This window comes from Platalea leucorodia (assembly GCF_965183815.1).
Source record: "Platalea leucorodia genome assembly, chromosome: 1".
Lineage (NCBI taxonomy): Eukaryota > Metazoa > Chordata > Aves > Pelecaniformes > Threskiornithidae > Platalea > Platalea leucorodia.
The window spans coordinates 121,638,924-121,767,416 of record NC_138823.1 but is presented as its reverse complement, the minus strand read 5'-3'; the positions used below and the strand labels follow the sequence as shown (position 1 = coordinate 121,767,416).

The window sequence follows — 128,493 nt, the reverse complement described above, 5'->3', positions numbered from 1 at the left end:
CACAGCTTTTTTTTGTCTGATACCATGAGCCCCAAAGCTGGATTTATTGTGTCATCAAACTTTGGCTTCAGAGGAAAAAGAGATTAAACCACACAATTCTCCTAACGACTCTTTGAGGAGGGTTATTACATGACATCTCCCTTTTTTATGGAGAGTATCATCCTGGGAATTTATGCATTGCTGACCCCAGCTGCGGAACCCATTAGCACTTTCTGCCATACTAGTAATAAATATCTAGTAACATTTATAGTAAATGAAAAAATGTGTTAAAAAGGGTATAACAATGATAGCATTATTATAATCAGAGCAATCATAATTTTGTGTTATCCCTCAGCAAATGTTTGTCTTCAGCAGTTCTGCAATGACTGCATGTAGTCTGAGCTCTGATTTTTAGTGGGGTTTGAACCCTGTAACACCAAGTGCCTTACAAGACCGAATGTTTGGTCCTTTTGGAGCATACAGCACATAGATGAGACTGAAGGATTGCCTTGCGTAGCTCTTCATTACTTTGGCATATGATTGTCAGCATATGCAAAGGCAAGTGCACTGAAGTGAGCATCCCAAAAAGGAAATGAAATGTAGGCAAGTATTAAAACTATTAATCGGAAGGTTTGAGTCAACCCAACAGGCAGCCATTGACTTCCTTTTTACACTGAACCAACTATTGCCTGAACAATAATACGCTTTTTTTGTGGCTGTAGCTTCAGTGTTTCCGTGTGTTTCTGCTTGAGGAACTACTGTCACTTTTTGCGTAGCAAAACATTAAATGGAGAGTAGTAGTTCTAATTTTTTTGTTTCTCATTCAGTCTCATTTCCAGTCAGACCTGGAAAATAAAGTAGCATGCATTAGTGCCCCTGCCAGAAAGGCCTTCAGCTATAGTTGTCATAAAGCAGAGATTATTTTGAGATGAATGGTCAGAAAGCTTTATTTGGTTTCTATGCCTCTGCTTCTGTGAACTCTAAATCATTGCAAGTTTTGTAACTGTGGTGAAGTTTGAGGAAGTTGAGTCAGCTTTAAGAAATCCTTGCCTCATCATGTGAGACACAGTAAATGACGGGGTGCATGTGGCTGTTGTAGTGCTGAGTAAAGTGGATATACTCTCCCCCAACCCTTCAGCCTTTCCAAGCTCAAATAAGCTCACCAGGGGTAGCACATGCCAAGGATACCTGTACCTAGTACCCTTACTTGAAGAACTGTCCTTAGGGAGATGTGGTAATCGGGATAAATAGTGTCAAAAGGACTTGAAAAAAATATACATGCACTGAATTGTGCTTACTTTGCACAAACAAGCTAGCATGCCTTGATTGTAATAAATGTCTTGATTGGTCTTTGATTTGAGTTGTCTTCAATTAATGGAGGCTGCTGAGACTGACTCAATTGTCTGTAGAAGACCTTCCTTTTGTTTCCCTTAAGCTGAACTAGCTGCTCTGTCTGGCAAGCATAAGTATAAATAGTAAGTTACTTCATGCCATCACCTTGTTCTGAGCAGTATTTAGAATAGAAGCAAATTGTTACTGAAGTAGTAGGACTAAGAACACCCAATTTATTTATTTTTAAATTTTTTTTTATGGTTCGGTGCGCTGTGATTACATTCTTTGATGTTGAATAAAATACGAACTCTGGTTAAAGCTTTTCCTGCAGTTAGGGAATCCTAAATGTCACTTTGCAGTGTGGGATTCTCTGATGTCTCCTACTGGAATTAGACAGCGTATATTAGAGGATCATGTTAATGGGGCAGTGCGTCAGTGAGGACATTAGTAAGGTCTGGTTTTATTGGCTATTTTCATCAAGTTTACAGAAATACAGTGTCTTTGAGTCTTCTGACATTTCACGTCCTTTACTGTTCTGTCAAATTTGGTTGATACTGTCCAATGTTTTTTCACAACAGGCTAAGACTAGACAGAACTCCACACAGGTATTGTGCATGTACTGTATGCATGGGTAAACTGTCTTTCCTTAGGAATACGGGCTACTGAGAAATATCCATTTGAACTTCTAAGTAGTGGTATCACAGCAGGTTTTGTGTGGTTCGTTTGATAGCTAAAAGGCTATTTCCGTGCATCTTTTGGGTACCTAAAGGTTCCTTGGGTTCCAAAGGCATAATATATCAGCAGTTAATACAACACTATCCCCATGGCTGGTTGTGCATCGTTTCTATGAAACAAAGTGCTACAAAAGTGAGACCTGAAACTCTAGCATGTATAAGCATCAACAGCCAACTGTAAAACATACAGCCTTGGTCTCATAGGAGGAAACTGGTATATGAAATATGAAAGGTCATTTATAGGCCTAACTGATGATGTTTTTTTTTTTTTTGTTGATTTGTTGTACAGTTTATACATCTGAATATATTGAGAGAGACAAATTACCAGTTAGGAAGTAGTTTACTGCAAGAGTTATTTGAAAGAGAGAGGGTATCAGTGTTGAGCATCAGTATGCGAAGGAAAAAAGGTAAGATTATGTTTAAGCTTCTATGGAAAAAAAAGTTTCCTGAGTTTCACAGGCCAGGGATGACATGCAATTAAATGAGTTGTTCATCTAAAAGGTGAGATTTTGGGAATGAAAGCCTCTAGCTTCCAAGACTAGACTAATGTTACTAGGCAGGCAGAAGGGTGACATCTAATTGTGTGCAATATTAGTAATACATGCAAGATGATCTGGGAAGCAAAGTTTTATATTGAAAAGATAGGATGAAGATACAGTTAATGAAAATAGGTAAGTCTTCGTTTATGGATTTTTACCTCCCGTAGTGTAGCTATGATGAATTTTTCACTAGTTATGCTTGTTATTATTAGGAAAGATTGTGAGCCATTTCAAACATTTGGGAGCAAACATTTACTAGTTATACATTCTGCAAAAACATCTGGCCCTTGGGTGCAGTAGATTCAGGATATGAGCGTGCTTGCGCTCTATATTTGTAATGTGAGTTCATTTATTAGAACAAAGGCAGATGGTGAGCCTGTACTGTGGAGAGGCACACAGAGGCATTGCTTGCAAAGATAAAAGCTGTTAGCCAGGTAAGATGTTCCATTAGAGAACTTTTTTCACTCCTGCTTCCCAGGCTGCTGTGCACCATTTGTTATGTTTGCAGCAGGGAGAAAATACTGCTGCTGTGAAATCAGGGAAGACAACAGCACAAGGAAAAGAGTGTGTGATTTTTTTTCCAAACGACTAGCGATCTTGTGTACCTCTACTTAAATGATCATGGGTTAGGAACATTTATCCCCTTTTCCAGCAAGTCTTAGGTCTCATCCTTGGAAAACTGAGTCACTTTCGAAGGTCTTTGCCAAAGACATAGGTGTAACCAATGCATCCTTGTAGCATATGTGAAGTGAAAAGCAGCTGTGTGACTGAAAATATAAATCCAGATTTGTTTTTCTCCGTTGACTTGTAAAAAGCTTTGTACTTCACTGTCACTTCCGTGCTTTTCAGAGTTCCCATTCTGGGGCGTCTGTACTGTCTTACTCCTGTTTAAGTTAGATGTGCCCTATCAACTCCAGCTCAGGTTTCCAATGCCTGTAGTATCCAGAGAACTTAGAACGGGAATACCTGAGGGTAGTTGTAGGGAAAAGTCAGAGAGTAAACAAGTCACAGCCTGCCTACTGTCTAGGCTCCACTCAGTATTTTTCTACAGTCAACTTCTCTGTACCCTTGGATTTCTGTAGTAGATTTTAAATACTAGAGAAGCTGTTCTTCAATGGGGTAATATCTTCATGCATATGGGATTGTTGTGCATCTCAAATCTAAGGATTTTGATGTGCTTTTTTTCCCATTTTGGCTTCAAGCTTTTGTGTGACAGATGACATTTAATTGGAATTTTTATCATCTAATAGAAGCCTTTTTCTTTTAAATGTACCAGACCTGTTGCTGTGATGCTAAAACCAGAGTAGTCAAAAGCAGGATGGAAGGGGATGGGAGGAAGGAAAGGAGAGTTGTTTTCTGCAGAAATACAGTCAATGTTCTGTTCTGCTCATTTTATTAGTAAAGCAAATTTCATAGGAACACAAAAATACTTTGAAGAAGCCACAAAACCATTACCACCATTTTTTTTCTGAATTACTTCCAGAAAGTTCTGAAACCTGAAATCCTGTACAGCTTCTTAGACTTAGCAGTGACCGACTGGCTGAAGTACCTAAACACACATTTCACACTCAGCGTTCGAGGATGCTCTGTAATGTTCTTTAGGACCTGGCCCCAGGGAACAACATGTTTGCCACCCACCTCTTGTCTAGATGAATGTGAATGACTTACTGGAAGTTTAATATGCAGATGTTCTAGACTCTCCATACCCTCTGCCCCACAGTGTATGCCACCACTGTAAGTCTTTTGTTGGCTTTGGCTCAGCTTCCAGTAACAGTTTCAGGCTTTGATTTTGGTTTTGAAAGTGGCTAATAAATTAAGGATCAGCAACCACCTGTATATTCTTGATCTGTACTTGGCTGGGACATGATGGCCAAGAGAAAGCCTGTTAGAAATAAGAATAAAACTCAGAAGAGTGAAGAACCTACTTTGAAGTAAACTGAAACAATCAAGCTGATACAGAGCCAGAAAGTATTTTAGAAATACTGAAAAATCTTCCTCTTATAAGCATACTTTCCTCTATACAAAGTCTAAGCCTGCCCTTTTACTCAAGGGACCCTTTCCAAGCCACTAAATAAAGGATTGAAAAAAAAGAACATAACTGAACCTTAAAGGAAAAGAAAATACCACAAACAGACTCTACAACATGAGCTACATTTGTCTCTTAAAGTAGGGCAGTGTCATTCTCAAAAGCCCACTGAAGGCAGGGTAAGCTGGTCAACTGGTACTGGTACTGAGAGCTTTTACCTTGATTCCATAATGCACAGTTTTTACTTCATTCATACAAACAACTTCTTATGGGAGCTCTTTGTCTGATTTGGTCACCAATAGCAGATCAGTGAGATAGAGTGATTTTGTAGTTATAACAGGTCTTAAGAAGTATTAGTACTTCTGTAAAAGAAAGGCTTCTTGTGAATGACTGATGAATTGAAGGAGCAAGACTGCTTTGTCAGTGCTAGCAGCAGCATGGTTTGTTCATGTGCCAGGCTAGCCTGTTGTTTGGCAGGAAATGCAATGTCAGGCAGCATTTTGTAGTACGGCAATAAAAATCCAAAGATGAATATCCTTTAAAAAAAAAAAAAAGCAGCTTTCAGAAATTTAGAGAGAGGACCTAGAATGTGCCTGACATCCTCAAAAAGCCTGGCACATAAAACTGCAGCTGCAACAGTGGCATTATTTGTTTTTAAATACCAGACCAAAAAATTGGAAGATGTGCAATGCCAGACTTTGCTTCTGGGACACTCAAATGGTTTTGCAGCACAGGTAGCAATCGTATAACTGTCTGTTACTGTGATGATATGGTTTTGTTTCATGTACTCTTGTAGAGAGTTGGAAATATGTTACTGTTGACTACGGTCATAAATATGAGCAAAGTATGAGTCATAAATATGAGTAAAGTATGTGAAATTTGCTTTTGTGGCTTGATTTGACATTTCCTGGAGCCTTTAACATCATATATCCTTACTTCAGCTAAGTTTTTATTGCTGCTGTTTTTTATGGTGAATGTGCTGAATATTACAGGAGGTGGAAAGAAATATAAAGTGCTGACACAGTAGATGATTGTACAGGACTACAGGAGAGTCTCTGAAACCAGGGTGAATGGAGCCCAAATCTCAAGTTTAAGATATGACATCTTTCAAAGAGGATTCTTATGAACAAATCCCTTTAAAAATGTTCACTGCATGCTTGTTGTGGCAATATCTGGAGACCCATGAATGGGACAGCATTGTTCTGGGTGCTGTAGACGTAGAGAGTAAGAGACAATCCCTGTCCTAAAAATTGTAAGCATTCGATTATGCAAGATGGGTAAGAATAGGAAGAAAGCACATTATCCCGTTTGTGACAAGACATAGATATTAATATTCTCCCTAGTTCAAATTTAAATTACTGTGAAAACGGGACTGAAGAAGTTGTTTCCCATATCTTGGTTCAGTACCTAAGTAACAAGCCATCTTGCTGCAGTGCAGATCCTCTGTTAATGAGAGGATGAAGAAAAACATGGTTCCTGAATGTCTTGTCACTGCAATTTGAAAGACAGGTGTACCATTCCCAACCCTGATGTTGGTTTCCTGGGTGATTTCAGGCCTTGTCTCTCACTTTCTGCCCGGTAGGGAGGAGAGAATGAGCTTGGAGTGAAAAAACGTACATAGGAAACCAGTAGCTGCTTTCAGTATAAGTTCTAAGTCTTCCTATTTTTTTCTCCTGCTTACAACCATCAAGTTTTTCAAAGTCTAACAGATGAAGAGGTAACCACAATTCATCCTTCAAAAAGAAAGGACTGGGTAAAAGGCCGACACCAGAAAGTACTTTCCCAGATTGGAAATGGACATGGTAAAAGACTGTCCTCCTTCTATCAAAGTCGAAAGGAAAACTTCATCTGATTTCCTTGAGAGCTGTTGCAACTCCTAGATGGCAAAAGGAATCACACTTTAGGATGGGAGATCTAATGCATCCCTCTCCTTGCTGACCCTTGATGTTGGGAAAAGAGGATCCACTGATACGGGGAATCCTGATCATAAAAACTGATGAAGTAGGTACTCAAAATCCATGAGATTGGGGGGTGGGGAGAGAAAAAGATATAAAAGTGCCTTGATGAGAGATACAAAATAAATATTTTTGTTTTAAGCAGAAGTGTTCCAGTTACAATTGCATGGTAGCAGGAGCAGACACTATAATAAAAATGTTAGTATATTACGAGAAGTGGCGGTGCTGTTCTTCACCTGATCTCTCCTGTCTTTTGCTGCCCTTTACCTGATCTCTCCTGTCTTTCCAGTTTGTTCCTGGTCAGAACACAGCAAATCCAACCCTCGTGGAGTCTGTAGGGAGGTTGGAGGGTTAGTGATCCCTGTGTTTGGCAGCCTGCTGGATTTATAGCATAAGTCCCTTTCTATTCGATAATTGTAGTGCAACCTTTTCTTCCACTGCTGTTTGAAGCCCAGGTGCAGAAGAAACATAGTTTTTGAAAAAGAAACTGACCTAAAAAAGGAAGGAAAGTTTGTCTTGTCAGTGTAGGTTAGCAAAGTCTGTGGCTGACATGATGTATATTTCTTGACTAAGGGTAACGTTAGGTAGTGTTTGCAATGCAGTGAAAAAGGAATAGCTTCTGTTATCGTCAGCTGTAGTGTAAAATAACTTTCTTCTCTCTAGACTGCCTCTACTTTGTCAAGCTCTTATCTGCCTGCTTGGAGGCTTAGTCTCATATTTTATGCCTAAATGTGGAGCTCTTATCATGAAGTTACTTATTCGTGCAAAAACTGGATTTTTTTTCCTCTACCCTGCTGCATAGGTACAGTTTGACTAAAAAGGATGAAGGAAGGGTGTTTGGGATTTTGTTCACAAGATGGCACTAGCCGCTAACCAGTGCTACCTTTAACACAGTGGTAGGAAGAGCTGGTAATGATTAACTATAGACAAGACAGCTAGAGTCTTCTCTTATATGCAGTTAAGCCATCTTTTTGTCTACTTAAATAGCTCTTGGATCTTGAAGAAAGAAAACGATTTTTTTAAAGAAAATATAGTTGCATCTCAGAGATACTTATTATTTAGAGGGAATGTTCTTAGCACAGTGTGAGGGAGAGTAAGGTGAAATACTATTACTGTTAATGGCAGCAGGGATTCTAATTGCCTCTACCCACGAGGCAATAATTTGTTGCATTGACAACTTGCGGTTTGTTTCTGTTTAATTTGAGTCCCACTAAACTGTTACCTTAGAAACTACAGTGACTTAAGATACAGATTTCAAAAGGCAGTACCTTAATACAGTATTTTTTTTTAGCTCCTCAAAAATATTAGACAAATTTCTGTTTGTATGAACTGCTCCTGTTTTCTTTCAATTTCTTTTGTTTTATAGATAAGCTGCTCTCCAGTTGAGCAGCCGTTCAAGCAGAGCTGCATAAGATGCACACGACCAGAGAGGCTGTCTTGCTCATTAATTACTGTGTGAACTCAGCTGTAGTTTAGCTTGCCATTTTACAATTTCTCCTACTCTAGTAATCCCCCTTTTGTCTCCAGCAAGCCCTCATTTCAAGGGAAAGAGTAATAATAGAATAAAATTACATTTACATCTTGCTGGCTTTATGTCTCGCTTTAAACATTGTATGTTTAGTATAATCTGTTACCAGGCAGCACTAATAAGCTACATAGAAAACTGCCTCAACTGCATTTTATGCAACAGTAATTCTTTTGGATATTAAATATTTGAATTAGTGTAAGTGCTAATTATCTGCCAGTGCAGAAACCAACTTGTAAAAACGCAGGTCCTCTCCTTGCCTTTCTTACACTTTCCTTTCTCTTTATTTAGGACTAGCTTATCCTTGCTTTTTGTACAAGTGAGTGGGATCTGTCAACCCCAAAATAAGGATCTCCATGGAAAGGCTTCTTGGAGTGAAACCTGTCGTCAAGCAAAGCGCAGAGGCTGTATCCTAGATGCTTCCTTCCCAGCAACTGAATGACAGGCAAAAATGGAGCAGACTAAGAGCTGCTTTTTCCTAATTCCCAGGACAGTGGTGAGTGGGACTAACTGGTGTGTTCAGCCCAGGAGAAGTGTCTTTTCCCACAGGCAGCATCTTCAGGCACAGTTCTTTCCTGCCCCCTCTCCAAGCAGTATGCCTATTTCTTAAGTCTTCTTATGGGCTTTCTTGCTCAGAGCCTGCTTGTGTATTACCAAGGGCCTGATCCTACGAAATGCTGATACTTCCATGGAGGGACCACAGCATCCCATGGGTTCAGGCCTTGAGACATTTCAAGAAAACGTTACTTTCAGCAATGAGTGGGGACTGCAACAGGGATTTACAAGTGACTATTAATAGTGTGGTACTGGAGTCCTAGACGTATTATTCTTCCTTCGCAGTCCACCACACTTTTCTGATTTCCACTGTGTAGAAGTAGTATCTGGCCTACCACTTCCTCTCTATATAGCCAGTGATCAAAAAGAAAACGTGTCATTGTCATGTGAAGATCCATGTGTCTGTACAGGCTGAGAGAGCAGCAGACCCAGAGGCAAAACCAGCTGAGAGTGTACTGGCGAGTTGGGCAGGACAAGAGGTCTTCCCTTCCTGGTTAACACAGGCTGCTGAGGTGTCACAGAGCCATGGGACTGTGAAGTTTCCCCATTTAGGTCAGGACTGTGTTCAGCCTTGGCATCTCTTTTCAGTAGACACTGAAACAGCAGTGGAGCAGGGGTGTTGAGCGATACCCTGCACTGTGGTGTTTCTGTTGGCAGGATGGTCTGTGTCCCTGCTGCGGAGCCACGGCCACCTCGCAAGGGAGGAGGATGAGACTGGATGCTTGCATTCTACAGTGCTTGCGCCAAGCCAGGTGCTCAGAGCCAACAGCCGTACAGCCTGCAAGAGGGTACTAAAACTGGCATCTGCCCTTTGTTCAACAGGGTGGACCATCCTGGCGCACGCTTACTGAGGCTGCATCCAATTCACAGCTAGAGACAACACCATAACACCAGCCTTCCTGCTCCTCACCCCTCCAGCACTTTAGCACCAGGCAGGACAGCAGAATGACTCGGACAATTTGTATCCTGGATGTGCAGTGCTTTGCTAGGCTCCCAGCCTCACAGCCTCTTCCTTTCTGCCACATTCCCAGTGTGAAACTGGGAACAAAAGGCATCCGGAGGCCTACAGAGTGGTCGCTCTCTCCTTTCTTCACAGAAGTTGAATGGAAGCACGACTGTTCTGTGTTGGAACTAATCGGTGGTCACAGCTGCCTCTGAGACAGTGCTGGAGCGTTGTACCCCTGAGAAACGGTGGCACAAGCAGTTGGAATTGGATGCTGTGCTATGCGGTGGCTCACGTTGTGCCAGGCTAAGCAATTAGGGCTCGTCCACTGAATAAAGCAGACTGTGGCCAGGCTTCTTGGCAGTGTATGACTATTGTATGGCAGATGGTACACGGAGTATAATGGACTAAGAAAATATTCTGAGTGGGGAAAATGTCACAGCTAAAAATGCCACCACAGCTGACGTTCTCTGGAAAAGCAGAGGCCAACTGAAAAAGCCTTTTATGCAGACAGTGAGTACCAGCAAAAATGAAGACAGTCATGAGATTTTTTTTTTCTCACATTCTGAATCAGTCGGTGTCTCTCAGGCTTTTGAGGCATGCTTCACCCTCCATGACATCAACCAAATAAAGACAAGAAAGGAGGGTGGGTTTTTTTTTTTCAGTTTTAACACAGGAATACAGAATGCAAATGCAAACTGAGACACCAGCTTTCTCCATCAGGGGAGTTAACATAGTCCCTGATGAATTGCCATACGCTGACTGGGATCTGAGACAAAGCAATCAGAGAAATATTATTACTAGAGAACACAAAACTAACCAGTTACATTGATCAATTGTAATTTGCAAAGCAGAGGAAAACACCCAGACCAGTTTATGAAATTTATGCAGGCTGAACAACTGTCCGATACTGTGGAGGTACTAGAAAATGAAAGCTACGGACTACAAGTAAGGAGATCTAATGCAGAAAGGCTTGCCAGAGCTCAAAACTGGATTCTCAAGAAACAAAATGTGATGATGCAGAGACTCTGGCGAACATTGTGAGCCAAGACAATGCAGCATTTGAAAGAAGTATACAAGAACACCTGTGGGTTGTATTATTTGCTAGTGGCAACAGTGAGTATAGGTTGGACTGGAGGATAGTGAGCCTCAGGAAGGAAGGAGAAGTGGTTAATGCTGCAGCTGAAGCTATATAGACTAATCTCCCCTAAAGCAAATAGGACGTGTTAGCAATGAGTTAGCCAGTGGGGCACAAACTGAGATATAACATCAGAAATAGGAATATCAACATTGAAACAGTACCGATAAGGCTGAAGAGAAACAGATAAAGCCTAAGTGATGATGGTAAGAGATGTGAATTGACTGTCTTGATAAATTGTGAGTGGGCACTATTACAGCTTGCTGGGGGGCTGGAGCAGGGAGGACAGTAATTGTAATGGAAATCTGGGACTTTCCTCGTTGTTGACCTCCTCACATGGATAGACCCATCAGAGAGGCAGGAGGAAAAAAAAATTATAGAAGAATTTGAGAGTGTGTTCACAGATCAGCAATATTTGTAACACAGCACTGAACAGAGATAGTGCAACCATCCCATAATTCACATCCTTAGTAAAGTTCTCCTTGCCCTGAGGCTGAAGTCTGGGGAGAGACAGGCAGATTGATTACACTAGGAATCACAAAATCAATAGGGGAGCTAACAGAATGGATACCCATTTGCTCATTCTTGTGGGAGAGGGCAAAACCCCAGAATCATCCACTTCATATATGAACCCAAAGAAATTTAATAAGCATTTAGAAAAGGAGCATTTTTCCATGACCTAGAAGAAAAATGCTTGAAGATGTCAAATATATTTCTGAAGCTTAGTGCACCAGCAAAATTCTGAAAGATACTCTTGTCCTAAAAAAAGCACACACATGTATTCAAGCCTCCTGCGTTCCTGTGACACCACTTTATCGGGTTGTAGCTAAACTGTGGGACTCAGACCTGCACACTGGCCCCTGAATGACTGAATGTTGGGATAAGCTTATTTGTGTACCATTTCCCCTCCTCTCTCTTGAAGTTCTAGTTTTTATTAAAAAGGAGCATAGCTGTGCGGGCAGGGGGAGAGCCAGAAGGGTCTCCGTGGGTACTCCCATGTGGCTATATTATGGAGTATACTCATCCTGATAGCCTTAAGTTGCTGTTTGGGATTTCTTGTCACTTGAGGGATTTCACTGGAAAATGCAAAGGACAATAAATGGTAAGAGACACAAAGGTTTATACAGAGAGCTGCTTTGGCAGCCTGGGTCACTGCATGGGTCTCCTCTCAGACAATTGTGGGATAGATATTTCATTAACTGACAGAAGCTCTGAGTGATCAGGCCCATGCAGTGTGTGGATGCTTATGAGCACCGGCTGTGCATGGCTGGGAAGGGAAGCAGTGCTGCATCTTTTGGGAAGGTCCTCTGCAGAGTCCCATGTTGCATACGGGTGTGTGGTTGCAGACTGCACAAGGCAGACCTCTGTGTCTGCTTGGCTCAGGGTGATTTCTGAACCAGGAAATTAAGCCCATAAGCAAGTCACCTCCTATTGAGCCCTTTTCCCCTTTTTCTGTAACGGCCTTTCTAATTCTCCTTTCCTTCAGTAACTTGATTTGCCTGGCTTCTTTCTCCCTTCAATGATACAAGCTACCATGTAACTAGCATTCGTCATTTGTCTGTGATAAACATTTCCTTCCTCCTCTAGTTTTATTGCCTTTAGACTGCAAAAGTTTGGGGGCAGGTTTGACTTCCTGTATGTTTATGTGGTACCTAGAACAGTGGAACCTAGATTTGGGCTGAAACTACCAGGATTTAGTCACCCCTGTTCTTGTTTATAATTTATAGAAGAGAGGCTCTACTGGCAAGTGCTCTGGCAAAAGCACTGCTGCCTCCGTTGATCCCAGTTCCTACTGTGCCTCATTTGCAAAGGGGATGTGCTGGAGGAAATTGCTCTACACTCAACATGGGGTTAATTGCTCCTTATTATACCTTATTCAACATCTCTTTGTTTTTTTCTTTTAATTTCTCCTTTTTCTATTAAGCACTAACAAAAATGTTGACAGTTCAGATTATTTTTCTTCTATGAGCAGTAACAGCCTTCTTTGGCTCCTTGGTGCGCTGACTAGTGAGTTCAAACAGTTTCAAGTCACTCTTCACATACAGCTATGCAGAGCATATCATCCAACCTCTTCCCTTCAGCCGTTTGTTCCCATCTCAGCAAGCTCTTAGGCTACTAAAGATCCTAAATTACATTAATTGGTCTGTGAGCCTACATGTAATGCAGCCTGGTTTGTGAGCTGCACAGAAAGAGAGGACACCTCATTCACTGTAAGCTTACGTTCTAATTTCTTTCAGCCAAGTGGTGCTTGCAGACATTTGTGCAAAGAAAGCAGCTGTAGAGCCAGGACCTGTGCCTATTTCCCAATTTTGGGTCATGTTCCCTTCAGAAAGTAAGGGTGAGAGGAAGAGCAGCCCAGCTGAAGAGAAGTGAGAGATGTGAGGATGAGCTTCAGCTGTTTGGCAAAACGGAGGAGAAGCCTGTTTGAATTATTGGCTTCGGCATGTATGAGAAAAAGCAGACAAGCTGGTGGGTTTCTGCTTTGGTTCCAAAAAACAAAAGTTGTGGGATCTTGTAACCACCAGAGAAGCATGGGTAGAGCTAATTATTACCTAGAGAGTTGCGTCAGGTGAGGATCCTTACTGTAACATGAACACAGACAAAAGTCAACAGTGGTGCAAGACAACGTAAGGGCTACTGCTAGCTGTGCTCTAAGCAGTTTGCTTTGTTCCTAAGAGTTACCTGGCCAGTGGGATTTACACTGGCCAGGTAACTCTTGCCTAACTAACTTAAAGCTGGCTAGTAAATGGATGGTAGTGCCTTACACACACAAAATTTGTTTGGAGAAACTTAAATAGCAGCTCCCGTTTCTTGAGGCAGGGCAGGATTAAGCAGTAGAGAGTGATGGGCCAGGCTCACTAGTGGATGGGTATCGCTGAGCTTGTATACTGAGACTAGCTAGGGCTAAATGGCTGCCAACTATGCTGCCCTGCAAGGATGTGGACAAGGGAGAAAATGCTGGGTTAAGCAGCTCTGAAGGTATTTTGGCCACTCTTGCAGTCTGTTAAGGACATGAGAAAAGGACCAGAGGGAGGTAGGCTCCAGTTTTCCTTGAGGCTGGAGTTTCTTGGCTGTGTTTGCTTGTTTTCAGCTCTGTGTTTCTCTGTGCTCTCAGGCAGGAGTGTAGCCTGGGTGTCAGACTGGGCTGAGAGCTGCAGGCAGGGTGACTCCCCTCTTCTTGTTTTCCCAAGCATCTCTAGCTGGCTCAAGGCTCTTGGTATAACATACCATACAGTAGCATGAGGCTCAAACTCTTGGTATAAATAGGGAGGATTGCTCACTCAGCAAGACTTGGCCCTAGCTCTCAAGAAAGCTTTCATTGTCTTGCCCTGAGTTCCTCAGGTCCCTAAAAAAAAAATGTTGTTCAGCTGGCCTTGAAGGGAACAAACACAGTACAAGAAAGACAAGAACCCACTTTGGACACCATTAGAAGAGAAAATAAGCAAGGAGCATGGAAATAAGGTTTCATGTGCAACCTCATCTCTCTACTCTGTGCTGTCTTCCCAATATGCAGCCCACTTTCATAGTTTTAATTTTTCTTTTTTCTTGGGGTCCTCATTCAGGCTGTTGTATTACAAACTCAATTCTCATTAGCAGAAGTGCAGTCTCTGTTCCCAGTCCTCTGAGTTACAGCGCTTGAAACAATGGCATAAATAAGATAGTAAGATCCCCCAAATGAGGCTGTACTGTAGATCTGTTTTAAGTCATTTTGTGGAGAGGAGGAGGATATTTGGCTATACTATGCAGAAGCTGCAGAATTCCCTTCCCCCACCCGCAGTTCTTGTAGATGAAGAGGTGGGAAAGGTACCATGTTACCTGGAGTTGATGGGGGAGAAACCTATTTAGGATTTCTTGATTTAAAAACTGCTGGACTTTTTGTATTTTAACAGAAATATTTCACGAAACTCTGCTGTGTTTCATGTGCCTCCCTCTTCAGTGCTTGTAGTTTTTAAAGGCGTCCTAGGTATAATGCACATAAAATATGTTCTGGATACTGCAGACAAGAATGCATGCATGTAATGACTGTTCGTATTTGCAGGATAGGAATCTAAGTCAGTAGGTGTGTTAGAAACACCTAGAAGAGAGATCTGCTCATCTGAGAAACCACACAGAACTGCAGACTGGAAAGCAAACTGTGTGGCAGATAAAAGCAATCAGTGTCTTCTGAACTTCTCGCTGACTTTTTATTGCTTGTCAGTCTATATGTAAAACAGCTATGAGACCCTTTTAATACATCTTTTGGAAGGAAGAGTAGTTTTAATGCTCAAATTTTCTTTCTTTCTCTGCATTTATTTTTCCCCTTCAGGGCATACAGGTGTTTCTTTGCTGTCTCTGTGCATGCTCATGTTGCAATCTTCCATTTCAGTGCTTGAGGCAGGGGTGGCAGCAGCAGCCTGGCTCTCTCGGTCAAGCTGTGGCAAGCACAGGAGGAGATATCTGGCAGATCACACACTTGTTCTCTACCTCTGTTTTGAAACAGGTGGTGGGATGGCTCTAGCCAACAGCCTTCCAGTTAGACCGTATAGATTTGGGAAAGTATTTCAGTGTGCTTACTAAGTTATTCCAATGTAAAGAATTCTTGCAGTTCTAAGAATAAACTTTCTTTACACAGCTTTAAAAAAACTCTACTATTCCTTTTCTACTTTTTCAAGCAGTTTCTCATTGTAAACTATAGAATACAGCTTTCTTAGAGAAGGTGTTTCTATTTTTCTACTGAATAGAAAAATCCATATGTTCTTTGTTGTGGAATCAGACTGTAAATATGTAACTCCTGAAAGCTTAAAGTTTATCTCTTGCATGAGAAAGCAAATTGAGGTCAGGAGTCCAAATTTCAAAGTTTTCTTCGTGTACCTTTGTCTGAAGTTTTAAAGATCAGGATTGTGGAGAAGTAGGAGGATATGGACTAATAACATTTCAGGGGAGACTTCTGAGCTCTGAATTTGGCATATATCACCAATGTCCAAGTGCCTAAAGTTTTGCTTATTTTTAAGCTATTTATTGACTTTGTCAATAGTCAAATTGTCATAAAATTACGAAACACATTAGCCACACATCTGTTATCAGAGTGGTTCCATCAAAGCCTGATTACAGTAATTTTTAAAATCAGATCCTGTAAGTGAAGTCTGTAGTATCTGTTTTCATCAGGATAAAAAGCAGCACGCTTTTTTGAAGAGGAATTGATCTGACTCTGCACACTTGGATACCAATTAGGAACAAATTCTTGCTGTAAAAGCACAAGGAAGAGTGGGTGGAAGGTTGTACATCTCTTTAAAAAAGGAACTGAAATAATACCTTTTTTACAGTCACATTAATCTTACCCTATGAATCACAGAATATACAATATCTTGAACACAGGCTTTTGGGTGTGGGGAAGGTGCACCTGAAAACAAGCCATAATCGATGAAAGGGTGCTGTGCTGCTCTGCTCCAGCAATGAGATACTGTTAAGTATTAATGCAATGCATTTCTTATAGGTGAAGGTGTGATACGAAGAATTTTTGTACCCGTCTGTGTATTTTTGGTAGAGAGCCTGTTTCCTCCCAAAACAGCTGCAGTTACTGTAACCCTGTGTAAATGGTATCATTAGCCTAAAAGGAGCTTAGAATGATATTGCTGTTTCCCATATGGTTGTCAGGTCAGATCCATCTTGTACACCCTGCATGAAACCTAGGTATTTGAGTCTCAGGTGTGCTCTGCTGTGTTGCCTTCATCTCCAGCCTTGTGTGTGACTGGGATGGTAAAGAGGTTGCAGTGTTATGGTGCAGCTGGGGTAGGTTTTGGAGCCAAGGGTCCTCTTGCTAGAAGGTGATTTTGTATCGGTAGCTTCATACTACGGCCCTTCCTCCATCCTGCAGTTGGGAGCCAACCTTGTGCCCTACCATGTGATGCAACCAGTGAAGCCCTGCATGTTGGACTGAAAGAAGGTGGGAAAGGTCTTCACCTTTGTGCCCATGGGCTCAGACAGGCAAGCAAGCTATAGCGTGTGGGTGGCTCTGCAGCAATTGTCCGTGGGCATACTCCTGTCCTTGGGGAAACACAGGGGGATTTGAGCTAACTTTGCCCTTCTTCTGGGCGTCTTTGTCTGTACAAAGAGGGTTGTACTACATTATATCATGATTTTTGCATGTAGGCAAGTCATGACTAAACCCCTTGCTTCTGTATCATAACATTGTCCCTGCTGCTGACAAGGCTATGGGCAATCCTTCTTCTCCATAAGTGACCCGAAGGAGGTTACTCTGCACCCTCACCCTTTGGGGCTCTGTCCCCCCCAGCTCTGGCATGTCGAACTGGCTCTTCAGCTGGGGAAGGGGCACAGCTCACTTGAACTCAGCGGAGCTCTGCTAACGCACGTGAGTGGCGGATATGATCCATTATTGTTAGTGTTCCCGGGGGTGATATGCGTCCAGATGCTGTTACTGTAGGCAGGGGATAAGAAGCCACAGTTTTATCCTTAATCTGTATCTTTGTAACGCTATGGTGGGGGCAAAAGGTGAAGAAGCATCTTGCCTCCTCTCACTTCTGCTAGTGTTTACTGATGGATGTGACCAGCTGTCATTTTCTAGTTTGTGTGAAAAGTGATGCTTAATTTCCCTTCCCCCCATTGCAACCTTGCCAATGTATTTGCTGCATGCAGATATAGATTTGTGTTCATTTCCCTAGCAGATGTCACAGTGATTCAGTGCAAAATCTGCTTGGGGACATGATTATAATTGAACTGTTCTCCAGGAAGGGGAGATGAATGTATTGGTATTTTCTGCTTCTGTTACAAATACTGGAGCTTTGTATTTCAGATCCTTGATTCAGAGTTTTAACTTTCCATTTCGCACAAGAAGGAGGCAATGTGTGCAACTGTTTTAAACACTTCAGAAATTCTGTAGGACCAAATATAAATAATGAAAGGATCCGATTCTAAGAAATAACTTAGATCTATGCCGATTTCTACGATGAGACTATGAACGTTCAGGCAGTGGCATATAGTGCAAGCTGCTATTTCTGAGGTGTTTTAGGCAAGGCTGGATGAGATGTACTGACATACCAATGTGAATTCAAGATGATGTTTCCTGCGCATTACCTAAAGGTGTTTAGGAACTGGCTTTATATTCAGTGCCATTGTGAAGTGACAGTTGTTTGATATTTAGATGCAAGAAAGTGTCTATGAGTAGAATGTGAATACTACTGTTATTTAAAGTAAGGTTTAATTAAATGCAGGCTCCTATTACTCAGAATTTTACTGAGAATGCTTATCTCCTTTCTTTCACTTCTGCATCCAGTTTAAATGGAAAAATCATTCTCTGCTGAGGAAGTGGCTTGAGAAGGTTTGGCATTCTTGTAACGACAACCCAGGGGCACTGCTTCCTCCTTCAGAATACAAGTTAATTATATAGCTGCAGCAAAATAATACAGGAGCCAAATTTAAAAAGAATAAAAGGCAATTATTAGCTGCTCACATTGCTCACATTGCCGCTGCTATGCTATTGTTTGATAGCTGCATAATTGACGTGTGTGGCTGTGATATGCAATGTCTAGTTTGTGTGCATGCTTGATGCCTATATATTCTTTCAGGAGTTCCCAACTGCCTGCTATTTTCTGTTGTTACGAGTAGATGCTTACATAGCAATGCGTCTCCAGGTGGCTCTTGACCAAGCCTTGTCAGGGCTTGTGGAAATACTCCTCCTTTAATGAAGTTAATGTCAGTGGAGATTGCCACCTTCAACCATTTTGATATCCTTGGCACGAAGGAAATGCTGTTTCCTCCCTCTGGAGGATTAGGCAGCATTAAAGCTGCTCCGTCTGTGAAGATTAGCACACTGCTGGGTGGTTGTTTTTTCTCCTCTTCCCCCCTTGAAGGAATTATTGCTCCAAAGGGGTGCCCACAAGGGGAGAGCTGTACTGCAGACCGCCTGACATCTGCTTTGTTCCTTTCACTCTCTCTGCAAAATGCCTGCATCTGAAAATCAGTTTCATCTCCTGCTGTTTGGAGAGGGTGTTCCTGTGCTTGCATCCCACTGCACATCCCCAGCACTGTGCAACAGCAGTTGGAGGACCGATTGTGCCGCTGCAGCTATTGTTATACTAGGACTCCCTCCCAGTCCTCCTTGCTGGGACTGGGAAGCCGTGTGGATGCCAGACTGAGTTAGAGCAACTTTTGTCCCCATGTGTCAGGACTGCATTTGCACTGTTGACAGTTCTCCCAGTTTACTTGGGAAGTCTCAGAGAGAAGCCTTCTGGGTCCCCAGGGTGTTGAGCACACTGAACCCTTTCTTGTGATGCTGACCAAGGAGGCAGATCCATCTCCTTTTTGGTAGGCTTGCTCTTGAGAGAGCTGTGTGTTAAACATATTCTCAGAATATTCTGCAATATGTGGATCCTTCTCCAAACAAGGGCTGGATGATCCTCACACACCTGTCAAACACAAAGCCCTTCAACTACCTTCCTCCTTATCGGCATTTTGGCTGGTGACCACGCTGATTTCCTGAGCCATTCAGTCCGTTCACTGAAACAGTCCTGGCAACAAATCACCTAGGCATCATTTCCTTTCCTAGACATAGTGCCTGAACACCTCTTTTTTACAGAAGGCAATGTGGAAAGTTTAGAGAAATGAAGGTACCCTTTCAGATCAAATTTTGGACATGGAAAATCCCACTGTTTTACCCAGAACCTGCCCCAGGTATTCATCATGCCTACCATTTCCAGGGTATTCATACTTTCCTTGTGCCTTGGCAGCTTGTCAGAAGCGTGGGTGCAGGGGTGTATGTATGGCTTCTGGTGCTAACAGCTCACTTGCAAGGAGATACCCTGTGGGAGGGTAGGAAATGAAAAGATGGGAAGAAATTGGAGGAAAGGCCAAAGGAGCTAAAATGGAGGCTCAGGGGTCACATTTTTGATCAGAGGAACATAGTCCCCAGTGTGGAGTGATTTGTGTTCATCTGCATGTTAATGAAGGACAATCTGTCAGGCTCCCCGTGGTCCTCTCGGGCAGGATTTTCCGAAGGGCTGAAGCGTGCTCCCTTACCTCTTCCTGCTGTTGTGGAGCTTGCTGCTGGGATATGCACTGCCTGTTATAGCTGGGAAATGGCCTGCCTTCACATTTGAGCTGGAGAAGTGCTGTTCTGATGTAGTCACTGGCTGAGAATAAAGGAATTGTCACCTTACCTCCTTGTGTCAACGGAACAAGGAAAACAAAACAACAAGTGGCCTTTTGGGATGAAAGAGAGCAGTTTTTTAATCTGGTTGCCTGGCATGTAGCAATCCTATGTACCCCTCACTCTGGAGGTCTAGAGGGGATCTCAAATTAAAAAAAAAAAAAAAAAAAAGAGAAAAAAGTGGGTTACAGGGTCTCCCAAGGTGAAATGCTTCAATTCTGCCCCTATGAACTCTTATTCACTGGGATTGTAAAACTACCCTTACATTGGAGAGATTTCAGTGGAGAAGAATTTGCAGCACCATATTTTAGTCTTTCCTAGGGTAAAGCATATTTTCTGTGGCAAAAGAAACTCAGAGGATCAGCATACTCCAGACGGTACTGCAAAAATTCTCCAGTCTCTGCAACAGGAAAGCAAACAAACACGACCCCAAAGTGGGAGTTGAAATGATGTTGCTGCATCATTTGGACAGACACTGGTGTTGAACCCTAGCTAATGGCAAGTGCTATGGAACAGCTTATATGTGAACAAAAGAAATCTGTTTTTGAAAGAATTTGTTACCATAGCAAGAATTATTACTTTTTTAGTTATGTAACTTGTGCTATGGAAATCTTAGTGAGGTTTTTTTAAGGACTATGCAGTAGGGCATGGCTCCTAAATAGGTAATTCTAGTTCAAAACGAGAAAGGGCCTTTTGCAGGACTAGAGGAATAGAGCAAGGATGAAGTATGCCAAAAAGGAGAGTCCAGAAGAGAGGTTAAACTAAAATAAAAAAAAGTGACTCTTGGCGTCTGCTTTTGAATTTTGCTGTAAGATTCTTACGTGCCTTTTTGCAGTCATTTGGCCTCTTTATATCTTCACGGCTTTGCCTGAAAAGTAGATATAACAATAATACTAGTACAGGTCTTCTCTCAGTCTCTTACCAAAAGCTACTTCTGTTGGCATTCTCTGGTACAGCACTTGCTTTTACCGTCCAGGAGAGACCATAGCTAGCCTGGCCTTGGGAACAGATTTTTACTGGTATATTGAATTAATATTTTTAAGCCTAGGTCTGGAACTTGTCTGCACCTGCTGGTGAAAGAGAAAAATCTGAAGCCGTTCAGCTAATAGTGAGACCAGAAGGATGTGGTGCAGCTATCTGTAATCTGGTAGCTTTAAAGGTTTGGTCTTGTGCCTTCAGAGCTCTTTAGTTGACAGAGATCTGAACCACTCAGTGTCACGAAACTCTGAACACCCTTTCCCCCCACTGCTCCTGCATATCTATGCTGTACTTTCCAGACATAATGTCAATTTGTAGAAACTGTAAGGATATTCCCTAATCCTCAGAAATCCCCAAAGCAGCGGACAGTTTTGCTTTAATTTTTTTTGCAGAACCTACACTGTGTCTTCTCGCTGCTGCCTCCGTTCCTCCCTAGGTCCCTCAGGCAGCCCCAGCAGCCTCCCTCCGCTTTATGCCTGTCTTGTCTGGGTGGCTGAGGGACCTGTGGGGAAGAGCTGATGCAGGGTGGGATGGGTGAAGGTCAGCCTGAGGATTGGTGTCTGGTCTGGGCTGCAATGCTGAGAGAGCGCTACCGAGACTGCATTTTGGTGGTGGAAAGTTGGGGTGTGGGGAAGTGAGTGAGAGATGGGGACAACAGAGAAATGAGAGGAAAATTTTCTGCTGCCAAGGCTGAACAGCAAATTCCGCTTCTAGGAGAGCAATTTCTAGGACATAAAGTTGGGGAGACTGGAAGAAGGGAAAAAGAGAAATGAAGGACAAAGACAAATTAAGGAAGGAGGGAAGCAATGGGTTAAATGATACTTGAGATAGTAGAAATAAGGGGAAGGTATTAAGACTGTGGGAAAAAAGAGGCTGAGCTTGGATGATGAGGGAGAAGTAGAGATGACAGAGTTGAGGAGTGGGGAGCAGAGGTGAGAGAGCGAGCCTGTTATCTGCATTGCAATCCAAAAGTGTTTATTCAGCTCTTGGAGATGTGAGGCACTTGGTCAGATACTGCTGGCAGCACGGTTGTGGCAGCGAGGCTTCGAAACCTGCCCTGTGTGACTGACTTTGGATCGGGGCAGGTTTCACAGCCTTGGTGCTGCTCTGGGCTGCTGTTGGGCACCCAAACAGGTGGAAATGCAGGGATGTGGCTCTGCAGCAGCATGCCCCTGCGGGCCGTGGCATGGGAGAAGGCAGGAGAGGGAATACAGATGATCACTACTTCTTATCCTGATATATAAAGTTCGGTGCTAAAACAGATTCTACTTCACTCCTACACACAATGTGCTCAATCGCTCGATTTTTATGTAACAGGAAGCACTGAAGAGTATGATTCTGCCAGGCAGTGGGTGGTGGGCAGAAAATCTTGCTATTAATGGTAGGAGAGGGGGTAAAGGGGCTTTGTACACAGGAAGCATTTCACTTTTACAAAGCTGAGACAGATTTTTTTTATTTGAATATTTTAAAGGCTTTTGGATTTCCATACATATCTGGAAGGAGACACCTGAAGCGTGGACACTTAGGATCTTGCAGGCATCAAACTCAAATTCATTAAACTGACAATTTTTTCTGTATCTAGATACTTGATAAGCTCTTATTTTCTGGCACAAGGTAAATTAGGCTATAGTGGGCCTGGAAAGGAAACTAAAGAGGAGGGTAGAAAAAACATTTCCTATTTCTCCTGTCACCGCTTATGGGTCAGCCAGATGTAGTTAGGAAGCAAAGAGACCGTGCAAAGACCTTTCTTAATACCTTGCTAATGAGGCTTGGCTATGGAAGGGCCTGTCCCCATCTCTGGGCTTCCCAGCCGTTTCCCTCTTGGCTGCCGGTCTGCCTTCACAACTCAGAGGCAGGAGTTCCCCTTTGGTTGTCAGCCCCTGTCTTTTGTTTCTCTAGATATAGGCCAGTGTTCTGCCTTTTCTCTTTGCACTTGAGCTGGTCATGATGATAATGAGGTCCCAAATCTTTCTGTAGCTACCTGGTCTACTCAGCCCATTTTAAAGCTGATTTTGAATAGGTGGCTCTTTCCCTGATCCTCTGGGCCATCCTTGTACTTGAAATGTCTGTGCTGTTTCTCTCTATTTAATCAATTAGCACCTGTGAGAAATGGGATTCGTGCAGGAAGCCAAAGGGAAAGCTTCCCTGGATAGCTGATGCTGAAGAAATGCTCTGAGAATCTCTGATGAAAGGCGTTCTGGAGGCTCAAGGTGTTAATGATGTTGTGCGCTCAGCAGCTTAAAATAGGATATGGGTGAATTTCCTATCTGGTAGCAAGATTACTAAGAAGCGAAGTCTATGGTCAGAGAGCTTTCAGCGGTCACCAGGTTGCTTTTGCACACAGCTGTGCTGCAGCCCGCAGGCGCGGGGTAGCTTTGTTCAGTAGGAGATGCCTCACTGGCAGCGGGAAGGTGCCCGTGAACAGTGTCACAAAGCACCTCTCAGGAGCATTGCCCGTGACCGGGAGGCGTAAGGAGCCCCTTTCCTGGTGAGCTGGAAAATTACTCTGTGCTGAGTGCATGGAGTAGCCATGCTGTGTGAGGGAAGGGTTGTGGAAGCCACTGCCTTTGAGCAACCGTTCGTGGCTCTCACTGAAGTACACCGGATACTTGAATACCCTGAACCAGACCAGCAGGAGCTTCACTACCTGGAGTTTCGTGTTTGTCATTACATTTTCATAGTGCTGTGTTGCAGGGACTCCTGCCTTCCTCCATCGGTGTAGCGTTTGGTATCATGAGCAGTGTGGGCTGGTGGCAACAGACCAGTGAGGGGATTTTATCCTTTAAATCTGCCAGTGAGAAGCCTACTAATGTAGTTAAATAGCCACAAGTATGGAATCAGTCTGATCATTAAGCAAACAAAGGACTGGGAAAATGAGATGTATTCTTGCACATGGCTAATGTTATTTGGGAATTAGAGGTGGTTCTTTAAATAAATGTTTTAAATGTGGTTTGCATAGATGTCTAAGTATAAAGAATAAAAGATGAGGGTGGGTGGTTTTGTATTGAATAGCAATGATGTATCCGCACCACTGCAGAAGCATTACTGAATTGTCAGGCTGGGTAGAAGAGAATGGCACTTGCATCTCATTCTGGCTCTCACAAGGCAACACCTCTTGTCTAAGGCCTTATTTTGAGTGCAGACTAACACCTTTGCATTTGATCCTGCTCCTGTTGAAACTGATGGGAGACTACTTATCAAAGAAAGCAGACAGCAGGACTCGGAACCTGGGTGGATATATTCAGCTTAAAAGGGTGCAGTGTAGGGTTTTTCCCTGTTTAAGTATCAAGCACTGTAAAAGGGATCTTCCTTATCATTCAGCAGCAGATTTGAGGAAAGGTCTCATGTTACTCTGTTATTTTCTAAATCTGCAAAAGCAGCACATGCTGTATTTTGGCCAGATGAGTAGTGGGACTGCTCTGCTCGTCTGCAGATCTAGTGTCGTCGTACTGATGGTTTCCAGTGGGAAATTCCACCCGCCACCCACCTTGCCAAAAGACAGCTTGGAGGAGGAGAAAAGAAGTCCTGTGATGATGGCGGTTCTTTCCCAATGAAACAACAACAAGCAGGGAAATCCATCAAGCTGTTTGTTAGTCATGCATTTTTATATATATATATAGAGTATAGTATATGTGAGTGTATGTATATATATATAAAAACTATATTGCACTCACACTATCTCTATAAAGCATCATCAATATCAGGCTTCAGAATAATAAGAAAAGTAGCTCATGGGATATAAATATATATCCAGTAGAAATTGGCCCAGCAGGTAATTTTGCTAATAATTCTTGTATTTAGTTTTTATGGAAGATATTAAGATTAGTGTTGCTAGAAAATAGATTGTACCTCTTTAAATAAGCCTCCTTTCTTTGTAGCCCTCTGAAGCCTAGAGGGTATTTTTAATCATCCTTAAATGGTGCTTGTTAAAAAGAAGTGAAATTAAAGGGTATTTTGGGATGTAGCTTTTTCTTTAAATACATTCCTTGTAGGTGGGGGAATCCACAATTGTTTCTGCCATAGATGCTCAAGCTCCATTAATGTGTCTTTGTGTGCATCGTTTGTATGCAAGTTCATAAGGCGATAGCATCTTACAAACTGGTGTAAAAAAGATAATTGATTTTTAGCGCTTCCGCAAATGCAGGGCACAAGCATGCTGCAACCATTGTGAGTACGGAAGCGTGAAAATTTGCTTGAGAAATAAGCCAGAGGAAGTTTTCATTCTGACCACTTCTTAAGTGTTTAATACCCTGCATGTGCATCCAGGGAATTTAAAATCTTCCATAAACGCAGTGCATATCTTCAAAAAATGTGTGTGCTTAGCCTCTTATCAAAGATTAAGATATAGAGGACCAGATCTTCCAATGTACTGTGACTGTGGGCGAGATCCTACTTAATGTTTAAAAATGTTTCGAACACGTGCAATGTACTTCTGAAAACCAGGAAAGCATATGGCGTTTGAATGTTGACAGAGCAATGTCTTTGCTGCAGTTTGGAAGAGGGAGATGGTGGCTTTGTTTTTAAATGAGACGTTCCCTGAGCTAAACTAATTTCTGGTGTAACATTGCAAAAGTCAGTATGGTAAACTGGTCTTCAGGATTAATTCAGTTAAGAAATTACATGGAGGGTTTTATGCCCATAAATGTATTTTGGGGGCCATGTTTTATACACTTTTTTTTTTTTCTCCTTAGAATTGGACTGTTCATACTTCTTCTGTTTGTTTGATGGTAAGTTATTTAAAACCAAATTGCAACAGTGCTTCAATATGTGAGACCAACTGGAAGTCAGCCTCTAGCATCATAATCAATGAAAGCAGAAGAATTTTTCAGAGCAGAACTATTTCTCCAGTCCCCTTGAGGAGAGAGGCAGTATTCTGTAAGCAAGGCTCTGTCTCTCAGGCTGTTTTCTCCACAAAGGTTTCCATGAACTGCAAATGTGTCTTCAGTAATCAAATGTGCGTTAATTAGTCCTGAACTCTGCTCAATATGCTATCAGTGTTCATAAAGAGGAGCTACTTGTTTCTGAGGAAGGAAATGCAACTTTGATTTGTATTTTAGGCCCTTGCCTTTTGGGCAGAAGCAAGCTTTGAGGGCAAGTACGAGCAGAAATTTGAATGTAAGATGAGATTTGGAAAAAAACCCAACCCTTCCTTAAAATCCATTCAGAATCTACCATTATCAAATACATGTAAAATTACACTATCCATTCACTTTGATTTCCCCCTCCCCCAAATTCACTAGTCATTAGTATGTTTCCCCAAGCGGTTCTTCACTGATGCATACTTCTTCTCAGCTGATCTTATTTAAAATGCAACTTCTAGTTCCCCAATGTCTATTCGGAGATGTAATACCTAATCTAGAAACCATCCTTCAGAACGAGGGAGAGAATTCCTCTCTCTACTCCTCCCTCAAAGTACAGATGTTTCCCTCTTTCCCCTGCCAAATGCTGCCTGTACACTGAGGATTTCCGTGGGACCAAAAAAATGAGGTTATCTAGCAAGTTCCCCCAAAAGTAAGATGGTAGCAGTGCTCTTGGCCAGAGCATCAGCCTTGCCCGGGAGTTTCCGTGCTGCAGGTTCTGGTGTTAATGATAAGGCTTGTACCCCAAATGCCTGCTGTCGTGTCACAACACAGAGGTGTTGCCTGGTGCAATTAAACGGGTAGTTGAAGTAACGTGGATCATGGCTCTTCCTGCACCGGTACCACTCCTTGTACTTTTTAGGTGAGTTGTACCATCTCCGGTGTAGCTTGTGTCAAGCTGCAGCCCGGCCTGGCGCGTCTGGGCTAATTCTCCGCTGCAGCCACTCTGGAATCCCATTAGTGAAAGAGCAAGCTGTTTCTTCCTGCCTTAACTTCACAGTGCTTTGTTCAAATATTGAATGCTTGGGACCAGGGTTTTGAAATATTGATAGAGGAGAAAGCACAGACTGTCTCGGTCAAGCCTCGTGCAGGCTTTACTCAGCCGTCCTGGCGCATGTGGGACCTGTGGGGGAAGCGAAGAGGTCAGTATGACTGGCTTTCTGGGAGTGGGGTGGGGCTGGGGGGGTGTCTGGCTTTTAACAGATCACGTAGGAGAGAGATGCTGGGATGAGATCACTCATGACTTGGCAAAAGTAATACCCAAATGCCATTGTCCGCAGTTGATTTCTTGCACCGTATTGACTTCAGCATGAAGCCTGCCTACGTGCTGTTCAGGATTGTTCCTCGGATGCTCCCAGGGCTCTGCTGCCTTTCGCACGTGACAGCAGTTTCAAGCCAAAACTATTTTGTGGGGAAGAGAAAAAACTGAGCATGCAAATAATATTCTTGAATCTTTTATTGATCTTCATGTGTACTGAATAGTCTCCCTTTCCCTTTTCCATCCTGTCTTTCCCTTAAGGCCACTTTTCTCTTTAGGCCTTAGTGATGTCTGCAGTGATGACAGACGTATGACCTGTGCGTTCTTCAGCTGTTTTTTTTATATATAAATCTTTCCGATGCATTATCTCAATGGCGTTGGGGCTCTTTGTGGGATTTCAGAGCCGTGGGGAAAGGGGCCTGTGTATTTATACCATCTCTTGCACAGCGCTAAGCTCTGCAGGCAGCTCTCCCAACATGCTAATTCCACGGTACGACTGAGGAAAGAAACAGCTTGCTCTGCCTTGACGGTAGCAGATTGATGAATTTGGCTGGAGGTTTTTGGAGCTGTGACAGTCACGGGGACTGTTTTGGTGGCAATGGAAGAACAGGGACCTTGTGCACACGTTACAAATCCCTTGGGGAGAGCACGTCCACGCAGGAGCATTTCTGTACCCCAAGCAGCGGGCAGGGCGTTGCGTGACATTGCCGTGGGTCAGACTGCATAGGTTTTGGAGAAACGTGGCATAGCTGCAGTAGCCTTGTTTTCTAGAAATGTAAGCGGTAACAGCGGGATTGCCAGCATTAACTCTTCTGTATGCTGCTTTGTGTTTTCTGTGCTCTTTTAGGATGATGAGAACTTTGGATGTTTGACCACCACGGTCTTGGCTTGAGCCACAGCACACCAGGGGTGAGAGACGCCAGGGCCCTGGGAACCTCTGGCTGTGTGTACACATTGAATTCCCTTAATGGACAGCAGTAAAACACTTGGCTTTGGCTCATTTGGGTTTTTTTTTCCCTTTACATGATTTCTTCAACTGTGAGGAATGAAGATGTTGCAAACAACCCATCTGCGTATTTGCAACACCTCCTCTCTTCCTTGATTATTTTAGTTTGTTGGTGTTACTTTGCACGTTTATAGTATTTTCAAATGTTTGTGCTACTCTCCTCTTCCTCCCATCTTTTTTTTTTTTTTTTTTTGGTTGCTTTACAGTGTTTGGAAGAGCTTGACTGCTTTTCTTTTGCCTCCTTTTTTACCTTAGGAACATAAATTTTTATCTTCTTGTGCTTTGCTGAGATATTTTTTCATCTTCAGTCTCACAAAGGAAGCTTCTTCACCACATCTAAACTTTTCTTTTGTTTTGTTTTGTTTTAATCTTTGGAGCAGTTTTCTAAAAAAAAAAAATGGAGTTAAGTCAAAAGTGATACTTTTAAGGTGGAGATCTATTCCGCATGTTTGAAATGGGTTGTTATCCACCCAGAGGGAGGGAGGAAGCGGTTCAGTGTGGTTGGTGTGATTTGAGGAAGGGCCTTGGCTCAGCCGGTTGCCACTTCTTGCCTTGTTTTCCCTACGTGGCTAGCCGGGCCCATGTGCTTTGGTGGGACTGTCTTCTCTGTGTCTTGAGGAGGGAAAAGTCAAAGCATCATGTTTTTCCTTTTCAATGACGAGAGAACGCGCTGTTTGTCTCTCTCGGGGGTTGCTGTCAGAAAGGAAGAGAAAGTAATTGTTTGCAATTTTATTTCTTCGCTGCGGCCCACAGAAGGGGTTTCAGCCGTGCCCAAGGCCAGTGAGAGGACGAGGCGCGGGAGCCCATCCCCGCTGGTACCCTGCTAGTCAGAAGGGTCGCCCACTCCTTTCCCGTTAGCGTTTGGGTGCCCGTCGGGAAGGGGACCCTAATCTGAAGTGCTCTGCTAGCTGGGAGCCACACAGGTATATATAGTATCAGTGCTTCTTTCAAGAAGTTCCTTTTTACGGACAACAACAGGACACGTCTTTAGTATGTCTCGTTTTGCTGCATCCAGTAGGTACAATAGTTGCTTGCCTAGCTGCCACACAATAGAAATCTGGGTTTCATTTGAATTTTTGAGGTTGTTGAAAGTGCCTTTCTTATTTTTATCTCCTGCCTTTCCCTCCCCTTTTCTTCTCCATAGACACGTCAGCCCTCAGCAGAGCCTGAAAAAGCAGAAAGAAGAAAAGAAAGGGGAAAAAAAAATAAGAAAAAAGAGCCACGCACGGTATGGTTAGCATTTCCCTGCACCTGAAACGACTCATTTGGGTTTCATGCGCTGCAGTCGCCCGCACTCGTTGCGCCCGGCGGGGAGGACGGCGGGGCCAGCACCGAGCACGGCAAAACGCGAGCGTGGACACGCAAAAAAGGGGCGTTGCGGGAAGGAAGGGTTAAAAAAACAAAACAAAACAAAAACCTAACAAAAAAAAAAAGGAAACCCCGCAATTTTTTTGCGCTCATTTCCTCCTTGCGGTGCGAATGCACAAAGAGACGGGGGGGGCGCTGTGGGGAGGGGAGGAGGGGTTCCCCCCCGGAGGCGGGGCCGGGCGGGGGCCGGGCCGGGGCGGCCGCGGAGCCGGAGCCGGAGCCGGAGGCACCGGTAGCCGCCGCCAGCCGCCGCCGCCATGGAGCCGGGGGGCCGGCGCGGCCGCGCCGCCGAGGAGGCCCCGCGCCCCGAGGAGGAGGAGGTGGACCCCCGCATCCAGGTGAGGGCCGCCGCGCCTCCCCGCGGGGCGGGCGTGTGCTAATTTGTAAACGTCTTTTAAAATCGACAGAATTTATATAATAATTATTGTAACGATCGCCTTGTATTTTTTCTTAGTTTTGCTTTTAATGCGTAGGTACGTACATATATACGCATACATATATACACACAGACACACGCGTATATCTCTCTCTCTCTCTCTATGTATATTTGGCTGTGCCGGGCGGCGGTGCGGGGCAGCCCCGGGTGTCTCGGCGGCCGCCGGGCGCGGGGGAAGCGGCCCCGGGGCGCCCCGGCCCTTTGTTACCCCCCGGCCCCGGGCAGCGCTCAGCGCCGGGCTCCGCTGGGCGTCCTTCCTTCTTCTCCTGCTGAAATCCCCCTCCCCTCTTATTTTTGACCGTGACAGCGTGACCTTGCTCATGAAACAGGGCTGATGCTCAGAAATTCGTAAATGGGGGAAAATATAGATTTTTTTTTTTTTTAATTATTTGTTTAAAAAAGGAGCTGTAGTGGAAGATGGCATTTCCTCTCTATGAATGCCTTCTGAAATGCTTTTTATTCTTGCATGGTTTCTAAACAAAGCTTTTCTCCCCAAAATCATGTCTTGACCAATCGCCTGGTGCAAACTTCAGCACGCTGTGGTCCCTGAAATGAAATGTATTTTTAGGTCTCTGCAGATTTATGGCTTTTGCCTCTAGCGTTGCTGGGACCATTTGTCATAAGTGAATATAAGCATGTGTGTACATTGCTGAGAGGATGGATCCTTGGCACAGGGCCCTCCTTGCTGTAATTGTCGTTCTTTTCTCCATCGGGAGCGTTTCTTTTCCAGGGCCGAGCAGAGCAATTGCAAAATTCGCAAAACATGGTTACACAGAGCGAGGCCCTCCGCCAAAAGCTAGCCTGTTACCGCCCTGATTCTGAGAAGCGGAGCTCCATTAGTGTCTATTGATCTAATTTTGGCCTTAGGTTCTTCAGCTTGCAACATGTTTCCACATACCTGATTTGCACATTATTGGCGAAACAGTGTTTTTGTTGAGTTTTCTCTTTGGTTGAAAAAACAGGGTGCTGTGTCTGCCTCCCTGAGAGCCTTTCTCAGCCTTACAGTTAAAAGGCGATTAGGTAATTTCTGTGTGAGTGTCTGTTTCAGAAAACATGGATATGCGAATATGTATCTTCCAAAGCCTAGGAGCTGGAAATGAAATCTGACCTCTGAGGATAAGAGAACTAAACTGTTGCAATTAATTCCTTTCTGATTGTAACCAGAGTCGTTCTTGTAATGTAGTGGGAAATCACTCAAGTGACAATCAATTTACAGTGTTCGGTTTATACAGCTAAACGTTTCAAGGCGGATTCTGTTACACCGGTTGAAAATTAAATAACGTTTGAGTTAGAGAACAGTCCTGTTGAAATCGTAGGATCTCACATGGAGTAACATGTTGCTCAAGTAAAGAAGGTTATTGGAGTCTCCTCCCGAGGGTTGCTTTTTGTGGTAAGAAAGTCATTAAGAATGAGCTTTGTTTTTACAGTAACTTCATTCATGCCAACACCACCTCTAGTAAATATTTATTCAAGGGATTTAACACCTTTGTTTTTGCTGTTAAGAGATCAAAATATTGGCACGAAGGCAGACTAAGTAAACATAATCATATGTCCCATTGACTGGTTGTGTTCTAAAATGGTTTGCCAAATTCCAGAGTGAAATGCCTCTCGTGCTGCAAGACATGTTTCTTATCAGTGCTGTGCTTTCTCTGTATGTCTCCTGTGATAGTACTAACTTTATGCTAATCCTTTTGGGAGGTGTGTGTGTGTATTTCACTGGAAACTAGCACATACTGACTATATTGATTAACAAGACAGAACTTACTGTACCTTATATTTATTTTTAATAGCGAGCAATAAACCAGAACAGGAAATGTACTGCCTTAAAAATAAAACTATAGAGCTTCTCTGATTATTTTTCTTGTAAGCAGCAAAATAGAAGACCAGTGGCAAAGTTATTCTACATGTCTCAAGGTTTCCTCTTTTCACTGAATTTGTAAGCCACGGTCCTTGTGAGCTTTCAGTGGGGATGCTGAATGAGCCTTCTCAGACACTTTTTTCCCCCCTGATTTCTTAATATGCATTTGACTTTTCTTTCTTTCTTTCTAGGGGGAGCTGGAAAAACTAAATCAATCTACAGATGATATCAATCGGAGAGAGACGGAGCTGGAGGTACAGAATTCATCCTTCCATTTTCCTTTTTTGCATGTTGGATTTTGTGAGCAACAGAACGGTATTTTTGAGTAGGTTCCCTCCTGAATTGTGCTATCCTGAATGGTAATTTAGCAGCAAGAGTCTGGTGATGATTTTTTAAACGTGTGAATTGAGCTAACAGCTGGAACAGAAAGGGAGAATGTAGAGGGGTGCTGACAGTGTAAAAACCCTATGTGGAGAATGCCACACACACCCACACCCCCTCCCCGCTGCTAAACCCTATTTTTAGGTTTTGAAACTAAACTTAGACAAGTTCTGTTTTTACAAGTCACTGTTTCGGGTGTTCTTGTGATTATAGACAGTGAAAGTTTATTTGGTTAAGAGGTCTTTGCCATACAATTACCTGCCAGGATCTCCTCCTTGGTGGCTATTTTTTTTTAGCCTGTTAGTTTTGCCTTTTTTGTCATTACTTTCTGAGTCAGGAAAGTAATAAAGGAAAGTTGAAGGAAAAGACTTCCTAGTTGGAAGAAGAGGTTTTCTTGGACACTTGAAAATCTAATAGAAAGTTCTGAAGAAAATGTTTCTAAAGCCCCAAATTTGAGCTTCAGCTACTTGGTAGTTATTCTGGAAGGCTCAGCATTATTGATCTAACAACAAATCAAAACAAACTGTCCTATTTGTGTGTCGAAATTTTCTTCTGTTAACTGCAAAACAAAGAAGATAAAGCCAGTGGAAGGGTAAGATGAATACGCTGCTAAAGGAAAACTGGCATAAAATGCTACTTTACGTCCTAAATAATTTTGATAACATTACAGTATTTTGAATACTGTATCAAAACATGCTGAGACTGCAGTGATGAACATACTCTAAAAGTACATCTATAGATTTCTCTTCTTCATCTTCAGAATGTCAAAGTCTGTGTTTGACTTCCACCCCCTCTTGTATGTGTGTTTTCATTGGATGGGTACCTGAAGCATGGGATGGTTCCTGGTAGTATTTTAAAATTGGAGTATCCACTGTATGTGCCAAACAGAATATAAGGTTATGAACTTCTTTGGAAACAAAGCAGCCTTGTCATGTGGCTGTTTTCTTCTCCCTACTTGTTTGCATTTTCTGTGCTTTGTGGCACGTAGATTATGAATTTATTGGCAAATAAACTTGGTGGAATGGGGGACTATTTGTTATGCAAAATTAAACTATATTTCAGCTGTGAAAACTGTTCAGTGTCACTAGCTTGATTTAAATTTTATGAGTGAACTTTAAAAATCAGTATGCTAGTCTGTGACAGTACCAATTAAATGGACTTCAGGACTCTTTATATACATATATTAAAAAAAAAATCATTATATATATCTTTTCAGTCTCCTTATTTCATGCTGAGGTACTGAAATTGAAAGATGGTGCTATGGATAGTTGCCTGGATTTCATTAATCTTGTCATAACCTTGCACTGAGGACATATTATGAAGCAGATAGAATAGTAATAATAATGCCAATGTGTACTCATGAAATAAGTCCCAATGACTTAAGATGGGATTTTACTGCTTGATTAAAATTATTCACGTGTTCAAGTGTTTGTAGAGCCTGGAGACTTGTAGCTACTGTGTGTGTGACACATACTGAGCTCAAAAGGCTCCTGGATATGTAATTGTAAATAAAAGAGCGGTGTTTCCACATTAGCTTGCTGTTAACGTTGTTGCTTACCTTACTTAGTTTAAGAAATACTAGGTGTCAGATAGTGCAGAGAATGATTATATGATGCTTTCTACCTATGTGTCGTTAAATGTTTACTGCAGATCTGTCTGTAGTAGTTACTGTAAACAGCATTTGATGGAATTAATTTGAAATATCATCAATAGTATGCTTTCATGAATGTTTCCTCTTTGCTTTTCATTCAAAAATCTTACTGGATTGAAGCCAGTTTGTGGTATCATGCAACTGCATGATTTTTAATTTGGAAAGATTTTCGTGAATTTTGATCTGCTTAAATTTTGAGGACAAATGCAGTTGGGTGATGTAAGCAAGGCTTAATTTATATACATGTTGATAAATGCATTTTAAATGGACTTAAGACCTTTCTAGAGGAAAGATATTTAAAAAAAAAAAAAATAACAAACCCCACCACTTGAAGTTAGAAGAAAATCCCTGCATTCATACTCTGGACAAGAAAAGAAAGCTTTGCCAAGCAGCGTTATAGGATAAATTCAGAGTTTGGAAGGAGGAGTTTAGATCTGGGATCATTCTGCTTCAAAGACTTCCAAAATCCTTGAATGCTGCTGAAAACATGGGCTTCTGGGAGAGCCATGCTGAGTTTGCCTTTGAAGATTGCCTGTTTTGGCTGTTGTTAGCTGCCTTGGGTCCCTCTTGCTACCCCCTCCTAGTTTGTGGTGTTGCTGCTATTGCAAGATATTTCATTAGAAGAAAGATGTGGGTTTTTTTCAACCAGACAATGGAGTTATATTTATCCTCTTCTTCTATTATTATTTTCTTAATCTTTTCAATATCTGATCATAGTTGACTTTAATGGGAACATAGACAGCATCATTAGGCTATTTGCAGCACAAGATGATGATTGCCAGCTTCCTGTAGCATTACTTTGTGGTCCATACGTTCCCACTGTTGAATTTTTTTCCCCGAATAATCTGGAAAAGCAATGGGAGTGTTTGAGTAGAAGGTATATTTCTTTGAAGGAAGTTCAGAAAAAGACACCCGTGTTTTTGTCACTTGATGTACTCTCTGATAAGGAGGAAGAGTAACCTTGTGGCATCTAAGTACTGCGAGTCTGCTCTGGACTTCCTGTAGCTTTGCACGAGTCGCTCTAACTGGGACTGCTGACTGCCTCCAGTTTCCATTAACTGGAAAAAAAGGCTGTAGGTGTTAAATGCTTCTAAACCCCATGCTTTTGCTCTCGCTGTGCCTCAGGTCTACATCTGCAGAATGGAAGTAAAAATGCTGCTTTAGCCAACGAAAAAGTTAGGGGGCTGAAATCGGTAGAAGCTTCTAGGATTTCGAGACTACACTCTCTTGGTGTAGCCCCAGACATGTCTGCGTTTGAATGATGTAGAAAATATTGGTGTTTGCTGCTCACAGAGGTGATAAAATAGGGAATTCTGTTTTAAGTTGATCAGCCTGCCATTTTTTTTTTTTTAAACTTCTGCACCCAAACTGCCATGTGATCTGTATTAAGTTGATCAGCCTGCCTTTTTTTATCTTTTAAAATAAGTTCTGCACCCAACCACCTGTGAGAAGCGTGGATTTACATGCATGGCATGACTTCAACAGATATGTTGACGTTGGCTACATCTTTTCTTTTCCTTGATGTAATTACTCATTTTTTGCTCTTTGACCTATCCTATTATAAACCCTGGAGAAATATCCTGACCTGATGATGCTCACAGCCTGTTCAGGAGTTGCGGAGCTGCTAAAGGGCACTGAGTGGCTGGTAGTTATATGTTGCGTTAATGTATTGCCTGTTAATGAATCTTTGATTAGGCTTGATTTAAAATCCATAATGCTGCTCATACTAAGTGCAACACTGAGCATTACTGACGCAGCAAAAGGATGATAAGGGTCCTCCGAGGGATTTAACACTCTGCTTCACTAAGGTCCCTGTTTATGTTTGAAGTGCGTGTGAAGAGGTGGGGGAAACATCTTGCAGTGGAGATACAAGTATGTTTTGGTCAAATGCAAGTTCAAGTGGCGCCTTGCTATTTGAGCTTTTTTCCTGTTTATTGGAAATGCATCTCCATCTGAACTCGCCTCAGGAGTTGCAAATGTACTTAACAAATGTGCGTGACTCGCCTGTCCAGTTAACTCATACACGTCTTTGACTGGCTCCTGAAAGTATGATTCAGATATAACCAATTCACCCAGGGACCCTCTGGCAGCATTGGGGGGAGGGGAAATACAGCACATACCATTAAAATTACCGCTGGAATCCCAGCTATCCCAATTGTGGTTTTTGTTAGAGGGAATTTTTGTGTTGCTGGAGCTACGAGCTTGCCAATGTTTGTTAAAGGGAGACAACTGCACGTGAAAACTAGAGCTGAACAGTGCTGCTTTCGGCCATGCTTGTTATAAGTAGGGCCTGGTTAGGTTCCTTCTTGTGTGCTTGCCTACATCCTCTAGCCCGGATCTGCAAGACTTTGTTACTTTTAGTCCTGGATTTATCCGAAAGGTCACCCTGGGTTGGTGTTGGATAGAGTCAAAGGAAAGGGGTGTATTGGCTGTGGTGCTCTTTTCACTTGTGAGTCTTGTCAGCATTTGAACCCCTCTCAGAAGGGGAAGGGCTTTTTTATTTAGAGTTGCTCTTCTTACTTCCTCACTAAAATACTTGGTTTTGGGGTACAGCTCAAGCTTTTGACCCTGTCACACGCAAGAATTTTAAGTAAACTTTAAAAAAAAAAAATCCTCAATCTTTCAAGTTAAGTAGACTTTTTTAAAAAATGCACAGTCTTTCAAGTTTTAGAAAAATGGCCCGTCGGTGGCAGGAATCTCATTCTGAGCATGCCTGCTTGGCCTGGGGAAACATCTATCTGTAGAAACATCCGCTGCCTTATCAGCATCCCTGTGCAGCATTTTCCAGTGTCCGTAAAAGAATACACAGATAAGGGAGAAGCAGCTCAGTGGCTGGTGTTCCTGCTGGTTTTTGGAGTGCGATATACATGCATGATGGATTTGTCCAGCACTAGCAGGACAAATCTTTCCATGTCTCTTTATAATCTACTTGTTTCCATAGGAAATGGCTCTTGTGTGTGGATTGCTGGTTGTTTTACTTTCTGCTTTCATCATGGATGAGTAAGGAAAGGCTCCTTCCTCTGCTATGGCTCTGGAAAGATTTTGTCACCTGAGTGAGTCAAAGGGCTTTACTTGACTCACGTTCTTGAAGCAGAGATGGGTTTCTAGCCTAAGGGAGGGAGGAAGGGTTAGGCAGAGAAATCTTGTTTTGGAAGGAGCACTCAGTGCCTTCCCCTGCCTTCTTTCTGTTCTTCTAAGAGGACTAAAAATACCAGCGTATTTGTAGTCTCAGTCTATAACTGCAAGCAGGAGGTTAGAGCAACTTCCAAATACCAATTTTTATTTTTCTTAGATGGCAAATTAGTAGCTATGTGGAAAAAAAGACTCCTCCCCATGCTAAAAAAATGAGATGTTACTTAACACCTTCCTCACGCTTTGTTTTTAAGGTTTCGTAGTTGGTCTGGTTTCCTTGAACTGCTCAGGCATCAAATAGATGTTAAAAATGTCATTAACCTGTTCAATGCTCTGAGGTAGATTTCTGAGCACGTGCATATGCATCTATCTGGTGCATACGTAATTGGGAAGCCTACCTGCTTTCACGCTTGGGCGTTGTTGATACTGACACTATTTTAACTTGGAACTGAGCTTTTGCAGCTGGTAGGTCTCTGTAGCAGAGGAAGGCAGGTATGGATACTGCCTGCCTCTCGGAAATAGATGAAGTCTCTCTTTCAGGCAGCAGTTTCTTTTTCCATGCACCTCCCAGGCTGGCTTAATGGGTTGTCAGAGGTTCTGCACACCAAATTGTCAGAAAGGTCATAGGACAACCTTTGTAAATGAAATTTAGATGTGCTTGGTACTAAGACAGTTCATACCTGGTTGATGTGCTAAGTTAATTTTAAAAAGAAAATTGTTTGAAAATACAGGCTTCATTTGATGGGCAGAAATAGTTATTTGCCTGTCATCTGGCATCTAACACCAGCTCATCACTATCACTCATGAGAAAGGAAAACAAGCATGCTTTATTCTCCAACAGGTGCAGCATAAGTGTAAAATTGTATTTTAGTTTCTTTCCACGTTTGAGGGTGGATCTCCAAAATGCTGCAGTACAGATGGCCTGTTGTTAAGTATGGTCCCTCTTTTGGTGCAGTAGCAGATAGCTGCCCAACAGCAAGTTATTAAAAGCAGATTTTGTTTCCAATAATGAACTATTGCAGCAAAAGCATCTATGGGGTAGAAGTCTGGCATGCTGCCTAAAACTGTTCTTGTGAAATCTATCATTTGGGAGAAAAGTGCTAAGGGTTTCCAGGAAGAAAGTTGATAAGAGTGGAGCTCTTGCAGCCGTAGAACAAGATGTTGGAAAGTAAACTGCAGCTGTTTATGTGATACACGGAGTGCTATGCCTGCTAGAGCATGTGTACGACAAACACCTAGGCAGTGAGAGTCTAGTTATTAAGACTGTAACTTAAAGTGGGAAGTTTCGACTGATACTTTTTTTTTTTTCCACCTTGCGACACACATTGAGGGTAAAGTGCCTTAATTGGCTTTTGTCCAGCTTTAAAAAGGTTTATCATGATCTCATTTGAGCAAATAGGAGGGAGAAAACATTGGAAATGTTAGCCAGTCAGCTTTCAATATTGGCTTTCTGTTTGCAAAATTAGTAACAAGGTGTTCTTAAAAATGATCACGGAAGATTATGAGCGAGTAGAGGGGAAAATGTGCTTTTGAAATGTTGTCTGGGTGTTTGAGATGTCTTTTGTCAGTTACATTGCTTCTGTTACATACACAGACCAGATAAACTGTATTCAGTGTAGTGATGAGAAAAACAAACCCATGTGTTTTTTTCCAAACCCCCTGCCCAGAAATGGTGAGTGTGACTCACAGGGTTTGTACCTAAGGCTGCTTGCTTGCTTTTATCAATAACTAGCATTTCTGCTGGGAAAGCATAATCTTTCAAGGAACTGAAATACAGAAACTAGGAATTGAGGACTGTGCTAGAAAAGTTGCATGGTATATGCTGCACTGTCTTGGTTTTGCTCACAGCAGCAAGTTGCAGGAATTGTCATCTTTTCCTTTCTCTCTTATCCATGTGTGCTAGGTAAAGGTCTGAATGAAGCAAGAGTTTGGCAGTTCAGTAGTCACACTTGTAGGGAGGCATGTTACACCAGAGGATTTGATAAGTAAGTTGAAGGTGGTGTGGTTGTCTTCCTAACACAGGCATAGGGCTTCCCTTCTGCTGGGGTCTGTGGATGAACTGCACTGCTGTGCTGTTCCTGAGCCTCTAAGTTTTTGACGTGAGTGTTCTTACAGAAAACACCATTAAGAGGATTTACAGCTTTGAACCACTTCACGTGTGGGTCGAAGTGTCTCACCGACAGTAACACAGGAAGCCGGCCATAGAGCAGGGAGTTAAATTGATTCCCAAGTTACTGCCTTGACCACAGGCCCATCCTTCCCATGAACCACGGATGCGCTTTTCATCTCACGTAAGTAGTAAGTGCACCAAGCCCAGGTGCACAATTGCTCGTGGTGCAATTGCCTTGGTGCTTCTGAGCTCCCCAGTTTCACACAAAGAGTAAAAATAGCCGCTGCACCTGTATTTCTTATTTAAACTTCCCCAGGGGCACCTGCCAGGGAATTTTGCGCTGTCCCAAGGGTGATGACTTTTACAGATGCTCTGCCAGCACGTGACAGGGCCGACACACTGAGCTGACGTGCTGAGTGTGGCTGCGTGTTTGCAGGAGGGAGCTGTGGCCGTGCTCATGGGAGATGCTGCTGTAGCTCCCAGGTAGGAGCCACAGTCCCCGAGGCCATGAGAGCTGAATTGATTTGGATTGAGGAGGCCGGGTGGTGTGAATGCACTGGGTTGCTGCAGGGGTGTACACAGTGTAGTTATACAGTGTGGGATTGTTTGCTTTTGTAGTGTAGTTGGGGCTAGTGAAGAGTAAAAGTGGTGCGTGTACTGCAGGAGAGGGCATGGGTTTGGCATTACACCTTCTCAGAGACCTCAGCATCTTGTTGCTGTGTCTGAAGGGGATGGCTGGAAACCTTTGGTAGGGGGACTGATCTCAGCAGAGTATGAGCATCTGCTTATTCTCTCATGCAGAAAGTGGTGGAGCCTGCAGGCTTGTATTCCTGACAGTCAGGAGCCTGAGAATAAATGTCATTTAAAAATAAGTCATGTGATGGATGACACGGGTGTAAAGTTCTGGGGTGCTTTGGTCTTCATTATTGTTCTTCACTTGAAAAAATGAGGGTGGTCAGACTCAAATAAAGCCTCAAAATAGGAAGCAGGTATCTTTTGGGGAAAATGGTAAACTGGAAGTTCACGCTCGTATATCCTTCAGCTGAAGCTCCCTGTTCTGTGTAACTAGCTGTTGTGTGAAGTGGGGCTGTGCTCATGGATAAACACGTGCTTAACCATTTGCAAGACCTGTGCCTCAGGTGCCAGTTACAAATTACTAAACTGTAACTAATCATGTATGTGCTTCATCTGAGTTGGTGGGAGGTTAATGAGTACAGAAGTTGCTGTTAGTTTGACTGCTGTCCTTGGTGGTTTTTGGTTTGTTTTTTCTTTTTTTTTAAACTCCAGGTGGAGACTAGTCCTTTTTTTCCTATTGGATAAGAGTGTACGTAATTATTACATGAATAAATTTGGGGTAGGTCTCTAAGCACAGATTTGATAGTGATGGTTTCTTTGTTCTAAGTGCTTATCTTACAAACATGGCAACTGAATTTTTTGATGAATCACTGCATAGGGCTTTTTACTTAATGCGCACTTCTTTAACTATTTGCACAACTAGTATGCTAATATGCAGCTTTCACAAAGAAAGTGAAAAACAAACCTTCAGGCTACCTCATTTAGAAAGGAGTTTTTAATTTTGTTTGTGCACTTGTTTTTCTTGCAATATAGTCATCGTGCTTGCAGTCTTATTTCAGTTACTTGTGAAACTCATTTTGAGCAGTGAACCATATAGCGTCCAGTACTTTAATTAGAAATATTCAAACTCTTCTCACTGAGAAAATTATTGACTTGATACATATTGTTTGAATGATACATTTCAGGCTTTCACTAAGAAATGAGATTATTGACTGGATTGGAGTTAATAAAATAATAAGTTAATGTGCATCTACGTCTCCATTTTTGACCGTGTTACTAATTTGTGTACTCTCTTAGAGTAAATTAAGAATCTAAAGCTATTTGCAGTGGACTAAAATATTACTGATGCTGGTTGAGGTTTTAGATAACACTAAAAAGGAGGCAAAGAAGCTTGTACTGAAGTATGTTGCTTTTTCTGTAAAAACTAATGTATTACTGCAGTTTTTTTCCACTTCTGAGAGCATAGTGGTAGGTTCCAATGTGTGTTAATTCTTCCAATGAAGAATTGTTGTGCATTCTAGAAATCCTCAACAATAATGACAAAAACCTCCTGAATTAGAGCACTTCTTCAAGCCAGCTGCTTCCTGATAATCAACATGTCACTCCAGCAGTCTGTGTAAATCCTGCTCTCTAATTAGAATTACAAGGCTTGTCAAGAGCTCACATGGCCCTTCCTCTTCATCTCCTTAAATCCTGGGCCAGGTCCCAGCCTGAATTTGCATCTCTCTGCAATAATTCCATTGATTTAGAGTCTGTGCTGGATGCTGAGATCGAAATCAGAACCACTTTGCTTAAAGGTGTGGAAGTTTCAGTGGAGCAGAGAAAATATTTTAATGGCTCCAGTTAATCATGTAAAGAGGGCAACTCATCCAGTATGGAAGTAGCTGGAATTGACTTTTCTTAAATGTAATAAAAAATAACAATCAAATGGAAAGTAGGCGTCCTTACCCATTGGTACAAACCATAGCTGAAAATATGGGCTTTTATGACAGGAAGTCTTGCCATGAGGACCTGGAAGCTTTTTGCTGCTATTAAAGTAAGTAGGGCGTGTTTATAAAAAGAAAGAGGAGCTGACTTGAAAATACACCCTGTGGGAAGTGTCCAGTTCTTCTTGAAGAAAGCAGATCCTGTCCATCCTTAAACGGTGTCTCTGAGGGAAACAGTACTAGGGGTGTGACGTGCTAAGGTTTAGGAGATGCTGATTCCAGCTGATTTGCCAGCCTGCTGTGGGGATTTGGCCTGCCTGCTAGCCCCATTCTAGCATTGTCTAGATGAGATGTCTTTGCTGTTGAAATCCCTCTCAGAACTTGTTATGCTGCTGTTTGCCTCCTCACCAAGCAAGTAATTTACAAGCTATTCCTCTCTGAGAAACCCTGCCAGAGGTGACATCTAGCACAGGCTATTGCAGGCTTTGTATAAAAGCTGTCTCTGAAAGACAAAGATTTGGCGTCCAGGATGCTAGCTTTCCAGGATGTGGTTCTGGGTTCCTGTTATTACCTCTACTAAAGAATTCTGGCTTAGTCCAAATGCCAGTAACTTTTGAATGTGTCAGCTCGCGTGTGACTCTAAAGAGCAACCTGAAGGTAGGAATAAACAAGTAGCAATAAATTTTAAAGCTCTAATCTGTCTTTGTCGTTTCTTTCCTTTCTGCAACGTTTTGAAGGATGCACGCCAGAAGTTCCGCTCCGTGCTGGTCGAAGCAACAGTAAAACTGGATGAACTGGCAAAGAAGATTGGAAAAGCCGTAGAAGACTCTAAACCTTACTGGGAAGCTCGGAGGGTGGCCAGGCAGGTGAGAACTTTCTGCTTTATAAGCTTGTGCTGGTAGTTGGAGAGCACATACTGATTTCATTGCTTTCGTGCTATTAATAACATCTTAAGCATATGCACGTGGCTGACACTGGTCTATGTCTTGAGCTGCATGTCAGCCGTGTGAATCGATGGCAAAAATGTGCTTCTTCACAGCCACAGCTGCATGTATTCTTCAGTCCAGGAACAGCTACAGCAGACACAATCAATCAATAGCATAAGACTAGTTCTGTTTTCCTCTCATTATCAGTGGCCTTTTAGAGCCCTGCTCTTTCCTATCAGTAGTTGTAATTATTTGAAAATACAGTGTAGACTTTGTGTATCTGCTTTTTCTTCTTGAAGCAAAATGCTCAGCAGCTAAACGGCTGCAACTGGAAGCTGCTGGGAAAGAGGCTGGAGTGGGGCAGACTTGGGGAAACCTGCAGGGTTTGGTGCCAATTAGGCTGTGCTGGAGCAGGAATGTGCTAAATGTGGCTCTAAAGTGTGTCGGTTTGGGGAGAAACTGAGCTCTGCTTTCTGTACTGTCATCAGGGCCTTATCTCCCTTGCCCCAACTGCTACTTGATTATTGATAGGCCTGTGTGGCTGAGGCATGGAAGGATGAGGCCTGGAAGTAAGGGTGTGATCTACTAGCTCCAGGGAAAGCAAGAAGGCTTGTGAGATGTCAGGCAGCTTCTCACTTTAGGGAAAAAGTAGCTGAGAGTCGAGTTTGTGGTGGCTTAGGCAGTGCTTCTGCTTGGTGTCTGTAGTGGGGTTTGCTGGTTGTTTTTTCCCCAAGGGGTGGAGGCTGTTCCTGGGTGCTACTTCTATTTTCTCTCGAGGCAGGGAGAGGCAGAAGTAGAGGGAGAGTTGCCTAGAGCTGCTGCTTCTGTGCTCAGCTGGAAGGATGTGTGGGGTGGCATCTGTGCCTCGGTAGCCAGGATGTGACTGTGTTCAAGGGGAGAGTGAGAGACGGGGTAGCATGTGTGAGATACATGAAAATTACAGAAGGATGCTGTTTGTAAAAATAGAGGTTGAGGGATGAGAAGAGTAGTATAGGTGTGTGCCAGAAGGCAGAAAGTAAACGTGCAGGGTAAGAGAAGAGAATACATCCTCAGAACAAGGCACAGGAAAGGGAGGCATGAACGCAAGCTTCATTGCTTTGAAAGCTGATGAAGCAGGAATTGGGTTGATGGGATGTGGCATGCAAGATATGTGACCATGTTGATCCTTTAAATTGCATGGCATTGTTCTGGAGCCGTTGTCTCGGGCAGTGGGGGTGATGTCTAGGGGTTATTAGGCTTAATCCTTCAGACTAGAAGCAGCATGGCAATTAGGTAAACTCTGCTTCAAAGCACGGTAAGCACGATATCTACTACTCATCTGTAACTGCTCTGAAAGCAATCCCTGCTCATGGAGCCTATGGTGTGTGCTAGAGATAAACCAGTAGTGAGCTAGAGAAAGAGAGGAAGTAACAAAATAAGATCAAGGAATTGTTTATGTTGTGTTAGTATGTACAATTTAGGGGGAAAAAAAAAATCCCCCAAGCCCCGCCTCAAGTATTCTCTTATACTGCTATTAGTATAAATAGCTATGTAAGGCACAGTGTGCATATGACTTCAAGAGTTATACTTGGAAAAGTCAATGGTAGAAATGAATACTCTGCAGTACAAAAAAATCAGATGACTTTGAAGTTTGTAACATCAGATGCTGAGAGCGGTGAACTTTGTCCTCTGTCCTGAAGTTGGCAGCAGATAATGTCCTGACAATGGAATTTTTTATTGCTATGTCTTTGCTACCCCTGAAATCCATTCAGTCATGCTGGTTCAAAGGCGCTTTGCAAAACCACTAAGAAACCCAAACCACTGAAGATCCTTAGATTTGTAGAATCGCTGCTCCGGTATTGGGCTTGTTAGAGAGAACCATATTTTTTCTCCCCATCCATTCTGTCATTAGCTAGGTTTAAATGCTATTTATCCCACATCTGCTAATTTGCTACACACTCAATTTTCTTTTATCAATTTCCTTGATAGCATTTTATTTTTTTAAAGCAGGGATTCCCCTTCTAACTATTCATTTCACTTTTTTCCATTTTGTGTTATGGAGCTGGTCATGGAACAGAGCTCCCTCTTTGTATCTGCTCTGCTCAGCAGACAGAGCTGGAAGGTGGTCTCTGCTTTCCCTTTGGCTCTTTGTCTAATAAAATCTTCAAATAGAAAATGTGAGGGCCAAGAGGAATATTGGCGTTGAAGGACAGCAGCTCTATCTGGAGAGCAGGAGACTGGAAAGCTTAGTACCAATTGTCAGTAAAGCATCTGCCTAAAGAGTTTTTTTCTAGTCTTAATTTAGTCTAGAAAAGTTCTGTTTAACTGGGAGCAAATTTGCTATATTAAAGCAGGGGGGAGGAGTGGGTAGGTAAATATGAAACTGGAGAAATGTACTAGAATATTAATATGTTTAGGTGCCAGCCCACATCTTTCTTTTATACTTCAATTTGTAAAATTGTAGATAAATCATGGGAATAGCTTGATATTTTTCTGTTCAAATTTATAAAAACATCTAGCCTCTGAAGACTGTCTTCCACGTGTCTTTACAGTTATTTTAGAGCCATTAGGCTGCCTCTGAAAACATAGGCACAGGGTTCTCGGTGGTTGCAACAGCTTTAATTAAACAATAAGGGAAAAATGCATGACTGTGCTTGTAAGAGAAAGGGAAGTGTAAATTCTTGTTTGTTGTTCTCAGTAAAGGGAAGTAAAAATATGACCTAGAAATTGAAGTCTGCTGGGAAGCAAAGAACTGCAGAGTTGTCCAGAGTTACTTGCATTTAAGATGTCAGTTGTAGGGTGAGTTGGCTGATGCAAGCTGTATTTAGTCATACCAAGGAGCTTGTTTTCACTTGGCGCCAGCATGATTCTCTTGAAATACATGTTTCATTTATTAAGATAGAACCCATTAAAATGGTATGAGGACATTGATATGGGGTCAGCAAAAAACAGATCCCTGAGTCAAGTACTTCCCTGGAGAAGCTTTAGGACCTTGAGCCCTTTCGTCTCTTCACCCTTATCCCCATCTTGTGCAATCCTTGGTTGCCAGAAAATGGTGAATTCAAAACAAATTTATTCTTCTATGCAAGAGTCCTGTAGCATCTTGTTTGTGTAATGTATGCCAAGAGAATTTCAGCTCGGCCTATCTCAGGGCGAAACTTTGCTTTAACAGAACAACGGTCCCTTGGCATTAATATCCGAGTGCTTTGTCCTCTGAAGTGGTGGCACAGAGAATCGGGGTGTTGTCTGTTGGCACCAAAGCAGTAATATTTGGCTTTTGCTGAGACTGAAGTGAGAGCTGGCTAATATTCTTGCTTCTGTAGATTTCATGCAACTTCTGCCAAGTCAACTTTGTTGTGATTCCTTGTTTGGTATACCAGTGGGCCTTTTGTGTAAGGCATACCTGACTGTTTTGGAGCATTTTGAGCCAAGTTTGTTGTTTAATCAGATTTTAATGTATTTCTGCTGCAAGAACTTTTTTGCATTTGGCATATTGTCTTGTCGTGTTGTTCTTTAACTTCTACCATAACGCACATGTTCAATGGAAGAACCTTGGCATATAGCAGAGGATCGTGTATGTACACAAGCAATGACCACTTTGCAGCAATATGGAATTCCCATAATCCAGAAGGTGGTCCAGGTTCTAAGTGTTGGGAAGATCAATCTTCCCATGTCTTTATTTTGAGGTGTGGTGTTTGGTTGGGTTTTTTTTGTTGTGGGTTTTTTTTTTTTTTTTTCTTGCTAGTAATTCTAGTAATTTGCCTCCCTGGTTGACTAGTCAGAGAATCGGACTTTTCTTGCCCAAAGGTAATGGGGAAGAAGGGTGAAGTTGCCGGGAAACATTAATAATGTAAACAACAGTGTAGGTCTTGAGTAAGGAGTGTCTTAAGCCACTGTTGACTTAGCATTTGGCAGGGCTGGGGCTGGAAAGCACCTATGCAATAGCGTCTGCAGCAGTGTCTGAGCAGGTGATAGAGTCTGAGAAGTGTGTTACCTCCCTAGCGACAGCATGCTCAGGGACAGGATGCTGTGCAAAAGCAAGTGTGGTCTATTGCATAAATCACTGGGCTGGTAGGAGCCAATTTTGTGCTGCTGCATGGCATAGATAAATTACTTTGTCTCTCTCTTAGTTCCCATGTATAATGGAGCTGTCAAGCTGCTGTGAAGCCGAGTTCATTAAGGGAAGTACAAGCACTTCGGGGTCATTGGCGGAGAGGTGCCATTAAAACACTGTTATCCATACGTCATCACTTGTGAACCCAGGGACAAACTGAACAGAAGGACTTGCCTTTCTGCTTTGCTTCTGCTGGGAAAAAAAAAAATCTGATAAAAATGTGTTCCCACCCACCCCCACAAGAAAACAATCCATGCATTTGTAGTGACCCTAACCTGAATAAAAGCCCTGCAAGTGTTGCTTTTAATTAAGCTTTAGCTCCTATTACCGAGCACTTTTTTCTTTTTTTTTCAGAGTGAGGAGTTAAGTTTTAGTCCCCAGTACTGGCTCAGATTGGGAGTAGGTCTGGATGCGTTGCTCAGCTTTACTACTGAGCTTATTTGGGAGGGACATGGTTTGCTTTGTGATGTTCCCCTCCCCTGCCCCCCGCCTCATTTAGCTTTTACAAAAGAGTGTCAGAAAACTTCCTTCAGGCAAAAATGAATGGAAGATCTATGCTAGGTCATACCTATATGCGTCTCTCACTAACACTTGTAGAAAGTGTTCAGAAAGCAATATGTTGAAGGGTATGCATGTTCTGCTTCCTCTTGGGTCACTCCTCCTGGTTCAGCTTTACAACTAATTTTTCTTTTCATGTTGTTGGCATACCTTCTTAAGCATCACCCTTTTATCTCAAAAGGCTTATAAAAGCAGGCTGGAATCAGTATGTACAATGGTCTGGGTATACCTGAGAGGAAACGCAGTTGATGGACAAGTAGATTGTGTTCAGCAAGGACAGCTAACTTGTCCCATTCACTGCAACTTTTTATGTAGTAGAGCTCCTTCCTCTCACCTCGCTAATAATACTTCTCTCATGTAGTATTTTATACTGGATTGCCACATCTGTTTGAAGAAATCTGCTGACAGGATAAAGAATTATTAGGGGTGAGCTTTCAGATATTCGGACCCTGGGTCTCCATTCTGCCTGTCTTCACAAAACTTCAGGCCCTTAATCACTGACTATAGTCAGTGGTGAGGGGTAGGTACATTTGAAAAGCCTTCTGAGGTACATATGTCTTCCTTAAATGCAGAGGGAGTTAAGGTATCTCGAGTTGCTTAGCCATTTGGAAGTTGCCGGGTGAATCCTGTATCAAGTGGTTCAATGAATCTTATATCCAAAGTGAACCAGGATGAAAAGTAGCTGCTGTAACCTTGCAGAACAGGAACTGAGGAGCAACTGAGCCACTTGATGGTGATGGTGGGAGGGGTGTAAGCAGATAAAAGCACACTTACCGAGTTGGAAGACTCTTCCTCAGCAGATGAGACTGATACCATTCTTTGCAGAAGTCAGGATTGCAGTGCCTATAAATGAACGAAACTTTCCAAAGTGGCCGTTGCATCTCACTTTCTAGGTGTTCAGCTTGAGATGTCTGAAAGTAGTGTGGCAAGTGTGGAACGTTACAGATGGTAACTTTCTTAGCTCAGGAGACAAAAGCTTTTTAAATTCACATAACTTGGAGGTTCAAAACTGCCAATCACCCTTAAAAATTAATTAGGAACTGGAAACTGTGGTCTTGCCAGTGTTGCTTCCTGCAGCACCCAACTTTGCCATCCAGATTCCCTCAGTGAGTGAGAGCTAACTGGATTACAGCACCAGCTGGCTCTGCTGTGGACAGGAGGGCAGCACTGAGTGTGGGTGACAGCTCCTGCATCCAGATCCAACAGTGGTGGATATCCAGGTCTTCCTCTCTGGTTCCTAGGCACTAGATGTGTTATCCATTGGTGTACTGGAGGTAGTAATGTCATAATGAATCTCCTTTTTGATCCTACTTTTATGAGCTGAAGTCCTTATGCTCATGTTTAAGACAAGAAGGAGTTAAGAATTTGTGTTATCTGGTAAGCTCATCTTGGCAAAAAAGGTGGAGGGAGAGGAAGCTTGAGAAGCAAAAATTAAATGTCAGCAGAACTGTGACAGACTTGCATTCCTGTTTGGCAACTTGCCATAGAGCTAGTAAAAAGGAAAATTATTGACATAGTTACAGTGGAACAACCAACTGACCTTGCCTGGCTGAAGGAGTGTTTCTGGTTAACTGTTTAGAAACCAAAAAAACTATCTGGTGGATTCACATTTTCAAAGCAAGGATACAGAAACTTGAGAATTGACTTTGACAAACCTACAAATTCTTTCAACTGTTTAAGAAAAAGCCCAAACACCCAAAACACTTGACTGCTTTCCATGGCTGTAGTTCAGTGCTGCGTTTTCCTTGGTAAGTAATGATCATCTGCGCAGCACTGCTGCTAATGGGCTGTTAATTCTGATCTCTCTTACAGTTTGTTCATCTTGCACATGGAGAAAGCAGTAGAAAATGATGTGTGCAAAAGTGTCCCTTTTATTAAACGAGAACAACTTCTGTCAACGTGGGGTCAGTAACTGCCATAGGCTCCTAAGAGTATTTCCACCCATGATTGTGGTGGTGGAGCCAGCAGAAAGTATTTTGTATGGACATTGCTCCTCTGGCCATTTGCAATAATCGGTATAGGCTGGCAATACAGGTGATGTTATTTGTGGTCTGCCTATGCTGAAGGTTTGCCCTTTTAGTTGAAGCTGCTATATTTCAGCTGCCCTGGTGGCTCCTGGGGAGCCTCACAGTAGTGTGAGGGTAGAGGAGGTAACGATTTCTGGTTTAGGAAGGTAGGGTGAATGGTGTGAGAAGCGGCTTGCTCCCAAGGGGTGTAAATCAACCATACAGAAATGGCTGGGATTTGTTTTTGGATTACTTAGGCTGGTGAGGTAGAGAGGCCACTCAGAGGTAGGGGAGCAGCTCCCTTCCTGAACTAGGACTTACCTGTTGGTGGTTGAGAAACTCATCTGTGGGGTGGAGGCTGACATGATGGCCTCGGTTAGCACTGGGGCAGCACAAGCCTTGCCTGGGAAGAGATGGCTGGGATGCTCCAAAGGGAAAGGAGGTGTGGCAGTTGTCATGTGGGCAATCGGGGAGCCCAGCACTGTAAAGAAATGGTAAGGAGATGCAGTGTAGGTGAGCTGTGCAAGAAGCGATGCCTGAAAGGATGAAGCATGAAGGCTGTGGGTTGTACCTGATGGCCTAAGAAATTTTGTGTGTCTTTTTTCCCTTTCTGCTCTCTGTGGACCTGCCCTAGACCTGAACCCCTTCTTCACAGCGTCTCTTTCATTTTTTTGTTACGAAACACATCATTAAATCTTGGGGAAACCACGTTGATGTGACGTCAGTCCTCTTGTGAAACGTGAAGTTCCCACTGCTGTGATCCCGAGGGGCGTTCTCAGTATATTCATCTCCCTTTCCACACGGTGTGTGGCTGGCCGCGGAGCCAGGCACCCGTCTGAAGAGGAAATAAGCCAAGCAAGGGGATCTGACATCAGTAATTTTATTACTGAGGGTGAGGAGTCACTTCCTGGACTTCCACCAGGGAATCCACTGAATGTCGTAAACTTTGTGTCTAAAGTAGGATGCACTTTGGGTTAAGTAAAGAAAATGTTTTGCCACACTCAAAATTTGATGGAGTGCCTCTTGTGCTCTCTTGTCATGTTTGCACAGTTGTGATTGAAATCCTGGGAGTAGCACGTAGGAGTCACTACCCTGCATTCGGGTACGTATGGCTCAGCGTTTCACTGCTGCCAGACGGAGCTTGTGCTCGGTGTGTTCAGTTTGCTCCGCTTGAATGCTTAAAACCTGAAAACTGTATTTCAAGTCTTGTATTATGGTTCTGTTGCATTTTTCTTCAGGCCAAAGTTGTGACGATGCCTAGGAAGCAGGGAGCTCAGGGAGACTTCCCTGGGTCAACCAGCTGGGTTTTGCCTGGCTGATTTATTAGTGCTGTTATTTGAGGCCTTAAAGTTTAAGTAAGTAACTTCACATTTGTGTTCTGGCTCTGTTATGTAGTTGAGCAGAGTGTCTCAAACTAGCTGTCCTTAAACTGCTGAGAAGATAACAGATGTGGCCTGGTTGGATTTGGAAAGTTACGCCAAAGATCTGATCTGTGAAGGGAAGCTCTTGAATGTGTTTGTCTTCCCATCAACCCTGCTAATGCAGGATAGTAGGTCAGTGTGACTGGCAGGATTCTACCCTCTTAATCCTGAGCAGCTGGAAATCTGCCCTGTGTTTGGGAACACTAACAGCTGCTACTTCACAGATGAATTGAAAAAAATCCTTACCTGATTTGTATTTAGTGCTCTGTTACTTATGTTTCCTGCAGACTAGGTAGCATCTGTAGCAACACCATCTGCAAATACTATGTTTTTGGCACCTTTGGATAGTAGGAACTAACTTTTAGCCATTTGGTTGTTGAAATACCTGTATCGATAAATTCTGTGCATATACGTGCCCCCTCTAAAAGTTAGACTTCCTGTGTCTATCTGTGCTTTCTATGCCTCAGTGAACAGGTCTAGTTATTTTGGGTTGGTATTTACACATCCTACATTTTCATTTTATGTGAGAGCTATTCTGTTGATGGATGATTAGCTTGTATAAGCTATTGATGCAAAAACTGTAATTGGTCTTACCGTTAGTAGAAGATGTGCCTTGGAGGGCTCCATTATTTAGATTTGTTAGCTGTGCACTGTAAATTAGAGGTTCTTCCCTCTTCTGCTTTTCTTTCCATCAGTAGAAGAAAATACTGTTTTCATCTAAGTGTTTTGAAGACTTTATCTAGAAGAGATGAAAAAAAATTATCTCTTTTTTTTGGTGTCTCTTTCTCCTGCTTTCTCCCACCCCACAAAGCATCCATCAGTTCTTAGCTATTCTGGATGGCAGCAGTACAAAGCCAGCTAGCTGTTCAACCCCCTCTCCAGTAATTGTCAACAATGCAATGATCTAATTATTTTCCCTACCCTTCAAGAATGTTTTTTCTTGTTCTTTTTCTGTTGTGAAATACTAGAAGTGTTGGGCAAGTAGGTCTGAAAGATTGGAATACTGGGGTAAGTTGGTGTAGAAATGCTCTCTGTTCTTGAGAGTAACAAGGAGAGGGCTAGGGCAGGAAAGTTTGAGGGGTTTTTTGTTAGCTATCTGCCAATTTAGGCAGAAAGAAGTGATACAGGTGATCTGGCTATGATGCTTAGCCACAGATGCAATAGCAGATGCTGGAACTGGTGGGAAGGTGTCAGCAGTTCTCAAAGGGTGCTGGGATATGAAAATAGAGATGAACTCCTTTTTCCTCTGCTGTTATCTATCTGAAGATTTGTTTAACATAATTTTGCATCCTCTTCAATTTGGAAAAACCCAAGAGATTTAGACTGTGGGTTCCTTTGCGTAGCTGTAGCGCTTTGCATAGCTGTTGCAAAAAGGCAAATCTACAACATTTGAAAAAACGATAATCTAAAGGAAAGATTGCCTTGCTTTGTTCTCTCTTACTGTTTCCCCTCCCAGTCTTTTCTGGCCACCAGTAAAGGCTATTTCAAGAGATCGTAAGCCACAGACAGGATCATCTGTTAAAAACAGTAGCTGGTCTTTGAGCCTGGGTGACTTGAGGTCAGGGTGATATCCTATGTACCTGTTTTGCATGCTAATTGCTCAGGGATGACTGCTGAAGGCAGCACAAGCCTTGCAACTTTGGGGAACTTGTTCAGCCACCCCCAATCTTTATTGTGTACAATGGTCTAAATAGGTAGGAGTTTATTATGAAATGATAAATGCTCATGCTAGGGGCTGCTGCCAAAACAAATCTGATATGGATGTTGGTTACTGCCTTCTGGGTGTGTTTCATTATGTCTTCTAGTAAAAGTATGAATTTATGAGTTCTTCTCTGTTCTTGCTGCAAAAGATTATCTGAAGAGTCTTAATTTCTCTGTAGCATGTGTGGGAACGGCTCTGTATTCACTCAGTTTCTGTAAGGAAAGTCTCTCAATTGCAGCAAACTTGCAGTTCTACTGTTAGAAGATAAATTTCACTGCCAGGATGTGGAAGAAATGTCCATCTTCTTTAGCTGTGTCTGCTTCTGATATTTGTTTTTTCACTTAGTAAAGAGTGCTAATGGTTTGTTCTTAAAGGAGGATTTTATTGCCGTGCAGTGAAATTGAAATTTTGTCTGTTCCTGCTGCTACCTAGACCTTTTCTTTCAAGGAATGGACTTGGACCTTCATTTGTCCAGGACACCACCCCCAATTTTTTCCTTCAAGCGAAGCAAGCCTGTTACTCACACATGCCATGGAGACATGTATAATTCTATGAGGAAAAATTTCAAAGGGTCAATAGATTAATCATCTTCAAAAGGTCCCTTAGGAATATGACTGTCTCAGAAGTAGCTGTGAGCATGCTGTCAAAGATGTACAAGGTCAGCCTGGGCCTTCCTTCCAGAGGATGTCCCTGCTATTGAGGATGGGCAGTTGCTGTGGGTGTGAGGCTTTCTGGGGACTGGGAGAACATGTCCAGAACAGCCCATCACCCAGGTGAAACTCCTACCCACGCACCTTTTCTTTCTTATGTCGGTATCCGTGCGTGCACAAGATGTGCTTTCAGAACCAGCCTGCTATTTCCTTGCCAACCCTCTGGAAGCTGCTGCGAACAAACATTTGCTGTTTTGGTGGCAATTAGGTGAGACAATGATCCGGTGTTTCTCCTGAACGTATCTGTTGCATCTGTATGTGCTGAACGCTTATTATCTTGGATAATTAGCAAAATCCACTAAGGCAGGCTGTGTAAATCTTGCAGCGTGTGTTTGTGGGAGTTTGTTCCTTGCTTCTATATTTGATATCAGCAAAGGAGGCTGCTGCCAGGTGCAGACGAGCATGCAGAGCCTCTGTAAACCTAGAAACCAGCTGTAAACCCTAGACTCGCTGAGTCACTGCCTAAGCCCTGAGAATGCAGGTGCATGTTGGGGGGGGGGGAGGTTATCTTGATATTTTTCTCTCTTATTAAGATATTTTACCTTGGAGAGAATAACCTGGACATATTCTATGATCCCCTCTTCCAGAAGGCAGCAGCTTTATAATTTTGGCCACGGACAAGTGCGCAACTAACAAGCAGATGGCAGCGAGTGCCCAGGAACGCTGTATTTGGATGGTATTAAGATGAACAATTTGTCATATTCTGGTGCCACAGACTCATTAATTAGTGTGACTAACTCCAAGCAGACCAGCATCTTACAACAACCTCATGAAAAATGAGAGAGGGCCAATAGGTATGGTGGAGTATCTCCCATACAGTCTCTGCACCCAAATGAGCATCACCTCCCTACTCCTGTGAGGCAAGGAGCTAGACTGATTAAAAACAGAGAGGAGTCCAGTAGATTTCAAATGACTGAGTGCACAGTGGTGACGATTGGCTCGGAGATGATATTCTTGCCCTCGTTTCACAAGATCCTAGTGTACAGCCTGGATGGGAGACACCAGAGAACAGAGAAGGGCTGGCAGCTGATTGTTTGGTCCAGTCCAGGATTGGTTTTAACAGTGTTTAAGGAGATTGTATGTTTAGGTATTTTCTTTCTCATTTCCTTCTACAGCTCCTAAAGAAGGGAGGTGGGACTCTGACTTTGAGGAGACCAACTATCTGTATGCTGGTAACAGAAGTAGCCAATGAAGTGAGCTGCTGGTTGTGCCCTGAACTTTTTGTCTCTTGGAGTATGGCTTGTGATTGTGTCTTGAGGGAGTTACACATATCACCTAACTTTAGCACAGAGCTAGATGTGTCTCAGAACATGCTTCTGATTTCCTGGGCCTTTTTATAGACTACAGGTTTATCAGAAAATAAAACAGAGCCAGGAGCCAGGTCAATTCTGTAACAAGATGTTAGAAGAGGAGGGGTGGATGCATGGATGGGACCAAAAAGCCCAGCACAAGAACAAGACACCCAATCAAAAGCAGAGACTAAGGGACATCTGGTCACTGTGTTCCACAGGCATTTCATTAGTTATGCAGCAGGGAGGAAATGGTTTGTGCTCCAAAAAACGCTAGCAAGGCTTATTTTCACCTTCTCCTCCCCTTTGCCTTCTCCACCCAAATAAAAATCTTCAAATCTGCTTTTGAAAAAGCAAATTTTAACCTATGTACAATTTTACAGCTTTTCAATAAACAGCTTAAAGAATACAAGGGTGTTTCAGACTCTTGAGAGACTGTATTTTCTGTCAGTAATGCAAACAATCATCACAGATTAATATATAGCTCAGAAAAAGCCCCATAGATCTGCCAAAATGAGATCACTCCCGAGGCTTTGGATTTTGTAAGTTGTTTATAAGCATCTGTACATGGCTTATAGCAAGAAGGGGTTTCTGTTTTTTACTGCCTCTCAGTTCTGGTTTGGCTTGGAGTTTTTAGTCTGTAGGGAGAGGGGAAAGGAAGGTCATGGTCCTTAAAAAAAGCAAGCAAAACCACCCCACCCCTCCACCCCCCAACTGCATCACTATTCTGATTATTCAAGAAAATAAAAGTGTGGGTCTGAGAATCTAGAAGAATATTCAGCATCACTGCAGAGTTTTTGCAACTATGTTCTTTGTTTTTTGATAAACTGTAGGAAAAAATGGTGTTATTTGATATAAATGCTGATTGTACAGGACCTCTGGAGGTCTTCTGATCCAACCTTCTGCTCAAATCAGAACTGTCACAGTTGCTGGATTGCAGCAACCATGGCTTTGCCAAGCCTTGAAAACCTCCAGAGATGGAGATTTATAACCTCTCTGGGTACCCTGTCTGAGGGTCACACTGCCCTCCTGGTAGGAAAGATTTTTTTTTTTTTAATGTGCAACCTGAACTCCCAAGCTGCTGTCTGTGGCTGTTGCTCCGTATCATACCATCCAATATTGCTGGGAAGCATTTATTCAACTCTGTCACCTTTGCAGCTCCCCTTCAAATTTTAGCTGGCAGCTAATTAGGTGACTCCTTAGTCTCCTCCTTGCTAGACTAAAAAAGGCCACATCCCTCAGCACTTCTTGTAGGAGTCATTGTAGGCCTCTGGACCCTGTCTTGACATCCCTCTTGAACTCGGGGGCCTGGATGTAGTATTCAGTGTGCAATCTCACCAGCACTGAGTTGGGAGGAATGATGGCTTCCCACCATTGGCCAGCTGTGGCCCTCTTAATGTAGCCTAGGACATGGTTTGCCTTACTCGCAAGGAGAGTGCACCTTTTCAGCTTTTTTAGCCTGGCACCCGTTGTAACGTGCAGGTCCTTTTTGGCAGGGCTGAACTTCCCATCTGTGCTGATCATGGTTTTTTTCCACCCCAGGTGCAGGGCTCCACACTGCTCCTTGTTGAACCTTCTGAGGTTTCTCTTGGCCCAGTCCAGTTTCACAAGGTCCATCTGGGTCGAGGTTCTGCCATTTGCCTTTTCAACCACCTCCAACTTAGTATCATCTGCAGATTGTGCTGGTATCAAGATTGTTGTTAGGATGTTGAGCATTATGGGCCCTTGTTTGATGTCTGGGCTGCTGCCCTTGTTACTGGCTGCCAGCTGCAATGAAACGGGTTGAAGAAAACTGGAGCCAAAATAGCAGCACTCCGCAACTGGTTACTGTGAATGCCGTAGCAAGCGCTTACTGCCTTCACCTTATAGGCTTCCGAATTACTGAACCCACTGCAGCGGTGGGCGAGATAGGTAGGCTGTGGGCAAGGAGTGGTGATCCCGCTGTCCTCTTCCCTGCCAGAAGCCTGTGCAGGCTGCTGCGGTGCAGTCACTGCAATCAGTGACCCTGAAGGCAGGTGTCTGTGGCAACTCTGGTGGGCGACTGGTGGAGGAAAGTTCCTGTTTTAAAACACGTTCCCTGTTGTGCTTTGCACAGCAAATTAACCGTGGGATGTTGTTAAATGAATGGGGGGGGGGGGGGGCCAGAATGGAAACATCTGAAACTTGCTTCCTTCTGAAGAGGGTGACTGGAAGCCAGTTAATCATCATCTATTTGGTAGTAAGCAAGTAAGTGTTTGCTGGTAGCAATTAAACTATTGTTTTAAAGATTAACGAGTGGGAGAGACATTGGTTTCACATCAACAAACAAGTGCCTTTTAGAGCAAAGGCCTTGGGCCAGCACGTGGTGTGCCGGTGCCTTGTTCTGAGAAGCAGCTGTGCGTTCCCTTCATGCTCCAGCTTACAGCAATTTTATAAACAGAGATTGTTTGTGCCTTCTATTGGTAATAGTGCAGAGATGCTGAAAGAAAGTGGGTGTCAAGACCTTGGTAGCACAGTATGAGATGGGTTCACCTGGCTAAATGAGAAGCCAATTTTTTAAATATTTGAAAATAACTGATCTTGCTGACTGTCATTTCTAATGGGAAATTTGCTGGTTAGTGTTAGTGATGCCTTTTCATGCATTTACTAGCACCTGTGGTCTGGTCCTCTGGTGAGGGAGGCTGGCCAAGGGGAGAAATTCTGTAGCAGGCTTGGCCCCACAAAATGTACTCTCTGCATCTATTTCTGGCAACCTGGCTTGGCCATTAGCTGCGTGCACATGTGCTCACAGGTCAGAGGCTGGGCAGTGTCTACCAGGGTGTATTAGATGTCAGCTAACCTCAGAGGAATGCTGTAGCTGTGTTGTACCCTGTTTTGGTGTCAGCGATATTGTGCAGTCCCGTATAACTACAGAGGCAAAACCAAAAATTGGACATTAGATGAAATGAGGAAGAGGAGTATATGTCTTGGTTGATGTTAACACAGAAGATTGAAGCTATGTGTGGTAGGGTGGGAAAAATCCTCTATTATTTCAGCTGGGCAGGGGCTCTGACTACAAAGGGAGATTGGGGCAATAGAAGCTATGTGGACTAAACAGAAAATTGTATTTCATAATTAAAGAGTACGGGGTTTTCTGCTGTGAAAGTGGACAAGCAGATGTGTCTGTGCTGGCTTGAAAATCTGTCTGTGTGCTGCTGCCAACTTCAGAAGAATGACTGCATTTTAAAAAGTGCCTGATTTTGTTTTCTTCTATTAGCTTGCCATGGCCTAGCTTTTTTTTCATCACTATCTTTAGCTAGCAACATAATCCAGCTGTTGTGCACAGTTCCCTTCTGTGCATGGCCCTGTGTAGACTAAGCAGAGGATTGCCCATGAGCGTGCAGCTTTTATCCCCCAAAAGGGATTTGTCAGGACTGAGCTCCTTTCAGCAATACATTAATAGCTTGCAATTATGAACCCTGTCAGTACCCCTTTCATTTTACATCGTTGTTTTAAAAATTGACGTGCTTTATATCGCAGTGCTCCATTTGCTTCTGTGAGCGTTGTTATTGTGTGTCACCTCTGAGTCTTTGGGAGCTGGCTGGGAGGTTCGGGGCTGTGCGTATCTGAGCCAGGGCGATCAGCGGCAGAGGAGCTGGGGAGAGGAGATCACCTGCATGGAAGAGCACAGGGTGGATTGTGGCAAAGAGAAAGCCCTCGGCCATGAGGAGAGGTAGAGGAGGGGGCTGAGGGGGCAGAGCAGGACTCTTGGGCATGATGCTTGTTGTAGGGAAGGGATTTACTGTTGTGGGAGACTTGTTTGTAGCAGGTTGCTTGTAGACTACTGAGTTGCAGAGGAGGGATGAACTTGGCAGAGCAGCAGAAAGAGTTGGTGCTTTGAGTGGATGGTGTGTGACAGACTGCTATGATGGTGGGTTTGTCCTTAGCTGAGATCTCTGTGGCTGCTTAATTGCATTTCTCAAGGGGTCCCATTTTGTATTTTACACTAATAGGGGAAGGGTCTGCAGTGGTGAGGACATTCAGTTGAATTTCCTGGCAGAAAGCACTGATGATGAAGCACAACGAGCTCCCAGTCACTGTGGCAATGGGAGCTGGGGCACAGGTTCCCCAGTTCCCAAGGTGTCAAGGCTTTCTTGTTTTCAATAAGGAGTTTCACTGGCCTAGCTCCTTCTGACTTTTTTGAAAGAGACACTCGCTTTTATATTGGGTAGACTCCATCAAGCACCAGCGATGTGGGTGACAGGCAGAAAGTTGACATCCCACTTGCCTCCAGCCTCCCTTGGAGATTTTTGTCCTCATCCCTAGTACATTTTTCCCTCCTGCTACCCCAGGGCTAAACCTCTCTCAACTTGAACACCAGTTTGTGCTTGAAAGCAAAATAACCTAGTTTTCAGCCATTCATTTGAATTCTGAATTCTGGTCTGTTGAGAGGAACAGCCACTGTCTAAAATGAAGTTCATAGGCAATGTCAGGAGGTTGGATGGAGACGTGAGCTCCTGTTGTTCTCTATGGTTTTAAAAGCACATGAAGAACACGGCTACTCTCTCTTCCATCACACTGAGTGACCTGCAGGCTCGAGGCTGAGAGCGTCAGAGCAATCTGTCGGTGATGGTGCAGAGCAACTTGTACGTGCTGGAGGGAGTTTTAAATGAAGGCTAATTATTGAGTAACTGTACTAACTGAGAAGTGTTTGAGTATCCTTTTTCACATTGGCAAAACCACAAACCTGTTGATGTTTCTCTAGTGACTAATGTATCATTCTCTACCCTAGCATTTCGCTTTTTTCTTTCCCAGGCTTTCAGTAAGTTGCTTAAAATAAAAGACTGTAGAATGACTTCAGATAACTGTTGAAGCTAAATTGCTATTTGGACTAACTCTTTTGCTTAAACCAAAAAGCATTTTGTGTTCCAAAACAGTGTTTCGGAACTGCCATTGCAAAGTAGCATTCAACAAAAACAGCCGGGAGAGGGTATTTAAGTATGGTTTTGTTTTAGTTTTCCACTTGCCCACACAGTCACAGGGCATGAAGCTGAATCTGGCCAGAGTTATGGGCCTGCCTGTTAACAGCTTCAGCTCTCAATGTCCTACAGGTTCAGGTGCAAGTAGAAGTCTACGCGAATTGTAAATTTAGCTTTTGGTATTCTTATCATAAAGAACATTTTCCTGCTGTGCAGCCAATTGTGCTTTAGAGGCTTCATCAGAAGAACGGCTAGTACTGCAAGCTACCACTAAATGTTGTTTTCCGCAGGGATTTAGTAACTCAGCTCCTAATGCTCTGCAGACTTTTTGCTGGCTTAGATGTGTTGATCCCTGACCCGGGTATCTGTGCCAACAGAAACTTTCAAGTGCTGATGCAGTTACGGTGAGAAAACTGTACTTCTCCCGTGCTCGCATTGCCCCCGGGATCTGGTTTTACTGGAGTTTCGAAAGCAGTTACTTGCTGGTGTGGTTCTGCCTGTACTAGGAATGGGTTGCCAGTCTGTTTTCCTATGTTTGTAAGTTGTTTCTTGCGCGGGCAGGCCCGCTCCTGCAGCGGGGCAGCCATGGAGCTGAAGCCTTCACTGGGGCTAGGCTTTGACAGCCTTATTGCCTGGAAGTTATTGGGACCTGGCTCCCTCTCGTAGGGTCTTCCATGACAATCAGTCCTGCTCTTCCTCCCAACATCCTCAGCACTGTTCTGCAGTACTTGGTGCAGGCTCTTACTGAAGTCTTGCCTTTTATTTCACTTTTTAAAATCCCATCTCAAGCTATCATCTTTATGGAAAACTTTTGGCCTTTATTTGCACTTGATCCCTTTACTAGCATAGGTCAAACTCACTGGAAGAAAAGAGAGTTGTGAATTTTCAGAGAATTCAGAGGAGGATATTTTGAAGACTAAGATTCAGGCTTCTTGCTGTGTCCTTTGTTGGAAGCTTGGGTTGAGCCTTGTTTAAAGATCCTCAGATGGCTATCCTGTGCTTGTACCATGGTTTAGGTTAGTTAGTGGCTTTAGTCAGGCTTATTCTGAGTTTATAAAATGTGTTAATACATTTGAAACAGGCAGCTGGTGACTGGGGTGGTGAGGAGATGTAATATGTGGGATTTTTTTCTCCAACTTTCTAAGAGACCGTATTAACGATGAATTTACACCAGGATGTTGTTCATCCACTAATACTGGCCCAAAGCTCTGTGCTGCTTTGGGATGTGTAGTCCTGCATGGAAATCAACACTTTAATGCTCTGGCTCTTCAGGAAGGCTTTAGGCAGGGTGGTGTGGTGTAAGCTGCCCGACAGCAGCAAAAGGCATGGTTAGATGAATCTCTCTTTTGTGGAAAATACCAGCAGCCACTTCAGAAGGAAGTGCATCAAGGACCTTGGTTGGAAGGAAATTACTGCACTGATTGTGATGACTTTGATTTCCCTCCCCAGCTAGTAGCTGAAGGACCTCTGACACACAACTCCTATTTTTCCACGGTCACTTTGAGGTGAAGTACCTCTCTATGTGCTGGGGGAAGGAAGTAAAAAGAGCGTGCTGCTATTTTGGGACATCGTGAGGGAAACTTAGTGTGCTTTATTTCCTTTTGAGACTTGTGTTTAAATTAGGAGTCCGTCTCCCCTGCCACGGGGCAGGGATGGAAGGGTTTTTTCCATTACCTTTACAAATAAGTGTGGTGTCTCAAGTGTGAAGGTATTTCATGCAGCTGGTGTCGAGGAGGTGTAGCCAGCTGTTTGCTGGAGAAACGCACCATTGTTCTACCTATTTCCCATTTTGTATCAGGGATTTTTAGCCACCTCCCAAATGACCACCATTTCTTCACACTAAAACCTCTTCCTTTATTCATAAGACTTAATCTTCCCCAATTTAGTATTCTGTATGTCAGAGTACTTTCCCCTGTTTCAGCCTCAGACTGCTTCTCTGTATATCATGACATGTAAAGTTTTATTTGTTATTTTGTTCTGTCAGTCATGTCTGGTCAAAGACATTTCCCATAGGTATAAACTGGGTAATTCCAGTTTATTTTTAAAAAATCATTGAAGTGTAAACAAAAACTGTCTTCATAGTGCTGGATGTTCAATTAATTGAATGTGAAGCTTACATTTGAAGGGTGGTGTTTCAGTGCAAACCAGCTCAAAAATACTACTGTAAATAGAAGTTTATGAAATATATAACGTAGAAAAGTTCAGGTAAAGATTTTGCTTTTGAGCTAAACAAGGTATTTTGTGCATCAACCTCAAAAGGGCTCTACAACAGTAAAGTGCTGATAGAGTTAAGAGACAATGAACACAAAAGCTTCAGAAATTAAAAATTTCTGATGAAGAAAAACAATGTGAAACCTGCATGTTTGAAAGTCTGAATGTTAAAATTGCTCGTCATTCAGTGATAACTATAAAAAGAGAGGACATATCCACCTTATTAAAAAAAAAAAAAAACAACCAACACGCAGCCAACACCAGTAATTTGTTTATGGATATTCTTTGTCTATTTGATGTAGAGTCACCTATTTTGAACATGTAAGACTTGTCACTGGTACTAAAGTGCAACACTGCAGACTGCTGAACTCTGTGATGACTTTGTCACAACGGTACTGCTGAAACCTGCAGTATGACTGGCATCGTTTCTGCTTTATTGGCTGCTCTTCCTTTTTGGGCTGAATAGGCGAGGGCTTGCTGCTGCGTTAGGTACCCTGGAGGGCTGATGCTCAGCTGTGAAAAACAGAGGTGGCTCCAGCCTGCAGGATGGGATGTGAGCATTTTACTTGAGGACTGTTCAGAGTTGGATTTGGGTATCGTGAGAGCCTTATTAAAACCTTCAGGATAGATGAAGGTGGTCTGTAAATATAATGTCTCGGAGAATTTTTTTTGGTCTGGAATAAAAGAGAGCACAGCTCATTGATCAGATGGCTTCTAAGCTGTGCTTGCTTTGCTGGGAAGGTCATATATTGTTTTGGAGGAGTGTTTGCTCTTACAGCAAGAACCATATAGTACACCAGAAGACTCTCTTCTCCCCTGCTTCCATGCAGACAGTTGAAAGTGCTTCCTTCAAGCTCAAACTTTGTATTATTTTGCTGAAAAGAAGCAGCAGTTTCCAAGGGGCATAGCAGGGCCTTTATCTGTGTTTTATATGCAGTGCAAATTGCCTAGGTTACCTTCGTGTCTGCGTACTGGGGACTTGGTGCACCAGTTGTGTCCCAGTGATAGCGAAGTAGAAGAACATCCAAATCATTAGCAACCACCTTCTCAGAAAACTTGTTTATGTTTTATAGCAATGTAATACTTCCAAAACATTTCCTAAGCGTACTAATGGTGCACCAGATAAAAATCCACCCTGACTAAACTCAGGGAGTGCCATTCTCAATGTATTCTTGACATGCTACAAGTTTGCTATTGCATTTTCTTTTGTTTTGTTTCTCAGTGATTAAACCTACATCATAAGGTATTTATTTCTCACCCAGGTGCTTATTTGTAGGCCATCAGCTGTGTGTTTTTTGACTACAAACACCATGAGACACTTCTTTGCAAATTACCTGTTTGAGTGGGAACTGCTGTCTTAGCAATACTTACTCCAGCAAGGAAATGAGTGTCACTTTCAAGTAAAAGGCTGGGAAACAGTAACGCTGGTGTGGTGTTCTTAAACTCCCGGGATTAGCGTGGTAGATCTTCTAAACATGACTGTGAGGGTTCCTTTGTCTCTGATCCCAACTTCTCTTTTCTAGGCACAGCTGGAAGCTCAGAGGGCGACTCAGGATTTTCAGAGGGCCACTGAAGTGCTGCGTGCTGCAAAAGAGACCATTTCGCTTGCTGAGCAGAGGCTACTGGAAGATGACAAACGTCAGTTTGATTCTGCCTGGCAAGAGATGCTCAACCATGCTACTCAGAGGGTAATACAAACTTGCCCCAGCATCTTCCGTATTTTCTGTTCTCCGGTGGTGTATGAGGCTTAGTTTCTGAAAGACCAAATTTTTGTATTGGTCCAGATACATGATGTGTAGGAGATGAAGCTAGAGAAAATTATGAAGCCTAAGGTTAAATGATTTGGGCTTTGGGCTGCTACTGGGACAACTATAGTTCTCTGTCTGGCTGTGCTAGTAGCTAGTGGAGTAGCTCTCTAAAGAAAAAACAATGGGATAAACAATGTCTTAAGGTATATCTGCATTTGGAGTTATGCCAGAATAATTGCATAGGGATGGCTACTCCTGAATACACGTGTTATGGAAACTCTTACGCTGGAAAAACAGGGACATGTTCCAATTTTAGTATAACCTGTTCTTAGTATGGAGTAAGTTGAACAAGGCACTTTGCTTTGAAAACGTGTTTGAATGTAGAATTACTCAAAAATGTGTGTTGCATTTTAAGCTTGTACACTGCTCTATCCTGAATTAACTTTCAAATTTAGACAAGGTCTTACCTCCTTTGTAAAGTCTTCTTAAATCTACAGAAGAGATGCACTGTCTAACAATGAAAGGCGGTATTCATTTTAGCAGCTGTCAAGAAGAATTTTCCTGTCATTTGCCGGGTCTCTTTTTTTCCTGTCTGTTTAAAAAAAAAAAAAAAAAAAAAGGGCAGAAATTTGTTGTTTTGTTTTGGTGTTTTTTTTTTTTTAACATAAAAGAACCAAAAATCGAAGTTAAAAACCTTTGTTCTGTCAGAGTTCCCTTAAAATGCCAGTGAAGCTGAACTTGCTATTCCAAATATGCTAGTGTGCTATACACTGTTCGTATTGTCTTGCAGTCCTCAATGCAGTAGCTCTGTTCTGTTGCAGAAGCTTCTCAGTTATAAGAAAGCCTCTATTTCAGAGTGAATTGTAAAAACCAGCTGCCTGATGAAGAAACAAGGAACAAAAAGGATGTTGGCTGTGCGTGGGGGAGAGATGGAAAACCTGGTATATATTAAAAAAGAGAAAACAAACTCCAGGGTATTGTTTGTGTTATTGCCCCTGTCATCGTTAGGTATTTGCAGATCTGGTAACCTCTGTGTGTTTCTGAAGGGAGCCCCTCCCTGTCTGTGCGCCAGGACACCAGCAGCTGTCATTTTCCCTAGTTGTTATCCCTGTTCAATATGAGCAAAGTCCAGAAATGCATACACAATTTTTGATTCTCAGAATAGATAGGCGAGAAAACTGGAAGCATCGAAGGAGTTGCTTGGAGCTCCTGACGGCTAAACTGCTGAGATCTGGTGGAGAGTGATAGCGACCACGTATCAGCCGCCTCTCTTTAGCTGGCATGATGAAAACTTGTGTTGGGGTGGATGAGGAAAGAAACGCTAGTAATTTTGAGAGTTCAGATGGATTCCTCGTTTCCTTGGATATTTCAAGGGGATCCCTGTGTCCTTCTACAACCCTTAATCCTTCCCTGACAGTCTGTGAGAGGAGTACACCTGAGATGGGCAAACCCAGTGATTGAGAACAGAAGATGGCTGCTGACAGTGTTTGGTGGAGTCATTCTGGTGGTGTTGATACGTATCATCACTGAATGCAGAACATCTCCTTGTCGGAGGCCTGATTCAAACATAATGTCTCTGATGGTTACAGCTGAACAGTAAATAGGAACCTTACGTTTATTTACTGCAGTTATAAAAATCTCCTAGGCACAGACTGGATCATATAGAGCAGCTGATGGCTTCTTGGATGGAAAGCGTGTTACCCAACTATTTCTGGTACTTAAAATAGCCTGGGTAAGCTCACTTCCCAGAAAGCACCTATCCGCACCTTTCCAGGGCAGAGCAGATTTTGAAAGAGTTACATGGAAATTTGTCTCGTGATTTTCATTGGCCATACTGGAGCCAAGCCAGAGCCAAGAAGGGTGAAAATGCTGTTGGAAGTCCCAACTGACCAGACCCAGCATTAGTTTGTTTGGAGTGCTTGACTGAGTTTTATAACGTCTTTAGGGGCAGAGTGAATACTTCCTTGGTTTCAGTGCATGCAATTAGTGAAGTGCTTAGTGTTCAGTGAGGTAAACAGAATAATTGAGGTCTCGAGGAGCAGAAAACATCATCATTCCCTACCAAGCTATGAATGAAAGCAGGTTGGAGGATGAGATCTACTAGAATAAATGTTCTGCTTGACTGCCATAGTGCTGCTGTTAACTCAGATAGTTACATACGTCAATAAATTACATTAGAAATTACTAATGGAAAAAGCTCTTTTGGAGGGTGAAGGCTGAGGGTTAAGAAATAGAATTCCTCTACTTCCACACATAAAATCACTCTTGGAGAAAGCTTCTGCACTCTGGTTGTGTGGATTTGCTAGCTTTTTTTACATGTATTTATAAATGACAGTTGTACTAGGCAGAGAATAATTTTGCACTGGGCCTTGTACAGCAATGAATCAAGTGCAGAAAAGTACCTCTGAGCCAAATGCTAGAAGTGGGCTACTAATTCATTTGTTTCTCTGTTGATAGAAACGTCAGGCAAGAATTTTTATTTGCTATTCGTAGGCAGAGGTAGCAGGCTCTGTTGAATTAATCTGAAATTTGGAACAAACCCTGAGCCCTGTAGCAGCTTGGTAGTTGACAAACAATGCAAACAGAGAGCATAAAGGAAAAGGGTAGGCAAGAGAACAAATGAGGCACTTATTTTTTTTTTTTTATACAGGCACGTATGGAAATACTGCCAGGTTCCTTTTGCACTTGACGCAGTGGATGTGGACAAAGACTTGGGTTGCAGAGTACCAAACAGGAAATGCTGTTTGCAGACCCTCACTGGGAGGAAACGCAGATACGGGTTGCATGTTGTAATCGCTTTTTGATTTCTTCATAGACTGAAAAGCTATTAACACTATTTTTAATGTGACAGTCTAGTGGGTTACTGTAAACGAGGCTTTTGTAGCTACTGATACAGAAAATCATACAATTAAACTGATGAGAAATGGGAGAGTTACTAAAAGTTTGCTTATCCTGGGTGGGCTGGAAGCATAACGTGTGGAAGATATTTTTATTCACGGAGCAGACAGCACCAGCATGAATAGGTATAGGGAGTACAGGCTGTCACTCAGCAATTTTTTCATCTTGCAGTTTGAGCTATGTTCCCAAAGGAAGCTGGGTGCCTCAATAGGAGCTGGAAGCCTGCCTGCCTGTGAAGATGCAACTAATCCCTGTAAATGTCTATGCTTGAGCTATGTGTTGACCACAGCAAAACACAGGACTGTGATGCGATCCTGCAAGTCAGGCAGCTGCTTTACCCACTTCTACTCAACTTGATGTGTATTTTTGGGTAAATTCCTGTGGTTTTTTTCTAGATGTCCATTTCTCCACAGGTCTGAGATAAGTGTAATGACACTTAGGCTGGGATTTAGCTCATCAGTTTCGGGTGTCTAGAACATTACTTTGTACATCCCCGTTACTTGCCTAAACTTCCATTACAGTCAAAGGAGGAGTCTGATCAATACGTTGATGGTGTCTACAGAACAATTCATGTGACCAGAGGGGCAAGTTCATTGTAAGATGAATTCTCTGTTGATTATAATGGAAATGTAGTCACCTGGCTTGCTTGTAGACAGGTCTGATGAGCTCTTAAGCTGCCTAATGAAGAAAAGTACTGTTCACTGTTAGCCATTGGCTTACCAGGTTTTTGGTAACTGCATTTTGTCTTTAAAATATTGGTAAAAATGTTTTTGGTAAGTAGACGTGTGTTGCATGTCTGCTAGTACCTTGAATTATAATGCTGCAGTTTGAGGTGCAGAGAGCAGGGCTATAAAAGGGCCAAAGGATGGAGAATTTTGGAGGGATGAAGGAGAGAGATCTTCACATTTATACTCCTGTTGAAAATCATTCGTAAATGTGTACAAAAGGAAAGTGCTGACAGATGTGTTACCTCCAGTTTGAGACAAGCTGGAGCAGAAGGAAAGATCCTTCATGAATTTCAAGAGAAATTGCTAATTTCTAATTGCTGATGCAGTCTGCACTCTTAAAAAGGTTCTGCTTTTACAGTCTTTCCTGAGATATGTTCAGTTCATAAATTCTGGCAAGGAGAAGAAATGCTTTGGCTCTTGATCATGAGACATTTTAAAAAGCAAGGGATGAGGGGAGAGTGAAGAGGGAGGAGGCATGCTCCCTCTTGGTTTAATTTGGCTTGTGAAGCTCCCTTTGATATTATACCATGAAGTGCCATCTGTCAGTGTAAAATGCGTGGGTGCTTTCGTGATGTAGAGAGAAGAGATACTTCCCGCAGATAGAAATACTTGGAGAAGAAGGGGGGAAAACAAAAGTCTGTGAAAGAAACAACAAAAATACCCACATCCTTCCCTACCTTAATCTCTGTCACTTCACCCTGGAAATGCAGGAGTTAAATGGAATCCCTTGTATTGTTGATTCTGTCCTCCTGGTTTACTGATCTTGCATTGTCTCTTACCTCTTTTATTTCTAATTCTTCACCTAGAAGAGCCATCAATTTAATTTTTTGAGAAAGAAACTGTTGTCCAGAGTAATTCTCTGTCTTAGATGGTCAGCTTTGCTTAATTTCACTGATGAATTTTCCTGTTGTTATTACTGAAATTTTGCCTGGATTCCATCTTTGACTTCAGATCATGCAAACCTTTTGGGGGGAACAAAGCTACTTGTACACAATTATTCACGAAAAATATATACTCTACACCGATTTTCCTTTCCCAGGCATCCAGGTTGGAAATAGAGGGTAGGGAAGGAGAGAAGAGGAATGGATTGATACCTGTGTTGGGTTCTTTTGTTTTGTTTTCCAGTAGTTGTATCTTGTAGCCTGTGCTACCTGGGAGAATGAGTTCTGCCTGGAATAGGTGATCTAGTAATTAAGGACAGGCGTGGGCTACAGAAACATCCAGTGAACGTGTGGGCATACTAGAAGTTCACCCGCTCTGGATGTTTGTGTGTAAGAGTATGTCCCCTGCTCGCCCCAAGGGTATGAACGGCAGGTACAGTGTAAGGAGGAGAGATGTGTCTTGAGCAGTCTTAATTTGAAGAGGTGTCATCCTCACTTTTATCTCTGCCTTTTCAAAGTGATGCTGTTGCATCTGTGATGGCTTAGGAGCATCAACAAGGCAAGGCTGGCGATAGAAGCACAGTGACTTTTCTTAGACAAAACAGCTTATTCGGTAACTGTGACCAAAAGCTTGTTTACAAGTGCATATAAGACTGCTTTTTCCCCAACCCTATTATTAGATCTGATAAAAAGTACTTCTTTCCCACGCAAGCCTTGTTGGTTGTCTTCTAAGACCTTTTTAAAAGGTGAGGGGTTTCCCTAGCTGGTCTTACCTTGAACCTCACAGCTTTAGAGGTGGTAGCGTGGTTTGCAGTCTGTTTCTGTCCACCTGCCCTGATGGACAGCTTCTCTATTTAAAGGCCATTTGGCTTTTGTGGAGGGGTGGATGATCTTTTTGTTTCTTCTTGTCTGAATGAAATGCTTAAATGCATCTTGGCAGGTGATGGATCTCCACAGAGATACCTCACAGTCTTCCAGGTATTGTCCTCAGTCTTGGGCGTGCACCTTGGGCCGCTGTCCTGGGGGAAGGGGCCCGGCTGTCTCTGGCCTCTCTGCAGACTTGTGCGGGTAACGCGAGCGCAACGACAGAATGCCCACAGGAAAACAAGGGAGTGGGGGGAGATGGTTTTCCTTACATCACTGATCTCTCCAAAGGATGAAGTAGACAACTTTTTTTTTTTTTTTTCTTTCTGGAAAGGGTAATGAATGTGGGTATACATGGCTGGCAGCAAATTCCATATTTTGTCAGATACTCTGAGGTGTTTATGATCTGTTGTCCTCAAATCCCAGTTCTGCAGGGTTCAGCATTTCTGTGATGTTTGATACGAAAGGTGTGCAAAATCAACGTGATACTGGACACCTAACCTGCTTTGCGACCCTGATGCTGGTGGTATTTATCATGCGGTTCATCCCAGATATCAAAACTGATGCTAATTTTGCCCCAAGAATGGATGTGAGGGATTGACATTTAATTGAGCCTTGGAAAATTCCAGCTACGTTTGTAGCTTCCAGCGTTTTTAAATTGCAATTTCCTTGCCATGCTACAAAGAAGGCAAACCAGCTTCTGTGCAGTCTTTGGAGACTGCATTTTAATTTAAGACACTTCCACGCTAAAACCAGCCTTGTCTGACATATTTCACTAGGGAAAGTCATTGCATCAACCTAGCTTTTGAACAGTTGTTCAAGATAAGAGGCTGCAGCTTGTTTTCAGGATGCAGGAGAGAGCCTGTTATGAATCTGATTGTTTGTTTGTTTATTTTCTTTTTTTTTTTTTGACCTTTATTTGAAAGTAGATGCCTTATTTATATATAAATAGTTGAAGGGCGTTGGAGTTGAGTATATTATATCTAATCAAAAGAGCCTTTGGGAACCTTTCTTTCTTGTAGTTTAAAGTTCTGTAGCACCTTCTTTGTTTAATAATAAGTGGTGTGTGCAGATGAGCAAAACGTGGCCTCCAGTTGTGGCAGCAAGAGCTTCTAGTTGGTGCTGATGCAGCTCAGCTTTGGCATGCAGCAGTTTCACACTTTCATTTAGGCATCAGAAAGGACAACACAACAGTTTTCCTGAGAGGAGCAGCACTCCAAGCACGTCAAAGTTGACCGTGCTCTTTTCCCTGTTCAGTTCAGCCTGAGGGCTAGGACACTTTCAAGAAATTAGAGCTTTGTGGGTGAGGTTACTTAAAATCAAGATATCTTGAATGTTCTCTCTCTCTCTGGATCTGAGAGCTCAGATGCACGTTCTGGTGGTGGGAGACAGTTGGAGCAAATTTGCTTGAAGTTGTGGAGTAGTTGGTTTCACAGCAGAGACATTTTGAAATCCAGTACTGGAGAAAATAAAGTCGTGCCATTTTTTGTATGGATGCCTTCATAGCTGCAAGAGAGGGAGCCTGAAAACTGCCTGCTTTCTTCTCATTGCCAGGCCAATGGAGAAGTGTCACCGCTTTTCTTCGTTTAAACAAATCAGTTACCTCTCTGGATCTTGACTGCTAGTGCACTGAAGAAAACAAATTTTCTGACTTAAACCTGTGACATCTCAAATTTGCACAATAAAAGTACCCTGGAGAGAACTACTGGCAAAGTGTGACTATGGGATACCAGCAGAGCAGCTAATGGAGGGACATATACTTTTCCTGTTGCTTTTGTAGACTCCTAATTGCGGCAAAATGCCACGGCAGTGAGCATTTGTTTATAAAGCTTTGAAAAAAATGATTGCTTGAAGAACTTGCTAGCTTGTGTGCAGGGCTGCAGCCTGACTGGCTGGGGAAGGGCTGGGCTGGCCACGGAGAGCAGCTGATGTGCTGGGCCTGGGACTGCTGCCCGTTAAGCATCTGCCCGCTCGGATAGCGGGCTGGTCATCTGCAGAGCTTCCCCCGGCTGCATGATAGCGGTGTCAGCGCAGGGCTCGAACCTCTGCGCATTTTTGGTGTTGAAACTGTGATTTGAGGCTGGTCAGCTGTTTTAAGAGAAAAGCTGGCTTCCTGGCCTTCTGCAAACAGGCAGTCATTGGACATGCTGTTTTCTGGTGACGTGGTGATTCAAGCTGAACTGCATTTCAGTCCTCCTGCCACTGCGGTGGGTTTTCAGCCCTTTCCAGAGTGGTGGGACTGCAGTTGGGGGCTGAGCAGCCGGCCGGCTCCCTGCTGGGAAAGGCAGGCTCCTGGGAGAGAAGCAGGAGGGAACAGAAACACTGCTGTTAAATGTAACTGTGTGACATCTGCTAGCATGCTCTGCTCCTGAATATCTAACCAGGTTAAAAAATGGATGATCCCAAAATTTGAGGCTCTTCCAAACTTCCCGTAAGAGAAATTAGGCAAGAAGCTGCAACACCTCTGTCATAATGAACACAGTGCTTGCAAATCTGACATTGCTGCTCCTTTCAGGAAAGACTTTTAAGTAGGTTCATTGAATGTAATTTTTTTCTATACCCTCACTTTCCTGACATGAGCTGATTGGAGAGATTATGAAGATGCAGTTAATTAAAATGATAAGAAATGGATCATTGTGTCTTGCCACTCAACCTGTTTTTTCCCTCTTGAAGGTCATGGAGGCGGAACAGACCAAAACGAGAAGTGAGTTGGTTCACAAGGAGACTGCAGCCAAATACAATGCTGCCATGGGAAGGATGAAACAACTGGAGAAGAAGCTGAAAAGAGCCATCAATAAATCAAAGTACGTTTTATGTTTGGAGATGAGTTTAGTGGTGAAATGTGTTTGGGGGAAATGCTGATTCTGTGGGATTTTTTCAAACTTGTGAAAGTGTGTTGCCCTTTGTACCTCTGCCTTTCGGCTCCTGTCTGCATGCAACAGCCTCACAGCACAATTGGTACTGGTATTTGTCTTTGCATTTGTTGTCCTTCTAAGTGTCTTTTGAAGCACCTGGCTTGATAGACTGGTGAACCAAGCAGTTCTTTTCTGGGCATATTCTTGGTCTTCTTCTAGTGCATTGAACCCTTTGGTGGGATGTGACTTGAGAAACAGGCTCATGGGGTTTACATGGGGTTTATGTATGGGGTTACATAGGTGCTGCCTACAGAGCTGCAGAGCTCTGTGCGTAGATGTTATGCAGCTAAGGATTGTTTGCAGTTTAGTTCTTATTTTTAGTCAGGAGAGCAACAAAGCAAGTGACAGAAACCTGAAAGGTGTGAGACTGCATCAGAGTAGCATACTGTACATCAGACTTGTTTACTTCCTAACGCTGCCATAGCAAAGCTGTGTGAGCGCTGTTCTTGGGGAAGGAAACGCACTTCAGAGAGCATAGCTAAGCAGCAAGCGTCATTAATAAATGTGTCTGCATTTGATGTGCAGTTTTGCTCTCTGGCGGAGAAGTGAAACAGCTTTTTGCTCAGAACCTGTTTAAAATTTTGTCCTCGTTTACAACCAATTCTTAATCTTCTTTATATTTCACAGTCATTTTCTTTATATTTCCAGACTGTAGCTTGTCTAAACAATCTGCTTACTGTATTTAGCTTGTAATCCCTCCATCTAAAAATGACTTTTTGGTGAAATCGGTCAACTAAAAATCTATTTTGATTGGTGTTTGCTCAATTCCAGAAAGGATTAGCACTTCTCAAGGAAGATTCAAGCATGTGTGCTGAAACAGCGTAGCAGCATGGCTTCGTAGAATGAGCTGCATGCTGTCTGTCTAGCACTGCACAGGGACTGTGAAAAACATCATCAGATCACTAAATGACAGATTCCTCGGGATAACAGCAATATCTGTGAAGTGGTTTGGCTGATAGGAGTTCCTTCCTTACAATAAGATTTAAAATAAAGACCCTCATAAGTTACCAGTGGGGTCCTACATACCTTCTTATAGCAATGATGGTGCTGGGCCTGATGCCCCAGGTGCCTCTCATGGGATTTGCCTTGTGAGTCTTCATTGCCTTGCTGAAATTACCCTCATGGGGGTGTTGTCCGGTGTCATTCTCCTCAGGACAAGCTGGTTTTCACTTGTGTGGAAGGATCCCAACATATTCCGTTGTCTTACAGCAGGGCTGACTGCAGCATAAACCACCTAGGTAGGGTGTTTTGGAGATCCTTTAATAAGGGGTGTATGGAAACGCCAATTCTAACCTAGTATTAAAGCGGAAGAAGCCTGATGGCACAAACAGGCCTATCGTGGATGCATTTGAAGTCATGCTACATAGCGATGTTGGAAAGGTCAGTCGTCTCGCAGCACTGCAATTTTCACGTAAAGGAAAATTGAAACTGAGCTGAAAACATCACTGCTGTCAAGTGGCTACATAAAACTGGGAAATGAGGCTGCTGAATTTGCGGCTGCCTCTGTTGTAGGGTGTATCTGGCTACTAGCTGCTTTTCAGGAAGGGTTTAACACCAGCAAACTGCTCTGCGCTTCTCCATGGGCAGTGGGGGAGGGTTGGCTGGGCCTTTCAGGCCCATGTTGTCCATCCTCTCTCTCTGTAAGCTCGTGGGTAGACATGCTGAATGAGTTGCTTTTTTCCATGCAAAAAATGATTTGCCTTTGCTCCTCACTTCAGTCTGGATTAAGATGCTTAAAGCATTACTATTTGAAAGTAAGACTGGGACAGCCTGGAGGAAAGTCATTTAGACAATTTGCCATGTAAAGTTGATGAGTGGATGATTATTGGATTGTTTTGGTTTGGTTTTGCTTTTAATTTTGTTTCTGGGTGCTTACTTGCTAACTAAGCTATGAATGTGCATACGGCTGCATGTTCTTAACAGTCGCCAGATCTTCTGGCTCAGTGCCTCTGAGCTGTAGGATAATGAACTCGCCTGTGTTAGCTGGTTTTTGGAAGTCACTTTCTGCTTCAGTGACTTGGGCAAAGTGCCTTTCATTAACTGTCATCTACTTAAAAAGCACTTTGCTCAACTATGTGATGTCACGGACTTAGACAACTGATGATGTAGGACACCGATTGCATCCGTGAACAATTCGCCAGCCCTGCTGTGTCATGGACCAGGTTTCAATAGTTACAGGGTCGTGGATGCAAGAGAATGAAGAGACCTGAGGAGATGCAAGTCCCTACACTCCCAGTGCATTGCTTTCTGCTGGCATCAGGTGCCCGGCTGTGTGTTAGCGATGGGTGAGGAAGAGTGCTTACGTTTGAGCTCCCACACGTCAGGCTGTTGGTATCCTTTTCCTGGCTTAGCTGGCATCTTTCTTGTCCGTTACCTGTAAACATGCCTGCTCATACGTGCATGCGTATGTATTTGTGTATACACACATGCGTATATACACACACATACGTGCGTAAATATATATATATATATATAAAAAATTTTTTTTCACACCACACAAACACACACGTGCTTGTTTGCTGATAGAAAGGGGACTTTTCCCCCAGGCTTGTGGAAGCTGATGGGAGGTTAGGATTCAAGCCTGGTTGTTCCCTCCCAGTTGGCACCAAGGTAAGGAAGGGAGAGAATCAGGTCATTTGAGGTGAGTGGGTTTCGCTGTTTTTCCTGCAACACTGTTTTGTCAGTGTCTCTGCCCTCCCGTTGCTTTGGGATATGGCTGTAGGAGCCCTTTAACTGTTGGATCCAGACTCCCAGCTGCGATGTTTTACCACGCCTGGCAGGTCCATCTGTGTAGACTTTGGCAGGGTTATGTCCCAGTGAGGGAAGGCAGAGGTGCAGTTTGACTGGATCAGTGTCACTGGAAACATCGCAGACTTGGCTGTATGCTCCTAATGACTGTAGGGGGGGTGATTAAAAACATCGAAGCTGTGAAATAACCTGGTCTCAGGGAAATGCGACTCAGTTATTTTGTGTATGACTGTGCAGTGAATTCAACCCTTCAAAGCACGTAGGATCAGAAAGCCACAGTTTTACACTCCTGAGTTTTGGTGCACGGTCCAAAACGTAGCTGCAGTAGGACTTATAGCTCAGAAGAGGCTTGCTGTCAGGGTAGAAATATGACTAGGGTAGTTAACATTCTATTTCATATAAAACCGTATCTGATTGTTTATTTCTCCCGTACTTTCCAGGAGAGCTGCTGAGAGGTGAGGAGGGTAGTAAGCCCTGCTAAAAAAATCAGAGCTTTTTTTGCTGCCCGGTGTTACATCAGATGATATTGGCTTGTGGGCTTCAAAACTTCAAAGCTGGAATGTGATTTCTAGGCTTTGTACTGCACCTCTTGTGCCCCTGTCCTCCTGCAACCTTATAAGCAAGTTTTGTTGTCTATAGTGGGAAACAGACAGGGAGTGACGCTGTCCTCTGTGTCCAAGCAAACTGTTGGAGAGCCGTGCAGCGGGAGGGAAGCGCCTGGTGGACCACCGGTGGGAAGTGCTGTGCCCTTGCATGCGGTGCTCTGACCTCCCTTCATCCCCTCTCCTTCACTGAAAACTGAAGAACTGCCCTTCCACCCCCACATCTGAACATGGGGAAGTCTAAGGTTCACCTTCTGTGGGGAACCTGAATGTGCTGTGGGCTCAAAAATTAGATGGATCCAGAGAGGATGGCTACGCCTGAAGCTGGACATTGCATTTAAATATCTTGCAGAATCTAGGCCTGAAGGAATTACGCTGTCAACTCCAAAAACTGGAATTTTGCAATTTGTGTTTAGGTCAAAAGACCCATGAAAAATAGATATACTAGAGGGGAAGAGAGAGACATGGAGAGCACATGTAGGTATTCTGTTATCTAGATAGTAGTGTCTTGGGATTACAGTGAAACACAAAATAGCTATGTTAATGCTATGAAGAGAGCAACTCCCACTCCAGTACTCTGCGTTCAGTCCCAGTGATTTTAAACAATTGTTATTTGTTTTTCCACAGACCTTATTTTGAACTCAAGGCAAAGTACTATGTCCAACTAGAGGTATGTATGTAATTCAGATCCATCTGAAACTCTTTACTGCTTACGGTAAATACTGAAATTACATCTAAAGTGCTCTGGCAACTGTGTTGCATTTTTATACAAAACCAATTCAATTCAAAACCTCTTGAGCAATTTGCAAAGCACATTTTAAAGATAAAAGACTAAAAGAGGCTTTGTTTCCTTGTGTGAAATAAGACTGTTCGAACCCTGCTGCTTACTGCCAGAACAGAACAAATACGGTTTGACTGTCTTTACTTCTTGTAGTTTGAAGTCGCTGGGGTTGGTTTGTGTGGGTTTGTTTTGGGTTGTCGTTCCCCCCGCCATGTTTTAAGCATCAGACTGTTTAATTGTGCTTGGGGTGCTCTTTTCTGTTCACTGGTTGGTTCAATTAACGGAACAAGTAACCCGCTTCTAGTACTCAAACATCAGAGAGATGTGAATTTCTGATTTTGGGTTTAGCAGAAGTGGGATTTGGGGTTTGGCTGGATAGGCTGCCCAGGCTGCTTTTGGCATCTCTGCACCGCACTCTGCATGGTACAACGACATCTAGCCAGTGCTTTGCACTAGCCTTGCAGGGCACAGTGGCCCCGGGGTGGGCATGGCAGTTGTGCATGGGATGGTAATCCCTGCTATTACAGCCCTTAGTCTTGGAGCTGCCGGGGGTGAGAGCGCAAAGTCGCACTAAAAATTCAAATGCAAGAATCGCTCTCTTTCTATTTGAGTGACTTTTGCTGCATGTGACCCCCAAAAACTGGGAGCCTGGCTCCTCTGAGTTGAAGGGTAGTAGCTGGCAGCGGGTGCTGTAGGTGTGTGGGATGCGCGTGGGGTCGAAGTGGAGCACGTTGCCTTGCACTGTTGGCCATGGGTGCAGGAAGGCTCCGGTGGGGTGCTAGGTCAGCAGGAGCCTAGCGAGAAGATTCCTATTCCTTGCCTGGGATGCAAGGTATGTCTCACACCTTTTCTGTGAGCCCTTCCCTGGGCTGCCCGAGGTGCAACAGCTCTTTGTGAGCCTCTGAGACTCTGGCGCGCACCTTTTCCTTGCCATCCTGGCTTGGGCTGCCCTCTGCTCCTCTGTCTTGCCTGCCTGCCTAGCCATGGTCAGCAGCTGCCGCTGCACGGTGCTGAATCCTCGCCCGTCGTGGGCTGGGTGCCAGCTCAATAATCCCTTCTGGCTAGAGGCATCTTTTGAGAAATCCCCTTTTCTCCAGGGGCAAAGGCCTGCTGTTTGTTGCTTCTCCTTGACAGCTGCTCAGTGCCCTCCTGAAGCAGGGTGATTGTGCAAAATATAATACAAAAGACAGCACAGATTGCTTTTAATGTATGGTATAAAGTAGAGTTGAGACAGCTACAGATACACAAGCAGTGTTTTACCTTTGGGAGACAGGGCGTACGACACTTTTGCCCTTGTTGTAGAATGGGGTTTGTGCCTGGGGACGTGGAAACTGCTGTATTACAGCTGTCAGGGTTTGAGGCTTGCTGCTTTCCGGTCTGCAGGTTTAGTGACCAAGTGATGAGTTTGGTGCTCAGAGGAGAGTGAGGCTTAGCACCTTCAGGGACGACCCACAGCCGTGCTGTGCCCTGCAGTCAGGGGTTGCCAGCAAACCCTTAGGGATGGTTGTGGGATAAGCAGCGACATGCTGTAGAGAGCTGCATTCACGTTAATGAGAGATCCTGCACGTTAATGGGGGGGACCCCTGCTCTGTGCTTAGTCAGGGGCTGTTACCACACTCCAGAGGCAGTCCCAGCTCCTGGCTCCCGTGGCTTGCCTTGCTGCTCTCCCCTTCACAAGTGCCACTGCTTGCGCACTGGGGTGCTCTCGAATTACCAACTCGCCCATCACCAACCCCGATACCAACCCTGGTTTATGCTAGGTTGCCTGTGCAGAGCCAAGTCATGTGGACGCATAACGGAGAACTGCATACTGTGCGCTGTTTGTAATGAAAGCACATCTAATACCTGTCTTCCTTGTTAGCAACTGAAGAAAACAGTGGATGACCTGCAGGCAAAACTGGCCCTGGCAAAGGGAGAGTATAAGACTGCCTTGAAAAACCTGGAGATGATCTCAGATGAGATTCACGAGAGGAGACGGTCCACTGCCATGGGGCCCCGAGGATGTGGCGTGGGCGCTGAAGGAAGCAATACCTCCGCGGAAGACCTGTCAGCAAATAAACCGGAGTCGGACACTGTCTCCAGTGAGTACAGAGCGCTCCCATGCCTGGGAATATCCCATGGGCATCGTAAGAAATGCTGAGATGAAGGTTACTCTGCATATTCTGCGGTTTGAAATTTGCTGTTGTGGGACTGTGGCTAACCTGTTACGCTTCTCGTTATTATAGGAGTTGATTGTATTCTTTAACAGCCAGTTTTCAAGGGGAAGGGATATCAGTTGCAAGTGCATCAGCTGTTCCCTTAGCGTTGCTGTTGCTTTTTGTACGGTACTGTATGAAAGGAACAAAATTAATGCACTTCAAAGCATGCTTCTAACTTTTAAGCCAGTAATGCTGCTGCCAGTGACTTGTCTGGCGTGATTGCGGGCTGTTGCAGATCATTCAGCCAGGTTGCTGAGGTGGCAGCGCTGCTTGGAAACAGACCTTCTGGATCAGGTGCTTGTCTTGCAGTGCTGGGCCTGTGGCAGAGAGACTAAAGTTGCGGCTACAGTAGTACGGAAAGGCGTGATGCTCGCACAGAAGGGGTGTAAGGATAAGCTCCTTTGCACTGCAGGATCTTTTGCCCATACGTGATTTCAGCAGAGCGTGTGTGCTGCGAACAAGGGAAGCTAAGAAGCAGCAGTATGCTAATGCAGTGTACCGAGAGGCTCCGTACAAGAGACGTTTCTCTTGGGTGACAGCAGCAACCACCAAGCAAGCTCCAAGCCTAGGTGACCTCTGCTTTCTGGTGGCACGTGGGGACCTTAGGTTGCAAAGACTGGAACGGTCTGTTGTATTGTGAGTTTGCTTTTGTCCTGGCTCTGGGTGAAAGTGGATAGATGGACATTGAATGTGGCCTACTTTTTCCTCCCTCCTGGACACTTTTCTCCCCTTCTTGATGCAGAAACCCCTTTTTTTGCTGCCTAGTCCCACAAATCCCAGTTTAATTTGTATTTCAGCTCCATTTCTGCAGGGAAAAGTCTAGGTCAGGATTGCAGCAGTTCATAATTACACAACTCCGGTGCCCAAAGGCTGAACATGCAGTTCCCTTGTAGACACTGGTGCGTACTGGTGCCGAGGCCTTGTAGGTCCGTGGTACAGCCCCTTTGTGCCGTGGGAGCTGGGAGGCAGCCCTGGGCTGGCCTCCATCCTCTGCAGTGGCAGGAGTTTTCGTATGATGTGCTGGAGCTCTCTCACTCAGTACTGTGCAGCTGGGACCTGAGTTGCGAGTGCGGTGTCTGGGCCAGCTGATGCAATGGGGTTTTGGTCCAGGTGTATATCTTCGGCCACCCTGAAGTCCTGAGGTTGAGCCTTTCTGAGTTAGGCAGGGCTTGCCTCTTTGGATACCCACAAGTCCCCCTTCCTTGCGCTGCAGGCCTCCCAAGAGCCTTAGGTATAACCGAGTTGAGCGTTTTCTTGTGCTGAAGGAGTTCAGGGGCCTGGTACGTAGGGGCAGAAAGAGCCAGGAAAGTTAATTCAAAGCAACCAGTTGCTGGCCCTCCTGGCCGCTGCTGAGGCCGCGGGCAAGGACTGGCAGCACGGGCCCGTTCCTCTCTTTGAACTGCACAGTCTGACATAGGTGGAAGGACTCCAGGTTGCGTCTAGTGCCAACACAGAACTGGGTTACGACAGGGCAGGTCTAGCAGCCTGCCAGACGTAATAACCAAAATAGCCTCAACAGGTTCAGCTCTCATGGATTGTAACGTGTGGGGGGGTTTCCACCAAGGCCCTTTTATATCTTTGATTTCTGTCCGCTGGAGTTGAATAAAACACCTCATCATCCGCAAGAGTTTCTTGGCCCTAGCAGATGCTCCTTTGTGTTGTGGTAAGTGTAGATGGTGATAAGTAAGCTACAGTTTAAGTTGCGCTTGTTGTAGACTGCCTGGTGTCAGTGCTTCTTGCCAAGTAGAGGACTCCTGTAACTGCAAACATCTTTTTTTGCCCAACCTTTTTTTGCTTTCACCCCCTGCTAAGTTATCTGTATTGCTCATGATATATTGATAAAACACAGCAAGTGGGAAGAAAGGCTACTCTGCAGTCTTGGATTTGACATCATTAAAAACAAACCAACAAAACCCAAACCACAACAAACTGTCTCTGAGCTCAGAGCGCCCTGGAGTGGGCTCAGGAAGGTGGATAATGCTGTTATCCATTTTACGTTTGAAGCCTTTTAGGTCAATTCCGCAATGTGTAAGTACAGTTCCGCAATCTGCAAATACAGCAGAAAGAGGCTGAACATCTCTGCAATAACCATGACGGTCGCTGCCTCTGTTGGCACCCTTCGTGTCGGAGCGGTGCGTGTGAGCCCCAGGCTGCCGCGTAGCAGAAGAGCTACTTTGAAACTTCTCCTTTGAGCCATTTCGTTAACGCTGCTGCTTTGCTCCTGCTGCTCTTTCAAGGCGTTTCTGAGCCTCACTAACAACGGCAGGAATCGCAAGGAGGAGTAATTGAAGATAACCTCAGGTCACTGTAAATGTCTTGCTATTCATGGGACTTCTTCGGACCAGTGTGATTCCAGCGCGCACGTTCGTTGTGTAGAGGCTGATGCACGTAAAAAAACTTCTGATCCCAGTGGGACTGCTTGTGTGCAGAAGCCTTTGGTTCACAGGTCCCCATCCCGCAACGAGCCAAGATTGAAAAAGGTTGAATTTTAGCAAAATCTACACCCCTATGTTGCACAAAATGGAACCTTCTTTAATGGATTCCTCCTCCTGTTGCTAAGAAAGAGCCTGCAGCTTAATCTAGCCAGACAGTTTGGAGTTGCTCTGCTGTAATTAGAATTCAGATCTGAGCAAACATGAGCAGGGAAAATGATATATGTGGGTGGGGCTTTTTTTAATTTAGTGTTGCTTGGTGATCCTCATCCAAAAAGAAATCTTGGGAGTTCATGCTGGGTTTTAACTGCAAAAGTGGGAAGATAAGGTGGAAGCAATCTGTCCCTGGAGCTGTGTCTTTCTAATTGGTGCCTTAAATAACCAGGAGTCCGTGCTGGGAAGAAGATGGTGCTGGCTGAGGCGGGCACAGGGGACTAGGCCCTGGCCTAAGTTATGTACCGAAAACCACAAGTAAACAAGGCCAGCTGGGCAGGGGGCAGCGGGGACAGTAAAAATCCAAGAGCATCTTGGCGTGAGGAGCAGTAGCTAGCGTAGAGCTGGCCTTGCATGGCACGGCTGGCAGGTCTGCTGTTCCTCAAAGCAGAATCAGGCCTTCGCGACCCACGTATGAAATGCCGGGTTAAGGCTTCGCAAAGGGGGCAGAGCACGAGAAGAGGCAGCCCATGGGGCAGCAGTGCATGCAGGTACAGAAGACGCAAACCTGAGAAACTGCCTTGGCCCGGGAAGGTGCAGGAGGGGGGTAGGTTTCCTAACCGGAATATTCTTTGAACATTGCAGTGGCTTCAGAAGTGTTTGAGGATGACAACGGCAGCAGCTTCATATCCGAAGAAGATTCGGAAACTCAGTCGGTGTCCAGCTTCAGCTCTGGTCCTACGAGTCCCTGTGAGGTGCCCGCTCAGTTCCCTCCCGCGACACGACCTGGAACCCTGGATCTGCCCAGCCCTGTATCCCTCTCCGAGTTTGGGATGATCTTTCCTGTCCTCGGCCCCCGAAGCGAATGCAGTGGGGCATCCTCCCCCGAGTGCGAAGCTGAAAGAGGTACGCACAGCTGGATACGCCCTGGGCCAATGTTTTTCAGCTTTATAAAGGGAGCAGGAAAACCTTCTCAGCTCCCCTAGGCTTATCGCCAGCTCGCTGAGCTCTGACCCGCTGGCCGCTTCCTTGGGGAAGGCAGTTCTTGAAGGCCCTGCGTCCCACAGTTAACGATGACATCTAAAGTGTTTTAATTATTCTTCTCCTGGCTGGGAAGGTTCCCCGGTTCTGTCTCAGAGGAGGGGTTCGAGGTTTCTCACGAAATAAGTGATCAGTGGGATTCTGATGGTACGTTTATTTTAAGGAAAATCTGAGTTTAATTTTTTTTTTTTTTAAATTACTGTCCTGCTTGCTGAAAATCCTGCTTTCCAGGAAAAAAAATGAAATAACGTGCCAAAAGGAACCTCTTGCAGGCTCTGCCAGCCCTTGCTGACAAATTCGGACTAGAGGATTACCACCGCTCTTGTGTACTCCAACCTAACGCTGTTTACGCTGTAATTTGCCGATGCAGTGCACAAGACGAGCGCGGCTGGGAAGGCCAACTTCGGTTTCGTTAAAGCATCTTGCTCCTGCTCCTAGATTTTTTTGCGCGCTTTGGCAAAGGAAGCTGCAGAGGCACCCGCTTGAAGCTTAAGTTGCAGAATGAAATCCGGGTTTAACATCCAGTTTAATCCTTTCTTTGCAGGGGATAGGGCAGAAGGGGCTGAGAACAAGACAAGCGACAGAGTGAACAAGAATAGGAGCAGCAACAGGAGCAGCTCCGCTGAGGGGCTGGCTTTGGATAACCGAATGAAGCAGCTCTCCCTTCAGTGCATGAAAATCAAAGAGGGGATATGCGCAGGCAGAAAAGCTGCCCAGATTGGCTGAGTCCTTCTTGTGCCCTGTCCTGATTAATGGGAGTATAAATATTTATACATGAACTTCTAAGTGTTTGAAGAACATCGTGCCAATAATATATGCCAAATCTTAAGCGTTTACTCTAAGAATTTAAAACTGCACTAAGGAGTCTAATTGATGTGGAGGGCTGAAGTTTTTATTCAGTAAATCCTTTGTAGGCCGGACAAGTTATCAAATGTTTAAGCTGTGCTCATATTTCACAGACTTTGTAAATTGTTTTGTAGCAGCCTGGCTGAAGCAATAACTAGTAATGTTCCCGTGTAAATTCATGCCAGTAGGGGGTCTGAAATTTAAGCCAGACATTTGCAGAGAGCGGTTTGGCTTCAGTTTTGTAGAATGAAATGCTCTTTAGATACAGTGGATCTCTTGAGTACCAGTGGCATATTCTTTGAACATCTGTATTTGTCTGTATTATGCTGAAACTGTAGAAATATTTTGTATACAGGAAAGCTGTTGCATGTGTGGGGTCTCAAAGCCTTCACTCTTCCTTTGGTGCTCACAGAAAGGATAAAGATGAGTCACACCTATAAAACCTGGTGTTAAGAGACAGAGGGACAGAGAGGGGATGGTGCACTCAGCAGTGGGAGGCCCTTTCTAGCCACCTTCCCGAGTCTGGCTCGGACTCTGAGGGTGACTCCGGTGACCAAAAAGAGTTGCTTGGCCCCTTGCCCTTCCCCTCCCCTGAGAAGTGAAGTATTATTTTTCAGCACTTTAAGTGTTTTGGGTTGGTTTTGTTTTGTTTTGTTTTGTTTTCCTCAAAAATGGGAGTCATAGATGTTTTCAGGACAGTTACGGTAAGGGATTCACCCTTGAAATATGCATGAAGAAAAGGAATTGCCAGTGTAGATTGACAATGTGTTCTTAAGCTTCTCCGTAGGTTGTACTGTGTGGGGTTTTATAACTGTTAAAGGGACTTGGGATTTTAGTATGCCCTAGAGAAAGTGTTCAATAAAACTAGAAAGGGCACGGGCATGTTTTGCCGGCAGCTGTTAGGCAGTAGTAGTGTCTGGTAATTATGCTAATAAGTGGTAGTAAAAATCCTAGGACTCTTCAGTTTTGGTGGCTAAGCATTTCTGAAAGCACCATTTTATCGAAGATGTCAGTTTCTATTGTTAATTTGATGGGAATTTTAGTATTGCCCAAAGTATTTTCTAATCTATGTTTTTGCAGTCCTGTTGTATTTTGTCCCTGCCACAGCTTGTGTATCTATTCGCAAAGTTAATGTAAAATTCTTCACACTACAGTAAACATTTTTGTTTTCCACATTTCGAGTCTGTGCAAGCTAAGTCTATCTCAAGCGCTAAGAAGCGAATCTTCTCCCGCAGCAAGTTTAGTCTTTAAATATCCACTTCCAGTCGAAGACTGCAGCCCGGTGTCACTCTGGTAGGAGAATCCTTTGCAGTACGTGGACAACTGTTACCTCCTTCCTGCATCCCCGCATCCATGATTGACTTTTTATTCTGAACGGCACGAGACCAGCGCTTTAGTCAAGTTTTCCAAAATCCCTTAGTACGCAGAAGAGAGGAAGGTATTCTGTTACCTAACACCTTTCAACTTTAATGCTGCTGAAATTTGCTGTAAGGCCACGCAGAATTGGAGGTAAAGAAACATGTTTTCATAAAAATTAGATTCAACACATGATAGCTGCTAAGCTGTACTAGCTTTAAATATTTATACATTTACATCTTCCAAAGACCTGAAGGCTGAACTCTGCCATCGGTAGCATTTCCCAGCCCAATAAATGCTTAGCAAAGAAGTCAGTGGTTCCAGCTTCTGATGTGACCAATACTTGGGAAGAAGCTGGAACTGGCAGTATTAAATATGAAATGAAAAGCCGTAGAGAAGTGCCACATTGTATTCCATGTTTTTACTTAACCTTTTACAGTTAAGCTATTGTCTGTGCTCCATACAGTTAGAAAAATTAGCAGAGGTACTTGTGGTTGAATATCTTCTGTTTGCAGACTTGCCAGTCAACCCCTAATAAGCTTTCCTGGGATTTTTATGTTTATTTGTGGTTTTTAACTTCTTTTGCTAACAAATTTCCTCTAATCTTGCCAATTCGGACTGGAAACCCAAACTCCCTGCACTAGGCAATGAATTAATTTTATGTTCAGCAGGATATAAAAACGGTTGTGTGTGCTGCCTTGCGTATGTCCCGATTGGGTTCGGCTCCCAGCAGGGTAAAACCATTGATCAGCAAGTACGAAAGGGTGCGGAACCCACCGCACCCTTACTTCTACACCATGCTTCTGCAAGGTTTGTTTAAAGATCTCGCTGCAGCCTTCTTCCTCTGGCGACCCCCGGACTTGGCAGGTAAATCACACTTCGAAGGTGCAAGCAAACAGGCGCAACTGCGCGTCTAATAAATTAATGGAAAACTCATTTTATTTTAAACTTCATAAAAGCCATAATTATAAATATGACAAACTTAAATGAACATACATCACTACGGATTACAGGCAAATGAACAAGCTTTCTCCAGTTGGAGCTGTTCCTGCATTCTGAAGTGTAACATGGTGGTAGCTGCCTTCACGGGTATAAAAATAAGCCTCTGGTGTATCAAAGTATACGTGATCACTTCAGCTGCCCTGAAGTGAGAACGTTATAAAGCAAATGTTAACCTAGGAATTCTACTTCTCTTTGGTATTATCAAACAATTTCAATGTCCTTTTTGACTAAGCGATGAAAATCTCTGCTATATGTACACAGACTTAATTCTAAATAGTTGGCTGTTCAAACACTGCATAGATTGTGTGCTCAAGTGCATCGTTACTGTACAAAATAGTTACAGGAAACTAGCCTCGGGAAGCCGGGACTGAATCTCAGACTCATGGGGCAGAGGGGATAGAAGCTCGTATAAGCTCACGGATACCACTCATCCCTGTGCTACTGCTCGCTGAGTCTTTGAGAACTGCTGGATGGGATTATCCAAGGACTCACCTGTGTCTTCCTAACAAAGCAAACTGGGGTGGGGTGGGGTGTCTGGGGGGGTGTCTCACCCTGAGCTATAAACAGCAGCATTATGGGGTCTTGCATGGAGCTTTAAGGTAGGATTTAAAAAAAAAAAAAAATACACAGAAAAGGCTTTGCAGTGCCTAAGTAAGGAGAATGTCAAAACTTCTGAAGAGGCTATCTATCTCCAGTTATCCCTCTGCACCACTGATGGAGAATGTTATGTCACTCTCCAATAACTTTTCCAGATTTATTTGTGGAAAAAAAATAGAAGTATGTATTTGACAGAAAATATCAAAGCAAAGCTTAAGTGCTTACATGAACAATCTTTTTCTAAGAAAAAAGGGCAAGAAAACTTTGTTGTAAAATTACTTTGCCATAGCCAGAATTTGCAGACTTATTTTTAAGAATATTTATTATTTCCTTTTACTCCACCCGAGTGTTCTGTCCTATATGTGAAGGGAAATGTACAGCGATGGTATTGTAGTAGCCTGTGTAGGTGCAATGTTTGAATAGGACTTGCCTTATAAAGGACACTGATACTAGGCTTAAATCCTGTGCAGTTATGGGGATGAGCCCAATCCACTGACTGTGCTGTACAGGTAAGAAGTGTTAGCGTATCCTGGAGGAGCCGGGATCCTTTGTCCTTAATGCCTTTGTCTGGCATTAAGTGACTACATTCCTCGCTTTAAGTTCAGTACGGCATGGAAGTTGAGCCTTATGCTTGTTTCATCGAGCATAAGCTTTTAGCACTAGTTAGTGCAGGGGGAAGGAGAAAAAAACCCTTCCTGCAGAGTAGGAACCCACTTACAGAAGGAAGAACAACAGATTTTACTGTAGGCAAGTCTACCAGCTTGATCTCAAACAGCTGAGGATGTGCAAGAACTTTGTACTAAAAGCTGGCAGTTCTGGCATCTGCCTTTTGTACTGTCAGAAACGTACTCAGTGGAGACTTCCTAACTACCTCTAACTTCATAGGTGATAAAATAGATGCGAGACTCCACTGCTACTCTGGTTTACCCTGAGCTGAAAACATAACACAAATTTGCAGGGAAAATGTGGGTCGAATGACATTTTAATTTTATAGGGATGAAGCAGTCCTTGGTACGTACTCCCAAAAGCCAAGGATAACCACAAAGAACCTAGTTTTTTTGCTCAGCTTGTGCCCGTGCTGTTCCCTGTGTCGATTTGTTGCAATAATCATCAGAAACTTCTCTGCAAAAGAAGGTAAGTCACACTGTGACAAACTTGTCACAAATTTCCTAGCCCAGATGGTCTTCGAGAGAACGGCAGTCAGAAAGGCGTGTGTTTTCAATGTCCTTTTAAAGCTAGACATTTGTTAAGCAGCTGTCTGATGAAGGAAATGAAACAAAAGGGATCTTGTACGTTCTGGAGAGGGCTACTAGCAGACTTCTAGGGGAACAATTTTAGCCCGCAGATAATATTGTTGGTACGCCTGTAGCATGTGTGCTCAGTTTCCCGATGACCAAATGGCACCTGTGCTCTAAAATAAGATTTAAATGCTACCTTTTTGCTTGGAAAACCGCCAAACCAACCTAAATGGCAAAGAACTTCCTCTGGCTGTTTTAAAAACACCCTCTCCCCCAGCTGTCAAATATAGTGGCATTTTAAGTCTGCCATTTGTAAAAAGACAAAAAACAAAGGCATTTTAGGATCAGTGAGGCAGTTAGTATTTAAATTCAGAAGAAAAACTTGGTTATCTTTAATCCTCTTCAGATACAATGTATATAGATCTTCTGGAGGACAAGCACAGATAGTGGCTTCTAAAAAATCTTATTCTGGACGAATCCCACTTCCACTATTTTCTCAAGAACTTTGAGGCTACCCCTATTGATGGCACTGGCCAAGCACTCAATTCATTCACTGGTTTCAACTTAAAAGAAAAAGGTACCTTCTTTTAAAAGATGCCTTGTGTCATGGGATCAGAAAGTGCATTTCTTGCGGCTGTGGTTTATTAGGGAGAGAGGTTTAAATGATCCTTCCCCTACAAGCTGAATACTTAATTAAAATCTTGAGGATACAACATTTCTTTGCTGGGATGCTGATGGTGGGTAGTTCCCCCTCCTCGCACTGGCAGGTGAGGGTACCTCAGTAGGTACAGAGCATCCTACGGTGCAGCTGTAGATGAAAGCCTTTCACACGTGCTGAACGAAGGGCGTGCTGCGCTGTCTGTACGCTACCGCTGGCTAACCTCCTGCTTTTACTGCTGATCTGGGTCGAGCTAGGTCTTGCAGCTAGTAGGAAGAAAGGCATAGAGTACCTCGTGCTGTAGTATTATGTATAAAGTAATATAGACATGAAATAACAGCTCTCAAAGTACATATGAGTGAAGCCATTGCTTTTCTTTTAGAAACTGCTAAAGTGGGAATCTTCCTTTTCCTTTGCTCCTTCCTATATACATATTCTAGATAAACTGAGCATGTTCCTCTGGAATAGTACATGCTCAGCAGCAGTAAATTTACATTTAGATGTGAGAACTAGTTCAATGCTGAAAACATTCCAGATGATAGCAGCACAAATATGTAATAAAAGCTATTTGGTCCTGAGACTGAATAAGCAGAATACACAAGAATATTTTTTCTTACATGTTTACTTTTAAGAATAAAACCTTAAACCCATATACCCTGTATTTTGGGAGAAGAGAATTTCAGTGTTAGTTTTTCTCTTAGGTCACTAGACTTTGATTTGAAGTGTGGAAAAATTGCAATGAATTGAGTTCTGCCAGTTCATTTGAAGACAAGCATTTTAGCCCGTTCACAAGCCTGTTGACCAGTGCTCACTCCAATACCATAGCAGCAAAAACTACAGCTCACTGTCTACCACACTTAAATGGCCGATCAGTGATTCCGTGCCTTTGGCTATAACTTAGAGTGTAATTTTCTTTTATGCCTATGTGTAGTAAGAGTTATTCACCTGTTCTCAGACTGTAGGACAGATCAAAACCACCTCCTTAAGCGGTAACGCACAGCTCTGTCTCCTCACTGCAGCTGTGATACCTTAAGAGGAGTAGCACTGTTAAAATCTAAGAAAAAAGGACCCTCTTGTTGGGGCAGGAATGTAGTGGGGATAATGTTGTAAACTCCAGCAAATATGTTCTCCACTTCCAAGTAGCAAAATCCACACCTATGATAAAAGAAACCACCTGTTAGAACTAAGATCTGAAGTACGTCGCAAACCTCTAAGACTTCATTAAGTGAGCATTACCTGTAGTCACCACTGCTTTTTTTCTGAAAGCCATGGGAACCAGGATCTCCTACTGTCGAGACTGTGATGAGTTCAAAACCAACACTGTATTGCCTGCAAGCGACACGACAGACTGTTACTTTAGTTATTTGGGTCATCGGGATTACCATGAAGAGGGCTATTTATTAAAAACTACACAGTATAACTGGAAGAAATATGGAAGTTTTATCACGTTCGTGACAGAAACGTTAGGTCAAACTTAGCATGACACAAATGTAGAATTTGGAGGAAGAGGGAACACATTTCAGGTTCAGAACCAGACTATCTGGAAAATGCCTGCTAGAAGTCCGCCTCTGCATTTAAGCAGACTTCAAGCAGTTAACCTTGTGGTGACATACTCTGGTGCCGCACGGCACAGATCCTGGGGCGCGATCTGATCGCTGTCAGAGGACTCAATGTCCGCGATCTCAGCAGAATTTCTCATGTTGCACTACAACTTGGGACAGTTTGTCTACTACCTGTTAACGCATGTGACAGGCACCACTGCCCCTGTCATTCAAACTACCCAAATATGATCTGCGAGTGCAGGAAAAAAATGCATACAAAAACCCACTCAATTAGTGGAACAGCGGAGCCACACCTTTGCACTTGTCTCTGTTTCACAAGAGGAGTTTCCTCAAAGAGAGGAGGATGGATAAAGAAGTGCTCCCATTTTGTGGGGCCCGCTGTACAGCTCTGCAAAAGATTAACACTTGACTGCACGGCAGGAGATGGTGCTATTTGGAAGCACTGTATACTGGTATTTTGAGGTAGATCGTGAATTTTGCCAAAGGAATTTGACCTGCGTAGGTCTAGTCTACAGGGCACTGACATCCAGTACTTCTCCTGGCCTGCTAGTGGTAGAGTAAATGCACTTTCAGAGCTGAAGCTACTGCATAGGCCATTATTTGAGAGCCTGTAAGGGTTTAGTATCCTGCGTATTAGCTATACTACAAAAGAAAAAACTAATTACGATTGTAATTCCTTAAGAGGAAGAAAAAGTCCTTTGTACTGTCTTCCCTTCTGTGCAAGGCCTAGCTTTGCTCAGGCACCAAAACTAAAGAAAAAGAAGGCTCCTGCTTTCCTTGTAGGTCAAGGATTTCCTCAGCAGCAAACGTGCAGGTTTAAATCACTATCGATAATGAAGTTAGAAACATAAATAGTGCTAAATCTGAGCCACGTCCCATACCCATCTTCTGGATTTTCAGGGAGCTTCCAACTCTCCCCATGGAGGAGACTGACAAAGCTTTATCTTTAGCACGTAATACTCCTGCTGTGTTGGTGCACGCTTATTCTCTACAAACCTTGGTCCCCGTAGTTCAATTAGTAATGGCCCATTCTTGTCCAGCTGGAATTGATAAATGGGGTTATTTTTGTAGGTGTCTCTGAAATTTCCACATCCTCCAGCACTGTGACCTTTCCACTGTCCATTAACCTGAAGGAAGTCAAAAGGACAGAAAATACTTTATATCCTGAGGATTTGTATTGCTTATTTATACGTACAAACAAGACTAGAGGCTCCTCTCACTTTAGCAGTCACTGACTTTAGTAATCTCTCCTAATTTTTAAAGTGCAAGTGACTCTTAAGTATTCAGAAAGTTTCACTGCAGTCCTCCACCCACCTCCATCAAAGCCTTAGATCCCTTCTAAGTGTACTGTATTTTTTAGCTTATATTTAATAAGCAAGTACTGAGTAACTGTTTCTGACTGTAACAATTTGCATCTAACGAAGGATCTGTGTTCCCATCTATGCCATGACTACTGGACTATGCAGATTTTTTTTTTTTTTTTTTTTTTTTTTTGCTCAGACTCCTCTGTTGTGCTAAACGAGAAACAGCAGCGGTACACGAAGTACGCACTACCTGCGTTGTAACCTTTCCTTTTGAACTCGCTGCCTCCAGCACTGTCCACTCACCTCTATGCACTCTGAGAACCAGTGTTACAGGGACAAGATATCCATAAGGACAGATTCCCCAAGGACAAAGACATACAAGAGGAAAAATGCTGCTCAGACTTTGAGAAACAGGCCATCTGTTTGCAAGTTCCTCCTGCTAGTCATTAAACTGAAAGGTTAGACTTATAAGACATGCCAGGCATTCACACAAATTTATAGCTGAGATCTACTTCTCCTGTTACTTCTCTCCCCTTTCTGTCAAACGAGCAAGGAGCAACATTTTTTTCTTGTGATTTAATTTCTTCACTCAGTGTCCAAAACCCTCAAACGTGGCAAGTTTGGAAGCAAAGGGGATTTCTTCCCCCACTGTGCTACTACCCAGGAACCTAAAACTGCTGCGTGCTGTTAGCATTCCCGGCCTTTTCCACCTCCGCTGCACTTAGTTCCAGGAATCCCCCTAGGGCTTGCTGAGCTCCAGGGGCGACTGCTCAACTTTAGTGTAAGAAAGACATCCAACGGAATTCGCTTTTACTGGTAAACTGTAAGTTAGTTATCATCTGCTTGGTTTTAAGTGTGATGACTGCTAAGCAAGGACCAAATAAGCATTAAGCACGGGCAACTAACTTTTTGTATTTAATCGTACAGAGAGAGCTGGCCTTGGATAGACAGAACATGCCTTTTATTTGAATACTAGACAGAAATCTTCAAATAATTAACAGGATGTTTCCACATACTTAATTTTCTTTTGAAACATAATACAACATAAACCAGATGTCCTGCCTCAAACAGGCTGGTCACCTTCAATGAGGTTTTTGACCTCTTAAAGCATTCCCCCAAACTAAGCCCAGTTTTTAAGAGCCAAAAAGGACAATCGTTGCTGGAACAACCAAGCAAATCATCTCGCTGTTTCTAGGAATCTCTCTAGCCACTTACCGTTCTCCAGAACAGGCTAGCTTCAAGGGGCTGTTGTGGAAATAACAGCTGGTACGAAACACTGTCTGCACTCAAGAGCCTAGCTGCAAGCCAACATGTCCCCCTGACCACACAAAGTAATGTAATCCTTGGCTTCAGGCATGAGTGTCCTAGAAAATGGACTGCTCCACTGTGGCTCAGACTAGCCTTCTTTCTCTCTTCCCAAAGAGGTTACTGTTCGGACAGAAGACTTCTGCCTATAGTAGGATTCCCCAGGGTATGCATGGTAGGTACGGAGATTAAAGTTAACAACTGCTGGCTTATTCTTTCTTGAGGATAAAATTGCTAATACGTGAAAATACATGCAAGTCACATATTACCCTGTGAGCTCTTGGCTATATTTATACTTCAGCTGAAGGTATAACTGCAGCTCATGTTGACAGCTGAAATACGAACAGCAGCTGGCCTCAAAACTGCCTGGGCTTCTGACTTAGTTGCAGTCAAGTTTTTTCTCTTGCCCCTGCTGCTGTACTCTCAGGGAGTATTTCTATATGAAATGTACCATGGGTATATTGCCTTGATCCTGTTTGTTTGGCAGTGAGCGCTTATCCCAATGGTTACAGACCTTTGAGATGTCTTTGCAAAATTTAGGAAGAGTAATGTATTGTGATATTGCCATCCTAAGTCTATTTGTCACAGTCTTGCTACCGGTGCCTTTGGTTTGCCATTGCTGATTTTGTCCCATCATGCCAAGAGGTCTTCCAGGAAAATCACACAGTTCTCTCACGGGAAAACGAGCAACGCTCTGCAGGGTTTTTACTCTGCAGCAGTACTAGCACAATCTGATCTCTGCAGAGTAATTACACATTAGGGTACAGGTTGTTATTCTAAAGGCAAGTCTATTCTACAGAGGCTTTACAGTATATCTGCAATGGTATACAGCCATAACAACACGCTCTGCAATGAAGGTGGAGCTTATATACCAAGTAACACCGAAAGTTAAGCCACCGTCCGTACAGAGTGGTGTGAACAGGGTGAGCCAGCCCAAGGACTTCTGTGTTGCTATGAATTATGCTAACAGTGCAACTAACTGTTTGGCAAATTATATGTAACTTGAGTACAGGATTGGTCTTGTGCTAACGATGCTTAGATTAAGCTTTAGTTAAGAAGTTTCATTTGTTAGAAGATGGCGCCTAAGCTGCCATTTTTGGGCAGTAATATAAAAATATATTTAAAAACCTTTTACATTTCAAATACAGAAAAGCCAACCAGAATTATTATCCAGGGACCCATAAAATGAAAAAAATTCTTTACCCGTTTGGAAATGGTGTAAGGTGTAGGAATCTTGGAAAAGGTGAACTTGCACAAGGAATACACCTGCATTGTAAAAGAATAAGCTGGTCACACGTTCATCTTGTACCGTTCATATGCAATCTTATGACATGTTAAAAAAAAGCAGAATTGCCTACACATCATTTTTAAATACTTGTTCGCTACATGCCTACATTACTCATCAGAGAACCCCATCTGAAACTCAAAATCCAGAATAGCGCTGGGACTAACAAGACTTAGTTCTACTTAATTTTTATTAAAAAAAAAAAAAAAAAAAAAAAAAAAAAAAAAGGCAAAATGGAAACAACCTGCATTTTACTTTTTTCAGTGACAAAAAGAGACATCTAGCATTGATCATCACATGACTCAGCAGTTAGAGAAAAACCCAAATACTGAGTCCAAGGACTTAGAGAAGTCAAAAAACTTTAAATCTTAACTGGGATCTAAAATAGGCTTATTTTGGATACATAGAGAGCCAATGCTCTGCCTGTACACGTAGATTTTTTTATTCTAGGAAATGAAAGTATTTTTCAGCCGATTTCATTACAACAATCAAACACACTATATTGTCTTTACTACAGTGGAGAACATGATCAAGCACTTCATCCAGTGGTTCTGCTCCATCATTCATAGCCTCCCTCCCCAAAAATAACAGTATCAGTCCAGGAGTACACTTTTTTTATCAAACTTAGAAATAAAGGACACTTCATAGTTTAATTGTTTACATTCATTATGAAACCAACACTACATACCCTGATGGTGTAATGGATAGTGTTCTGTTTCTCATACTGGGACACCACTAAGGTAAACGTATGGGGCCCTGGAGAGGTCAGCTTTATCTTGGTCAGGTAATGAGGACTGTTGATCCGAATACCATCAATATATGGAGGAGGATCAGCTGAAAAAGAACAGGATGAATGCTTTTCCCCGATCAAAATATCCCCCAGCTTGGTAAACTTCTTAGCCATTTTGTATCAGTGAATTTTGCCAGGAGAGTCAGGTTGTTGGTACTAAGGTTAGACTGTAAGCAGACTTGAGGGCTCTCAAAACAATAGAGCCTCAAGATTTGCTCATAAAAAGGGCAGATGCAACTGTCCTTTAAGAGCAACTATCATTTTCAGGAGAGGTACATCACACATGACAGGACACAAATTCTGCACTTGAAAGTACAGCTTAAATCCCATGAACTGCAAGAACTGTGAACATCTCCCACCAATGTCACTACTCAGAGACCTACTGTGGTTATGGTGAAGTTTAAAGAGAAAGATAAGGAACGTTTGAGCACTCTTTAAAAATCTCCGAGGAGGCTGCTCCTTCTCCATTGACTGGACAGTTCCAGAATGTAAGCTGCCAAAAAAAAAAATCTTTGGCCACTGGGTAAACAAGACTTTAAGACACGTTAATTTCTTTAACTAACTGACACACACTTTCTCTCTCCCTCTCCAAATCCTTGTGATCGTTACACAGATGTAGCTGCATCCCAGTACCAATGCACACGGAGTACTTATTATAAATGTCCCAAATATTTGCTTTTACAATTAGACAATGTAATTTGTTACTTGGCCTCTAATTGGTTCTTTCCAGACTTTTTAATTTCAGTGAAGCAGGAACAAGTCTAGCCAATTACTTCAATAGGCTCAGGATCAGGTCCTTTTATTTTCTTCCACAAAGCAACATGGGAGAGGGGAAAGGATTAATATAAAACAATGAGCAGCTTAGGAATGGGAAATCTCGGCCTCACTGCCAAAGGATTAACCTGCTTTGTTCTGATCTCATTTTAACAGATGGTAAAAATAATACTGCAGCTTGACCGATCTATTTCCGTGGAAAAAGGTTTTAAACGAGTTTGAGCTCGTGAGATTAAAAGTTTATAAAAGAGTTTGGGTAGCGAGACAAAACGTGAATCATCCCGTTCTTGCTAGTAGTCTTGCTGGAAGACTGTCTCTTTCAAGCATAACCGAAAATTCCCTCCGCTATACAAATGTGTTTGGTTTGCCCACTTAAGAATGTTTTCAGTAAGACAGCATGTAAAATAAGCACTGCTACAAGTACTAGCGACACCAGAAGCATGTCCTGGGCTGTAAAGGAGAAGCAGATGCTTTAACAAGGTCAGCTCTTGCAAAAACAGATGATGATTTGGTCAGGTCTCGAACAGATGCTTTCCGCAGAAAGACAGCTTGGATTCTAGAGGAACTGGTCGGCAGAGTTCACTGAACAAGACCAGAGATGAAGAATGCAACCCTTACCAGCCATTCCAATAGGGAAAAACCCACAAATTCCACTCTTTGGTGAAAAGAGCTTTAAAAGCTACTCTCTAATTAACTGTTGCTATTACCCGTTGCATGAGCAGCTACCTGAATGCAACCCTGGTTCTAAAAAGGTTCCCTATCTGTAAAAGCAACAGGCCAAATCCTACCTGCCTTAGGATGCACCTTCACTGAATTATTCCAAGGAATATTTTTACAGATATCTCTAACGTGATGTAAAGAATAAATAAAAATATATTATTAGCTCTACCTTAAAGTTGCAGTCTACCCTATCCATTCAACATGGGCATTACCTTTACTTTCTGTGTCTCAACCTGTGTTTCAGATCTGCTATCTGTCTTGAAATAAAACATACGTGCCTTTTTCACAGCTACAACAAAACCTCCAAAAGCCAAGCCCCTTCTTCTCAAGGTGAGTAAAAACTGACCTATAATGACTGAGAGTAATACTTTGATAAAATCTGAGTATCTAAATATTTTTCTTACATATTCCATACCTGATACTTAGAAATAAGTTGAAGCTTTCAGCTGTATCTCATGAGCTTGCTTAAGTACTTTGCTAAGCCAAGTTCATAGAACAATTAACCTTAATTATTTTCATTTAGTGGAAGCTGTAAACCTTTAAATAATTTCACAAATCTGGGAAATAATTATGCTATCAGATAAACAGAGGCACAACATCTGTTCCCTCTAAGCATTAACTACTGCCACTGCAAAAATCAACAGAACAATGAAGAAAATGCTGTGCCAAATTAAGTGTCAGCAGGACTACGTAGACCTCTTAGCGTGCTTCCAACGTGCACAGCTTGGTTTATTCCTTTCGTGTAGGCTGTTGAAGGTGGTCAAACAGGGCTAAACAACTATTTCAGAAGACTGACCTCTTAAGAGTGAGGCATCTAGTTTTAAAGCAAAAAGTGCCTTTCCTCTCCACAAAATCCTTTGCAATTCTTAATTTATTTCTAACATCACCTTCTTGACCATTAACGTGCACTAACCTGGATAGTAAACTTTTTTGCCGTCAGTCTTGTATACCACCATCGTAATGAATTCCCGATTGTGTGCAAAGTCATCCTATAAAAAACACAAATCAAGTAGAGTTGTACACTTCTGTGGAATGTAACCAATGCTTAAGCAGAATCGAGTACACATTCTATCATCCCCTTCGATCACCACATCACTGATATTTGCTTTTACTAAGATACCTGATCCAATTCCTGAAAAACCCTGAAATAAACAAACTGCCACTAATTTCACTTATAACAGCTCAGAGTTATTTTATTACCTTTATAGTGGAGAATATAATCACCTCACTAAATTTTTACTCTGGGTCTATTCCAACAATCTTGTACACAATTATGTGTACCTGCTGAATTTAAAAATTTTTATATATACACATAGATGTACATACTTGAATATAAAATATAAACACTCATATACTAATAACATAGAAAGCTATATAAAAAGGTTTACAGGAGATATTACAGAACTCATAATACAGAAAACTAAGGAAAAGAACCCAGCACCTTGTCTGTGATGTGCCTGCTAAGCAGAACCCAGACGGCAGCACCACCTTGTGGACACTGGACCTCTAGCTTGTACTGAGGATTGTTGGCCAGGCTGTAGGCATCCTTCACCGGGCCTTGCTTTGCATCCCAAGTACTGAAAGTAATACAGACACGTTATTAGGTGAGTAAGATGCTAATTTGTGCTTTGAAACCCAACTCCAAATCCTGCATATATACAGAGCTATCCATTATCAGTACCAAAGTTACTGAAGGCTAATTTTCTGCGGGAATCTATGACAGTGGTTACAGAATACGTTAGTGCCAAAAGCATTATCTTACAATTTTGTTTTATAAATGACTTTACTACGATACAAGTGTGATAATAAAAAAATGCTAAATACAAACAGCTTGGCTGTTTGGTATGGTGACTGCAACCACACGAAGCACAGAAAAAGCTGAGCCAGCCAGGGAGCCCAGGCTAGCCAATTATTGCAGTGATTGCACACAACACATTTATTATTAAGGGAAAAACTCCTATGCTTTTGTAACTGTAAGACTCCATATGTAAGCTGTGTCTAGTTCCAAAAGCTTGCGAAACTTTTTCCTCCAGTTTTTTATTCAGATAATTTTTCTTTTAAAATTTGATCTGGTTTATGTTTGGAAGAGTGCCTGCATGAAGTGTTAAAAAAAAAAAAAAAAAAAAAAAAAAAAAATCTTTGAGGTACCCTATTACAAAATCTGCCTGTTGCCTCATGAACTGTCTAGGCAAGGAAAATAAGGTATGAAAGAGTAAGAAGTGCTGATGCCTGAATGCAAAGCGTGGCACGCTGGGAACAGAAGTGGATAAAACTATTCATAAGTCCCATTGACCCTCCTACACTTTTAAAACTGAACAGCATGCGTGGAAGGCTGCACTATAACTAAGCTTCAAATTACCACCATAATTACTCCACTTTTTATGGCAATTGCCACTGTGCTGGGCATTTCCCTACACAGAGCTATGACAATCACTAATAATATAAGGAAAGACAGACTAGTAGATGAGCTTTGAGATTAGCATACATGTTACCTCATCTTGCTACCTCACCACGGTGTATTTTAGAATTAATTTGAACACAAAGATGGAAGGAGCCTTTAGAGATAACTCAGCAGTTGCACTATGGATGAAGGAGCTTGTGCAGAGCTAACACACACAGAAACAGTGTAGAAGGAGTGGCAAAGTGCAGCACAGTGGAGTGGAAAAACAGAGAAACCCTTGCTTTCTGAAACCGAGATGCACGCTTATCCTCAAACTGGGTGACAAAAAGACTGAATGTGATGGATACTAAGTAGGAGACAGGTATCATGTTCAGAAAAAAAACAGCAGGCAAGGAAGATTACTTATGATAACTACAACTGGTGAAAAACAGAATTAGTTAAACTCCTCTGACATCAGTGAACACACCCTGTAAAGACAACACGCACTGCATGAACAACTTGCAACTGGCCAGGAAAATGAATTCCAAATAAAAACTAGGTCACTCAAGCACTGTCTGGTCACTGCTTAAAGATGGAATGCAGAAAAATCTGACTTCTATGCCAACAGAGAGATGTGGGACTGAGGTCAGAATCCGGTTACGCAACCTTAGGTCCGCAGCAACACCACAAAGGTCACTGGAGTTTTAACGATGTTACAGAAGTAGTCAAAACCAAAGCCTGGGCTGAGAATTGAAAAGTGTAAAGTCAGGCTCAAGAGAGCATGGTTGGAGTTCAACTTCTTCAGCTGTAACTAGGAAGAATGGAAGGAAGGAAGGAAACACCACCTCAGAACATTTAGTGAGATACTGACACGAAAGCTTTATCTCTTGGACCAACCTGTGAATACATGTAGATTCTTTAAAAAGACTCGGGTTCCAACTCAAATAAATAACATCATAGTACTGGCACAGGTCCTCCCAGGCAATCCAGAAAATGCCTAAAAAGGAAATGCTGTTATTGTTTCCTTACCAGACACCTTGATTTTACTTGTTTTTCAAAAGTCTCTTTCCAGGCAAACGATATAGCTTATATAAACCAGCCTTCCTGTAAAACTTAGTAGTAACGCCTGCATTGCCCAAATTTCTAAATTTAAACTTAACCCCCAAACCAAACAAGTTAAGCCAAGAAAAACACATTAGTCTCTGCTTATCATCAAGGACTTTCTGAAGCTGTCAGAATGCTTTTCATTATCAAGCACTAAGCAGAAGGCATTAGAGAATCTGTTGTACTGAAAGAGACATCATGAGGCGATTCTGACCTGCCTTCCCCTTTCCTAGGTTTCTGGGGAAAAAAAGAAAAATTACATAGTCAAACAGGTTCGCCCAATTCAACAACCCACTTCAGCAGTCATCCAGCACAATCAAGCATTCAATCAACATGTGAGTACGTTTGAATGTATTTCTAAGATACTTCATCCAACACGTATGTGACTTGCTTTGGCCCCCTGAATCTGCTTCGTCTTTACAACAATCTCATGCATTTATTCTGAGTCTCCGTAGCTCCCTTAATTGCAACTCCAGCCAACAGCAATGCCTGCAAGCTGACAGATTCCTGATGAAATGAACTCTCAAAAAGGTAACAGCCTTACAATTCAAGTCTCTGACACAGGCAGCTGCAGATCTTGCAGCACAAAAAAATGCAGTCATAATAGCTACACACTTAGACAACACGACCAGAGTGTAAATCCAGTCAAAAGAAACAACTCCCTTAAAATTACTAGTGTAATTGTATATAAATTTTAATTTTATATAAATTTTAACTACTAGATGTTACGGATATAAATTCCTTACTAAATGAATCAGTAAATAAATAATGAGCTAATCTCTCATAACTGTCACAAAGCCAGGGCTGCTATTCTTGTATTTAAATCAAAAGTCTTCCTTATGCATTTGCACGAGGCTTATCAACAAATGCTATAATTTAATGGGTTTGGACGCATACTGTTGTCAAAATAGAGTGGCACTGAACAAAGGGGCTCCCTCACAGAGATACACTGACAGCAACTAGGATACTATAAGAGCAGCAGGCATCTCTTTGTGAATGTAAAACGCAGCTTCTGCGGAATTTCTGAACCGTCAGCAGCCTGCCCTTCCACCAGCAAACCCACGCTGACTTGCCAGATGCTACGCTCCGCTGCTCCCCAGGGAAGATGGGACAGGGCAACACTGGGCATCACTCCAAGTGGTTTCTCTGGACAGTGACATAGTAGTACCACTGTCTCAAAGACCGATCTCAATCTACTCTTACAGCCAGAAACAGAGTGTATATAAAGATTTGTTTACAGATATAGTAAGGTAATGCAAGGGGAAAAACCCACTAACCTCCAGCACATAACCTCAAATACGGGCAAGACTCATTTAAATGCTGATTACAGTAAGCATGTTGATGCAGATTTGCAAATGTTGGAGGGAAAAAAACCCACAAAAAGTCTGTTCACGTATTAAAAAGCAGTATTACAAAGCTTATTGTCAGAATGTTATCTTTGCGCTGAACTCCCCCATGCCCACACCTAAGCACGGAAGTGATTTCTTGTCAATGAATTTGAGATATATTAAACAGTCGAGATTACTTAAACCCCAGACAAACCTGAAATGACAGATTTAAATCCACAAATACTCCCTAAACTTTTGGGCTATTTAGTTTCTAGTATTTGTTTTACTCTCCCTCTCCTTGTGCTTATGCATTTCTTTCCACCTTCCTGCAGGGATACACCACAAAGATTTAGATTCTCTGAAAAGATAGTGACTTTTTAAACTTTATTACCATTGTCTATTTTCTGAGCTGTTCTTGGATCAAAGTTCAAGTATTTTTGTAAATCTGGGGTCCAATTTCTTGTGTCATTTTCACTGTATCGTCCCTTCCAACGTAAGTGGCTCCAGGGATTTTTCAACTGAAGAAATCGAAGTCCCTAAAGAAATACAAAATAAAATTGCTGGATTCATCCTGTCAAGATAATTTTTATTTTTATATTAACATGGAATATGGACCAATATCTCAAGAAAATACAGCATCATTAAGCTTTCTGGAATTTCCCAATGGAGCTCAAGACAAAATAAATTATATTAGCCATTAGAGCAAAAAAATCAGTAGCTACCCATCACAGATAGGTTTCAAACAGGCATCAGAAAACATCTTCAGTTTTACTTGATACCTTGTATTCTCTTATATCCAAGACTGCATAAGCATGGGTTGGAACTAAACCCCATTTTTCTCCTTCCTCTTCAGACATCACCCCTGTTGCTGTTGTGATAAGGACATCTCCCTTGTGAAATCTGTTCAAAAAAAGAGGTGAAAAAGAGCTTAATTAAAATCTTGCAAGTTGCAAAGTGACATTTGCCAGACACTGTAATAGTATGTTTTTACACTGTCCATTAGCGTGACCCTGCTTTATAAAAACTCGAATACAGGTTTTTTTTTTTTTGTCAGCAGAAATCACTCCTGTAAAAGCAGAACTATTTTCTTTCAGTATTTAAGTATAGGCTTTAAGTGAAAAATTATTTTCCATATAATTTCATCATTTCATATTTTTTATAAATAAAAATCAGCATTTGTCAACCTGAAGTTCAATCTGTGTCACTTTTTAAAGATACTCTTCACAGATCTTCAACTGAACACAAATGTGGTTTCATCAACACTTAGCCAACCACTGCATAGAGCAAATTAACAACCCTGTCACACCCCCAGGATTCTGAAGGAGCTTCCCAAAACCTGACGAATGAGAAGTTCGTGCTTCTATACTTTTGCAGCTGTTTACACTAAAGGTTTTGTGTCCCCCAGCATAGGCCTTACAGGGCCTGAATTGTCAGCTCACTACAACTGACTTCTGCAATTGCTCTGAATTGCAATTGTTAATTTCGCAACAATTGTTGTTGTGAAAACACACTAACATGTTTCCCAGCCCACGCTAAAATCCAAGTACATACTCAGTGTCCCTAGACAGTTTACAGGGTCACTGGACTATGGATCGACAGATTTTCAGTTTAGCACAGGTGAACAATAGCGATGCTGTCATGGCTAGATCCCATCCTAATTGCAGTCACACCTCCAAATTGCAACGCTGGAATATTTGAAAAGTTGCTGACAATCAACTGAGAGCTCCTAACCAACTGAAAAAGCACAGTAGAAGGAGAGTCATGCTCTTTTATCACGAATGCATATGTTTCAGTCCACAGAATATCCCCCTTCTACTGCACTGAAATGCTTAAGAAACTGTTTGCACAAAACCATTTCGAAAGAAATCAAAGTACTTGCTAGCTGACGTTTATAAATTACAGCTGTATCTTTCACCATAAGTAGAATTGTTATGGTGGGTCTGAAGATCAGTATTGCAGTTTTGATAGACATTTGCTGCTCCTCCAGGAGATTTACTAATGGGGCATAATAACCAAGATCTTGTGATATGATTACAAATACTATATTATATCTGCTTGCTAAGGACAGCAGATCAACACCAAAGTTCTGGGGAACTGTGTGGGAACACAGAACACGTTTCCTTCTACTTTTTAAACACTTTTAACTTGTATATTGCTTCCAAGCTGCTCTTCTCTGACTCTGTGTTCTATTTTCTTCATCAAGAAATGGGCTATTTTTTTTCTTCATATGTAAAGAAGAAAAATCACCTCAAACAAAATTTCACAATATTTTCCTCCTGTGTTCTACCAAAGCCAGCAATACCTCAATTTTTCTTCTTCCAGAAAGCATATAGAGGTTTTATAAAGCACAATTTGTAGCAGTACCAAAATGCAATCGAAGGGTCTGTGGTGACTGTACTGCTTTTACAGTGGTAATGCAGCTACTACACAGCAAGCATTTTAATTACTTAGGAAAGAACAAACTTCTACCTCTGATAAAGCATTCTGAAAGTACTATCTTTATTGAAAGCTTGATTGTCAGAGTGCATAGCAATTCTTTCAGGTATCCAACCAGTCAGTGCATGGAGATCAATATTCTGAAATGCAAGCATTCAAAAGAAATCAGAATAGATATCCATCTATAAGCATACAATGTCTGTACACAAATTATAAAAGCACCTTGAAAGAAATCAAGTACACACAAGTTACAATATAGCTCTATACATAAAAGGCTCAAGATTAAGACTATATTAAAAAACCAAACAAACAAAACCTAATTTGATTAGTTTAGGACAACATTTCCAAATAGCCTCAAAAAAAAAAAAAAAAAAAAAAGCTGGAAAGTGAACTGACAAAACAAACTGGAATTTCAGAGCAATGGAAGCATAACAGAATGATCAATCATGCTCAGTTCTATGATGTGTTCTACTAATTTTGTTGATTCACAGACTTTTAAAGCACAGTCTCAGAAGCACTATTTGGAACCTGTCTATTATATATGCATTTTAAATAATTTAAGTTTTACTTCTAAGGCTCAGGGTTTGTTTTTTTTTTATTCTTTTTGGTAAAGCTGACACTGATATGTATTTCCATAAAAAGATGCTTTAATCTCCCCATTTCATCTCCTTGAAATACTGCTTAGTCACTTTTCTTTTGCTTTGTACTTCTCAAAGCAAAAGCAGAGACTGTAAAAGCTTGAAGTGTCAATAACCAGCACCGGTGGGTGGGAACTTGAGGAATTACAAGTACAACACAGCCAGTAAGCAACCCTGATTATACAAGGAAGCTAGAATACAGTCGAAAGCAGAGGGGGCGGGAAGGGTGGAGACAAAATGTCACAAGTCAAGTTGTTTTTCCAGATAGCAAGTTAGAAGACGACAGCGGGAATAAAACACAGCTATTCCCACCAGCTTCTGTCCTCCAAAACAAAGCAGCCCAACACATAGACACACATGAAACCGTATGCTACATTTATCCCTTATACAAAGTCACATTTGTCTCCAAATAATTTTTCAAGAGGTGATTATTACCTAGTATACCCTCCAAGAATGCGATTATCAAGACACCAACTAGAATGCGAACAGCACCATGAAATCAAAAATATAGTGTTAAAATTTTAAAGAATTTTAAATTAAAATCAGAAATGCTTCCTAAGTAACAAATTAAAAATTATGTGGACTACTCATTTCAGTAAACCGTCCCTCTTTGAAGAATAATTTGCATGTCAGCCTAGCTGCAGTATGATGACTGTTTCTTTAGTAACCACATTATAGGAACCCAATACATATTTACGTAAATGAGTGGAACAATCTGATAAACAAACTTGCACAGATCAAAGTACTTGCTCCCTCTATATACATCTACTAAACGACTAGCCTGTTCCTTTCCTAGCCGACTCCCCTACCTAATGAGGGAGAACTGCCCTATTTATTGAACAACAGTTAGAAACCAAATCAGCAGTATTGATACAAGCAAAAAAATTTATGATTTCACCCAGCATTTTCATCCAGACTCTATATAAACACATACACTTCCCAACCATAAGTGTCAATCCTGCAGTCAGAGAACCAAGATTAACTCTGCTCATCAAGATGTCTTGCTCATTCTATTTTGATGGAATAAATCTCGTTAAGTACAGCTAAGTGTATTTGTGAAAAAAAGTTATAGAAAAAAATTTAAGAAAACATCAAATCCAGTACTTGCCTCCCCAAGCAATTCACTTCGATTTCACTAGAAGGAAAATTATTTGACCCAAGATTATATAAGTGGAATTTTTGCCTCTTAGAAATAATCTAGTACTTACAGAATTTGATCCAGGAAAATCATATCCTCCCATGACCTTCATGTAAGCCTTTTCTATTAGTGATACCCATAATTCATTCTTATTGTTAGAATAAGAGCAGAGAAGTTCCCCACTATGATCAACAGGTAACTGGTCATCTATGATTACCTGCGTGAAATAAACAAATGACAAATCATCATAAAGCTAATAAAGTATTTTGGAAGTATTTAAAAAATAAAACCAAACTCTCATTAACATACAGCTTCTCAGACACAGCCAGACCTGACCATCGTTCTCACATATGGACACCTCTACCAATCCTGCAGTGGTTTGCCCAAGCGAACAAGAAATTCTATTGCCAGCTCTTACTTGCGCTGGTCTACTGGGTGACCCGTGATCACTTGCTTTGCTTTCCCCTATGTAAAATGGGGATGATGACAGTACGCTCTTGTAAAGCGTCTAATATCTATTGTAAAAGGTAGCCGCAGAAAAATTCAGTGTAATTACCAGCAAAAAAGTAAAGAAAAGCCTAACAATATTCCTCACCTAATTAGGAAACAGAGTATGGACTCTGCTTGGTAGCCAGCAGAAAAATAAACACTTATTTATCTATAAGGAAACAAACTATGTGTCACATCACTTTCACAGTCTCTAGTTCCAGATTTAAATTTCTTCTCTCTGGAAAGGAAAAACAACCCAAAACAGCAGTTGTGAAAGTATTAACATTTCTTCTTTAAATTAGGTAGAATATATTCGGCATTATTACAGACTGTTACTGCAGTATTTGTAGTGGTCTGAAACAGTTTCCCAGAACAGATGTTTCAGTTTCACATTGGCACTAGTCCACTACCGATACAGGCTACCAACACAGCACATTTTCTGGTCCAATCCAATCTGTGCAGGAATGAATAATCCTTTTCATAGAAGAGCAAATGGCCATTCATCCTAACGAAAGGCAGCCATTAGGAGATATTTTGGAAAGAGTATTAAAAGCAAGGCAAGGACATAAATTATACTTCCCTGAAACATTCAGATTCCAGAATTTTGCAACTCAAGGACTTCCTGACCCAGAGGTTATAACTTAACAATTAATAGCCTTTGAGGACTTTCCCCTTACTCCCTTGCCCCATGAATATGACCACTCAACTTCTGAATTCCCACAAACATTTATCAGTCACTATGATCTGCAATAATCAGTGCTACAGTTAAGTACTATATGAAGAAATACATTATTTTATGCCCTTATTTATTGCACTGAAAAGAAAATGGAGTTGTTTGTCAGTTTACGAAGTTCTATCACGTATCTTCAGGTATCTCCTCTCCTTACTAAGAATCTGTGGTCATTTGAGTTATTCCTCTATGGTCATTCCATGTCTATACTCTTCCTGGATGTCCCCCTCTGTACTTTTAGTTTTGTAAGTTCCTTTCTAACATGGAGTGGAAAAGCGGATTACTTGCACACCCTATTCATAAATATGGGATGCATAATTTTGTTCCTGTATGGTTTTCGTAATTCTTTTAAGCAACATAAGGATTTTTTAATGAATTTAATGTGAGTAAGGCTATTTTCATTTATGTCTGTAGAAATATCTACGTTGTTACATACTTCACCACCAAAATGAATCTCAAAAGGTTTAACAATTAAAAACCACTCTCCAACAAAATGTATCTAAAGTTTTTGCTATGCAAGCATAGCTTCACAGTGAAGCAGACCAAGCCTTTAAAATATATGACTTAAACAGTAACAGTATTAAGTCTCCCCAAAACCATTTACCTTTCTAGGTACACCATTGATATGAAGCTTCACCATGTATTTGCCACATGGATTATATTCTGGTTCTCCTTTCTTATTCTGAGGGTAAATTATACTGTATAAAAAAAAAAAAAAAGGGAGGAAATTGTGACATAAACGACTTGGCTGTACATACACTGATAACAATAAAAGTGGAATTAACATAGTCTATTTCTAGAATTTATACTGAACATAAATATGGAATTTTTAATGAAAGAGCAACTCAAATTTAGTAAAAATGACAATGATGTTTAAAGAGGTTTTATTTTTCAGGCCTTGCTCTTGCTGCAGTTCTCTGCTTAATACAGTAACAAAAAGAACATAAGTAACCTAATTTTTTCTCCAACAGAAGCAAGGCAATCAAATTTATCTTACTATTAACCAAATGGTATTTACATATCTGTAGTATAAATACAGTATTTGTCTGAATGACAAGTCAAACATTTGAAGGAGAAGACAGTGTAGAACTCACTGCTCTTGAAAAGAATACCAGTTCAGTTCTAACGAGTAGAGGTTAAAACAAAAAAATCCAGGAACAACATTCACACACTGGTGTGGCAATGGGCTCCCGGCAGAGTCTGCCAAACCCATGCCAAATTTATCACAGGACACCAGTCGAGTGGAACCCAGAGAGTGTTGTTAACGTTAATTCTACAATGAGATGCAAGATGGACCACTTGTTGCACGGCAGTTGGCACAGCAAAGCAGGAAAATAAACCTATAAAGCATTGTAAATAAAATTTCTATTAAAAACCAAACAAAACCTTCCAAACTATTTCTTGCTCCTCAAAGCACATCTGAATTTAGACTCCAGTGTCTGTATACATATCTACATAAATTTGGCTTCCCTCTCAGAAGTGCTGAAGCCACACAAGTCCCAGGGAGATGAAGGTGAAACAAATGCTAGGTTTTACTGTGTCCAGCTGTCCATCGCAAAAGCTTGGCAGTATTAAGTCTGAAAAGATCTTAGAAAGGAACAGCTACTTACCTTGTGATCAATTTTTTGTTATATCTTCTTTCATATGCTGCACTGATAGCTAGTGATGCCACGAAAGAACAATCTGACACTATTGTCTATAAAGAAAAGAAAACCAGTGAGGACATGTACTAACTTAGATACTGAAAAACAAACAGGGTATGTGGAGGGAAGGAAAATTGTCAGTTAGTAATTCCTTTCAAAAGGGAAAGATTTGGACCAAGAGAAGCAAAGTTACTACTAAAAAGGCATGAAATGTCTGCTTGCCCAACATGAGGCCCCTGCAGAGCAAACCAGAGTTAGAATTATTAATGACAATTGGATGCAAGTGCAGATACCTCAGCATTCCCTCACACTTACTCCCTTCTCCCCAAAACACACTGTGTAATATAAACCATATCCAATGGCATAATGTACTGCTGATTTCAGAATAGTTAGGGCCATCTGCAACTTAACACTAAGCGCGACATTTCCACTATTCTCAATGGGCCACTCTGCTTCCTGTCAAATAAAAATTTAAAAATCTTGCTCATTATTTTTTCCATGCAGTAAATCAAACAAACAATTTGCTGCAGAGTACACCTTGCCTTTTCTCATACTAACCCTACTGCTATTTCTGGAAAACAGGATTTTCAGCTGGAATTCAAATTCTGATTGTCACTTCACTGCTAACACACCTGTTTATTCTCATGGCTAGAAAATGGATGGAATCTGAAGTGATACTATCTATTTGGGGATTCCTTTTTGAACAAGAAGGTCCCCTGCAATAAACCGCTAGCAGCACACATTTATCTTTAGGAACAATTTACCTGCTTTATGCTGAAACTTGACACAGTATAAATCATCGTAGGGTTATTTGTTATGTCATCTGGTCGCACCCATTTGCCAAACATTGCTTTCTGTTTGGGGGATAATGGTAACTTCCCACATTTATCACTAGATTTAAGAGAGAAAAAAGTAGAAATAAATCAATATTAGAAATAAACCAATACCAGTTTAGAAAAGCTTTTCATGGTATGTCTGGTCCTGTCTGATAGATAGTGCAAAATATGTGCAGAACAATTACACAGCTTTGCATACAGAACTGTAAAACAATTTCAAAGAACACTACTGTTAAGTTTGTGATTTCTAGGGAAAAAAAGCAAAAATATTAAAAACATGAAATAAAACCCAAGAGCTTCCTTCATACAGGACTGAACAGGAGAAGGGAATTCCAAAAAGACATCTACACCAGCAGAAACTCAAATTCTTCACTTTATTTTAATATGATGAACTAATAAAGTTTCTTTAGTTCTGAAGATATCAAGGCTTGTCTGATTGACAAGCCTTTAGTGGAAAATTGGAAAAAAAACCCCAAAACAACACAAATCAAAAACCCAGACAACCCCAAGTGTCTTTGTCTATTATGGCTATGTAATCTTAACATATTATTATTGCTCATGAATGAAGGTGTAGCAAACTCTTCCTTGGAATAGTCCTTACAGAGGAAATGGCTATCACCTTCATTTTACGGGTTACTGAGGCAGAGGGAGCTAAACTCATCAGCATGCAGCAGAATCCGGAAATGGACCCAAGTTGCCAGCCCAGCCCAATACTCCAAAAAGCCAAATATGATGTTGTCCTTATAGGCCTGAAGACACAACTGCAAAAGCACTGCACAGCAGGATCAGCTTACATTGAAGTTTTAAGATCAGACTGGAAGAAGGAAGTGGTAGTATTTACATCTCTCTGCCTGAATTATGCTTACAAGCCTACTTAAACAATTTTAAACTTTGAAAAAGAAAACATAGAAATACCAAATATGGGAAAACTTTGGAAATAAAAACAAAAGGAAAGTTCAGTAATTGAATCACACTTACGAAAATGGCATAGGGAAGGCAAAACGTTCCCTCAGATCAACACTCATGAAAGGTACATATTCAATGCCATTAATTTTTGAAGTTTTCCTGCAAATAATAATAATAATAAAAAAATAATAGTTACAAACCTATCTATCATCTTTCAAAGACTAAGTTCCAGAAGGTAACCACAAAATTAGTTTTTAAAAACTCACAAGACACAGTGCTTCTGAAAACAAGACAACTACCTCTTGAAAATGAAACAACCACTGTATTTATTTGGGTTTGAAATGTGCAGTACTTGATGGCTCAGTCATTAATCCTCCAAGTACATACCTGCAGAGAAGTCACCATGCCAGGATAGAAATGATTATCAGCCACAAACCTCTTCGTAGTTCTAGAAGTCACATTTAAAACTACATTTGTCTAAACAGAATTTCTCAAGTCACTTAAGTCTCTCATTAAAGAGAGTGTTAGCATAAGCTGACAGCAATTAACAATTAGCAATACTTAGATTTCATCTAATTGGGGCAGTATTTTGGAACACTTTGTCAAACAACAATAACAAAAATACTGCACATTTATTAGTACATTTTTGACTAAAGTGCACAGAACACTTTCTAAAAAATGAGAATCATATTTAAATGTGAATGTGATTTAAGTTTCAAACAAGGAGTTAACTGAAAAAGGTCTGTGAAATATTTTTAAATCAAATGATGATTAAATATTTGAAACGGCTTGAAGCTCTCTTGCAAGACAGAAACAACAAAAAAAACCCCCGACACCGCCCCCCCACCCCCCCCAAACACCCAAACCATCCACAAAACCAGAAACATTCACTGCACAGACACTACAAGAGGAAAAAAAAGTGAAATTTTATTAAGGCAGTTCTTAATGCTCTGCAACTTTTCCAACAAATGTACATTTCTATTTTCATGAACATATCCTCAGTCCATTTAAGTCCCCTAAACTCAACAAGCATACTAAATGTTTTATGATCAAATCCTGGACAGTGTTGAGCATCACCTCTGTCACAATCCTTTATATTGCATGGGGAGGAAGGCTGAAACACCTATCAGAGAATGCTTTTTTTCTTTTTTTAAGATATATTTGATAGTTTTCAAAATTCACAATTTAGGCTAAAGGTTTTATGGATTATTTGTAACTTATTCCACCTATAATAAAAATCAACGCAAAAGGAACTGGATGTAACAGAAGTCACAGTCCTACAAAATATCATGCTTCCTCAATTTCCAATGAAATAGTAGTTGTATAAGCTATAAAAACATCTTTGTATCTTGGCTTCTCAGAGCCAGATCTTTCATGTACTCAGTCAGGTAGGTGATGTATAACATACAAAAATAAGGCTATGAAAAATAATTCTGGCAGTCAGTTACAATAAATTGTCTTCTAAATATAAACTAGAAAGTATGCTCTGCGAATAAAAGCCGCTAATTACATTAACGTAGAGAATAAAAGAATTTATTAATGTGTAGGTAATACCAGCAATGGGGTTTGTAAGAGGTGGTTTTCTGACTCCCTGTTTATATACCTCATGCTTCAGCTGTTTCAAGCTACTGTGTAAGATGCACAAAGGACGTAAGCACAAATGATAACATTTTGGAAAAACTTGTCTTCAACTTACCTGAGGACTTCAATCTCCTCTGCAGTGTATCTCTGACCTTGAGATTCACTAGCTTGTACTGCTCTGATTGTCTGCGGTTTATCATTTAAAGAAAAATCAGGTCCCAATGGAAAGAATGTTCTGACTGGCTGATTTGGTTTAGCTGTAGACGACTTCTCCTTCTGAGATGACTTTGACACAGATTCCTTCAGTGCCTCTGCTCTAAAGCAAATAAAAATGCATTTTGTTTACAACAATGATAAAAATATAGTTATAATTCAACTACTGATTTGCTTGGTTCATGTTCACACATATGTTAAATGGAATGAACAAATGCCCAAGTTGACCAACACCACTTTTCCTAAGAAAAATCAATTCCTGATGCCAGTACTTCTTTATTTTCCTGTTCTAGAAACAATTAAAATATAGCATTGCCAACTCATATATAAGCTAATTTTTGCAGAACTCATTAAGATTTTTGTTGCCTTTAAATTATGCTAATAGAAGAATTTGTGTAAGCATTCATCATCTGGAACCTCAAAACAAGACCACTGAAACACAGAGAGAGCAAACTGATTTACGTCCGCTCATACCTTCAGGATTTAATTTGTCTAGCAGCTACAATAGCAGTAAAAATCCACTAGCATTCTCACAACCCAGCATTTCAACTGCTTGAAGACTGTGTATTCAGGAGCCATATTTTGTTGTTGTTGCATTAAACTGCTGGATAGTCATACATATGCAAAATATGGGGGTTTTTTTGAACACAGACTGAGAAGTGCTGAAAATCAACTTATACCAAAACTTAGCCCAACATAGTCTGTTATTTGCCATCATACAGCTCATTTAAAAAGAGTTACATTGAACTTACACTCTTGTAACTTGTTTCAGATATAGACTCCATTCCATTAGATCTACCCATACAATTCAATTGCTATTGTCAAGAGAAGTTTTTCCCAGTTTCCAAGCTGTCTTCCTTATGAAGGGACGCTGACATCCCGACTTAGTGCTGGCCTGAATTCAGCATTTTTATAGAAGCCAAAAATTGTAATATAGTACTCTGATTTATCTCTCTGAAGACTGAAGTAGTGCATTGGTACTAATGAATACACAGTCCTTCCCTAATTCTGCATGTCCCAAGATTCCCACAGGGCTGGCACAACAGCTACTATATTCAGCGGTATAGCAGCTGGCAGCGGTCTGCCAGAACTCTACAGGAGCTAGGCCTATGCAGAATCCACACTCTTTGCAGTACAGAACAGACACGCTAGACTGAGAATCCAGCTCAGAGAGTGCACTTATCCCTGACAGCAAGTGTGTTTACTAACATTGGCAATACTCACCTATCCAGTGCTTGTCGAGCCAGCTGTTTCAGTTTTGACTGGAGGCCTGCTTCTGAAGTTTCAGTAGCCTTAAGTAAAAATAAAAGAAAAAGCTAGACATCCAAAAAACCTGCAGGTTTTATAGGCTCAGTTTGTCAAATTCCACACTTACAGATTACAGCAAACAGTAACTAGCTATTTTTTCCAATTCTCTTTTGAAATGAGCATAAAAAGCATCTCAGCGTAAAAAGCATACTAAGTAAGCAAATATCATTTTGCTGTTTTAGTGAACGGTCATGGAATAAAAGTGATGTTTAAAATTCTTCAGCATGGGCAACATTGTACACACAAAAAAATTGCCAGAAGAACTAACCATATTAAAACACTATGGGCAGAAAGAAGACAAAAACAAATGTTAGGTATACTACTGAGCTTAGATGTGTTCCAATTCTTTTCCCCAAATGAGTCAAAAATAATCATGGTAACTTAGGAAAAAATTAAGCTTGAATGTTTACTTTCATAAAATACAAGCAAACAAGATGGCTTGCAAGTTAAAAATCTTGTTCTTGTATATCTAAGGCATAAAATAATCTATGACAGGGCATCAAAACAGATGATCCAGAGTGCTAACTTTCGTTCCCAGTTAGGAGGTCAGCCATGACAGTTTACTCATACAACCAGTTCACGTTTTTGTTTTCCTTACAGAGGAAGCACGGCTACTGCAGCTAAGCAATCTGCAAGAGGCACAACATGAGGTGTGGCTTCTCCTGCGACACCCAGAAGCGGGTTTCAGCTTCTAGCTTTGTACCTTGACCAATTCTCCCAGGTCAGCTAGGTCAACTGAGGAAACAAAAGGCAAGCTATTTTCACCCCAAGAAACAAAACTAGAAACACCCTCTATAAGCAACTATTTTCATTTTCAAATAAATTACACTGCTGAGTTCCTGGTTGGAAAAGACTTTGAAAGCTGTATGAAGGTAAGCGGTGGAGATGGAGCATCAGCAGACCCATCTAGGTGTCAGCCACAGAAAAGAAGGAATGGCTGCTCTCTGAGTACTTCAAGGGTAAGGAAGAAACAAATCTCTCCACCTGAATATAGTGAGGAGAAAGACAGAAGCAAAGCTTCAAGATAGCAGAGTTCCTCAATCTTCTTTCATCCTGGGAAGCAGAAGGTAGTTTTTGATCACCCCCAGGGATAAAGCCTACAGTCATCTTAACAAAATAACATGCTAGTCAAGATTAAAAGAAACTTCAGCAGTTGTGTACCTAATGAAATACCCGATAAAAGCAGTTGTTAATATGAGATAATTGCAGACTAACTTCAATATATGTAAGTAATATTTGCATGCACTGGCACAACAGAAGGAGGAACACAGCAGAGGAAAAACAGTATGCTGCTACAGTAAATTTTATGTAATAGGCTGAAAATGTTCTGCTCCAACAGCTCAAGTGGAAAAACTAGAGCAGTTCTACTAACTCTTGATCTCGTTACACTGTATCACCAGGGTTTTTTAGCCTACCTAAAACCAGTTTACAGAATTCAGGGAAAAGAAGATTTTACTCTAGCATGTAGCAAAAATAACATTCCCCTCCCAACAACCCACATATATTTACATTATAAGAAGGGAAAAGAAGGGAAAAAGAAAAACAGACTTGGTGGAGTTACATTATGATGGTGAGCTCTTCCTGTAATGAGTTAGTTAAGGCAACTGGACTTAAGGGAAAAAAGCAGTACCTGTAATTATATTCTCCATCATTTACGTAATGGCCAATTCATCCTTACCATTAGTTTCAGTGTGAATTGAATTCACTCGTAACGGCTTTAATGTTGAGCACTGAGTAATCAAGTAGTATTTTTACTAGTTTTGGCATCAGTAGACTGTTTTCAGAAAGTGTTACACACAAAAATTTCCCTTAAATTACTTCTTTTAATGTAGTCAGAAAGTAACATAACTGACACATTAGCAAGTCATCTTCAGTTTAAACTGTTTTTAATTTCTGTTTTAGTATTGCATTTGCTCCAGGGCAAAAATTAACATGAAAAAAGTTCCAGGATATTTCTAGTTTTTAGTTCAGGAAAAACACATAAATCACAAGTCCCCATAAATTTAGTGTTGACTAGCAATATAACATAAAGACTGGAAGAAACACTAGAAAAACAGTGGAAAAAAAAGGTTAAAAAAATAATTTCTAGAAATACAGGTACTCCATTTTTAAGCCAGCCTTTAAGGGTCAGTCACTTGTGTAAGTGGAAGAATTTCTTACCATCACATAATTCCACCAAGTTAACCTGTAGCTTAACATACTGTTTTCAAACAGAGTTCCACCGCTTCTGTGTACAACTCTATCGCTTCTTCTGCATTGCCTTTATCATCTTCATCAAAAGCCTGTGTAACTAGGAAGTGAGCACGCTCCAGGTCCAACTGTTGTTTTGACTTCAAAGGGTCTGTGTTCTGTGACTGAACTAAATGAAAAAGAAAGTATTTAGCTTTCTACAGCAGCAGACATGTAAAAACATCCTTAACATGGTACTGAAACACTAGCAGTTCTAATCAGACAGGTAATATCTATTTCTTGGCTGGATATTAAGTCTTTCTAAACTTTGCTAAAAACATCTTTGCAAGGACAGGAAAACACCTCCTCCTCCCCCCCCCAAGCAGAGATACACGATACACTCTCAGGATATTTCACGTCAAATAATGTAAATAAAATCTTTTTCATTCTACACTAAGGACAAGGATGTTTAATTACGTAAAATACTGCATCATTTGTGAAAACATATCACCTATGGTAATATACAAGTTCCTTAGGTGTCTATCTCATTTAGTATCTTTAATAATGACCTGAAGGAGAAGACGGAGAGCGCCTTCATCAAGGCTGCAGACCCCACCAAACCAATTCACTCATGGACACAGCTGCTATTGAAAGGGACACAGACAAGCTAAAGTAACAGGCTGACAGGAACCTCAGGAAATTCAACCAGGACAAATGCTATACCCTGTGTCTGGGACAGACTAACACCCTGCAGGGTACAGCTCTGCGGAGAAGAGCCTGGGGTCTTGGGGGACAGCTGGGCAAGCCCAAGCCAGCAGACTCCTGGCACCGATGAAGGCTCACAGTACCCTGGGCTGTGTCAGCAGGAGCACAGCCAGGAGATGGGGGGGAAGCAATTACCACCCTCTGCTCTGCAATCAGCAGACTAATAGCAGATGAAATGCTACATCCAGTCTTGGGTCCCTAATGATGGTTGGGGCTGGAGGATTTGGCCTTTTGAGAAGAAGCTGAAGGAGCAGGGCTTGTCCAGCCAGGCTCCCCAAAGCCATCTCTAAATAGCAACTGCAAGTAACTGCAAGGTTATCAAGAAAATGGATTCAGGCACTTCGCTGTGGTGCAAAGAAAGGGAATGAGAGCCAGCGACTATGAACTGAAACAGGGGAGAATCCAACTAGATATGTTAAAAAAAAAATTCACTAGAAAGACAATTGCACCCTAGAACAGGGGCCCAGAGGCACCAGGGAATTTCTGTCCTTAGGTGTTTTCAGGACTTAACCGCACCTGAGCAACCTGCTTCAAAAATCAATGTCTACCCTGCTTTGAGCAGGAGATTGGTCTATAGACCTCCCAAGGTCCTTTTTTGGCCAAGGGATTCTGTGATTCTAACTGAGAATTGCAAGTCTGCAAAAATTTGAGATTTTGGTCTAAGCACAAACAGTGAAACTGGACCAAACAAGGAAACACTTATGAAAGCAAAGAGTTCTTTTGCCCTCTCAAATTTAGTAATCTTACGTAAATACCAGAACCCACTTGCTTCAAATCCATCATGCAGCTGAGGCTTAGATGCAAGTTTTGATTTGGTCCTGATCAATTTTTCTTGCTATATTTAACGACTTTCTCAGGTTTGCTCTGCAGATGTGGTTCCTAAGAATATTTAAAAAGAAAGAATACCCACACCCAAGTCCTTAGGAAGTAAGTCTCCGCTTCATTTCTGATGTATCAGAATTCAAAGCACTGATGTGCTCATTGTATTTGTGGTCTTTCACAAAGGATGAGAAAATTAGAATAACGAAAACCAGAGCAAACATCATCGATACATATCTCACAGCACCGAAAGGCTTTCCAGTCAATTAATTTAAGCAGAGGTTTAATTAGAAAGCTCCTTACCCACCTGCTGAATGGAGAGCTTGAACTCTCTCCAAGTACTCATTTATTTTTTCTTGAATATTTTCCAAGTTGGACCCTGCCATTCCAGCATAAATCAAGGCTTGTGCAGCTTCCTGCAGGGAGAAGAATTTGAGACAAAGTTAGTGTTTGCTGCCTAGAAAATTACTTTCCATAAACAAAGGGCCTACAGCAGCCATGAGTTGCATGAAAGCAAGCCCCTACATCTGCGAAAAGGCTCAGTGGCTGCAAGGAAATTCTGCTGGAAAGAACAAGTTTCAAGTTATAAATGAGATCATGTTCAACTTCTCACACATGGGACAACCTGTAAGACTAGAAGAAACCTTTTGACGTTCTATAAGGCCAGATCTTAGGCCTCTCTGTATAGTAATGCATGAAATTAGGAGATTTTAAGTAAAATTTTTCAAGCATGCACTGAAATCAGTGAAGGAAAGCTCACAAGCCACAAACTGCCTTTTATTTTTAAAGCTGCAGATTTAAGGTTAGCGAAAAAAAAAGCTACTCACAAGTTATTTCCATTTAATCTGATAGTAATGAAAGTAAACCAATACAAAAGCTTTTCAAAATCAAATGCTTAGAATTTTGGTTTAGAAAGTCTTTTCTGTTAGTATTAATCACATGAAGCTATCAAATCTGGAAAGACTACAAGTTTAAAGTTTGTTTTTTAAATGATTGCATGTACATAAAACACTGGGTATTGATGAAAGTCTACTTCAGGAGGGAGTGTAGGCCTCCAGCTCAGCAGCACAGTACGTTATCCGCATTAAGGCTTTTTCCATACTGCACAAATCTATTAAGAAAAAATGCCTTCGGTTACATAAGCTGTCTATCCATTCACTAAATTTATGAAAAACATGTAAGGTTTGGCAGGGTTGCAAGAAACAGTCAGAGCTGACACAGTCTCAGAAGCATATGGAGAATTGAAATTTGTCGCTCACAAAAATGAGGATAAAAACCTTATTTTGTCCTCATTACTGGCATGGGAAAAACCTCACACTTTTGTGGCAGTGCTCGTCTTCCTAGCAGCAGTAGAAGAGAGGAGGCGATCACGTAGCAGGCTGAGTATGCAGGAAGCAGAAGAGTAACCAGAGAGCTGCTCCACAAAGATGGTGCTCAGAGAGGCTGCTCTGCATAGGGCAAGCACAGAGCCATGGCCAGAGGGTCCCTTGTCTGCTTTATGGCCATGATTTTTGTCAAGCTTAGCAGTTTGCTCCCATACACATCTGCCCAGTTTGCCCAAGCTTAAAACTGATCCCGATACAGCCTCTACTTGTTATCAGGATAAATCTTCACTGACAAGCTCACAGAACCAAATACCGCATGTTCCCTGTCAACATCCATCACCATATTACATCACATAAAATGTCCACAGCAACAGAAAGGTAAATAGAAGTACTTGCCATTTATATGTAGCAATTAACTACCTTTGAGGTCTAGCATACAACTCTTTTTTTGGGGAAAAAAATGCACTACTGGTATCTGCTCAAAGGCTGTATATATTTGTCTGTGACATATCACAAGTACAGATTAACAAAACAGGTGCTGTATCATAACGGTAAGTTGTCTGCATATGATGCAAAGAACAAATGTGGATTTTCAAACTAGTGCTGCAAAAACAATGCATAATGGATGTTGCTTCTGCGATTTCAAGCACAACTGTTCTGCCTGGTTTTAAGACATAAACATAGTGAAAACAGTCTTTTATAAATTAAGGCTCTAAAGGACTGAAGCAGTTGACGAACTGCCTGCAGAGCCAGCACACCAACTGCTTCCAGTGACAAGATGGATATGCAATTTAGACTCGGTATTTATGGTCTCTTCAATGCCACCACTGTTCTTTGGCACGAGTAGTGTGCCACAGTCGCACTAAGCTAAATACTGATCATCAGTTTGCAAGTTGCTAACCGCTGGTCGACAGTGAAACTTAGCAACAGTTTTGCTGAAGTCATCAGGTGCCCATATTCCTGTATGATATTTCTGTATAGCACCATTAGCAAGTTACCCTAAGCTGGTTCACATGCAGCCCTCCTCTAGGGATCTATCAAAGTTACGTGACAGCTGGAAGCAAACAGCACTTGCTAGCCATCGGAACTCCATTCAGACAGGTCCATTTGTTGTCTATCAGTAACAAATTGTAGCATTTCCCATGCTTCATCTTTAAGGTCAAGTTCTGGCAGAATACAGTTCAGCATCCAGCTTTTCCACATCCTTAGTAATTGCACCAGTGGGGTCTGAACTGCTTAGAGCAGTTGATAAGAAAGTTGGTGAGGGGACAGAGCCTCTTTGCACTGTGCAAAAAATGCATAATGTACCCCCAAAATACTAGATGATGTTTTATAACTACTCCTGTTTAATCTAACATTGACAGTGATTCTTCAGGCAACATCCAGAAAGCCAAACCTGTCTAGGCTAAACCATACATAAAAAATTCTGCTTTAACAATATCTGCTGAGTTTGCTTTCACTCCTCATCACAATAGGTTTGAACACCTTCACATATAATCTGACACAAGAGTCAATACCTAATCTTGGACTGCCAAGAGTCACCTGTCTGAATACCAAAAATCCTAGCTGCAGAGTGTTGATTCAAAGCTTTCCTCACACAAAGCAGTGTCCACAATCATGCTGCTCTGTGGCCTAGCTTTTGCAAAGCAGAAAACATTTTCTAGATTACACTCTTTGTCATGCGTAGCTTGAAGTGCACCAAGACTGCTAGGGAGGCATTTTTGCAAGAATATCACCTGTATGCAGCAAGTGAAAAAGATTTTCCATACGCTGTACAAAAGTGTACAAGAATGATTATTTGCACAAAGGATGGTTTTCTTCTGAAGAGCATTTGATAATTTGTTCCAGGTATACTAAGAAATGTACTGTAATACAGTAGTACTGCACACAGCTATCAGACCATGTGCACACACTTGCTGAAAAGCACAGAGCTTATCAGCATTATTATGAGTAACTGTAACTTTTGCATATATTTACTTTACATATATAAACTTAGCTCACCCTACATTAACAGCCAGGTTAAAAAAAGGAAGATACTCCTCTTTCTATCCTTTCACACTTACATGCATAGGCCACCGTGATAATAACACTATGTTTTTTATATATTTCAAAGACACCTAGTACTCATGAAGTAAAAGGCCAACTACAGAGGTGTTGGCAACTTATGGAAGAGAATTACTTCGGCAGGATAATAGGACATGTGGAATGATTACTGCAACAAGGATAAACATAGGCTTCACAGAAATCTCTTCTCGCAGGTGAGAAGTAAAGCCAGGGGGATATGAAACTTTAAAGTAACTCTGCAAAACATAAATCCAACAAAATGAGATAATTTACGCAGGTAGAAAAATGCATAATGGTTGCACAGATGCTACTAAATACCAGTAGTAAGTGTAGAGGTATTGAGCAAGACACCGAATCAACCTCATCACACCCTTGGTTACACCAACCTGAAGCTGCATTGAAATAATAAAATCGGATCCCTAATAGAAAGAATATTCACATGTGGTTAAAAACATGTCACAGGTAGGTTGTGATCTGAAGCTAGTTTACTGCTGAGCATCTTGTATTTCACCATCTACTCCTCTACGTATTTGACGACTGATTATACAACAAAGCTGTTTCCAGCTGCTCGCTCAAGAGCTGCAACGTGCCCGCTTGCAGTTCTCCAAAACGCTCAGCGCTTAGATTTCCAACATAAATCTGAACAGTTTTTCAGGCCCGGCGGGGGTAGGGGAGAGGCCAGGAATGAAAGCGGAGAACCAGCGGGGCAGAGACGTTTTTAGCCAGGTTACGACGAAGCTCGCCGAGAAGCACCGAAGGATCTGCGCCTCCAGCAGCTGGAAGAAGCGCCCGGACCCGCTTCTCAAGCGCCGCAGCTGCCGGGCCGCCCCTGAGCCCGCCGGTGACCAGCGGCGCAGGGGCGGTACTTGTTCCCACCTAAAAATAACAGGCAGGGAAAACGCATTTCGCAACCCGCCCTGAAGGACGCTGCTCCTCCGCAGACAGACAAACTTTCGACGCGCACGCCCGGCCTTCCGCTTTCTTCTCGGCTGGAACCGCCGCGTCTTCCCCGGGGCCGAGCAGCGCTCCCGTCCCCGGCGCGTTACCCACCGAGGGCGGCGGAGGCAGCGCTAACCCAGCGCACCTCTCCCCGCCGGCACGGCCGGGCCGGGCCGGGCCGCAGCGGCCCACCCCTCCCTCCCCCCCCCCGGCCCTCCGGGGGCTGAGGAGAGGAGCGCAAACCTACCGGTAACTCAAGGGCCTCAGGGCGGCGAGGGGGAAGGGGAGACCGGCTCCCCGAGGGGACCGCCTGCCGCCGGCACCGCCGCCCTCCCCGTACCTTGTAGTAGAAGACCGCTTCCTGGTAGCGCCCGCTCTGGTCCCGCTGCACCGCCAGCTGCGCGAACTTCACCGCGTCCAGCTCCAACGTGGTGGCATCCATGGCCGGTCCCTTCCCGGTGCCGGCAGCGGCACCAGCGCGGTCCCCCCGAGCCCACCCCGCCGCCGCGCCCGTCCGGCCGCTGCCCCCGCCTTCCCGACCCGGCCACGGCCGCCGGCCCCGCCCCCATCCCCACGACCTGCTCCCCTGGCCACGCCCACCTGCCCTGACGGCGGCTGCCCCGCCGCGCGAGGCCGGCCGCGCCCCGCCCGGCGCCGTGGGGGCGGAGTGCGCATGCGCCCGGAGGGGTGTTTGGTGTTTTTTTTTTTTTTTTTTTTTTAAGGCGTGGGCGGATGGCGTCATGCCGGGCGGGCGTGACGGTTGCGTTGCGCATGCGCCGACACGCGTGGGAGGGCGGGGTTCTCGAGTTTGGCGGGCGCGCGTGCGTGCCGCCGCGCGAGGCGCGGTGAGGGGTGGGCAGGGAGGGGGGTGTGCGCGTGCCTGCGCCTGCCTGCGGCTGCCTGCGGCGGCTGAGGAGAGAGCGCGCGCGCAGGGCCCTCAGCCCCCGGCCCGCCTCTCCCGCCCGTGTAGGCCCTGGGGAGGTGAGGTGGGCGGGTAGGCGAGGCCCAGGGGTGTTACTGCTGTGTTTTAAAGCCGAGTGGGCTTTTTTTTTTTTTTTTTAACCTCACTTTTTAACGGAGATGCTTGAAATAGTAGCTTCTTCGAAGCCCTAAGCTGTAGAGGTGGGTGTTTTAGTCCTGTTCATAGGTAATGCGTTGTTCTTGAGGATAGTTTTATTAGCCTTAAAGAGAGAATTTTCAGTGTATATCTGTATGTTTTACAAGTGTAAAGTAGGAAGCAAATAAGAAAAGGTGTATTATACTGCCCCTTATTTAAAAAAAAAAACCCTACCCACTTCTGGTCTGCCTCAGATTGGCAGTTTTGTAACCTAGATTTCTTATGTAGTATGTTCAGGATTTATTTCTTTCTTTCTCAGGAGCAGTTTAGGGGAAAACTGCCCTCATTGGGAGGCAGCTGCCAGTGCTTTATATCTTGTTTGCATTATAGCATCTGGTTTCCCCTCTCCCCACCTTGTGTTGCAGGATGAATTCCTGAGACTGAGCTGCTCTGAGAGGCCTGGGCTGGGAAGTCTTGTTTGTATCCCTTCTGGAAGCAGTGTTGTCAGGGCTGTGCCCTAGAAGGGTCGTGTTTGTGAATTCATGAATTGCACTTCAGTGTGAAAACTAGTTGAGCTATATGTTCATGCTTTCCGAGTTTCTGCTTACTGAGGGGTGAGGTTTCTCCACAAGGAGCCACATGACGAAGACAAGGGGCAGTGGGTGCAAGTTGCACTGGGAGAGGTTTCATCTTGACATAAGAAATAAATTTTTTACAATAAGAACAACTATTCATTGGAACAACCTCCCCAGGGATGTGGTTGAGTCCCTATTGCTGGAGGTTTTCAAGATGGTATTGGACAGGGTACTAGCTAATATCATCTGTGGTCTTTTTTTTCCCACAGAAGGTTGGACCAGGAGATCTTCCAAGGTCCCTTCTAACCTGGGCAATTCTGTGATTCTATGGGGTTTTACTTCTGCTTGAAAACACAGCTTATTGCAACGCATTGTTTTCATGAAATGTAAAAATACTGCCTGGCAACTTATTCTGAAGCTCTCCTTTATGAGCGTGTAACTCTTCCACCTGTTTTCTGATGATAGATTTAGTAAGAGGTGCAGCTAAATGCAGGAATACCTGGTACTGAAATACTAAAATTATTATTTTTCCTCTCTGATTTTCTTATGTACAGAGTTAGTGTTCCCATTCTATCTTCTTCTCTTCCTTATCCCTTTTGTGCTTTACAGACTGCATTGATATAAAATGCAGTAATATTCTGTGTAAAAGATGACTTGGTTTTTGTGATCTACTGTGTAGGGGACAGTTCTTGTAATCTTCATAGTTTTTTTTTTTTAGGTTGTGCTCCTGATAAGGTTGGTTGGTTTTGTTTTGTTTTTTTCTTTCAAAGTATGTTTCATGCTACTTATCTGAGCACAGGGAATTTACTTAATGATGTCATGAAAATGAACAAGGAATTTCAGTCAAGGTCTGCTTCAATTTGATGTTCAGACCTAGTGGCGTAACTTGTATAGCCTAAAATTAATTTGTGTATCATGGCTTCAGACTAAACCATTTACGGATCAAATGCAACTCTGAAGTATCCAGGGTGACATGCATGATGAAAAGGAGACTGAACTGGGCAGAACAACAGATAGTGTTATTCCATATTCAAATCTGCATGTCAAAAACATTTATTCTGTAACATAAACTAAGATCTCTTCTAGCTAATCAGGATTCAGAAATGCCACTTGGGAGAATTAATTTTTCACTCATTAATGGTCACTGGTGATTGGCCCTCTTCTGATAATAAATGGCTTGTGTGTTTTTGTTTCTTATTAATCTGCTGTAAAATTCTACAAGCAGCTTTTAAATGTACAAAAAGTAGAGTAGGTTAGGGAGGTCTTGACTGTGGCTAAGACTTCATATGTATCAATTTTTGCCTTTTGCTTGTAGTAGCATTTTAGTTTTGGAGCCAGATATTAAAATTGGCTCCTTTTGTTTGTAGCTGAAGAAACATCCGTTCTTTCCATCAATATTGATGTATCCCAGACATTTAAATTTTTATATCTATGGTTAACTCTTGTCCTCCAAGATACTGTGCAGAAAATCACTTCCAGTTACTAAGGTTGTTAAATATCAATTTATATTATTTGTGCAGAAGGCAGTAATAGGAAGTAGACAAACATTATTAGGGCTGATGATGATGGGCAGAAGCTTCATTGCTTCAGTCACTCAAAAGTTGGCTGGAAAAAGTATTAAGTACATGCACCTGTGGTAAGAACTCAGTCATAAGTAAGAGCACCCTCTGGAGAAGCAAATTCTGGTAATTGCCAGTGGTACTGATAGCTGTCCTCCATTTCTCACTGCAAGTGTTGAATTCCACCTACCTGACGAGGGCTGGCTCTACAGGTACTGGGGAACCCTACTTTTCTTTGAGCTTGTATGCATTTAGACTTGCCAATCCTTCTCCGCCCTGCACTTTTGCATTATAGTGTTATGCACCTCCTCCCTCCCCCCCAATTTGTTCTGTTTCCTTATTGTTATGATTCCTATTCTAACATCCCTACAGGTTTCCTGGCATCCTTTCTTGTTAGATCCCCTTTTCCATGGGCAGAAGTCCAGATTCTGCATCCAGGTCCTCCTCTGCCTCAGCTTTTCTTACCTTCTGTGATATTTGCCCTGAGTATCCCTTGCTTCCCACCATCTGCTTTCCTTATATGCCTTCCTTCCTAACCTCGTCTAATGCTTGCTTTCTTACCTCCTTCCTTCCTGCCTGCCTTTTGTAGTCAATATGCTCTGAGAAGATTGTATCTGTATATGTTGTCTTTATCTTACTCCTTCCAGCTCTTGCCTTTTTGCAGAGGCAATATCAGATGAAGAAATTCAGGTCTCTATTTCTCTTTCATACTCCTTTGCTGCTCATTAGGCAGAATCAGATCATTCTCATTTGTCCTTCCTCTTTGAGATGTTTTCATGCCTTTTTTTCCTTTTGCCTCCCATAATGCTATAATTTACTGTCTCCCAGCTCCTCTTCCTGCTTCCTGATTTTGATTCTTGCTTCTCTACCTCTTGCTCTCCGTGTTTTTCTGAACAGATGCTATAGGGGTAGACATTTTCATGTTGGTGATGGTTCTTACCTAAGGTTTGCGTATTGCCTTACCTATTTTCATTTGACTACAGCCATAGCTTTTAATGCTTCCAGGCATTAAAAAAACAAAGCCCAAAAACTTTGATATAATTTGGTCTTCCAGAGGTATCTGTGTCTGTGTTTGAATTCCTCCATGGTTACTTTCACTCTGTCATGGCAATACAGAGTCAGATCATGGGCCACCCTAGTCCTGTATTCCTCTAACTGGAGTGTAGTTGATGCTTGTAGAAAGAATACAAGAATAGGGCAAATTCAGAGTAATGTTTTGTCTCAGCTTCCTGCAGCCTGTGGGTTGAACTCACATCATTGCTTCTGATACCTCTGGCTGGGCTTAATTTCAGTGAATTAGTCTAATTGTTGCTTTAGCACATTTTGATTTTGGCCTTCAAAATATTTTGTGGGAATGTGCTCTATAGTTTAAATTTGTTGTATGAGATGACATTCCCTTTTAAAAACAAACAAACCAACCAACACCCCCATGTTGCTTAGTTTGCCCCCTCTCCCCTGCTTATAAGAAATTATGATCACATCTCACACATTTTTTAGTTTGGCCATAAGTTTGTGTTGTTCTGTGCTATCTCTTCAGTTATTTCTTTCTTCATACATTTAGTCTCTGCTTGAACGGAATCCTCTCAATACCTTGATTTATCCTTGAGCTCTTTTCAATCCCTCCTGTGTTTTCTTTGAGATGGGGTGACGAGAATGGTGTGCAGTATTAGAGTTGTGTCATTAATTTTGTGTCCCAGTGTACTGTTGTATTCTGTTTCTTTCATAATGATTTCATAATGAAAGTTTAGCATCTGCCATTGTGTACTTCATGCGGTGTTTTCTCCCCTGTGATTTAACAGCATTTAATTTCACAGGCTGTTTATTACATACACAGTGATAGGAGATCCTTGCGCAATGTGCTGTTGTAGGCCTTCACAAACCAGAGTATTTGTATCACTGGCATACCTCTTCACCTTATTATTTCCTGCCATTTCCAGATAACTTCTGAGTTTGTTCAGAAACAAAATAGCTCACTAAACGATGACTGCTGGTTGTTCAGAACATCATTGAAAATGAATACCTGTTTCATCAATAAGTTGTTGAACCTGCGTACACAATTGTTAAATGGATTCTGCAATAATTTAGAGAAATGTTGCCTGTATTTTTATCAGCTATGTAGGAGCAACTCTTTATATTTGTGGGCCTGCTTTGGTTGGGCTGTTCTAGAGCGAATCTGCTTTAACAGATGATTGGAGTTTGTGTATATTCTTTAATGCATAAAATGTTTTCTTAAACAGACAATCTGATCTTGACCTATTTTTGTGCTAAGTACCACCAATTTATTCTTACATAGAGTACCTAAGTGTTGTGTTTTCAGGGCTGAACCCTTACCTATTGATTGTATTAAACCCTTTTCAGTTCAAAATGAAATTTACCTTGATCGAAGGCTTCTGAATCTGAACCCAGACCCCTGATTTCTACTGATGGTACTTTTATGAAATTAAGAAGGCAGGTAAAGCACAGCTGAAAATAAAGCCTTTAAGTGTGTATATGGTATTTTGATTATTAATATGGTAGAAAGCACTTCTATGGATAGGGCTTTGAATATATGAAGCTACTTGAAAAAAGGAGTCAATTATGTTAGACCACTAGATGTCCATCTACTGTTAGATTGAAGCTAGAAGTTTTTGCATGGTTGAAAGAACAGATATTGAACAAATATATTTTTAGTTTGGCTCTGGTTTAGTTACAAGTGTGGCTGAAGTTGCTTTGGTTCATTTTAGTTTTGAAGTTTTCTTGACTCTCTCTGTCACAGAGATTTAGATTTGGTTTTTGCAGTCAAACATCCAGTGTCCAGACTGACCAGAAGTTTTGGGTCCCCCTGCCTCCTGAAGAGTAGAGAAACAGGAGTATGAAATATAAAATCATGCTACTGTAATTCTGTAGATAATATACTTATTAAATAGCACTGTTTCAGCAGAGGTTATTGCAGTCCTCTAAAATTTCTTAAAATAGTTTCTTACAAAAAGTACTATGATTCTCTAGAAGTAAAGAGTTCCTCCTTACACAGTTAAAACACTGGCTCTCAACTTTATAGCTGTAATTTGTGGCCTCTGTTTGGAAGCAAATGGTCACGGTGATAGGGACAGTGATCCTAACTATGGAAAGAGGGAAGAAAAGCAAGAAATCTATGTTGATAGAAACAATATGCCTCACCGTCATAGTTAGTAAGCACGCTTCTTTTGGGAATTGCATCTGCAGATTCTTTCTTCTGACTGTGTTGACTGAGAAAAGCAGCTTCATAATGAAATAAAAGTTTATCTCAAATAAGTTTGAGTGGTAGGCACCAATGACATTATGAACTATTGCATTAACTAAGAGATCTCCACATGCTATTTATGCATATATATATATATATATATAATCACATGCATCGCAGTCTGATGTAATCTTTTATAAAAATCAGAAATATCTTCAGTGAATTATGGCAGGGTGGCATTTCTCAATTTACTCAAAATATTCTTGGGTTGATGCCTCTTTGAATTTAGTCATCAGAGAATTGTAGCAAATGTTAAATCCTGAAACTATTGCAATCCTCCCCCTTCTACTTGGATTTCAAAGATGAATTCTGTGGTTTTAGGAGGAGTCTACAAAACTTGGTTTTGGTTTGTGTGATATTTGGTAACATCTTAAATGTGGGCTATTGACCAAGCAGAGCCAGAACCTTTGTGCTTTCTGAAGGAAGCTAATATAAAAATATAATGGATTGCAGTAGGGAGAGGAATACAAATTTTATTCAGGTCTCATACATGTGAGCTCTAGTGTGTCAAGACTTCATGAGTGTATTGAATTGAGGTGAAATTTTAAGTCTGTTGAATGACTTTGCCAGGGACAAGATTTCCCTTTTTAGGGACTGGTGGGAGAAACTGATGTAACTGTGTTTGATGATCAAAGATCTAGCTGGAATAATTAATACCCCAAAAAATTGTTAAATGCTATTTTTTCTGTTAAGTGTGACATGACAGGTGTGATAATAATAGTCAGTACAATATAAAGGTGAAATGTAATTCTGATGTTGTCTTTCACTTATTTATGTTGACATGGGACTGGAAGAGATACACCAAAAGGTATCTCGCATGCTCTTTGTAGTTTAGTTCAGTTTCTTGCCATGAGCTCTCTCCTCTAACTTTTCTTCTTTTATCGCACTCGCTGTCTACTTTGCAATGCTAATTTTCTCCATTCAGAAAATGAATTACAATAGATATGTATATACAACGGTGTCTTAATAAAAGCTAGCTTGTCGCTTAACAGCAATTCTTTCCTTCCTGTGTTCTGCATTATACACCCAGGAAGTGCTCTGGAGCAAACTAACACCTGAGCACTGATGGTTTCTTGCTGTTAATGTCCCATGTTACTCCTCAAATCTGCCAAAAGTAATTGAAATAATGAACATAGCCCTAGTTAATTTTCTCAATTTCAAGGAGAGAAAGGTTCTAAAATAGATGCTGAAATGCATTTCTCTCATCTGTTGAAAAACACTTCTGTAAACAAAACCAGTACTATTTACAGGATAGCAAATTTTTACCAGAAGCAACTCCTAAAGGGTTCATATTGGCTGACTTTTTTCTTTTTGAAGAAAAATAATAAATAATTCAGACTCTATGCATTGAGGGAGAGGGACCTTTTTTTAAGGTACTGTTTATTTTCTCATTTGTGATGAAGGTTTTTTAATTAGCATGAATAATGTTATTTGCAAGAGACTTGAATTTAATCAAGCAAGTCCTTTACTGAAATAGCTTGTTACACTGTAAGATTTGTATGCCCAAGGAATTGTAAATTTAAAGTTTGATACCCATTCATCACTGTGATGGGTTGGCTTCAGCTAGCAGCCAAGCTCACACACTTCCACCCCCACAGCAGGATAGGGCTGGGGGAGGAACAGAGAAAACAGGAAGAACAGGAGTGAGAAAACGTATGAGTCAAAATAAAGACAAGGAAATAATTCACCAGTTACTGTTGTTGGCAAAACAGACTCCACCTGGGGAATTCAAATTAATTTATTGCCTGTTAACATACATGTTTAATTACTGATTTGGGCATTGGAAAACAAAGATTATAAACATTTAAACACCTTGAAAGAACACTTTTCTTCCCCTTTTTCCATGCTTAACTTCACTCCAGGCACCTCTCCTCCTCCCTTGTTATTGACACAAGTTACATTTAGTACATTCAGTGAGGTGACGGGTGACACAGGAGTTAGGGGTCAGTATGTAACGGTTTTTCTTTGCTGCTCCTTTTTTCACTTTTCTTCTGATGGTCCTTTGTGCTTACTTCTTTGCTGAGCTCTGGTGTGGGTCCTCTGCTGGCTGCAGTCGCCTTGGGGGTGTACCTGTTCCAGCAAGGGCTGCAGTCCTTTTGGGGTTGTACTTGCTCCAGCATGGAGCACCTCCTACTCTGACCTTGTTGCTCCTTTGGTACCCTATGCCAGTCCTCTCAGTCTTAGCTTTTTCTGCCCTTTCTTAAAACTGTTTTCATAGAGATGCAACAAACTTAGACTGGCTCAGCTTTAGCCTGCAGTCGGTCCATTGCCAAGCCAGCTGTGCCTGACACAGGGTAGTCCCATACCTCTTCTCACAGAGGCCACCCCTGCGGCCCCGCCACCACTACCAAAACCTCATTCTTTATACCTGGTACACTCATAAAGGGATTAGCTTGAAGGCAAGTAAGAGTTAGATTATTACAAATAAGGATTTTTTTTTTTTCCCCCTTGGATTTGTTAGCAGGCAACTCATTAAAGCAAAGGCAGTCAGCTGGATGGGATTAGTTGCTCTTTGATATTACATATGTAAGGCACAACTGAAAACCT

At 42.2% G+C, this 128,493-nt stretch overlaps 2 protein-coding genes across 4 annotated transcripts; one reads left to right on the top strand and one right to left on the bottom strand.

Annotated features, from left to right (window-relative positions):
* Positions 1 to 29,558: 29,558 nt before the first annotated feature.
* On the top strand, positions 29,559 to 81,974 carry SH3BP5 (SH3 domain binding protein 5; the record flags this gene model as incomplete). Its single annotated transcript, XM_082322231.1, has 9 exons — positions 29,559 to 29,675; positions 31,823 to 31,885; positions 42,144 to 42,272; positions 62,783 to 62,947; positions 71,052 to 71,182; positions 75,271 to 75,313; positions 77,286 to 77,505; positions 80,853 to 81,113; positions 81,793 to 81,974. Exons 1-9 carry the CDS (start codon positions 29,595 to 29,597, stop codon positions 81,972 to 81,974), a joined length of 1,275 nt encoding a protein of 424 aa, XP_082178357.1. The 5' UTR covers positions 29,559 to 29,594.
* A 4,207-nt stretch (positions 81,975 to 86,181) lies between these two features.
* Positions 86,182 to 120,025, bottom strand: CAPN7 (calpain 7). Of its 3 annotated transcripts, XR_014229225.1 has the most exons (22): positions 119,837 to 120,025; positions 115,476 to 115,584; positions 113,617 to 113,774; positions 111,332 to 111,399; positions 110,010 to 110,210; positions 108,386 to 108,472; positions 107,336 to 107,462; positions 106,539 to 106,624; positions 105,533 to 105,626; positions 103,780 to 103,926; positions 101,967 to 102,073; positions 100,277 to 100,397; positions 99,889 to 100,033; positions 97,963 to 98,062; positions 96,127 to 96,262; positions 95,599 to 95,674; positions 93,090 to 93,235; positions 92,320 to 92,382; positions 89,504 to 89,634; positions 88,182 to 88,274; positions 87,891 to 88,100; positions 86,182 to 87,211 (listed from the first exon to the last, which is right to left on the bottom strand). XR_014229225.1 is itself a non-coding variant. In XM_082322207.1 (21 exons), exons 1-21 carry the CDS (start codon positions 119,936 to 119,938, stop codon positions 87,956 to 87,958), a joined length of 2,442 nt encoding a protein of 813 aa, XP_082178333.1. In that variant the 5' UTR covers positions 119,939 to 120,025; the 3' UTR covers positions 86,182 to 87,955. The 3 variants fall into 3 exon arrangements, 2 of the variants coding, with proteins under 2 accessions (XP_082178333.1, XP_082178334.1); XM_082322207.1 differs by having other exon boundaries at positions 86,182 to 88,100; XM_082322208.1 differs by lacking the exons at positions 115,476 to 115,584; positions 119,837 to 120,025 and having other exon boundaries at positions 86,182 to 88,100; positions 113,576 to 113,731.
* Between the last annotated feature and the right edge of the window lie 8,468 nt (positions 120,026 to 128,493).

Excerpts from the sequence above, each read along its gene's own strand:
- CAPN7 (XM_082322207.1), bottom strand. The coding sequence starts at position 119,938 with ATGGATGCCACCACGTTGGAGCTGGACGCGGTGAAGTTCGCGCAGCTG. Across the intron at positions 113,775-115,475 it reads TCAAGCTCTCCATTCAGCAG|TTCAGTCACAGAACACAGAC; the intron begins GTGGGTAAGGAG and ends TTTTTCATTTAG. Across the intron at positions 92,383-93,089 it reads CTATCCATTACACCATCAGG|GTGTATTCCTTGTGCAAGTT; the intron begins GTATGTAGTGTT and ends TTTACAATGCAG.